General features: G+C 37.1%; 2 protein-coding genes across 2 annotated transcripts; one reads left to right on the forward strand and one right to left on the reverse strand.

Annotated features, from left to right (window-relative positions):
- The first annotated feature begins 6,222 nt into the window (after positions 1 to 6,222).
- On the forward strand, positions 6,223 to 83,196 carry LOC121379097 (leucine-rich repeat serine/threonine-protein kinase 1-like). Its single transcript, XM_041507565.1, has 34 exons — positions 6,223 to 6,284; positions 8,819 to 9,047; positions 11,986 to 12,029; positions 12,470 to 12,635; positions 16,160 to 16,195; positions 19,241 to 19,367; positions 23,433 to 23,583; positions 29,131 to 30,857; positions 33,561 to 33,837; positions 34,678 to 34,848; positions 35,340 to 35,485; positions 37,642 to 37,753; positions 39,181 to 39,330; positions 45,239 to 45,361; positions 48,307 to 48,562; positions 51,419 to 51,551; positions 53,157 to 53,248; positions 53,814 to 53,936; positions 56,185 to 56,384; positions 56,818 to 57,463; positions 60,241 to 60,466; positions 60,988 to 61,192; positions 61,744 to 61,860; positions 62,559 to 62,627; positions 64,147 to 64,383; positions 64,701 to 64,955; positions 65,895 to 66,017; positions 66,926 to 67,145; positions 72,007 to 72,158; positions 72,768 to 72,862; positions 74,475 to 74,705; positions 79,834 to 80,024; positions 80,576 to 80,692; positions 81,898 to 83,196. Exons 2-34 carry the CDS (start codon positions 8,843 to 8,845, stop codon positions 82,305 to 82,307), a joined length of 7,533 nt encoding a protein of 2,510 aa, XP_041363499.1. The 5' UTR covers positions 6,223 to 6,284; positions 8,819 to 8,842; the 3' UTR covers positions 82,308 to 83,196.
- A 6,324-nt stretch (positions 83,197 to 89,520) lies between these two features.
- Positions 89,521 to 111,478, reverse strand: LOC121378924 (ubiquitin-conjugating enzyme E2-17 kDa-like). Its single transcript, XM_041507310.1, has 6 exons — positions 111,371 to 111,478; positions 105,927 to 105,996; positions 105,314 to 105,345; positions 103,778 to 103,855; positions 99,949 to 100,054; positions 89,521 to 95,704 (listed from the first exon to the last, which is right to left on the reverse strand). Exons 1-6 carry the CDS (start codon positions 111,392 to 111,394, stop codon positions 95,562 to 95,564), a joined length of 453 nt encoding a protein of 150 aa, XP_041363244.1. The 5' UTR covers positions 111,395 to 111,478; the 3' UTR covers positions 89,521 to 95,561.
- Between the last annotated feature and the right edge of the window lie 32,701 nt (positions 111,479 to 144,179).

Genomic DNA, 144,179 nt, shown 5'->3' on the forward strand with positions numbered 1-144,179 from the left:
TATGGGACTAGTATATTTGTGTAGCTGACACCTTCCTGTAGTATGATCTGCTTGTTGATCGCACCAACTCTGGGGCACAATACTAGTTTGACCCATTTCTTTGATGTTACCCGGCCTATTTTACGACTTTTGTTTTCGCTATCGATGTGAAGGTTTATAGACATTTAGTCCATCTCCAAATAAGTTATGTTAATAACCTTGGTACCATTCGATAGCTGGATACAATAGCTTTCCAACGAATATAAACATTTAATCAACAATGCATGATGTATATACTAATACACTCGAAAAGAAACCCTACCCCTCAATTGTTTGGCATTTGTGGGAGAAAAAATCACACTTCGAATGATATAATTATAAAAGTTTGGGGTCTTTGTCATTAATTTTATGTTTATTACCAAGGCCAATATTTCAGCAATAAAATGCATATATAGTGTGGAAATATCTTTGAATTTAGAACGCTACTAACATCAAAAACTAAAGTATACCCCTCATCTCAGAATTGGGTTATTTGGACACTCTGAAGTATGTAGCCATATATTTTCATTAAAACCAAAGAAAAGATTTGCTAAAGTGATATATAGCTATCAAAACCAGGGGAGGTTACATAATTTCAGATTGGAGGGGTGGGTGGCGGGGGGGGGGGGCGGGGTGGAGGTTAGATATAATTATTTGGGGGAAGGGGCTAAACTACAAAAAAAACCTCATTAACATTTAGGTGTCACAAAGGGACTAACACAGAGAGATCCTAACACTGTTCTGTTTCAGTGACATGAAAAATATGTGTAATTTTGGCTGCAAATGTTTCAGTGGCAAAACTTGGCATTTGTAACTCAATTCAGTTTTCGTTAAATCACGCATGGCTCAGTATGTTGATTTAGATGTATTCATCATCATCCGAGTAGTTAATTATATCATCTTGTGATTCTTCTGTATCTAGTGCAGCACAATCAGAGTCCTCACCTTCACAACAGAGAAGTGACATAATGTCATCCGGGAATGCAGTTTTTGTCCACCGAATAGACATGTCGTCTGTCCAACCATACAACGTTGGGTTTGGAGCATCAAAATCTGCAACAGACGATAATCTCCATATATGACACACATAGTTGGCTCTCTGGATGTGTAAGGCCAAGCTCTCCTTGCAGGGTGGTAGCAGAGACAGGTCAACTATTCGTCCGTCTTTGTTGTATTTTCCCCAGAATATTTGCTGTCGTGATGTGTTGACATGCTCGGTGCGCTTTCTATCATATAACTTGCAAACATAGTCTTCCAATATGCCCAGTATTCTGTCATCAAAATTCCAGTCACTCCCAAGCTCAGCAAAAAATTCAATGTACTTGGTATCCTTTTGTAGGAGTATGAAGCACATCTTCTTTCCTTTTCGAAAAAAGGCAGACACATAATCATTTCCTGTGAATGAGTGTAGTCCAATCAAAGCCTTCTTGGCAGGACCAGACAGTTCACAGCTGGATATAGTGTATATCATTCTGCTGTTGCCATGGTCATTATCCAGGTATATGCCATATTTAGCATCATGAGACAGTGCCAGTAGAATAATTGGTATGTTAGTGTCTCCAGATGGTGATCGGATAATGATGGGACCAGGAATGGTTGTGAGTGCATGTTGAACATGAAGGGATATTTTGGTATCGGCTTCTTCATGATCAGAAGAAAGGATTTCAACAACTGTTGTAGCTTCGTTTGTGACCAGGTAACAGTTGTCAGTCTTAGAGAAGTAAATAGTTTGATCATCCACTAATCGAGAACAATTATCTCCCCAAACCTGCATGATCAGATCAATCAGTTGTTCCTTGTTCGAGCCGATGGAAAGGAAATGACTGAAGTTTCTTGGTACTTTCGTCTTTGGGCCTTTAATGATGTAATGGTCACTATATCCCCTGTGACTTCTTTCTGTCTCCTTGACTGACTTGCCTCTGTATGTATCAGCAACGATGTCAATTCTTTTGTATCCAACAGGAAGAAGGTTGAATATCTTCATGGACAATTATTAAAAATTCTCGGGAATTTGCGTAATAGCCCTCACTGTTGCCATCAGGTTAATGATACATTTGTATAAGCAGAGACAGATTCCTTTGCTGGCAGTTAGGCTGGGTTCAAAACTTGGCAGGTCTCACTGAAGATAGCTAGTAGCTTACTTTTCATTGTTGTTCTTCTTGTTCCATCTGGATGTGCCAAACACCAAGTTAGGGGACCGAGACAGTAGGACAAAACCTTGTCGGTGTCCACCGGAACGTTGTGCTTATTTGAAAGCGCCACAAGTCTACCCAGAATGTCTCTTTCAATTGTTAGTTCTTTAACTTTGCCTTTAACACATAGCTTCATCCTTTTGTTTGCACCCTTGAATGTTCAAATAGGTGTTTTTGCAATTGGCATGAAGAACTTGGTTTTGGTTTCTTCTAACCTATCTTTGGCAAAGGTTTCATCTAGTCGTTTTCCTCAGTCCATCAAACTAGTGAGACTTTCTTCAATTTCGGTTGCAACAGGTGCTCCTAATAACAAATTGAATTGACATCGTTGCTGATACATACAGAGGCAAGTCAATCAAGGAGACAGAAAGAAGTCACAGGGAATGTAGTGACCATTACATCATTAAAGGCCCAAAGACGAAAGTACCAGCCCAAAGACGAAAGTACTAGAAACTTCAGTCATTTCCTTTCAAACGGATCGAACAAGGAACGACTGATTGATCTGATCATGCAGGTTTGGGGAGATAACTGTTCTCGATTAGTGGATGGTCACAACTATTTACTTCTCAAAGACTGACAACTGTTACCTGGTCACAAACGAAGCTACAACAGTTGTTGAGATCCTTTCTTCTAATCAGGAAGAAGCCGATACAAAATATCCCTTCATATTCAACATGCACTCACAACCATTCCTGGTCCCATCATTATCCGACCACCATTTGGAGACACTGACATACCAATTATTCTACTGACACTGTCTCATGATGCTAAATATGGCATATATCTAGATAATGGCCATGGCAACAGCAGAAAGATATATAATATATCCAGCTGTGAACTGTCTGTTCCTGTCAAGAAGGCTTTGATTGGACTACACTCATTCACAAGAAATGATTATGTGTCTGCTTTTTTTCGAAAAGTAAAGAAGATGTGCTTCACACTCCTACAAAAGATTACCAAGTACATTGAAGCTTTTGCTGAGCTTGGAAGTGACTGGAATGTGGACGACAGAATACTGGGCATATTGGAAGACTATGTTTGCAAGTTATATGATAGAAAGCGCACCGAGCGTATCAACACATCACGACAGCAAATATTCTGGGGAAAATACAACAAAGACGGACGAATAGTTGACCTGTCTCTGCTACCACCATGCAAGGAGAGCTTGGCCTTACACATCCAGAGAGCCAACTATGTGTGCCGCATATGGAGATTACCGTCTGTTGCAGATTTTGATGCTCCAAACCCAACGTTGTATGGTTGGACAGACGACATGTCTATTCAGTGGACAAAAACTCCATTCCCGAATGACATTAACTGAGTTACAAATGCCACGTTTTGCCACTGAAACATTTGCAGCTAAAATTATACATATTTTTCATGTCGCTGAAACAGAACAATGTTAGGACCTCTCTGTGTTAGTCCCTTTGTGACACCTTTTTGGGGTGGTATATGGGGACTCACCAATAAAACCTAAATGTTAATAAGGGTGGGGTTTTTGTAGTTTAGCCCCCCCCCCTCCCAAAATAATTATCTCTAACCATCACCCCGCCACCCGCCACCCACCCCTCCAATCTGAAATTATGTAACCTCCACTGATTTTGATAGCTATACATCTGCAGTGTATCTGAGACCACTTTAGCAAATAACCCAATTCTGAGATGAGGGGTATACTTTAGTTTTTGATGTTAGTAGCGTTCTAAATTCAAAGATATTTCCACACTATATATGCATTTTATTGCTGAAATATTGGCCTTGGTAATAAACATAAAAGTATTGACAAAGACCCCAAACTTTTATAATTATATCATTCGAAATGTGATTTTTCCCCAAAAAAATGCCAAAAAATTGAGGGGTAGGGTTTCTTTTCGAGTGTATTCATATATACATCATGCAATGTTGATTAAATGTTTATATTCATTGAAAATCTATTGGATCCCGCTATCCAATGGTACCACGGTTATTAATATAACTTATTTGGAGATGGACTAAATGCCTATAAATCTTCACATTGCTAGCGAAAACAAAAGTCGTAAAATAGGCCGGGTAACATCAGAGAAAGGGGTCAAACTAGTATTTTGCCCCAGAGTTGGTACGATCAACAGGCAGATCATACTACAGGAAGGTGTCAGCTACACAAAAATACTAGTCCCATAAATTCCCCTTTCAGGTGACATCCCCCTCCATCTACACCTGGACTACCATACATATTTGACACATTCATTTATTTTAAAGAAGGACCCTGCTCCTCAGTGTGAACATTGTCAGTGTACGCTGACTGTTGCGCCACATTTTGGTGGAGTGCGATCATCTCAAGCCGACGAGAAATGATATATTTGGCAACAGAATTGTTTTGGAATCGTTTAAATTCCATCCAGAATTAATTGTAAAGTTTTTGAAACATTTTAACTTATATACAAAGTTTTAAGGTTTACTTACCTCGATTTTATATATTGTATTATACTTTTCCCCACAGCTCCTTACACTGTGGTTTTACATGAATATATACAAATAATATTTCCATATACTTACCATTTGTGACACCCAATAGCCGATATGTATTTTTGTGTTGGGGTGTCGTTAAACATTTGACCGGCCTCGGTGGCGTCGTGGTTGGTACTGGGTTCGGATCCCAGTCGAGGCATGGGATTTTTAATCCAGATATTGACTCCAAACCCTGAGTGAGTGCTCCGCAAGGCTCAATGGATAGGTGTAAACCACTTGCACTGACCAGTGATCCATAACTGGTTCAACAAAGGCCATGGTTTGTGCTATCCTGCCTGTGAGAAGCGCAAATAAAAGATCCCTTGCTGCTAATCGGAAAGAGTAGCCCATGTAGTGGCGACAGCGGGTTTCCTGTCAAAATCTGTGTGGTCCTTAACCATATGTCTGACGCCATATAACCGTAAATAAAATGTGTTGAGTGCGTCGTTAAATAAAACATTTCTTTCTTTCTTTCTTTCATTAAACATTCATTCATTCATTATTACCTAAATTAATACATGTTCTACAAAGTGAACTAATTAAAAAGTGAGAAGATTTACATTCGGACTCGATTCGATAGAAATTTAATTGAATTAGATATCTTCCTCAAATACACACACACACACACACACACACACATACACACACACACAAAAACATAAACACACAATATATCATAGTTATTAATTGTTGTAAAATAATTTAGAATATATAATCAACGGTCGTAGCATGGAGTGAACTGGCGGATTAAAAAAAAATCTTTCAAATCCTTCTTTACTTCGCCTTTCAAAGCGGGGTGGGGGTGGGGGGGTCAAAGCCTACCCTGCCTCTCAACGCCTGTAGTTGTGGAGTAGGCTATTGGACACATTTGCAGGGCCGTACCCTGATCAAAATCCTAGTTTTTATAAACAAATGAAATACTATACAAATTAAATCCTGAGATGTGTATGCTATTTTCTGGAGTAAAAACAGAAGGTACGACCCTGATTTGTAGGTGATTAGACAGAAATTCTACAGTGTGACTGGGTCTTTAACAGAAAAAATCATTTAGTAGTAGTAGTAGTGGTGGTGGTGGTTGTGGTAGCAGTAGTAGTAGTGGTGGTGGTGCTGGTGGTGCTGGTAGTAGTAGTAGTGGTGGTGGTGGTGGTAGTAGTAGTAGTAGGAGTAGGAGTGGTAGTAGTAGTAGTAGTAGTAAGCTTATTGATGTTGCTGAGCATGTTAATTATGGTTGTTGTTGTTGTTGTGTTTTCTATAAAGTTAATTTTGAACTACTGCAAATACCAGAAACATGTCGGTTTTGCAAGAATTGACAGAAATTCCATCCAATGTATCTAGAGGACCATGCACCTTTAAATAAAATGTTGGGTACGTAACTTTAGATTTATAATTACTAACTTCGGAAAAAGCATTTTCGGATAACTTCGGACGTCTTCGGTTCATACGAAAATGTCAGGATATTTGCAAATATTTCCGGGGATTACTCGGGGAAATCCCCAAACAATTTTATCTTCACTTCCGGTGTTTCTTCCGTTTCGTACCTCATAATATAATAAGCATTGTCAACAGTTTGTTAGATTGTGAAACGGGAATGTAAGTAAATATTGACGTTGGTAACGTAAGTACAACACACGCATAAGGATAGTAATTTATTATATTTAGGCTAGAGGGATTCAGATTCGTCAGTCGTCATCGTGATTTACTGATTATAATTATTCTTTAACTTTAATATTGCTTCCTTGTTTTGGCTTCGTACAGGTGATGCGCCAGTTCCGGATCACTTCAAACAACATGCGCGCGTATGACTTTAAAAGAAATTCTTGGTAATAAAGATAATCAACCATATAAATAAACAGTGATATAAAATGTAAATTTAGGTAAACATTTGGCACCAAAAACAGTGTTGTTCGAGCTGGCGTACTTACGCCAGTTGCGGATCACTTTCGAAAAATAGATGCTTACGCCTTCAAAAACACAATTTCCAACATGTTAGCACTTTCAACACGTTCGTGGATCCTGCCGGACATATTTTATGATCATTTGCAACTCCATAGGGTTCCCATCCCCCTTAGTTCATCAAGATTAACTTTGGCTACAAGTGCAAGCACTACCAATGTGCATTTACATTCGAGTTTATTTTTATGAACTACCATCCCCCTGATTACGCCCCTAATTAGCAATTTCTAAAATCGATTGAAAATCAACGATGGCGTCCAATGACGTCAGCTACACGGGGAGTGTGTCAAAAGTAAAGGTGCGCGATCCTTATTTTCGTTGTGTACTTTCAACAAGTTGAATTATATTTGATTTCTGGCATTCTAGTATATAATAATAATAATTAATATTATTACTAATAATAAATAATTGTTTTCATTTATTATCGTATATATCAATAAGGAACAAAGGCTGGAAAATAGAAAGAAATGACAGCAAAATATCAACTTTGGGACTGTTTAGTATTTATCATAATACAGGGGTGGATTATGCTTTAGGTGGGGTGGGGTGGGGGGTGGGGTGGGTCAGAAATTATAAATTTTACAGGTTATCTACGTGGTGGGGGTGGGTTTTTTTTTTTAGCCGGATATAATCCGCCCGTTTAAATATTAAAATTAAGCAAATAATTTTGAAGCAGGACGGTTAGACCCCTTGTTAATAATGATATATATTAATATAGTGACACACACTAAACAGTCACAAAAGTGGATTATTAATTATTATTTCTGACGTGTTGTTCCATTTGCCCTTTTCTGGTTAATCTCCCACCCCCCGCAAAATAATTCCTGGATCTACTCCTGAATACAGAATTATTTTCAAGGACGGTCTAAAGGCTAGGGCTAGCTCAGATTGACCGTGTGAATACACAGATCAGTGGCCGACTGACTCTCCTGCATCGGAATGCGATTGTGTAAAACAAAAATTCCACTGAAAAAAATAATCCACCCTATAGTAGTACAGACTGTTTAAATGCGAATTATAATTAAGCCGAATAAGAGATTTTCACTTCGTTGACAAAACCAAATAGAGGACCCCTTCCCCCTCTCAAACTTCTCTTTTTTTTACAAATTTTGAAGCGTTTTTGTTCACTTGACAACGATGTCAGTAAGACAAGTAAAACAAATTGACCGAATACTACACGGGACATGTCGAACCATGCATGCATGTGCAAATTGAATTTCACGTTGTTGACGATTGACAGTGCAAAAATAATCGATAAAATTCATGAATCCTCATAATACAGCTCAAGGCTACTACTACCTATATAATTTCATTACACAATGAATTCTTTAACACAAACCGGCCTCGGTGGCGTCGTGGCAGGCCATCGGTCTACAGGCTGGTAGGTACTGGGTTCGGATCCCAGTCGAGGCATGGGATTTTTAATCCAGATACCGACTCCAAACCCTGAGTGAGTGCTCCGCAAGGCTCAATGGGTAGGTGTAAACCACTTGCACCGACCAGTGATCCATAACTGGTTCAACAAAGGCCATGGTTTGTGCTATCCTGCCTGTGGGAAGTGCAAATAAAAGATCCCTTGCTGCTAATCGGAAGAGCAGGGGACAATAGTTCAAAATTTCAGGTAACCGGAAATCAGTTCACGTGAGTTTTACTTAGGTAACCACTTGTTCGGTTACGTGAATATAGTTCTCGTAACCGATTAGTTATGCCTACCTAATCCTAAAACACTTGAACTATGGTTCTGTTTTACATTAGTGATTTTAAAGTTGCGTAACCGACACGCGAACAGAACAACGGTTCTCGTGAAATATTGTGTCCTGGAAGAGTAGCTCATGTAGTGGCGACAGCGGGTTTCCTCTTAGAATCTGTGTGGTCCTTAACCATATGTCTGACGCCATATAACCGTAAATAAAATGTGTTGAGTGCGTCTTTAAATAAAACATTTCTTTCTTTCTTTAACACAACAAATACTATATGTACAAATCGGAAGTTTCTTTTTTTGTTCAGTATATATATAATTATGTTCTTTGGTGGGCTGGTAGGAATACTGATAGCCATGGGATCATAAAGCAGTCTGCTTTCTAGGGGGTGGGGTCTTGGAAAGTCATATTGACTATTTGAGAATATCAGGTGGTTTACACATGTATACATGTATGCTATTATTATTCCAGAATGACCTAACTATACAGAGTAAGATGGCAGATTTAGGTCAGCGGGATGATACTGAATTAAGATTGCTGATTCAAGCTTGTCTCTTTGACAACACAGACTTGCTGAATGATTTGATCCAAGGTGGAGAGTATGATATAAATGAAGTCGACTGCTGGGGGCGGACGCCGGTGTACACGGCAGTCAGTAACAACAGCATGCACTGTCTTGAAATTCTCATTGAAAATGGAGGTGAGAATTAACATCTTTCTTTACAAACACCTAGGAATTGCTGGGCAGAGGTAAAAGCTAACACTCACCGCCCCAAGCGTCTAGAAATATCTGGTGACACGTACAATTTAAATGATGTTAATTCACCAGAGGTAAAAGCTAACACTCACTCACCCCAAGCATCTAGAAATATCTGGTGACACGTACAATTTAAATGATGTTAATTCACCAGAGGTAAAAGCTAACACTCACTCACCCCAAGCATCTAGAAATATCTGGTGACACGTACAATTTAAATGATGCTAATTCACCAGGCAAGTAGATGTTTTAAAAACTTCTCCATTTCATGATATTTAGGGTGAGCAGTTCTGTAAATCAAATATATATATTTTTAAAATGTCATTAGGGTTTGTGTTCATTTATAAATATCACATGATTCTGACCAGTAATTTATAAGGGGGATCGAGACTAGTGATTTTCATAGGAAGAAGTAACATACTTTCTAGGCTAGTACACCATCAATTTGTTTTATAAAAATCAACAACAAAAAACTTCTTTTGTTTTTTTGGACCCTGCAGTTCCTGTTGAAAACAAATGTCTGTTATGTTATGGTGTACAAAACAGAATGAAAGTAATATATCTAGATTTTACTCTGTTGGAATAAAGACTCCACATTTTGATTACACTAACAAATTAAATCAATAAACCAGTAACTGGTAAAATTCTGTTGTTTTATTTTTGTCAGATTTTAGCATTGACAATATGCAACCAGTTGTGTCTTTACTAATCTTCTAAAGTAATCAAATTTGCTATGTTAAATACCCTGGCATGTCCCACAGTGAAATCTTGTATTGTTTACCCTAGCTGACGCCAAGCTACTAAATGCCAACACAGGGGCGGGATTTATAGCTCCGGTTGAGTGCTCGCTTGAGGTGCTGGTGTCGCAGGATCGAACCACCTCGGTGGATACATTCAGCTGATTTTTTTTCTCTCGCTCCAACCAGTGCACCACAAACTGGACAACGGCTGTGGTATGTGCTTTCCTGTCTGTAGGAAAGTGCATATAAAAGATCCCTTGCTGCGTTAGAAACAATGTACGTAGCAGGTTTCCTTTGATGACTACGATCGAGTCAGAACTACCAAATGTTTGACATCCAATAGCCGATGATTAATTAATCAATGTGCTCCAGTGGTGTCCTTAATCAAAACAAACAAACAAAAATGCCAACACATGAGCTCATAATTATATGTTTTAAGTTTACAGGTTTGTATTTTCTCAATACAAAATGACAAACTCAATCAGAACTTACCAGTGCTTGCAAGGCTGAATAATCCAATCAGGTGTTTTACCTTTGAATTTGATTGGCATAATAATCACATGACATGACACTTTTTTCCTTTGATGTCAAGTTTGCAGACTTGTACAGATTGATCTTTTTGTAGTACAAAAAAGGTGCATTTTGAAACAGCAGGCAGCTAGGTTTCTGCCAGATGGTAAAAAAGCAGGTATGGCATATCATACCAATTTTTAAAATGTTTTGCAGATATATATATTGTTTTAAGTTAACCTTTTGACAAAATCAATGACTTTTATCATTACTGTATGGTTTTCTTAAACCTAACCCATTTTCTTTCTGGGTGACAGAAAGGTGCATGCAACACACACATTCTAGCAGCAACCCTGACAGGGTGGGTACAAAATGAAGGTGGGTGTGTTCAAATATAACAGGGTGTGGAAAAATAAAGAGGGGCACAAAAAGTAAAAGGGACTGCAAATTAAGTGTCCAGGGGTGACAGTGAGACCACTAGTAGGGAGTTTTACTTCTCACAGTGGTAATATTCTACATCATTTTGCTCAGCACTGTTCATTCAGAATCATACCGGTTAGAATCTACACCTCTTCCAGATTCTGGTCCTGCTTTTAGGTTTAGTATCTTGATCCATAAAAGTCACCCTCATTTACATCAACTTTTTGTTTCTTTTTCCATCTAAACATATATAATAAAATTTGTTTTCAGTATATTACACATGTATTACAGAAAAAGAATAATAAAATTTAAAGTAGACTTATTAACAAAATTAAATGGAATTAAGTACTGAATACAAATGTATAGAAAAAGCTACTAATGAATCATTAAACAAATGGAATATTATAAATATAATTCATGATAAGTTACAAGTGAAAATTGGGCATCTTGGAAATAAACCGGCCTCGGTGGCGTCATGGTTAGGCCATCGGTCTACAGGCTGGTAGGTACTGGGTTCGGATCCCAGTCGAGGCATGGGATTTTTAATCCAGATACAGACTCCAAACCCTGAGTGAGTGCTCCGCAAGGCTCAGTGGGTAGGTGTAAACCACTTGCACCTACCAGTGATCCATAACTGGTTCAACAAAGGCCATGGTTTGTGCTATCCTGCCTGTGGGAAGCGCAAATAAAAGATCCCCAGCCGCCTGTCGTAAAAGAGTAGCCTATATGGCAACAGCGGGTTTTCTCTAAAAAAACAGTGTCAGAATGACCATATGTTTGACGTCCAATAGCCGATGATAAGATAAAAAATCAATGTGCTCTAGTGGCGTCGTTAAATAAAACAAACTTTACTTTTAACTTTAAAATAAAGCTTATATAACTATAAATAATGTTCTGCATTTATATTAATTCTTCTTTTCTGATGGTGACAGCATCAGCTTTTACGTTAAAGTTTAATTTTAAAATTTCATGTTTAGGTTCGTTTCTCACAAACTGTAAATCCTAAGTCAATGAAACTTGGTTTATATGCATAGTTTATATGAATGTGCAATACAGTGCACCAAAAATGTTTTTTGTAAGCAAGCCATTTAATTCCACAGAATTTGTTTCTATTCTAATTATTTTTCTGTCTGCCTGTTTCTCAATCTGTTCATCAGTCATCCATCCATTCATGGGTTGTTTTTGTATAATCTGTGTCTTTTCCATTTCAGCTGATATAAACCGTACACCTTTTGAGACTTCGTGTGATAAGAGGGTAAATATATACTTAATATTCATTTGAGAGTGTAACATTTGAGAGTGTAACATTTGAGAGTGTAACATTTGGATTACATTTTTACGCTGGATAAAAATTATAGGAAGGTGACACAAGTTAAAATCTTCTCCCAAAAAGACAAAATTCCTGACTACCATTTTCATGATTTTAAAATAATCCCTATCCCCCTCCAAAAAAACAACAACAGAAAAAAGCAAACATATAAACATTGTTTTGTTCTATTTTTTCCTGTGAGTGGAGAGGGGGGTGAAACAACCCACTGATGCCATTCTCCAGTAATACAGTTTTGTTTTCATATAGTCAGTTTAAATTTAATTTATCACCCAAGGTGTCATGAAGGTCATGAACAACACGGTCATGGTTGTTTTTATAGGCGGTGATATTCCAAACAAATTGAAAGAATTAATATTGTTTTGTAGACCCCGCTGCACACTGCAGTGTTTGATGGGAAGATTGAAGCGGTCCGACTGTTGTTGAATCACGACGCTAATGTGCATGCACGAGACCAGTCCGGCAGAACTCCTCTCGATATAGCAAAGCAAACAGGAAACCGAGAAATTGTCACATGCCTCAATTCTGCAATAGGTATTTTTATTGTTTTCAGTTAGTCATTCATTAGTTATTTTAATTTGTTGACTGTTTTGCTCAAATACAAAATATGTGTATTTCAGGTTTCATCCTTGAAAAAAATAGGATAGGTACATGTACACACATGTATAGGTAGGGACTTTTCTTGCTTCAAAAATTTCAGGGTCACTACATAAAATTAGGGTAGGTCGGGAAACCAGAAACACAGATATTTTTGTTTTAGGCTTTACACAAAAACAGTGGAGTACAATTACATGTATATAGGTTATAGTATGTTACAGGGCTGTACCTCCTTGTGTTGTACACTAGTATATACTGGGAAGTCAGGGTGCTACATGCATACTGTAATTAGCTTTGTGTGACCTATTATCCCATAACTGGTATATACTAACGGTCATGGTGCTTGGTGTATATAAAAGATCCCTTGCTGCTTATGGAAAAATGTAATGGCTTTTTTCTGAAGACTATATAGCTGTGTTCACACTTCACAACATAAACTGCCTTCACACTTACACATAAACTAATTTAACTAAACTGGTATACCAGTTTAAAATGTAATGGCTTTTTTCTGAAGACTATATAGCTGTGTTCACACTTCACAACATAAACTGCCTTCACACTTACACATAAACTGATTTAACTAAACTGGTATACCAGTTTAAAATGTAATGGCTTTTTCTGAAGACTATATAGCTGTGTTCACACTTCACAACATAAACTGCCTTCACACTTACACATAAACTAATTTAACTAAACTGGTATACCAGTTTAAAATGTAAGGGTTAACGCAATCTTTTCACTATATATACCGGGATAGCTAAAACATTTTGGTGTAACTAAAACATTTTAAAATGCAAATGTGAATGCAAATTGTTTTAGTTAAACTAGTATTAAGACGGAAGTGACAGTTAGATTAAGCACTAAGTACATCTAGCAACAGCCAGACTCCTTTCTTACAATACCTGACCGGTAAATACTGGTATACATGTACATATAGCTACTGCATGTGTGAATACTCAACATTTCCAATCAAAAGTGTTTTAGTGTAGTTAAACTAGTTTAACTTGTATAATCCTGTGTGAACACAGCTTATATGTGTGAGAATTATCAAAGGTTTGATGTACAATAGCCAATGATTTAGTGGAGTTATTACATACGTGGTCAGAGCCATGCCTGTAGCCTGAAATAATAGCACAAGCAGAATGAGGGCACAATTAATATAGGCTGGAGATCTCCAGCTAAGCTAAAAAGGCACCTTTAAACTAAAAGGTAATTTTCTTTACATCCCTTGACTGATCTACAAGGTATGGACATGAAAAGAAAACCTTGTGGGCCAACGTCTGCTACAGGTACATGTATACTGTCTCATGCAGATTTATCACATTTATCAAACTAATTAGTATGCCATAATTACATTACATTGCATGCCCCATCTATACATGCATAGTACTGTAATTTAGTCACATGTAATTGAGTATGGTATTAGCATTGTATACATAGAACACACATACAAACATACATAGCTACCATTTTTAGATGCTTGTTCACGTTCTTGTACAAGTTACTAAATAAATATAAGTATTGTATCCATTAATTAAGGTGAGAATCATGTGCTCCATGTTTCCTGTTTGTGGTGATCTGTCTGTGGGAATATGGATATAAATGATCCATTGCCGCCATTTTGTAGCATGTTGTGTCCAGAACTCACTAGTGAAGTCAGAGGTTGTGCCTATGACAGGCATGCTTGAAGTTTTCTGATGGAAGCACTCCAGAAATGTCTCGTACCCTATTGAGTAGAAGTAATCTGTGCAGAAGTGGCAGGTTTCTTCTCTTACACTCTCGACTGAGTTTCACAATAAGTATATAGTACAGCGAGTGTAGGTACAAATGTACATCATCAACCAAACATTCTTATCCTTTCCTCATCATGCTGGTCACCTCACTTGGTCACAATAAACATATAGTACAGCGAGTGTAGGAACAAATGTACATCATCAACCAAACATTCTTATCCTTTCCTCATCATGCTGGTCACCTCACTTGGTCACAATAAGCATATAGTACAGAGTGAGTGAACGTATGATCAACCAAACATTCTTATCCTTTCCTCATCATGCTGGTCATCTCACTTGGTCACAATAAGTATATAGTACAGCGAGTGTAGGTACAAATGTACATCATCAACCAAACATTCTTATCCTTTCCTCATCACGCTGGCCACCTCACTTGGTCACAATAAGCATATAGTACAGCGAGTGTAGGAACAAATGTACATCATCAACCAAACATTCTTATCCTTTCCTCATCATGCTGGTCACCTCACTTGGTCACAATAAGCATATAGTACAGAGTGAGTGAACATATGATCAACCAAACATTCTTATCCTTTCCTCATCACGCTGGTCACCTCACTTGGTCACAATAAGCATATAGTACAGAGTGAGTGAACATATGATCAACCAAACATTCTTATCCTTTCCTCATCATGCTGGTCACCTCACTTGGTCACAATAAGCATATAGTACAGCGAGTGTAGGTACAAATGTACATCATCAACCAAACATTCTTATCCTTTCCTCATCACGCTGGTCATCTCACTTGGTCACAATAAGCATATAGTACAGCGAGTGTAGGTACAAATGTACATCATCAACCAAACATTCTTATCCTTTCCTCATCACGCTGGTCACCTCACTTGGTCACAATAAGCATATAGTACAGAGAGTGAACGTATGATCAACCAAACATTCTTATCCTTTCCTCATCACGCTGGTCACCTCACTTGGTCACAATAAGCATATAGTACAGAGTGAGTGAACATATGATCAACCAAACATTCCTTTCCTTTCCTCATCACGCTGGTCACCTCACTTGGTCACAATAAGCATATAGTACAGAGTGAGTGAACGTATGATCAACCAAACATTCCTTTCCTTTCCTCATCATGCTGGCTAACACACTTGGTCACAATAAGCATATAGTACAGAGTGAGTGAACATATGGTCAACCAAACATTCCTTTCCTTTCCTCATCACGCTGGTCACCTCACTTGGTCACAATACGCATATAGTACAGAGTGAGTGAACATATGATCAACCAAACATTCCTTTCCTCATCACGCTGACTAATACACTTGATCACAATAAGCATATAGTACAGAGTGAGTGAACATATGATAAACCAAACATTCCTTTCCTTTCCTCATCACGCTGGTCACCTCACTTGGTCACAATACGCATATAGTACAGAGTGAGTGAACGTATGATCAACCAAACATTCCTTTCCTTTCCTCATCATGCTGGCTAACACACTTGGTCACAATAAGCATATAGTACAGAGTGAGTGAACATATGGTCAACCAAACATTCCTTTCCTCATCACGCTGACTAATACACTTGATCACAATAAGCATATAGTACAGAGTGAGTGAACATATGGTCAACCAAACATTCCTTTCCTTTCCTCATCACGCTGGCTAACACACTAAGTCTTGTTTAACATGTCAGTCGTTTCTTTTTCAGAGATGAACAATAGAGCACTGAATAATCTTTCTCAGAGTAAGTTTTTTCTCCTTTTGTATCTATATTTTGTACTGTATAAACTATATTTATTTAAAGCTTGTGTTTCTCAATGGAGGTTTTAAAATTAGTTGGTCTGAGAGAATTTTTATACCACCATAAACATCAATATTTTTCAATCTCACTGACTGATAATATTTTGAAAACGAAATAAACATTCTGTTCTGTCATCACAAGGATGACTAATGTTCTGTCAGTGCTAAAAATAGCATAAAGTAAGTAAACACTAAGCAAGTCTAGACCAGTCAAACTGACAGACTGCTCCAGTCTTGTATTGTTGTCATCTAAAGTAGGGTAGAGATATTTTGATCCCAAAGGTAAACCTGACGCCATCATATTTTTATATGCCTGTCTATGATGGATCGTATATGGTATTGTCCGTCTGTTAACGTTTTCTTGCCCGGACCATATCTTGCATACAGATGCATACAGGACCATCAAACCTTACATGTAGGAACAACTTGGGATGGTGGTGTGTCACGTACTATTACTAGGTCACTGTGACCTACTTTTCATGATCTACTGCACATAACAGTAAATCCTTGTCCGGACCATATCTTGCATACAGGACCATCAAACCTCACATGTAGGAACAACTTGGGATGGCGGTGTGTCGCATACTATTACTAGGTCACTGTGACCTACTTTGCACAGTCTACTGCACATAACAGTAAATCCTTGTCTGGATCATATCTTGCATACAGATGCATATACATGTAGGACCATCAAACCTTACATGTAGTAATTGGTCCAAAACAAACTGTTCATCCATCCATTTCAAACATTTCACATAATTAGAATTGAATGATACCTGTAACATATTCATTAATATCTATGGTTTTCCATCAAACTCCTGACGGGTGTTCATGTACCTCACCGGTACTCTTGTTGTCATTAAAATTATTATAATTATAGTCATCAAGTCAGAGATTTTTTTAATACAATGGTGTAATTGTGTTATAAACACCCAGACCTTGTCTTTTAAGGTTCGCAGGTGCGATCGTGCTTGTACAGCGCACGCAATTTCAATCTGGCGAGTGTGAAAAATAACGCATGTTACACTTTATAAACAGCGCACATAAAATAATTTTGTATATTGATTGTCATTATTTATCTTATGTAGCTGATAGAAAGATCCATTGAATAATGCCAGAAAAAAATATTACAAGAACTGTAGCGTTCATGCAAGATTTTAATATATGACTGGTACTTATCTTTGCTATACAAATCGGAAAACACAGGTTTAATAGACATCTTCAAAGATGTACCAATCCGATCAAAACTTCTTTGTCTATTTAATTTATTATGATTAGAAACCGTCCACTTTTGTAAGGTAATAGATGACAACATCTGATAAGGATAACTCATTTATACTGTTAATATAGTTATGACAAAGAGAGAAAAGGGATTGGAATTAAATAATAGCTTCTGTAGCCTACACAAATGAACTTGTTACGGAAATCAGCGAAGTCTGTAAAATTGTCTTGATTAGTTCATAACTGTTAGCCTACAAAACTTACATGAGGTCCCTAAAATCGTGTAATTTTATACTTTCTTTAAAAAAAAAAAGAAGGCATTTAGACTAAGACAATTGAAGAGTAGACGGAATAATAAAAAGAAGGAAAAGAAATGATAATAGGTATGTAGGAATAAGCCAAGATTTTTTTTTTTACATCTATTATTTTTCTATTTTATCTTTTTAAAAAAATCAAATAAAAATTCATTTAAATATTTGTATTTCAGCCAGAGGTTAATGAATATACATATGTTATTTATATATGTATATATGTACACACTATAGAAACAGTAATCAATGATCATTGCCGACTATTTAATTTTTGTTTCATTTGTTAGAAAGTCACAGACCATGTGACTGGAACATGATTTGATGCGCAGTACTCTGTGGCATATTGTCCAATCAGAGCTATCGGGGTCAGATTAGTTTTACTCTTGGAACTCTGCAAGCACATGCTGGTCTAGTTGACAACTTATTACACATTGATGATGGTGTCGACAATTATAGGGGCGTATTACTTTTATTATGGCATCCCACGTTTTGGAATAAAATCCTTTGTAATGACAGATTTTGTCAGAGTTTGTATATTTTTATATCAACAACATTGGAGCCGTTCTAGATCAATGATGTAACGCTGACTTGACAGATGTCAGAGCCATTCGTAACTTGTAGCAGTAGGTCAAATGACGTGTTACAAAATGTTGAGGGAGGGAGACTGGTTGCATAATTGTTGAATTAAAAATGCCACATGAATGTCAATGTCCCAACCAACACTATCAATTGAACTAATTGTATGCCTACGAGTTATTTAAAAAAATGTTTTAATGATATGAGTCAGTAGTGCACACCTGAGATGCTTGGGTCATAGTTCATGAACCACCTCCTCAGAACCAGTGGGTTTTTTCCCATCCCAACTACCCTAATCATGTTCGTTGTACATAATAATGAAATTCGAGACAAGTTGATTCCTACACATTTAGCTGCACGTTCATCAAACCATCTGACACTGAAAAGGTATCTATGATTGTGTGCATCAAATTATCTGAATAGTACATATTGTAATTAAAAAATCAAATTGTCGGCATCAGTGTATGTCATAATTATATTTCTGTGGTACTACTCCTGAAACTGTTTAATGAATTATAACTCCATTCCTGAAAGGGAAAAGAAGTCAGACTGCACTAATGAACCAAACAACATAAAATTAGAAGAAAAAATATTATTTGTTTATTGGTTCATTTTTGCAACATATGTCTTTGCATTTACATGTACCAATTAATTCATAAATTAATAATGCTTGGTTTTCACTCGCCTTATTATTTTAATTACTCGCCTAATTATTTTGAGGTCTGTGATTTTTCACTTGCCTTTGTTTTTCAAAAGTCAAGGACTGAACACCCATGCAAATGTTTCTACAAATACTGTTTTGTATAATTTTAAATTACATGTAGTATAATAATTTTTTCTTCTTTTTCTTTTCAACTTGTAATCCCAAAACTTTTTTCTAGAGCTGTACATTGCTTTGACAAGACGGGATGTTGATGTCATTCTGCAAGCTTTGAATGAGAATAAAGCTGAAGATATTAAATATGTTGTCACCCAACCACCTGGTGATAGCTTCCCAGCTCTCTGCAGGTAGGGGAAATGTTTTGATTGGTCGCAGAAAATACTCAGGCCATCCATGAAATATGTTTGTTTGCTGTAAGTTAACCAACTCATGAGCTAAAACCCAGACAGCCCAGGGAGCTGAAGTGTGTGACAGAAAATCGTCTGTTGGAAATAAGCAGAAATATAAATTAAAGCAAACATGTTTTATGAATGACCTAACTTGCACATTTGAAAGAGGGAGAGAGAGAGACAGACAGACAGACATGGACATGTCTGCTTGGTTTTTGGTTTTGTTAATTTCCATCTGATCATCAGACTACTGATATATTGCCTGACAGTGTACAAGTGATCCAGTCTATTATTATACATTTGTTAGATATCTAAACTGTAGTAACTTATTGTTGTTGTTTTTATTTTGCTGGACGTACTATATATATAATTACATATTTATTCTAGATCTCAAGGCAGTAGAGCCTTATCTTCAGGTAGGTTGGTACAATTACATATTTATTCTGGATCTCAAGGTAGCAGAGCCTTCTCCTCAGGTTGGCGTGTATGATTACATATTTATTCTGGATCTCATGGTAGTAGAGCCATCTCCTCAGGTTGGCGTGTATGATTACATATTTATTCTGGATCTCAAGGTAGTAGAGCCTTCTCCTCATTGGCGTGTATGATTACATATTTATTCTGGATCTCAAGGCAGTAGAGCTTTATCTTCAGGTTGGCGTGTATGATTACATATTTATTCTGGATCTCAAGGTAGTAGAGCCTTCTCCTCAGGTTGGCGTGTATGATTACATATTTATTCTGGATCTCAAGGTAGTAGAGCCATCTCCTCAGGTTGGCGTGTATGATTACATATTTATTCTGGATCTCAAGGTAGTAGAGCCTTCTCCTCATTGGCGTGTATGATTACATATTTATTCTGGATCTCAAGGCAGTAGAGCTTTATCTTCAGGTTGGCGTGTATGATTACATATTTATTCTGGATCTCAAGGTAGTAGAGCCTTCTCCTCAGGTTGGCGTGTATGATTACATATTTATTCTGGATCTCAAGGTAGTAGAGCCATCTCCTCAGGTTGGCGTGTATGATTACATATTTATTCTGGATCTCAAGGTAGTAGAGCCTTCTCCTCATTGGCGTGTATGATTACATATTTATTCTGGATCTCAAGGCAGTAGAGCTTTATCTTCAGGTTGGCGTGTATGATTACATATTTATTCTGGATCTCAAGGTAGTAGAGCCTTCTCCTCAGGTTGGCGTGTATGATTACATATTTATTCTGGATCTCAAGGTAGTAGAGCCATCTCCTCAGGTTGGCGTGTATGATTACATATTTATTCTGGATCTCAAGGTAGTAGAGCCTTCTCCTCAGGTTGGCGTGTATGATTACATATTTATTCTGGATCTCACGGTAGTAGAGCCATCTCCTCAGGTTGGCGTGTATGATTACATATTTATTCTGGATCTCAAGGTAGTAGAGCCATCTCCTCATGTTGGCGTGTATGATTACATATTTATTCTGGATCTCAAGGCAGTAGAGCCTTCTCCTCAGGTTGGCATGTATGATTACATATTTATTCTGGATCTCAAGGCAGTAGAGCTTTATCTTCAGGTTGGCGTGTATGATTACATATTTATTCTGGATCCCAAGGTAGTAGAGCCTTCTCCTCAGGTTGGCGTGTATGATTACATATTTATTCTGGATCTCAAGGTAGTAGAGCCATCTCCTCAGGTTTAACTGGGGTGTACAGGACCTTGGCAAATATATGTAATTATAATGGCCTTCATAACTGTCGTCTGCAGGGCCTTCATAAATAATTATCTTTCATAACTGGGGTCTGCAGAGCTTTGGTAAATAATGTCCCTCATAACGGGGGTCTACAGAGCCTTGGTAAATATGTCCTTCATAACGGGAGTCTACATAGCCTTGGTATATATGTCCCTCATAACGGGGGTCTACATAGTCTTGGTAAATATGTCCTTCATAACAGGGGTCTACAGAGCCTTGATATATATGTCCCTCATAACAGGGGTCTACAGAGCCTTGATATATATGTCCCTCATAACAGGGGTCTACAGAGCCTTGATATATATGTCCTTCATAACGGGGGTCTACAGAGCCTTGATATATATGTCCTTCATAACGGGGGTCTACAGAGCCTTGATATATATGTCCCTCATAACAGGGGTCTACATAGCCTTGGTATATATGTCCTTCATAACAGGGGTCTACAGAGCCTTGATATATATGTCCTTCATAACGGGGGTCTACAGAGCCTTGATATATATGTCCCTCATAACAGGGGTCTACATAGCCTTGGTATATATGTCCTTCATAACGGGGGTCTACAGAGCCTTGATATATATGTCCCTCATAACAGGGGTCTACAGAGCCTTGATATATATGTCCCTCATAACAGGGGTCTACAGAGCCTTGATATATATGTCCTTCATAACGGGGGTCTACAGAGCCTTGATATATATGTCCTTCATAACGGGGGTCTACAGAGCCTTGATATATATGTCCTTCATAACAGGGGTCTACATAGCCTTGATATATATGTCCTTCATAACAGGGGTCTACAGAGCCTTGATATATATGTCCTTCATAACAGGGGTCTACATAGCCTTGATATATATGTCCTTCATAACAGGGGTCTACATAGCCTTGATATATATGTCCTTCATAACGGGGGTCTACAGAGCCTTGATATATATGTCCTTCATAACAGGGGTCTACATAGCCTTGATATATATGTCCTTCATAACAGGGGTCTACAGAGCCTTGATATATATGTCCTTCATAACGGGGGTCTACAGAGCCTTGATATATATGTCCCTCATAACAGGGGTCTACATAGCCTTGGTATATATGTCCTTCATAACAGGGGTCTACAGAGCCTTGGTATATATGTCCCTCATAAGAGGGGTCTAAATAGTCTTGGTAAATATATATCCTTCATAACAGGGGTCTGCAGAGTCTTGGTAAATATATGTCCTTCATAACTGGTGTCTGCAGAGTCTTGGTAAATACATGTAATGAGCTTCAGAACAGTACTAGGGTCCAAGCAATGGTCAGAATACTGCTGTTCCAACCGGCTAACATCACCACAAACCAGGAGGGTTCTTTTGCTGTCATCTTGTCAGACAGGCAACCTTTTTAAATTTATAAGCACATGCACATTAGTTTAGTCAAATATATATCTAATATTTTGTAAAATTGATTCCACCAATTGTTTTAAAATAAAATATAATTACATGTATCTAGGGGTCTACAGGTCCATGGTAAATAATGTCCTTCACAACAGGGTGTACATATCCATAGTAATTAATGTTCTTCACAACTGGGGGTGGGGAGTCTACAGGTCCATGGTAAATAATGTCCTTCACAACAGGGTGTACATATCCATAGTAATTAATGTTCTTCACAACTGGGGGTGGGGAGTCTACAGGTCCATGGTAAATAATGTCCTTCACAACAGGGTGTACATATCCATAGTAATTAATGTTCTTCACAACTGGGGGTGGGGAGTCTACAGGTCCATGGTAAATAATGTCCTTCACAACAGGGTGTACATATCCATAGTAATTAATGTTCTTCACAACTGGGGGTGGGGAGTCTACAGGTAATTGGTAAATAATGTCCTTCACAACAGGGTGTACATATCCATAGAAATTCATTTTCTTCACAACTGGGGGTGGGGAGTCTACAGGTCCATGGTAAATAATGTCCTTCATAATTGGGGTTTTAATAAAGAGCATAATAAAATCTCTCTAATGTTAGGCCTAATGAAAAAGATCACCAGTCTTGGTGGCACAGTTGATAAGCCATCGGTTTAAAGGCTGGTAGATTCTAGGTGCATGTTCTGCATGGCACCTGATTGGAGATGTAGATGACTTCTCTCTCACCAGCTGTTAACCCTTATCCTGGACTGTGGTGTGTGCCCAAGTGTACTTGGACTTAAATTGGATATTAGAGTAGACTTCCACTATGTCACAATTCCCTTGTGGTACATGTATTTGGCATCTTGTAGCCAACTGATTGAAGACAATTTTTCTTGTAAGTTCCTTTTTGTATTTTTCAGTGCTTGTAAGCTTGGGAACTTGGAGATAGTGAAGAAACTGCTTAGTTTCCATGAACAGGCCACACAGCTTGCCCATGAAGAGACTGGATATACACCGCTGCATATTGCCTGTGAACACGGCAACGTGCCTCTTATTGAGCTTCTCCTCAAGGTACATTGTGAGGCTAACCACAGTAGGTACTTGATGACACAATAATCAGATAATACTTTCCTGGACAAGCCCAAGTGAAGATTCTTGAAATTGGTTTAAATACGAAACTACATAAAAACATGGAAAAATTAGTACAAAAGTTAATTTGCCCTCTAAGTTGCATTATTTGCTTCTTAAAGGCATATTGTCACAGATCACTGACCTATTTAATGGTCTAACAAAGTATTACCTGAACAAAAATAATTTTATTTGTCTCTAAATGTACTTTATTCAATCATCTTCATAACCACCACACTCCATTTATTAATGATATTTTGTAAACAATAATTGAATTATGGCAATGGTCCATAATTCAAAAACTAAAATTGCCAAGAGGGTTGACATGGATTTTACTCCATCATGGTTCAGTTACGGTGATGCGATAGCTAGATTTGGTTTCCAACAATTAATCTAATTTTCATTTATTATCCATTTTTAGAGAAATAAGGTCCTTAAATCTGTGACAGTATGCCTTTAAACAAATACCATATGTAGTTAATAGTCTCATACTGATAAAACCAACACAACTACTTCTGTCCTAGATGACCGGAGAAGTGGTCGGAGAAGTGCTGGTCTCGTGTATTATTACCAGTCTGAGTCTGGATAAGTCTGTATTTTTATTACTCCATATGATACATATATTTTAGGTTTTATTGCAGCTTTATAAAGCAACTTTGAGATTAAAATACTAGTAAGTTTCATACTAATTTTTATACATTACAAGTGTTGTTTTACGTTTACAACTTTGCATTGTGAGTGGGGTAGAAATGCCATCTTGCCATTGTTGGACCTTCACAAATAAAACACAGAGCCTAAGCAACTGGAAAAGGATAAGCATTTTGCTTCATATGTAACCATTTATTGACAGTTTATTACTTGTAGGCTGTGATATGTTAACAAAATATTGTGAACGTTTAAACAATACCTATTAAATGAAATGATACATTTAAATAAAAAAAAAAAAAAATTTAGATTTGTTTAATGACACCACTAGAGCACATTGATGTATTAATCGTCGGTTGTTGCATGTCAAACATATGGTCATTTTGACACAGTCATAGAGAGGAAACCCGATACATTTGTTCCATTAGTAGCAAGGGATTTTTTATATGCACCATCCCACAGACAGGATAGTACATACCACAGCCTTTGATATACCAGTCGTGGTGCACTGGCTGGATTGAAAAATAGCCCAATGGGCCCATTGACAGGGATCAATCCCGAACCGACCGCATATCAAACTAGTGCTTTACCACCTGGATATGTCCCACCCCCATACATTTAAATGACCTAACATTTAACTACTAGTTAATCAATATAGATATAAAATTTGACAAATAGTTCATACTATCTAGGAATAATGTTTATTAAATAATATTATATATACCATACCTTAACTTTACAAAATTCATGAAACCAAAGTTGAAAAGTGAAGTATATTGGGTTTCCACTTGCAATCTTTATTCATCTTTTTTTCTCTTTTTTGTCACCAGCCTGATTTTATCGCTGGTTAAATCAAATAAATTATATTTTTGCATAAAACAGTCGAATAAATGTACTAAAACATTGGATTATTTCCTGGATAACAATGCAACTGGGGTCATCTTGAAGTTATATTTCACGATATGACGTTGATACTTTGAGAATAGTTAATGATGTAGGGTATCAACTTTATCCTGTGGAGGACAATTCCCATTCAACTAGCGCAGGATAAAGCTGATATTTTATGACTTAATCCTATAATGCATTATAAAGTGAGGAAAAATATTATTTTATTCCTGTTTAACTCAACTATATTGTACAATTGAGTCACATAAAGTAATTGTTTTATGACATCTCCACATCATGTGACTTTAATCTGTCATCATCTTCATCTGCTAATACAGTGACAGGATAAACTATAACAAAACTAAAATACAGTATAGACTGGTCTAACGGCCACCTGTATATAACGTACGGTCACCATAAATCCCACCCAATGCTGTTTTCTTCTTTATTTTACCTGTATATAATGGTCACCTGTCCAATGCAGCCATCGGCCACTAATTTTGGACCAAAATGAATTGTTAGACCTGCTATAACGGCCACAAAATACATTGACCACTAATGGGTTTTTTTTACCAAAATGGACAATTAAACTTGCCATAATGGCCACAAGGTATATGCATATATTTTCCTGTCCTTAACACTGAGAATAGAGTCTTTGTTTTACTTATGTTTGAGCTACACGCTCCAGTGCATTATCCATCGTATTTGCATCCGAGTTCTGTGTAATGTTGTCAGCCATCGGAAAGGCGACTTGTCATTGGTTACAGTAATGCTGAGACAGAGCTTACATCCAACTCACCCACACTGATAGGTAGTGTATTGCAAGGTGTGTGATTGCCGCCGCCATTGTTATACACAAAGAGTAAAGAGCTTTCACGATGCTTGTTCAGCCATTACACATGGGCAAAGCTAATACTGATAAGATAGATTAGCGGTTACATAAAATAAAAAAATAGGAAAGTATCATAATCTCTCAAGTAATGACAGAATTCCACACATGCACATATCCATATGCTAGTTCGATACAGTTTATTACTGAGAGCGTTTGTATCCAAAATGCCTCCCAAATATCATATGGCGTTAACGTTAGAACAGAGACTTAAAGTTATAAAAAAAAATAGGACGAAGATAGCTGACCAGTATATAAATTACCTGAAAGAATTTTGACTGTTTCACGACAAGTACAGCATACCTTCAGCGGCAGTGAATATGGAAGAATGTGTTAAATCAGTGTGTGCAGAATGCAGTGGAAAGCAATCAATGATAATTTTTTTTTTTTAAACATGAATAATAGAGTGACGTTAAATAAAAGATGTTCAAGTTATGCCTTTATGGAGTAAAAATTATTTATATTATTTTCTCCCTCTTGTTTTTAATTTTTTAAATGACTATTGTTACTTTTATGCATTCCAGTTTAGTAGTAGCCTACATGTACATAGTAAACTATTTCATATGTGTTTTTATTTACCTGTATATAATGATCACCTGTCCATAATGGCCACTTTTGCTGGGTCCCTTGAGTGGTCGTTATATACAGGTTTGACTGTATACTCAATCTGTTGTTGACACTATTCATGAATCATAACAATCATCTAGTACATTATGATTCCATATCTAAAAAAAATTATGATTAAAAACCCAGCAATATTAGATTATTATTTTTAGCATTTTGGTGTTATCTTAAAGGGACATACCCTTGTTTTTAAACACTAAGGCATAGTTTTGACTATTAGAGCCGTTTGGTACTGAAATCATAATTTACTTAAATTTTATTGTTTAGATTATGCATTTCCATACATTCGAAGTGTTTTTGGTCATCCTGGTGTTTTTAATATCACCAAAAAACATTTCTCATATTTTTAAAAACACACATGCTTCTGAGAAGTAACGGTTATGGAGTCAAGTTTTAGTCTATTTTTAGAGGGTATTTCACTATTTCAAAGTCACAGACTAATGTTTAACTGAATTGTAACTTTATCCAAATGTGTTACAGGTTTGTAGATTAACTAAACTTAGTGTTAATTTTCACAGGCTGAAACTAGCTAGGGTCTGTCCCTTTAACACTTGATATTTATTGTTAAGCTTTTACCAATTTTGTAAATACTTAGATGTCCTAAATAAAACAATACCGTGTACACATGTAAACATGGCAGCCCTACACTTTTAGTTCCACTTCATTCCATGTTTTTATTTCTTCAAAAAAACTTGTTATATATAAGCTAAGTCTTAGTAGTTAAGTGGAAATGTTTGTGAATAAAACATGCTTTCAATTAATTATGACAGATATTCATTAAATTTATATTTTCTTTTATATTCATCATAATGTAGCATACATTTAATTTCACTGATGATATTACTGGGTTGTTGTTTTTTCTGACCATAACAGTGGGGTATTTTAAAATTATTATTTGGAGGTATATGATGAAGATAACCACACAATGTTTTATGCACTGGGTGAAACTGCCAGTAGTTTTGTTGTTTTTATGACTATATAGTAACAGGGATTTATGCAGGCATTCTGTGGGTCTGAACATAGTCTCTTTCCCAACAGAAAGTGGTACTGAAAATTTACAATTCCTGTGCTAAAAATCCCCAATATATATATTTGATTATTTTTGTGTGATTCAGTGGCCTGAAAAATTATCCCAGGTATGATTTACTTGCACTAATTTTCCCAATGCCATCAGACATGGAACCATGGCAAAAAATTCTGGATAATTCCCAGAGTAGCCATACATGTATATTGGATAAAATAAAATGATCTTGTTATCAGGTGCATATATGTTCACAACCAGAACTGATTATATGTCCAAAGTTATGGCTTTTAGACAAACTATTTAAATGCTTTTAAAAATGCAAAAAAAACCTGAGAAGATGGTAGTTTTATTTATTTAAGTTTTAAAGCTTTGCATCACTCTTAGTAAATGTCATCCTCCACCATCACCCTCCACTTTCCCCCCAAAAACCAGGACTCTCATTTTCTCAAAGAGTAGACAACATTTTTTTGTAAAGATTGGATATGTATGTTCTGACTAAATCCCCAATTCAGTGTATTTTATTCTAAGACACATATACAGTTATAGACGGCCATGGAGAGAGTTTAGTGAGATCACTAGAAGACATTGATTAATTGATCATCAGGTCCTGGATGCCAAACCTTTGGTAACGCTCATTTAGTTTTAATAGGAAACCCTCTATATATTTCTATTAGCACCATGGGACCTTTTATATGTACTTTTCCATAGACCGTACAGCACATACATTGTATTAGCACAGCCTTCGATATACTAGTCACATTGTATACACAAAGAAGGTTCAATCCTATGACCCATGCAGCTCAGGCAAGCTCTCTACAGACTGGTCTAAATTGGTTTATTCCATGTCTACAAGGAAATGTGTGTGCTTTACGTTATTTAAGAAGTTTTTCAAACCTAATATTGAAAGGCTTAGTGTTTAAGACGTTTTTCAAACCTAATATTGAAAGGCTTAGTGTTTAAGACGTTTTTCAAACCTAATATTGAAAGGCTTAGTGTTTAAGATGTTTTTCAAACCTAATATTGAAAGGCTTAGTGTTTTAGTGTGCTGACCTAGCTAGGTGTTTTTATACTGAACATAACAATGTTATTCATCTCAAACTCAACTGCCAGCTAAATAATGAAGGTAAAATTAACAAATACTTTGCAGGGCATGAACCTAAGAATTTGTTACCTATATGGGAATTTTAAAATGTTTTTACATGAGCAAAGTGCAAATTTTTAGTCATAGGTAAAGACCTTAACATAGGCAGTTCATATCAGAGTTACGGCAATTACCATATTGGTGCTGTCATTAAATTCGAACCCTGTTTTGCTGTTATTGACACATTCTTTATGTTGTATAAGTATCTACCTGTAAATCATTTAATATTTCCATTGCATGTTTAGTTTCATGGCTAACAATTGCTTCTTCTTCTTTTCGCAGAAGTTTCCAGAACAGATTCTGATGCGCACAGTTGATCATCAGCTCCCACTGCACAAGTCTGCTGCATGTGGAATGGCTGATGCCGTGAGATGTCTGCTCCAATTCCCATATGGAAACGATTTCTGCTGGCAGCATCGGGACCGGGTCTCAGGACTGTGCTACTGGTCAAGTATAGATATCAATGAAGGAGATTTCAATGGACGAACAGCTCTGCATCTTGCTAGTGAGAAGGGCTATTTGAATGTTGTGCAGATTCTTCTTGATTTTTCAGTTAATACTGATCCCGATGCAGGACGAACAGGTTCTTGCAGGAATGATGAGGCAGGTCTGAAGGACCAAGACTCTCACAGGACTGATGGACCCCCCTCTCCTCAGAGTTCCATGCAAGGTGGTTCTTCCAGGAGTAAGCTGGAGACGGTTCATCCAGTTAATGTGAACCATGTCACCAATGCTGGCCACACAGCTCTGCATCTGGCTATTGAGGGTCAGCATTGCAACATTGCAGAGGCACTGCTGAAAGCTGGGGCAGACATCAAGATGGCCGTTCAGTTTAAGGACAGCTCTGTTTCATTACTCAGCTTCACCCTCAGCAAAGGTGATACAGATCTGTTCCGACTAATGATGGAACATGGTGCTGAAGATGTGGACAATGCTGTGATGTTTGAGGCAACACAAAGAGGCAACCACACCATCCAGCAGCTGCTGTTACAGCACAAATCATCCCGAGATCTTACCCGTATCATAAACAAATCAGAGTTGAAACTGAGGTGGTATTCTCAGCTCAACATGGGCTCAGGTGTAACCAGTTTCTCTGATCGCTCAAGCTCTCTTGATGCTGAACACAGAGCACTGTTCCCTTTGCACTCTGTTGCCATCAACTGGCAGAACATTGGAGGAATCAGCGACATTCCAGAAAGCACTCTCAAAGAAGCATGCTACTTGCATAACCCAGCAATGCAGAGGGTTAACAGTCTTCCACTTTATGCAATAACCAAGATCGATATATCGAAAAATAACTTTGAAAAGCTACCACTGATCATATTTGAATTGTTCTCACTCTGTGTTCTCAATGCGTCAGACAACAGGATCAAGGCTTTTCCTAGTGAAGAGGACATAGAAAGTAGTTCCATGGTTCTAGAGGAGCTATACCTCAACGACAACTGTCTTCAACTTGTCCCTTCATATCTGTTCAAACTTCCAAAACTCAAACACCTCAACCTGTCGAAGAATGAACTGAAGGACATCCCCATAGATATGTGGACTGCTCCAATGCTTGTCACACTAAACCTGTCTCGAAACAAACTGTCATGTCTTCCTTTCGTCTCAACCGGTGATTTCGTGCCTGGATACAGATCAGAAACAGAGACAAGTGACACTGATTCAGTTCACAGTATTGTGAAAACAAATGCAGTGCCACACTTTAATCGCTGGCATGCTGGAGTCGTGATAGATCATCGCGAGTTGCGTAATGCCGAGGGACAGAAGTACACTGGAATCCAACAGCTGGATCTGTCGAGGAACAGATTTACGGAGATCCCACTGTGTCTGGCTTGTTGTGCTCCTCAGCTGGAGGTTCTTTCCCTGCAGGAGAATTGTCTCAACTCTGTAGGAATGCTGAGTAACCTGCCAGATAGTCTGGTTGACCTCAATCTCAGCTACTGCAATCTGGAAACACTCACTTCATGGAGTCGCCCATTTGGCTATGACCAGCCCTGTTTAGGCTTCAGGTTGTATGTTGTATAAATATTTCATCGGTGTCCCAAATTATGTTAGGGTTAATAATAAAACATGAGTATACTATGCATGCAAAAGGAATTCCTTACAGTTTGCTATTAGCTACATCAAACAAATTCATTTTAGTAAACAAAAGTGTTGCCCCATCCAATAAGCAGGAAAATGTCTGAGGTTTCAAATTACACTTTTTTGCACCTGTGTTTACTAGGCTTCAGGGCATTGTGAATTTAAAGGTACATTTCCGAGTTTGCTGCCTTGTAAGATGTTTCTGACTAATAAAATATTTCTACGATTGAACTTCTTTAGAATATCAGTTTCTGTATATTCAGTGTGTTTTTGGTCGTCTTAATATTTGTAAGAAGCCCAAACTGGATTTTGTCTTCAAATAATTTTGTATGTATGAAAAAATTGTTTTTAGGAAATAAAATTAAATTGAACCTAGTACAGATATTAGAACGATCAAAAGCACATTTAATATACAGCCACTAATATTTCATGCAGAAAAAATATATTTGATATGTAATTACAATCGTTAAAAAGTCTCTGTTAGTCTATAACATCTTAAAAATTGCAGCAAACTAAGGCATGTCCCTTTAACAATGTAATTAATTTTAAAAAATGACCGGTTCACAGCAAAATAAATGCTATGAAGAAATGAAGACACCACAGCATTGCTGATTGCCATGGTTAATTGCCACAGTTGCACACGTAGTAATTTAACAATATGATTATGGTTCAAGGCATAAGTTATATTTTAACAATATGTTTAAGATTTAAATCATAACAGTAAGGTGCAGGGTACAATATTTTAAACGAATTGTCATGTCTCGGTTAAGCAACTTTAAGTTCATGCAAACTGCTAATGCATACGTGGTAAACTGTTAAATTAAAAAATTATAAGTTGCAAACTTATAAGGATCGTCTGACTTTTATTTAGTGTACATAATCCAAAAATTCAAATTATAAAAGCAATGCCAGTGTAAAATCAGTTTGATTAACATACATTTTGACTGCCATTGTAGTACAGAACCACAGTGTAAGTGTGTTAGGATTAGGGAACTCGCCACTTATGCAAAATTAATTCATGTGACCTAACAATCAGTTACATAGTAAGTTACATAGTAGGTAAAAATCATGTGAACCAATTTCCAGTTACCTAAGATTTTAAAATAGTGTCCCCGTATGGTGAACATTTAACTTAAACAGTTACGGTATATTTTAATAGTATACAGGATTGTCATTAAACAAAAGATTTCTTTGAACAGTACATTTAACTTAAACAGTTACGGTATATTTTAATAGTATACAGGATTGTCATCAAACAAAAGATTTCTTTGAACAGTACATTTAACTTAAACAGTTACGGTATATTTTAATAGTATACAGGATTGTCATCAAACAAAAGATTTCTTTGAACAGTACATTTAACTTAAACAGTTACGGTATATTTTAATAGTATACAGGATTGTCATCAAACAAAAGATTTCTTTGAACAGTACATTTAACTTAAACAGTTACGGTATATTTTAATAGTATACAGGATTGTCATCAAACAAAAGATTTCTTTGAACAGTACATTTAACTTAAACAGTTACGGTATATTTTAATAGTATACAGGATTGTCATCAAACAAAAGATTTCTTTGAACAGTACATTTAACTTAAACAGTTACGGTATATTTTAATAGTATACAGGATTGTCATCAAACAAAAGATTTCTTTGAACAGTACATTTAACTTAAACAGTTACGGTATATTTTAATAGTATACAGGATTGTCATCAAACAAAAGATTTCTTTGAACAGTACATTTAACTTAAACAGTTACGGTATATTTTAATAGTATACAGGATTGTCATCAAACAAAAGATTTCTTTGAACAGTACATTTAACTTAAACAGTTACGGTATATTTTAATAGTATACAGGATTGTCATCAAACAAAAGATTTCTTTGAACAGTACATTTAACTTAAACAGTTACGGTATATTTTAATAGTATACAGGATTGTCATCAAACAAAAGATTTCTTTGAACAGTACATTTAACTTAAACAGTTACGGTATATTTTAATAGTATACAGGATTGTCATCAAACAAAAGATTTCTTTGAACAGTACATTTAACTTAAACAGTTACGGTATATTTTAATAGTATACAGGATTGTCATCAAACAAAAGATTTCTTTGAACAGTACATTTAACTTAAACAGTTACGGTATATTTTAATAGTATACAGGATTGTCATCAAACAAAAGATTTCTTTGAACAGTACATTTAACTTAAACAGTTACGGTATATTTTAATAGTATACAGGATTGTCATCAAACAAAAGATTTCTTTGAACAGTACATGCTTTGTACCTGCATGTATAAACATTGATTTACAAGAATTACTTTCTTCCAGAAGCTCAGTGGTACAGCACTCTCCTTATCTAGGGTCAATTCCCATCAGTGAGATCATTGGGCTATTTCTTGTTTCAGCCAGTGCTCCACAACTGGTGTACTATCCTGTATGTGGTATGGTGCATATAAAAAAATCCCTTGCTGCTTATCGAAAAGAGTAGCCCATGAAGTGGCGACAACGGGTTTCGTCTCTCAATATCTGTGTGATCCTTAACCATATGTCCGATACCATATAATATAAATAAAATGTGTTGAGTGCATCGTTAAATAAAACATTTCTTTCCTCCCTTCTTCCAGAAGTTCATTTGCTATGTCGTCGTTGCCAAGCTCTGTGAGAGGCAGCCCTGACTCCCAGCCCTCCCCCTCATCACACAGCAGCCAGGCCGGCTTTCTTCAGCAGAGTTGTTGTCAACATCGCAACCACTCCGCTCTCAAGAAGCTCGACAAGCTAAATGTGTCTCACAACAGACTTCGCTTTCTTACCCTGATGAAGGCGAAACGGCGACATGGGTCAACGGCCACATCCAGCTCTGATGATATGTTTCCCAACCGGACGCCTACTGAAACTTCAGATGTAATGGAACAAAAATACATGTTTTAATTATAATTATTACTTTTATTATTTGAATAATTTAAACATTATTATTAGTGCAGTTGGTTCCACCTAATATTTTGTTTAATTGCAATATATAATTTTGTTGAAACACTGAAACCATTTCCTATAAATTGTATCCAAATCCACGTATTTGCAAAACAAAATAGCAGAAAAGCAATTTAAAAATGTATTTAAATTGAACAAAATAAATTAAGCATGCCTTTATTTCATGTCAAAAGAAGTTGTAGTTTAAAATAAATTACGTAAGTGCTGTAATCACCAACTGCTAATCTACTAAAAACATGAAGTCATCCATCTTTGTTGTGTCACGTGACACGGATATTGTAAGCTTGGACCCATATTCGGTAAACCTCGGCCCTCACAAAAAACATTTTGTCCCTCTGGTTGGAATAGCCTTATATCTATACCTCACAACGGTGATAGATTCTATTATAACTACATTAAAGTTGAGTTATCTTATTTATAATACCAACTTTTCTATACCGGATACTGAGGGGAAAATTAAGAGTATTATTGGTCTATCCACGGAGTCGATAATACACAGCAATATACAATATTACTAATTACTTTTTATTAGTTTACTTTGTTTTTGGAGCAGGAAGTATTCATGTGTCGAGTGATGTTTTTCATTTAACTGAGTGCATGAATTCGTTTATACTGGCATACATTTTTTGAGAAGAAGGTCACTGGCCACATTAATTAATTATTATTATATGTATATTACATTGCTGTTTTTTCCCCATCTACATGTATGTTACTATAGTACTTTTGTGGGCAAATTTTAATTTTATTTTACAGTTGACTTGCTCATTGGGTTTGGAGATAGAAGAAATCCGGAGTCGTCTGCTCTTTCCAGAACTCAGCGAATTGGATGTCAGCTCAAATTCACTGACTTCTTTACCTTCAGAAATTGGAGAGCATTCAAATCTCAAAGTCTTGTATCTGAATTGTAACCGTGCATTAAAAGAAGTAAGTTTGAAAAATAACATGGACTGAGCGAGATAGAGGTGTTTGGGGGAGCGAGTATAGAGAGGGACATGAATTGTTCATTTATAGGTGGTGGATTGTTCTGGTTAGTGTTGAAAGCATATAATTCATTCCCCATTATCATTTTGAGAATGGACCTACTTTTACTTTAAGGTTGGAGTAATAAAAGTTTCATTACTGCTTAGAAAGTAAAGCAGTATTTTTATATTGACACCTAGCTCAACACATATTAAAGTGTGAATATTTGATATCTAACATGAAGTTACAGGCATGCTTATTTCGACACTAAAAAGTAGTGAACGATCTTTTGTATGCACTTTCCTATAGATAGGACAGTATATGCAGCGTCTTGTGTTTATTTATAATCATATTTCAATTTCCATCAAGCCTTTGTGTTGTCAATTAAGAAGTAAATTAGTGTAATGACACAAAATTCTGCATTATGTTTTGTTACTTGGTATTTCAATTTTCAGCTTCCACCAAGACTTGGAATGCTGAAACAGTTATGGAAGTTGGAGGTTCAATGCTGCTCTCTGGAGGGTGCAATTCAGGATTTTATACGCAATTCACCATGTTCTGTTAAAGACATTCTAGGTTTCCTGTTGTCAGTATTTGAAGAGTAAGTAGGCTGTGGGTCATTCTCACATGTTGTATTAAATAGTATGTAGCTTATAACTTAATTTGTGAGATGAAAGTTGTATTTTTTTCATTTAGAAGTATTTTTTCAAAGCAATTGTGTGGGTAATTTACAAAATACCGTATCACTCTTAATTTATAGCATGGTAACATGGTAGTCTTTTTGCTTTCATTTAATCACATAAAGTGCCTCCTATTATTCAGAATCTTAATTTATGTGCTTATTAATCTTTTGAATCTGGACTCAAACGTAGTTCACAATTACAATTATGATAGCAGTTTGCATGGCATTAGGGTTTAGACAGTTTTGAAAATAATTTTAAAAGTTTTTACAGAATCGATATGTTTGTATGATGACTGTTTGGTTGATCCATACTTGAAGTGAGCACTATATGTAACATGTTTGTATGATGTCTGTTTGTAACATGTTTGTATAATGACTGTTTGTAACATGTTTGTATGATGACTGTTTGTATCATGTTTGTATGAGGACTGTTTGTAACATGTTTGTATGATGACTGTTTGTAACATGTTTGTATGAGGACTGTGTAACATGTTTGTATGATGACTGTTTGTAACATGTTTGTATGAGGACTGTGTAACATGTTTGTATGATGACTGTTTGTAACATGTTTGTATGAGGACTGTGTAACATGTTTGTATGAGGACTGTTTGTATGAGGACTGTTTGTATGAGGACTGTTTGTAACATGTTTGTATGAGGACTGTTTGTAACATGTTTGTATACCAAATAACTTCCGACTGGGTCAAAGTTTGAGGTGCACCAAACTTTTGATAAAGAAGTTAACACCACAAGTCCTGTGATTGGTTATAAATGTGAGTGTGTTGGTTGTAAAAAAAAGTTAATCTGGGCTAAAAATTTATATAATTTTAATTCATCTAGTACCACTGTGTCAAGTAGTCTTGTGCTTGGAACATGTATGGGGTACATGTAAAAAAAAAGTACTCAAATTTTGTGGGAAACTAGGGGTGTTGTAAAAACATCTGGTTATACCGAAAATGAGCCATGGAAGGTACCATTTTCTGCAGTTAATACTTTGAGGTAGGGTTTGTAGTACTTATGAGTCATATTTATGGGTCATAGTTTGGTTGATATATAGCATATAGTGCTTTTAAACACAAACGTTAGCATGGTCGTCGATTGGATTTTATTTGGTATACTCCAACCTGTATGAGGATTGCTTGCAACATGTTTGTATGATGGCTGTTTGTAACACGTTTGTATGAGGACTGTTTGTAACATGTTTGTATAATGGCTGCTTGTAACATGTTTGTATGATGGCTGCTTGTAACATGTTTGTATGATGGCTGTTTGTAACATGTTTGTATGATGGCTGTTTGTAACATTTGTGTATGAGGACTGTTTGTAACATGTTTGTATGAGGACTTTTTGTAACATGTTTGTGTCATGGCTGTTTGTGTGATGGCTGTTTGTAACATGTTTGTGTGACAGCGGTTTATAACATGTTTGTGTGATGGCTATTTGTAACATGTGTGTATGAGGACTGTTTGTAACATGTTTGTGTGATGGTTGTTTGTAACGTGCTTGTGTGATGGCTGTTTGTAACATGCTTGTGTGATGGCTATTTGTAACATGTTTGTATGAGGACTGTTTGTAACATGTTTGTGTGATGGCTGTTTGTAACATGCTTGTATGATGGCTATTTGTAACATGTTTGTATTATGACTAATATGTTTGTGTGATGGCTGTTTGTAACATGTTTGTGTGATAGCTGTTTGTAACATGTTTGTGTGATGGCTGTTTGTAACATGTTTGTGTGATAGCTGTTTGTAACATGTTTGTGTGATGGCTGTTTGTAACATGCTTGTATGATGGCTGTTTGTAACATGTTTGTATTATGACTAATATGTTTGTGTGATGGCTGTTTGTAACATGTTTGTGTGATAGCTGTTTGTAACATGTTTGTGTGATAGCTGTTTGTAACATGTTTGTGTGATGGCTGTTTGTTTGAAATGGTAAAACTGACCTTTATTGGGCACATCTTCTAAATTTCTAACAAATTGTATGCATAATAAGAAGTACAAATAAAGAAGTACAGCATTCATATTTGCTATTTTATTAGGACTGATTTTTAAAGTTAAAACTGTATTGTTTCAGGTCGACCGAATACAACTGTATGAATCTAATGTTGGTGGGATCGCATAAAATTGGCAAGACTTCACTTCTTCATAAGCTTAGAAATGAGGGGAAAACTCCATTTAAAGTATCTGTGAGTTACTCTTGTGTTTAACCTACATTGTTTTAACAAGCATTTTATTTTTTTCTTCTTCCTGCATGATATATATTGTATGATTTCAGATATTTTAATGCTTTTCAGACCTGTCAATGAACAGCACATCCAAGTCCTTCTTTTTACAGTGACATCAGTTAAAGTTTGTTTTGTTTAACAACACCACTATAGATCACATTGATTCATTAATCATCGGCTGTTGGATGTCAATCATTTGGTAATTCTGACAGTCTTCAGAGGAAACCTGCTACATTTTTTTCATTAGCAGCAAGGGATCTTTTATATGCACTTTCCCACAGACAGGATAGCACATATCACGGCCTTTGATGTACCATTCATGGTGCACTGGCTGGAACGAGAAATAGCGCCATGGACAGGGATCAATCCAAAACCAACTGTGTATCAGACGGGCGCTTTACCACAGGGGTATGTACCACCTCCCTCAGTTCTGACCATCATCTCGTGATCTGTTCCATACCTTCCATTGTGTGTGCTACATGTTGACTGATGGGAGCTGGTGTCAGTTCTGACCATCATCTCGTGATCTGTACCATACCTTCCATTGTGTGTGCTACATGTTGACTGATGGGAGCTGGTGTCAATTCTGACCATCATCTCGTGATCTGTAACAAACCTTCCACTGTGTGTGCTGCATGTTGACTGATGGGAGCTGGTGTCAGTTCTGACCATCATCTTGTGATCTGTACCATACCTTCCACTGTGTGTGCTACATGTTGACTGATGGGAGCTGGTGTCAATTCTGACCATCATCTCGTGATCTGTACCATACCTTCCACTGTGTGTGCTACATATTGACTGATGGGAGCTGGTGTCAATTCTGACCATCATCTCGTGATCTGTACCATACCTTCCACTGTGTGTACTACCGGTACATGTTGACTGATGGGAGCTGGTGTCAATTCTGACCATCATCTCGTGATCTGTACCATACCTTCCACTGTGTGTGCTACATGTTGACTGATGGGAGCTGGTGTCAATTCTGACCATCTCGTGATCTGTACCATACCTTCCATTGTGTGTGCTACATGTTGACTGATGGGAGCTGGTGTCAATTCTGACCATCATCTCGTGATCTGTACCATACCTTCCATTGTGTGTGCTACATTTTGACTGATGGGAGCTGGTGTCAATTCTGACCATCATCTCGTGATCTGTACCATACCTTCCATTGTGTGTGCTACTTATTACCTGCTTTGGGCTGCAGGAATGAATAAAGTACAAAGATATGGGACAGAGCATATCATTAAATGTTGTTTAAGTTAAATTTATTTTGTTCAATAATTTTTGTTCAATTCAGTTTAGTTCAGTTCCATTTGTTTTTGTTTCTGTGAGACACAAATTGAGGCATTGTTTGGTATAATTGTTCTCTTTTATGTTTGTTTCAGCACTGGCGTGAACGAGTAAGCAATATGAAGCCAGTAAAAACTGAGAAGGATGAGTTGTTGTCTACGGTTGGGATTGACATCAACGAGCTGATCATCAAACGCAGTAATGACTGTGTTGTCAACTTCAGAACCTGGGACTTTGGTGGACAGGTGACAAGCGATAGTCATAATAACTAGTTGGTCCCACTTCAATATAATGTGGTTTAGGTGCATTTTTTAGAGATGCAGGTGCCATACCAAATTTGAGTGTTTTTACATTTTTGGGGGATAAATTATTACAAATTAATCTATCTCATGCATACATTTTGCCTAACTGACTTGAAAATATTGATATTGTAATGTGCTATCACATACATGTAGCTTAAACAGTAGCTTCTGCAAAATTGGTGGATAAAAATTGAAAGTATGCATGAATTAAACAAAAACATCTGCATTGCATATTTATCAAACCAGAGGTCATTGCTTCAACATTGAAGAATAATGAGTGATATATTCATATTCAACCATAGCTTTTAGTATGTACAGTTCATATTGACGGTACCTTTTCAGTGGAATAGCATTTTTTTGACATTTTGATAAGATAATACACTTTCAGTGTTCTGTGTTAAATACCTTTTCCTGTATTCAACTTCAAAAAGGGGAATCTCCTGATATATAGAGAATACTAAACAAGTTCCCATTTACAGGAACAAGACTAAGAATTCTATTTAATACAACATATAATGATATATAGAAAATACTAAACAAGTTCCCATTTACAGGAACAAGACTAAGAATGCTATTTATTACAACACATATTGATATACAGGGCACAATATTTCACACGAACCGTCGTTCTGTTTGCGTGTCGGTTACGCAAAATTAAATGTTTGCGAACCGCAAATTGGTTACGTCATGACCTGTAAACCTTCAGAAATTAAGACTTGCAAACTTCACAATTACAGGAAGTTTATTCACGCAGACATACTACTAGTATTCCGACAAATGTTTTAGGCTGAATTTTAGATACTTGATTCGCAGCAAACCAGTAAACCACGTTATATTGCAACAGTTGTAACTTGCTACCAGTCTAAACTAAATGTTCAGGGCCCCGTTCCATGAAGCGATCTTAGCCCTAAGATTACATTAAGCACATAGCTACCCTATGCACTTAAGTTGATCTTAGGTCTAAGATCGCTTCGTGAAACAGGGCCCAGAAGTTTTAAAGAAATGTGCACGGAACGCTGGGGATGGCTAAATTATCTGCTGCTATTTTCTCTCTAAAGGAATATATGTAGACATAATATTGGATTGGCTATAATTTTGCATATGTTAAAAACAGTTTTAACGTAAACAGCAATCCAAAAGTGTGACAAAAATTGAAAAATACTAACATCGCATAATGAGCTTTAAAAAACAAATATTTAGAACATCACTGTAGTCTAGAAGTACCATCGATAAAGTGAAAGTAACATAGCCACTGCAAAACGAAAAAAATAATCCCTCCAAATGATTATGTATCTATTTCAAAGGCGTATCACCCATTATGCACAGTACGCATGTGCGTAATGCAAAAAAAAAAAATCCGGGAATAGGTCGAGGCTGACTGTAATTGTTCTATAAAATATCCTTTTAAAATTGACTTGAAAAAAAAGAAGAAAAAAATGGCTCAGAAAATCCTCAGAATGCATCTACAGGTGTCCTGAGTTGCAAAATTTTCTGAGGGGGGAAGGGGGGAGGGCGTTGTGCAAATATATTTCTGGCTACGCCCCTGTTTTTTGTTTCAGTACTGGGGCTAATATTCAGTTCTTTTATAATATTAACTTCAGCAAGCATTAAAGACATATTTTTTTTTTTTGTAAAATGTTTTCTTTTGTATTTGTTTTAACTTTATGTCTGAGCTAAAAACTATGTATTTAAAATATAATTTCAATGTAATTTTGAGGTAATTAATCCGGTAACCCACGGGTTATGCAAATATAATTCACGTAACCGAACAATTGGTTACCTAGGTAAAAACCACATGCACCTACTTCCAGTTACCTCAGATTTTGAAATATTGTCCCCAATATATAGAGAATACTAAACAAGTTCCCACTTTAAGGGCACTTACAGGAACAAGACTAAGAATTCTATTATTACAACATATATTGATATATAGAGAATACTATACAAGTTCCCACTTACAGGAACAAGACTAAGAATTCTATTATTACAACATATATTGATATATAGAGAATACTATACAAGTTCCCACTTACAGGAACAAGACTAAGAATTCTGTTATTACAACACATATTGATATATAGAGAATACTATACAAGTTCCCACTTACAGGAACAAGACTAAGAATTCTATTATTACAACATATATTGATATATAGAGAATACTATACAAGTTCCCACTTACAGGAACAAGACTAAGAATTCTATTATTACAACATATATTGATATATAGAGAATACTATACAAGTTCTCACTTACAGGAACAAGACTAAGAATTCTATTATTACAACATATATTGATATATAGAGAATACTAAACAAGTTCCCACTTACAGGAACAAGACTAAGAATTCTATTATTACAACACATATTGATATATAGAGAATACTATACAAGTTCCTACTAGCAGGAACAAGACTGAGAATTCTATTATTACAACATATATTGATATATAGAGAATACTAAACAAGTTCCCACTTACAGGAACAAGACTAAGAATTATATTATTACAACATATTGATATATAGAGAATACTATACAAGTTCCCACATACAGGAACAAGACTAAGAATTCTATTATTACAACACATATTGATATATAGAGAATACTAAACAAGTTCCTACTAAACAAGTTCCTACTTACAGGAACAAGACTAAGAATTCTATTTATTACAACATATATTGATATATAGAGAATACTAAACAAGTTCCCACTTACAGGAACAAGACTAAGAACAGGAACAAGACTAAGAATCTATTATTACAACATATATTGATATATAGCAACAAGTTCCCACATACAGGAACAAGACTAAGAATTCTATTTATTACAACATATATTGATATATAGAGAATACTAAACAAGTTCCCACTTACAGGAACAAGACTAAGAATTCTATTATTACAACATATATTGATATATAGAGAATACTATACAAGTTCCTACTTACAGGAACAAGACTAAGAATTCTATTTATTACAACATATATTGATATATAGAGAATACTATACAAGTTCCCATTCACAGGAACAAGACTAAGAATTCTATTATTACAACACATATTGATATATAGAGAATACTATACAAGTTCCCACTTACAGGAACAAGACTAAGAATTCTATTATTACAACACATATTGATATATAGAGAATACTATACAAGTTCCCATTCACAGGAACAAGACTAAGAATTCTATTTATTACAACACATATTGATATATAGAGAATACTAAACAAGTTCCCACTTACAGGAACAAGACTAAGAATTCTATTATTACAACATATTGATATATATAGAATACTATACAAGTTCCTACTAGCAGGAACAAGACTGAGAATTCTATTATTACAACATATATTGATATATGGAGAATACTATACAAGTTCCCACATACAGGAACAAGACTAAGAATTCTATTATTACAACATATATATATATTGATATATAGAGAATACTAAACAAGTTCCTACTTACAGGAACAAGACTAAGAATTCTATTTATTACAACATATATTGATATATAGAGAATACTATACAAGTTCCCACATACAGGAACAAGACTAAGAATTCTATTATTACAACACATATTGATATATAGAGAATACTAAACAAGTTCCTACTTACAGGAACAAGACTAAGAATTATATTTATTACAACACATATTGATATATAGAGAATACTATACAAGTTCCCACTTACAGGAACAAGACTAAGAATTCTATTATTACAACATATGTTGATATATAGAGAATACTAAACAAGTTCCTACTTACAGGAACAAGACTAAGAATTCTATTTATTACAACATATATTGATATATAGAGAATACTAAACAAGTTCCCACATACAGGAACAAGACTAAGAATTCTATTATTACAACATATATTGATATATAGAGAATACTAAACAAGTTCCTACTTACAGGAACAAGACTAAGAATTCTATTATTACAACACATATTGATATATAGAGAATACTATACAAGTTCCCACTTACAGGAACAAGACTAAGAATTCTATTATTACAACATATATTGATATATAGAGAATACTGAACAAGTTCCCACTTTCAGGAACAAGACTAAGAATTCTATTATTACAACATATTGATATATAGAGAATATTAAACAAGTTCCCACTTACAGGAACACGACTAAGAATTCTATTATTACAACATATATTGATATATAGAGAATACTAAACAAGTTCCCACTTACAGGAACAAGACTGAGAATTCTATTATTACAACATATATTGATATATAGAGAATACTATACAAGTTCCCACATACAGGAACAAGACTAAGAATTCTATTATTACAACATATATTGATATATAGAGAATACTAAACAAGTTCCTACTTACAGGAACAAGACTAAGAATTCTATTTATTACAACATATATTGATATATAGAGAATACTATACAAGTTCCCACATACAGTAACAAGACTAAGAATTCTATTATTACAACATATATTGATACATAGAGAATACTAAACAAGTTCCCACTTTCAGGAACAAGACTAAGAATTCTATTATTACAACATATTGATATATAGAGAATACTAAACAAGTTCCCACTTACAGGAACAAGACTAAGAATTCTATTATTACAACATATATTGATATATAGAGAATACTATACAAGTTCCCACTTACAGGAACAAGACTAAGAATTCTATTATTACAACATATATTGATATATAGAGAATACTATACAAGTTCCTACTTACAGGAACAAGACTAAGAATTCTATTATTACAACATATATTGATATATAGAGAATACTATACAAGTTCCCACTTACAGGAACAAGACTAAGAATTCTATTATTACAACATATATTGATATATAGAGAATACTAAACAAGTTCCTACTTACAGGAACAAGACTAAGAATTCTATTATTACAACATATATTGATATATAGAGAATACTATACAAGTTCCCACTTACAGGAACAAGACTAAGAATTCTATTATTAAAACATATATTGATATATAGAGAATACTATACAAGTTCCCACTTACAGGAACAAGACTAAGAATTCTATTTATTACAACATATATTGATATATAGAGAATACTATACAAGTTCCCACTTACAGGAACAAGACTAAGAATTCTATTATTAAAACATATATTGATATATAGAGAATACTATACAAGTTCCCACTTACAGGAACAAGACTAAGAATTCTATTTATTACAACACATATTGATATATAGAGAATACTATACAAGTTCCCACTTACAGGAACAAGACTGAGAATTCTATTTATTACAACACATATACAACTCAAGACATGGGAATGCACAGAGCTAAGGCCATTGAAAATGACTTTGCTTACCAAAGTGATGTCATTTAGCAAAGCTATAAACAAAAGTATTCAAACATGTATTTTATTGCATTATGTGACTAATTTTAATTGTAAGAATTGACAGCAAGTATTTGTCATCAGAGTGACACCATCAGTTAGCTGATCCAAAGTTATAACATCTCTAAATTTAAGGTGTAACTCAAATTGTGGTTTATGGAAAATAAACCATTAGTATCTCTTCCACCATAGTGTCAGGCATGGCGGAAGCAAGTGGACATTGGGGGGGGGGGGGGGGGGGGGGGGGCTGAATGAGATCAAGGGCGCAAAGCAGTTTCTAGGGGAGTTCAGGGGTATACTCCCCCCATAACATTTTAAAAATTAGATGTCCTAAAATGCAATTTCCTGTATTCTACAAGTAAAATTCATCTCTGCCTTAAGATTTACTACCAATAATATTTTTTATTCATAATAATTGGGGGGGCTATAACAGCACCTTAAAGCTGTATGTAGTTGACATTGTGTGTGTTGTTTGTTTAAGCGGGAATACTATGCCACCCACCAGTACTTCCTGTCTCCGCGGTCTCTGTACCTCGTCATGTGGGACGTCACGGAGAACCAGCCGGGAATCAACAATCTTCTGCAGTGGCTTGTTAACATCCAGGTACTGTGACACATGGCTAACTAAACAGACATACAAATGTCATGTATATAAAACAGATACATATCAAGTCTTCTATAGTGGCTTGTCAACATCCAGGTACTGTGACACATGGCTAACTAAACAGACATACAAATGTCATGTATATAAAACAGATTAGTATCAAGTCTTCTGCAGTGGCTTGTCAACATTCAGGTACTGTGACACATGGCTAACTAAACAGACATACAAATGTCATGTATATAAAACAGATTAGTATCAAGTCTTCTGCAGTGGCTTGTCAACATCCAGGTACTGTGACACATGGCTAACTAAACAGACATACAAATGTCATGTATATAAAACAGATTAGTATCAAGTCTTCTGCAGTGGCTTGTCAACATCCAGGTACTGTGACACATGGCTAACTAAACAGACATACAAATGTCATGTATATAAAACAGATTAGTATCAAGTCTTCTGCAGTGGCTTGTCAACATCCAGGTACTGTGACACACGGCCAACTAAACAGACATACAAATGTCATGTATATAAAACAGATACGTATCAAGTCTTCTGCAGTGGCTTGTCAACATTCAGGTACTGTTACATATGGCTAACTAAACAGACATACAAATGTCATGTATATAAAACAGATTAGTATCAAGTCTTCTGCAGTGGCTTGTCAACATCCAGGTACTGTGACACACGGCCAACTAAACAGACATACAAATGTCATGTATATAAAACAGATACGTATCAAGTCTTCTGCAGTGGCTTGTCAACATCCAGGTACTGTGACACATGGCTAACTAAACAGACATACAAATGTCATGTATATAAAACAGATTAGTATCAAGTCTTCTATAGTGGCTTGTCAGCATCCAGGTACTGTTACACACGGCTAACTAAACAGACATACAAATGTCATGTATATAAAACAGATTAGTATCAAGTCTTCTGCAGTGGCTTGTCAACATCCAGGTACTGTGACACATGGCCAACTAAACAGACATACAAATGTCATGTATATAAAACAGATTAGTATCAAGTCTTCTGCAGTGGCTTGTCAACATCCAGGTACTGTGACACACGGCCAACTAAACAGACATACAAATGTCATGTATATAAAACAGATACATATCAAGTCTTCTATAGTGGCTTGTCAACATCCAGGTACTGTGACACACGGCTAACTAAACAGACATACAAATGTCATGTATATAAAACAGATTAGTATCAAGTCTTCTGCAGTGGCTTGCCAACATCCAGGTACTGTGACACATGGCTAACTAAACAGACATACAAATGTCATGTATATAAAACAGATACATATCAAGTCTTCTGCAGTGGCTTGTCAACATCCAGGTACTGTGACACATGGCCAACTAAACAGACATACAAATGTCATGTATATAAAACAGATACATATCAAGTCTTCTGCAGTGGCTTGTCAACATCCAGGTACTGTGACACACGACCAACTAAACAGACATACAAATGTCATGTATATAAAACAGATTAGTATTAGTGGCAGTACACACAGCCATTTGGCATCCTTGATCCTGTCGCGAGCCGACAATGTCACATGATGTCTGAGTTGCCGATGTCGGCTAAATCTGTAGATGTGTTGCTTTTAAAAATAAGCCTTTAGTCATTCAATTAAAGGATTGACTTTGAGCAATCAAGTCTACTAGTTTTATGACATTTTGTAAACGAAGTAGGTACCATTTGTTAGATTGACTGTGAATTCGCTTTGATTATAATATAATAATAATATACTTAGTATTTAATGTTGGTCTGTGATCCATCCCCGTCGGTGGGACCAGTGGGCTATTTCTCATTCCAGCCAGTGCACCATGACTGGTATATTAAATGCCTTGGTATGTGATATCCTGTCTGTGGGATGGTGCATGTAAATGATCCCTTGCTACTATTGATACCCAGTAGCCAATGATTAATAAATCAATCTGTTCTAGTGGTGTCATTAAACAAAACAAATTTTTATAACAGCAATTTCGATATAACGACAAAGTGACCCAGGGACGAACTTGGTCGTTGTAACAAAGTCTGACTGTATATAAAACAGATTAGTATCAGTTGTCTTTTGTAGTGAGTTGTCAACAGCCAGGTAAATTTGTACTATTATTATAATTAAATAACTTTGGAGAATGGTAAGTTGGCCCCTTAAGATGGGTAACTGCTTAATAAAGATCACTGTTACCCATTGTTCAAAATACCATGGTTCATATCAAAATGTTATGTCCCACTAGAATATAAAATGGAACCTAACTTCTTGTCATCATGCAATTGGCTAATGCTGTGACCTCACCGGAACTATTTTTGCTTCACCTTTTATTCATCAGTTAATTGTTTTGATTGGCTCTTGAGTCACCATGCCTATAGTAAGTAGTCAGCATGGTTTTTTTTCAAAAACAAGAAAATGTTGGGGGGGGGGGGCATGATATGAAATGGAAGCTCGATCGTTGATTATCCCATAATTATTTTTTGTATACTATGTTTGTTAACTTAACTCACCTTAACTTTTATTTCCATTCAAAACACCTAGTTGATCCAATAATTGATGAAGGGCACTCTGTAAAGTGAAATATCTTTTTGATTTCTTTTTTCATTTTATTTATTTCATTTTATTTATTTCATTTCAACTTATTTTCATGCTTATATTCAATTAAGGTTCAAGCATTCGGTCCTGGGCACACACACCTCAGTTATCTGGGCTGTGTGTCTAGGACAGTGGGCTAGTGGTTAGTGAGAGAGAAGAGTGTGTACGTAGTGGTACGTCTTACACCTACCCATTGAGTCGTTAAAAACTCGTTCTGAGTGGGAGCCGGTACCTGTCTGCGAGCCCTGTACCTACCTTATGTCCAATGTCTTATTCATGACACGACCAAGGCCGGTGATTTTTTTCAAAGTAATTTTCATATGTTCTACCCTTTGTTTAACCCTAGGCACGTGCGCCTGGTGCACCAGTGATTATTGTGGGGACTCACTTGGATCTGTTGAAAGACACAAGCAAATACCCACTGGACTATGAAGAAGCCATGACTGGCATCATAAAGAAAATGTTTCTTATGAACAGAGAGCCAGACAAATGCGGACTTCCAAATATCCTCGACACAATATTTGTTAGCTGCAAGACAGGGAAAAATATCTCCAAGCTAGTTGAAATGATTGCCAACCATGCCTTTGAAATAAAACATCCACGTAAGTTTAATACCAAGTTCATTGATCAGGTGACATAGACATACTTAATATGTGCACCTACATGTAGTTGTATAGTAAGATATTTTGTATTTGTATTAATAGGTGGCAGTAATTTACATGTATACCTCTATTTAATATATATTTGTATACTAGCTGGTGCCAATGATATTTGTAATATTAGTACTATGTACATGTAGCAGTGATAAATTTAATATTTGTATAGAAAATGCAATATGATGTATTTCCTATTTGACCGAGTTGGTAGTGATCTATTTAATATTTCAATCTACTGTAAAGGGAAATATATTCTCAGGAAAAACTCATGCACAAATTGCAAAATTATTATTTGATTGTGAACTTAATTCCCCACAATAATAATTTCCTTCTGTAGAGAAAGGATCAGAGAAGGTCACTGACATCAGTTAATCCAAACTCTATGTCATGGATCATGTACAGGACATAAAAGTTACCACAAACGTGGCCAAAAATTAGTTTTTCCAGCTAACTGAAAGATCGAGTCCATTAATAATAATAATAATAATAATAATAATAATAATACATTTTATTTCAGATCAGTGATCGATAGAAATTACATAATTATACATCGCATACAAAACTGATTACATAGTATACAGTAGCTTGTGTCAGCGATTTACACATGTATACGGATTTGACATACACACTTGTACACCACAGGTGGGCAAGTAGGTAGTTTGAGCTTTTTGGAGGTATCTGCATTTCCTCTATGATGTCATAGCTTACAAATTTCGAGTTCTGCCATTTGGATTGGCCACGAGCTCTCACGCCTTTACTCGTGTGGTCACAGTGGTGGTTGGATGCGTGAATCTGTTGGGGATACAGATACACAATTACCTGGACGACTGATTAATTCTGGCTTGATCGGGCATGATGTTTGTGATATACATGATTCTCTGATTGGGTTTTGTTCTTATAATTGGGTAAAGTTGGAGTTGGGGCCAATGCAGGCTTTCACATATCTCGGGGTGGTTTACAACTATGTGGAGGCGTCCGTTCATCCGATGAATTCGTGTCTTCACAATTTCAAGACAGTGAGCACACTTCATGTGTTGTTAGGCCACCTCGAATCGCTGCCGCGCTGAATGTTCTGTTCAGACAGTTCAAAAGACCGCTCCAATGGCATTTATCCTGAGTGTGGGATGGTCTTGATTGGGATTTTATGATACCTTTGGGAGCTTGGTTCGTACGACTGACCCAAGAGTGCCTCGTCCCCGTATACCCACATTCTCCGGAGTTGGTTCTGTTCACCAATGCTTCCCTCGAGGGATTCGGTGCACACTTTTTGGACCAGCAGTATGGACTGCCTCTGAGAGCAGCCTTCACATCAAACTAGCTGTTAGAGATGGAAACAGTTCGTCATGCTTGTCTCCATTTCTGGAACATACTTCAACATCATCAAATATTTTTGAGGTCAGACAACACGTCAGTTGTGTCGTATTCGTCAGTTGTGTCGTATTTGTGTCGCTGGTTCCTGACACACTGGTGCTGGCATACAATGTGTTGAGCATGGACTGGATGGTTTGGGATTTTTACACCTTCCTACCTTCAATTCTGCTTGGTACGGTTCTTGCCATGGTCAGAGGGCAGCTTTGTGTAATGCTTGTAGTCTCTAGTTGGGCAGCTCAAGCTTGATTTCTTCAGCTCCTGTCACTTTTAGTACAGGAACCGGTCTGCCTACCTTTGATCCTGGATCTGCTAAGCCAGAGACTGAAGCACACAGTGTGGCATTCAGAGTCGGAGGTCTTCCAACTTCAAGCATGGAGGTTGTCGCAATTTCCCTGTTAGATAGAGGCTTTTCTCAGTGATTGCTGAGCTCATCTCCTCCTCGAAGTGCCAGTCTACTGAGAGGGTCTATCAGTGTCACTGGAGTGCTTGTGTTCATTGAGCCACTAAGAGGGACATGGATCTCTTGTCGCCAACTGTTAATGACCTAGCACATTACTTTCTGACTCTTGTCCAGGAAAGGAAGCTGAAGGTCATTCGTTCATTTTCACTACTCTCAGGCAGTGTGGATTTCAGCAATTCTCTACAAATATCATCCTGCCTAAATGGAATGTTTTCCTGGTTCATCGTGCACTCAAAGGCAAGCCATACCAGCCTTTGAAATTTGCCAGTCTCAGTCATGTGACGTGGAAGACTTTGTTTCTTGTCTCACAGGTGGCATATCATCATATTAGTGAGATTCATGGGTTTTTGCTTGACTTGGTGGATTACAACATAGATGGGTCAGTTGCATTGCAGACTAGGAACCTCTGTCATGGGACGAAAATACTTTTTATCTCTTTTACAAGCCAGGCAAAGACATTACAAAGAATGCTTTGTCTCGGCGGTTTGCTGCAACCGTCAAACTGGCATATGAAAAGGTGGCTGATTATGTTCTTCAGAATTTCTCTATCGGGTCTCATGAGATTCAGGCAATATCTGCTTACCTTAATTTTTATGATTCGTTGGACGTCAAGGTCATGAATGCAGGGCTTTGGAAGGGTCAATACACGTTTGAATGCTATTTCTGAGATATGGAGGTTGGTCCAGACAGTACCAGTTGGATCCAGACAGCAATTTCGGAGCAGCAAATCGTTTCAGTGTACAGGGCCATGAGAGGGGTGGGCACTTCTATCCCGGCCAGTCACTGACGCAAGCATAACGGGAGATAGTTATTCACCACATCTGAATTCTGTTTGAGATGCCAGTCACAAAATATTAGCACAAAAATATATTTCCTTTTACGATAATTGAAATAAGATTTTATTGACCATCCCACTAATATTGTTTGCATATTCAAAAGATATTTCATTTCACCGTGTGTTACTATTACAGGATCACGTACACAAAAGTTGTTGAAACAGAAGATTCCAAAAAAATACCTTCAGCTGAAACACATTGTTGAAGAACTAGCTCGAGAAAGAATGGAGCAGAAGAAAGATCCAGTCTTATCAAAATCCAATTACATGTGAGAAACTCCAGGGCACAATATTTCATGCAAACTGCCGTTCTTTTCATGTGTCGGTTATGCAAAATTTAATTTATGCAAACAGCAAATCGGTTATGTCATGACCTGTAGATGTTCAAAAATAAAAAATCGCAAACTTCCCGATTGCAGGAAGTTTATTATATAGTTGAGAATTTTAATTCCGAGACCCCAAAGTTTGACTAGTAATCCAACAAATATTTTAGATTGATTTTTAGATACTTGATGCACAGCAAACCAGTAGACAACGTTATATTGCAACAGTTGTAACTTGCGACCAGTCTAAACTAAATGATCAGTATAGAGTCGAGCCAAAAAAAATTAAGAAATGTGCACGGACTGCTGGGGGTTGCTAAATTATCTACTGCTATTTTATCTCTAAAGGAATATATATTAGACATAATATTTTACAAATGTTGAAAACGGTTTTAACGTAAACAGGAATCCAAAAGTTGAAAAATACTAACATCGCATAATGCGCTTTAAAAAATAAACATTTGGAACGTCATTGTAGTATAGAGGTACCATTATCATTAAAGAATCTGTTTTATATAATGTTTTCTTTTGTATTTTGTTTTAACTAAATATAATTTCAACGTAACTTTGAGGTAACCAATTAGTTAACCCACAGGTTATGCAAATATAATTCACATAACCAAACAATTGGTTACCTACATGTAGGTAAAAACCATGTGAACCAACTTCCAGTTACCTCATATGTTGAAATATGGTCCCCTGAATTCCGGTAAGGAGCATAATACAATGTAGTTAGTGGTGGGCTGGCACAGCAGTTTACATACTCTGTGACCCAAGATGGGCTTCAATCTGTGGCCCTTCAGGTTGCTTTGTTTATAGGATATAACTTCTTTTTTTAAATTCAGCATAATATATTTAATAAACAAAATACCAATCTATTCTTTACTGCTTTAAACCTGATGGGTTACAACAAACCAGGGGTTTTTTTAAGGGGATATGGCCTCATCAATTATAGATCAGTCTATTAAGTACTGTGGTTCTGAAAGATGACAATTCCTCATATAATTAAAATTACTTTTGATAAACTTTGAACTGTCTTGATGCAGAATAACACCTCTGATCACGATTGTACCACTAAACAGTTCAGAAGCAACCCACCTTTTGAGTGCTAATATAGTGAAGTGTGCATTTTTATATAATCTAGAATTAGAGATGGCAGGTACATTTGTGTAGCTGAAATTGGATAATGGTGTATCATGGGGGGGAAAAAACAACTAGATACAGGTCATCTGTATGGTAAAGTATTTGTACGTGCACATTCCAGTTGGGTGTGCCTAAGATGCTGGAGGGGTATCATGGAGAAAAGTAGGCAAGAGGGAAGGTACATACCATGTGGGTATGAAGGGAGGGTATACACCTCCATGGGAATTTGTTTTTAAAAAGTACCATTATTATAGATTAATTTTTGCCATAATTGAAAGTGGACATAAAAGTAACCCCATCTCATACGAACACATGGTAACGATTGGCTCTTTAGAGACACTGAACTGTTCCCATATGATCAATGTGTTGCTAAGCTACTGCACTGTAATATTGTTTGTGTATTCTCAGGCTGTGTGTATCCAAGAAGATGCTGGACAAACAGCAAACATTCCGAGATCCTCATGAGCTGGATCAGGCCACACGGTTTCTGCATGAAAATGGTGAGTGAGATCCATCCACTGGATGGTTCATACTAATCTGGAACTCACAGTTATTACATACTCTGTCATCAAATAATCAGAGTATGGTATATAGATTTTTATAATTCTATTTTTTAGAATATTATCATGAATTAAGTAATTTTATGTTATAAATTTTAACAGTAATAGGTAATTGACAGCATCTTCATTATAGCAGGTTTTAGCTAACCATTTATTAATGACTAAGAAAAGTGAATAATGTGTATCAGTTGTGCTGCTTGATTGCTCCTACACACATACTACAGTGTGCTAGAGTCCTGTGGAATGGAAATAAAGCTGCACCCATGAATATGTGTTGGGTTTTTAAATGGTGTTCTTTTCGTGCTGAATGGTAGTAACACAAACCTAATTTAATCTAAATGTTTAACATGAATATTGTATAGGTGTGATGTTCCACTATGATGACCTTCAGCTCCGTGACCTCTTCTTCCTTGACCCACAATGGCTGTGTGATCAACTGGCCAAGGTGGTCACTATTAAGGAAATCAACAATTTAATCTAAATGTTTAACATGAATATTGTATAGGTGTGATGTTCCACTATGATGACCTTCAGCTCCGTGACCTCTTCTTCCTTGACCCACAATGGCTGTGTGATCAACTGGCCAAGGTGGTCACTATTAAGGAAATCAACAATTTTGCTTCAAAAGGTTTGTAACAGATTACTGCAAAATAATCTACAACATTGCTGTACTCAAATTTGAACAAATCTTCATTTGTTTATCAGACTAATGTATTTAATACTGAGTATGGATGTTTAAAAGCCCCACCAGATCATTGTTATTTGGCTGGTAGGTACTGTGTTCATATCCTAGCAGAGGCTTTAGAGGGTTTTCCATGCCAGTATTAGCTCCCACCCAGAGTAAGCATATGACAATGGTTCTGTTCAGTGGACAGATGTAAGTCACATATAATGAGTTTGATGAGTTTCAATGATGCTATATTATTAGTTCACACCCAGAATAGGCATATGACAATGGTTCTGTTCAGTGGACAGATGTAAGTCACATATAATGAGTTTGATGAGTTTCAATGATGCTATATTATTAGTTCACACCCAGAATAGGCATATGACAATGGTTCTGTTCAATGGGCAGATGTAAGTCACATATAATGAGTTTGATGAGTTTCAATGATGCTATATTATTAGTTCACACCCAGAATAGGCATATGACAATGGTTCTGTTCAATGGGCAGATGTAAGTCACATATAATGAGTTTGATGAGTTTCAATGATGCTATATTATTAGTTCACACCCAGAATAGGCATATGACAATGGTTCTGTTCAGTGGGCAGATGTAAGTCACATATAATGAGTTTGATGAGTTTCAATGATGCTATATTATTAGTTCACACCCAGAATAGGCATATGACAATGGTTCTGTTCAGTGGACAGATGTAAGTCACATATAATGAGTTTGATGAGTTTCAATGATGCTATATTATTAGTTCACACCCAGAATAGGCATATGACAATGGTTCTGTTCAGTGGACAGATGTAAGTCACATATAATGAGTTTGATGAGTTTCAATGATGCTATATTATTAGTTCACACCCAGAATAGGCATATGACAATGGTTCTGTTCAGTGGACAGATGTAAGTCACATATAATGAGTTTGATGAGTTTCAATGATGCTATATTATTAGTTCACACCCAGAATAGGCATATGACAATGGTTCTGTTCAGTGGACAGATGTAAGTCACATATAATGAGTTTGATGAGTTTCAATGATGCTATATTATTAGTTCACACCCAGAATAGGCATATGACAATGGTTCTGTTCAGTGGACAGATGTAAGTCACATATAATGAGTTTGATGAGTTTCAATGATGCTATATTATTAGTTCACACCCAGAATAGGCATATGACAATGGTTCTGTTCAGTGGACAGATGTAAGTCACATATAATGAGTTTGATGAGTTTCAATGATGCTATATTATTAGTTCACACCCAGAATAGGCATATGACAATGGTTCTGTTCAGTGGACAGATGTAAGTCACATATAATGAGTTTGATGAGTTTCAATGATGCTATATTATTAGTTCACACCCAGAATAGGCATATGACAATGGTTCTGTTCAGTGGACAGATGTAAGTCACATATAATGAGTTTGATGAGTTTCAATGATGCTATATTATTAGTTCACACCCAGAATAGGCATATGACAATGGTTCTGTTCAGTGGACAGATGTAAGTCACATATAATGAGTTTGATGAGTTTCAATGATGCTATATTATTAGTTCACACCCAGAATAGGCATATGACAATGGTTCTGTTCAGTGGACAGATGTAAGTCACATATAATGAGTTTGATGAGTTTCAATGATGCTATATTATTAGTTCACACCCAGAATAGGCATATGACAATGGTTCTGTTCAGTGGACAGATGTAAGTCACATATAATGAGTTTGATGAGTTTCAATGATGCAATATTATTAGTTCACACCCAGAATAGGCATATGACAATGGTTCTGTTCAGTGGACAGATGTAAGTCACATACATGTATAATGAGTTTGATCAGTTTCACTGATGCTATATTATTCATGTATTTCCAAATGGGGACAGTTACCCTGCTAGTTCTGCATAACGTAAGTCAAGCAATTTACCATTTTTGTCCTAAACAAAACTAACATTAAAAACAGCTGGGAAATGTCCAAAACATTGCTAATAAATTGTGTTTGAAGCCATAAAAAGATTAATTAACGTCTGACTTGTGCCCCAGACCCACCAGCACCACCACTTCAGGTATGATTCCCACAGACCTGATGGACAGTAACATTAATAGGGAGTAACAAGTCAAACAGTTATAACCGATTCTAGAAAATAATACAAGACTTTAGCATCATTGTGTTGATTTTAAACAAACATTCCTTTCCTTTCCTTCAGGTGTGATGAAGACAAAGAATTTGGACATATTATTCCGAAGTCCGAACTTCGAAACTGGTGATATTCAGAGCTACATCACCAACTTGCTGAACAAATTTGAAGTGGCTCTCAAGTTTGATGAGGAACACCTTCTGTTACCATCTCTTCTGCCCACAGAAAAAGACTATTCCATGACTAAACATCAAAACACTGACATTAAAGTTTGTGCACATTTTCATCAATTTAAAAGAATATAAATATAGTGTTTGAAAGAAAACGAAATTGTAATAATATCTGACAGGGTGATTTTTGTGTGGGTTTGGTTTTTTGGTATTAATATAATTTGTTTATTTGGAATCCGGTATGAAGAAGTGTTTTGTTTATTTGGAATCCGGTATGGAGGAGTGTGACATGGGTATATTCAAATGTAGTCTTACATTGCTCAAATTGATTTCCTGTGATATATGTTTTAAACTGTCAGTGTTTTAATGCAATTAACCAATAAGATAGGGGGACAGTAGAGGGTACGTTTTAGCTGAATTTTGCATATTGTTATAAATTCATGAAATTTGGAATATGAGTATCAGTTCAGAATATATTTGTGTCATTTAAACAAAATGTACTTGAGCTTTTCTCCATTTGTGTCCATTTCAGATACCACTGAGACGAGAAAGTGGCTTACGCAGACATCTGAGTCAAGGCTTAGACCATATGGATGCCATCTTGTGTCTTCTTGATGTGAAATCCACCACCAATCCCATCTTTTCTTACTGCCGGCTCTATTTCATGACCTACTTCCCGAGCGGTTTCTGGCCTCGCCTCATCACGCGTGTCCTCGCAGACACCAGTCTTTATGACATTGTGCTCAGACTGTTCCAGATCCCAGCCGATCTGGTGGCCAGCAGTCCTGGGGTGAAGGCCATGACCAATGACCCACCAGAGTGGCGGTGCTGGCAGACAGGTCTGTCCCTGTATTACCTGGGGGTTGAGATTCTCCGGGTGCGAGAGGTGCAGCTTGACTCCAACATGTCCATGTGTGACTACACCGTGTGTCGAATCAAGTGCAACATCGACAGTGAGTGGTCCTTCCTCGACGTCATCAACAGCAAGCTGCTCGAGATTTCATTCCAGACGGATTCACTGGCGTTTCAGGTGACCAACAAAGAGGGACCCCAGGTGCAGACCCGCGCTTCTGGCAGGCTGGTCACGGTGTACAGAGATGACAAGGTCATGGCCAATCTGATGGTCAAGATCGTGTCACATGTCGACAACTTGTTACAGGACTGGTACCCGGAACTAGGCAAGCTTAACATTTATCATATGCATGATGCACGTGGTTCAGTTGTGTTTTTAGTGATTGTTGTTATTTTAACTAAGTGGACTGCTATCTTGGCGTGTGAAATCGCACATCTTTCCCATGACATATACTGAAGGCCAAAAGAAACTTTACCATTTTCAATTTGGAATTTAAGAAAAAATTAATTGTTTTTAAAAAGTAACTCAATTCAAAACACATAGCCCAAACACAACAATAATGTATGTAGAAAAACTTGTGCACTATGAACAACAGCAATTGCATGTGCAATAAGGGTATAAAAACGGTTTAGACGGCTTGTCAGACATCCACACAGATAAAAAACCACCATAGGAATGCCACGACTGACACCAGAACCACGCGAGAGAGCCCTGGGTATGATACAGATGGGAGCCACTCATGCCCACATCGCCAGAACCTTCGGTTGTTCCCGTGTTACTGTTACAAACTTGATGCAATGCTACAGGCAAACAGGGCAGACATCAGACAGGCCAAGAACAGGCAGACCCAGGGTGACTTCGCCCCGTGATGACCGGTACTTGCGTACCTTGCATCTACGAAATCGCTTCCTGACAGTGACGTCATCAGCAATGAATGCCTTAGGTCACAGGGTTAGTAGACAGACAGTGGCCAGGCGACTCAGGACTCATGGAATAAGGGCTTACAGACCATATAGAGGACACTTACTGACACCACAACATCGTCGTTTGAGATTGACATGGGCTAGGACTGTACGACGTTGGCAGCGACGTGATTGGCTGCAGGTTCTTTTCACTGATGAAAGCCGGTTCTGTTTGTTCAGAGTTGATGGAAGACAGCGTGTGTACCGCCGTAGGGGAGAACGAGTGGTGGCTTCTTGCGTTTCAGGAGGTCGTGCCATATGGTGGAGGGAGTGTCATGGTGTGGGGAGGTATGTGTGCACAGGAAAGGACACCATTGGTCATCGTTCACGGAAACTTGACAGCTCAACGTTACAGGGATGACATTCTTCGTCCAACTGCAATACCATTTCTCCAACGGCAGCCACGTGGTGTCATTTTTCAGCAAGACAACGCCAGACCTCATACAGCCAGAATCGTACAGAACTTCCTTAGAGCCAACAACATAAACGTATTGCCGTGGCCTGCACGCTCCCCAGACATGTCCCCCATAGAACACCTCTGGGATGTTTTGGATCGCCGTGTTCGACAACGACCACACCCTCCAGCCAACCAACAGGAACTGATCCAGGCCCTTCAAGAAGAATGGCAACGCGTCCCACGTGACCTCATCAGACGACTGATTTTTTCTATGCGTCGGAGAATTATTGCTTGTATTGGGGCAAGGGGTGGTCACACACGCTATTAATGTGACTTGTTATTGGACTTGAGTGATTGTCTGTATGCTTTGCATGTCGTCCATGAAGTTGAAAGCTCGATTTGTGTACACCACCTCACTTTGGGAAAATGTGACGTCATTATCAGATGATGAATGACACTCATTTTTAGTTATGTTAATGTTGACATATTGATCTAGTCAATATATTTTACCTCATGCGACTATCTTTTGTTGTTTTTACACCAGAGTGACTTAAAACTATGGTAAAGTTTCTTTTGGCCTTCAGTATATTTTATAACCGGTCGCTTGATGGGATCGATACCCATCAGTGGGCCCATTGGGCTATTTCTCGCTCCAGCCAGTGCACCACGACTGGTATATCAAATGCCATGGTATGTGTTATCCTGTCTGTGGGATGATGCATAAAGAGTAGCCCATTAAGTGGCGACAACGTGTTTCTCTCTCTCAATATCTGTGTGGTCCTTAACCGTATGTCTGATGCCATATAACCATAAATAAAATGTGTTGAGTGTGTCGTTAAATAAAGCATTCCCTCCCAGTTATGAATTTTAAAAATTGTTTTGGATTTTTTTTTAAATAAAAAATTACTTACCAGTGACTATACAATATGTGGTATGTTTAATCAGCTAGAATTGACAGGATTAAGCCCAGTCTTAAAATATTGGCTTAAGAATAATCATGAACTTAGGGATTATTTCCTGATCAGACCGGCCTTGGTGGCGTAGTGGTTAGGCCATCGGTCTACAGGCTGGTAGGTACTGGGTTCGGATCCCAGTTGAGGCATGGGTAGGTGTAAACCACTTGCTCTGACCAGTGATCCATAACTGGTTCAACAAAGGCCATGGTTTGTGCTATCCTGCCTGTGGGAAGCACAAATAAAAATCCCTTGCTGCTAATCGGAAAGAGTAGCCCATGTAGTGGCGACAGCAGGTTTCCTCTCAAAATCTGTGTGGTCCTTAACCATATGTCTGACGCCATATAAACATAAATAAAATGTGTTGAGTGCGTCGTTAAATAAAACATTTTTTTTATTTTTTTTATTTCCTGATCATGGCTTTGGCAGCATCATTTTTTGCATGTTTTGCCAATGTTTAGTTTAGCACCATTTCTCACACATTATATAGTATTATAATATGTCCTAGATCAGTGACATGTGCTTTATAGTGGCACCTATGTATGTTCATTTCAATGAATGTTAAACACAAATTAAAATGCAAAAAACAACAACATTAATTTAAAAATCAATTAAAATATGTTTTTAAAGAATTAGATTAATCATGAATTTTACATTTATTTACCGTACTAAAAAAAAAAATTCATTTCAACATTCATTGAGATGAACTATTGAAGCAACTATGAAGAACATCAAATCAGTTTATGGTAGCCGAGATATTTACTTCCACAGAATTGTTGTTTTGTATCAGGTGAACAGCGATTTTGTCAGAACTGTGAAGGTCGATATCTGATCACGCGGGTGATTCCCTGTCCGCAGTGCCTAAATGAAGAAGTCTTGAGACAGAGATCCCAGCATTCCAAGGAAAGCTGGATGATGGTGAATCGGGACGTCACCACAGAGCCCAGTGCTGTTACAGTAGCAGTTGGCCAAGTCGATGTTCCTGCTGATGATGTGTTTGAACCACAGAGACCAGAGTGAGTATATGATCAAACTTTCTGTAAGTTCCACTTTCTGGTGATGTCAGGGTGACCAATGTTCTGGGATTTTCATAAAATTTATGCCAGGTATCCAGATTTGTTTTTCAAATTCACTATAATTGTTTTTTAAAGCAACTAATTCTTATTACATTCTACATTCTTGGAATTAAATATCTTTTTCTCTCATTTCAACCTGAACGCTGTATTGTTTACAATTTTGTGCCATTAATAAGGCGTGCATCTATTGGCTGTATTTGTCAAGAAAACCAATGAAAATGTTTCTGACAATTAAGTAAACAAGCCATATATGACAAAAATATTTACTTTTTATACTCAGATAGTTTAAGTATTCATTGTAAAGAGATTTCAAATATCATGTACTTATGTTCCTACTGAGCAAGCATCGACAACATGTTCGGGAAATCTAAAGGTAATTAAAGGTAGGAGAGTAATTTATCATAGTTGTTAAAAATGTGGTTCAGACTTTAAGATGTCTAAATGGATTTGCTCATTTTTAGCCGTCTGCTGGCTGGTCAGACTCTTCAACACCACCGTAACCATGGTGACCAGGAGAGTGTCATGTACAGCTACTTGGTGGAGCGGTGTATTCTGGACGTGCTCAATGGGGTGGACACGTGTTGTCCTGTACATGAATCTGTGTCACCGGTCCACCTCCTCGGGCTAGACGGCTGCAGTCAGACATTCTACATAGCTCCTGATGTGGTCAGTGCAGGCCTTGGTTTCAGTACAATCTACCACAATCCACTCCTTTCCTTCAACTTTACATCATGCTGTTCATAAGAATCCATTGATGGATTTTTTACCATATGTGCTAATTTAAGTGACTGATTAATTCTGAATTTGCATAATATAATTATTATTTGGACATGGAAATTGTATTTTTAATAGACATTTCCTGAACATTGTATGTTGGACTAGATCTTTTCTAAAAAAAGATTATGTTTTGGGAATATTATGAAAATTCCTAATCTAAATTGTAACATTGCTAGATATGAAATGATATTCCGTAATTGATTATAACTGATGTTTGATGATTGGTTAGAGCCCCCACCCCACCTCACCCCAATGATAACTGATGATCGATAATATTTCAGCTGATTCTCATTATTAATACCGGTATTTTCTTGTTGAACAATGTGTCTCTGTACATACATGTATATATATATATAAGCTAATACAAACTACGACTGTTTTTCTATCTTACGGATAATGAATGGCATTACTTATGTCTAATGGTATGGTTAAAACTGTAGGTTTTCTCAGACTTGAGTAATGACCTAGTGGTCACACATACTGATAGACTGGACATGGGAGAACATCTTGGTCGTGGAACATTTGGAGACGTGTTCGCGGGATATCTCTTCAGAAAGGTGAGTACAAGTCCATGGTACGTGAGTCGTGCCAATGATGAATAAATGTTTTGTCAATGTACATGTAGGTGCTAAAGTTAATTTCTTGTAGGTGCAAATCATTAAAACAAATATTTAATTGTTGGTGCTAATAATGAATAAATATTATTTTTGTGTAGTTGTTAATGCTAAATAAAAGATAAATAGAAGCTGATTAATTTTAGGCATAAGTGAGTCATGTATTTTGAAATATTTCTTTGTTCACTAGTTGGATTGGTGAGTAGTTTAATGTTGGAGCTTTTATGTCAATAGTCCCATTGTTATTTCCCATTCCAACCAGTATTCCATGATTGATGAATCTAAAGCCATGATGTGTGCTATTTTATCTAGGAAAAGTGCATTGAAAATACTCCTAGCTTCTAGGTGGGGTATTGCATTGTGGTGGCAGTGCTCCTTTTCTCTAGATTGGTGAAGTATTGTAAAATATCCATTGCTGTGGGTGTGAATAATTTTTGGCAGAAAACTGTTAAGTATGCCTGTTATGAACATAACTTCTGACATATCATTTGTTGTTGAAGTGTTGGGTTAGGTTGTCTACATTGTGACAGGCTTCCTTCCTCTTGCTTAATAATGTAGTGACTTAGGGAGCTGGTCACATGTCCAGGGTAGTGCACTTGAACCATGGCTGGATATCAGTATGCAAATTAATTGTATTGCAGGGACAAGAGCCAGCAGTTCCTGTTGCTATCAAGATTCTCTACAACAAAGAAAAACATTCATCAAAAGAGGTGATCCACTTAAACATTAATATTTGAAATAAAGTTCACATTTGATTTTTCGGCCATGTAGGTCAAAGAGAGAGAGAGTGCTCACTTCATTTGATATTTTTCCATGTGGATATGATTTACACTTAAACATTGTTTATACTGCTTCTTCACACTGTGATCAACTTATAATCAGTGCTCTACACTCGTGTTTATACTGCTTCTTCACACTGTGATCAACTTATAATCAGTGCTCTACACTCGTGTTTATACCTTATTCTTCTTAGGCTAGTTTGTTATTTCTTTTACGTTCATCAGCGTATGAACAAAAAACATGATCTGCAAACTGTGTGAATCGGAGAGACCGTTCACGCATAAGTTTGTGAATTTCTTTTTTTATAAAATAATCACCTGTAAACATGTATATGCATATGCAATTGGAAGACCTCAGATTGGCTTGTTACATACATGATCCAAGAAATTGAAATCATTTAAGATATTCCAAACAGCTGTATGCATAAACTAAAGCACTAATTAAAGTACCTTGTTTGAGTTTTGAATCGTACTGATTATGATGTAAATTAACATGGACTCCATAATGAACAGTCGAGAAACCGTGTATACATGTACATATATGTGTCTGTTCCAAATAATGAAGTGCTCCAACCGCACAATGCTGTCAAAAGCATTACACAGTTCAATGGTTTATGCTGTACAGAAGAGACATAACCCGGTTGATCTTAATATGTTGAATGTTCTTGCAGGTGTTACTTGCCAACATTTTGGTCACATTGGCAACCATTTTGGTCATAACATAGAGCATTGATTTTAACCTGTGTTATCCAGGTTGGAGATGCATTAAGTCAGATGTATATATGTGGTAGTCAGTGTGACTTGCATAATTCAAAACTGGGAGTCAACAGCAGTAAATAAGGAGTCACTTTTCATTACATAACTGAAATTCAAAACTTGATCAATGTAGATGATAATTAGAGCATTATTTGTATGATGCAATTTTTGTTTTAATCCCCAAAAACTAAAATTAAAAAAAAAAGGTTAGGAAGTAAAACTAAATAAGTATAACATGTACTATGAAATTAATTTTACAATAATTATTTGACTTGTATATATTACACAATATGCATTAAATTTTTGAGAATAAAATTTTAGCAAAATAGTTTAATATGCTATTATAAACACAATTATTATAATTAATTTGTAAAAGGAAAATGAAGGTGATAATCAGTATTTTTTGGCACTAGTAAAATGCAACCAATTGAAAACTGAAACAAGACCTGGTGCTTTGGTTTTTGTAATCCTCATTCTCATTCAATGGAAAACAGGGTGAAATCGATAGAACTTTGTCAAAATTTATTAAAATAACTGCATGTCAGTTGTGACTTGTAACAAAAGTAATGAATAATGTGTCAGTATGCTTTGTATATTTTTAACTATTGTTAGTACCAGTAGTGCATTCTATTGGCCTGTTTTTGCATACATCAAATATTGGACTGACGTGTTGTTTTAATGTATTTATTTGCAGGGCATGGAGCAGCGAATGGAAGTAGCATGTCAGTCATATTTAACAGCACGCCAGGAGATCTCGATTCTGGAGAAAATTCAACATACAAACATTGTCCCTTTGTTAGGCCTGGCACTCCAACCATTGTCACTTTTACTTAGTCTAGCCCCTCAGGGGGGTCTCCATAGGATCCTCAAAACTATTGGTCAAAATGGCCAGACATTGCCGCTGTTTGTTATCCGACAAGTGATTCTTCAGGTAGGTATAAATATTATTAAATGTGAAACATTGATTGTTGTGATTATTATGATTATTATTTATAGAACATGGATCTTAAAATAAAGTTCTAAAACTGACTCATCCTTTTGTAGATATATTTTACTTTTAATAAAATTACTAATTAAGAGTAATTTTGTTGTACATTTCTGGTAATTATAATACGTCATAACAAAGAATTGTCTGTTTTGTGATGTCATCATGACAATGGTTTCACTAGCCTACATGTTGCTTGTTATAATAATTTTATGAAGTTGGTGAACTCCAGGTTGATGTTGGACATGGTTTCCTTTGTGCAGATTGCTGATGCCTTGATGTATCTTCACAATCACAACATCATATACCGTGACCTCAAGTCTGAGAACATCCTCGTGTGGACCATCCCCACCTCCAGCGAGGCGCGACCATCATCCACGGTTCTGGTCAAGCTGGCAGATTATGGAATCAGTCAGTCAGTCGACATCCTAACTGGATCCAAAGGCTTTGGTGGAACCCCACCCTTCATTGCACCTGAAATCTTACAGCATGCTGGCAAGGATACTTACACAGAAAAAGTGAGATTTAAAAGTCAAAAACTACTATTTTAGAGATTTTTGCAGGAGTGTTTTTTTTTTTATATTAAGTTTTGTTATGAGTTTTTTTATATTCAATTTATTATTATTAATTTTGGTGCCAGTAATTTTTTTTAAATATGGTGTTTTTGCCATGTAGGGGAAAATCATAGTTAAAACATTGCGTGAACCTATATTAGTTCCATTCAACCATTCAGATTGAAAACAACTACTGTACACAATAGTAAAATTATACTGTGTTTGAAATGGAAGAAACAGCTATAACAATCTAGCTTTTGATAAGTATGCATTTGGAATGCAAATAAAAAGATCTGACAAAGTCCAAAATTTTTATGTTGCCCCTATAGCTGTACAGGCTCCCATTTGTGTAGTGGGGCATGCTGATTTTTGGCTGAATGAACGAAAATGCCCGAATCTAGATAACAATATTTATTAATATTAGCATTACTGCCACACAGTTATATATAGGGCTGCAAACGAATAACTACACATTTTTTCACCGTTTACAACTAATATAATTGTGAGTAGAATGGTGGAAAGGTTTCAGGCCAGCTAATTTTGTACAAATATCTGTATCGTTTTTGCCTGAATTTGAGGATTTGCTCCAGCACTGAAGGGGTGGTGGCAGTTAAGCCCCATGTCCCCCGCCTTGTATGCTTATGGTTACCCCATACCTACACTCACCCTCTTCAGTGTCATTCTAAATATGCTGTGTCGTATAAATTCTATATGGACATGGGAGTAAGGATAAATGGAAACTATCTTTTTATCTATTAATTATTTGCTCAGGAAGTGACTTGATGGGTGTTGTACTACTTGCTGATCCACTGATTTTCTGTTGCATCGGTTAGGAAATAGGAGTCATGTCATTGTTTGAACACCGTATGTTAAGTGCAATTTTCTTGTTGTATTCTTTTTCAGGTCGACATCTTTTCTTTTGGTATGTTTATCTATGAGCTGATCACATGCCGTCTGCCATTTTTGGACGTTCACAACCCCAGCACTCTGGTGTGTCAGGGCAAGCGACCAGCAATCACAAGAGAGGTGACCACTCACACATTCCCATCTCGTAAACCAAGAGTGTTATTCCGGCACGTTACTCCATAAGTATCCTTGACACACATAGCCGGGTCTCCCAATGTCGGGAGTGCTTTGTACGGTTTCATTGGATGTTGTAAGGCTCGGCTGAGCAAACTGAGTACAATTTGGTTTTTACAGCAAATAATGGCCACGACCAAGTACGTTTTGACCACAACAGTATTGCAAAGCTGACTTAACTGGTTTTTAATTTGAATGGTGTTTACTAATTGAATGACGTCACTTTGCATATCCTTATAATTCTGTCAAAATTACTATTGGAAGTTTTTTGTTTGACAGTAATGAATGCATTTGGTTGTTTGAACAAAATTTAAAGAAGTAACATATATATTCCTTTCTTGTTAAATGCTGACTATACATTAATTGGTCAGCAGTGCCATTATGCAAGAGACAAAATCAGTTTTTCAAATTGATAGCCAATAGGGGACTTTTCTGAAAGCGGGAAATGAGGCAGTGGGTGCCAAGAGTAGGTACATGTATATGGTCAGTAGTAAGACACAGAAATAGGACACTTGGATTATGAAGGTGACAACTCTGGTTGCATAGTTTCCCAACCTTTCTCAGCCTATCACTACCAACAGATGTTTATGGTCTATTCTAAATGCCTAAATATTAAAAATAGACTAGATTATATATTTATTCTTTCAGTAGAGCTATTCTAATCTGCTGTATTTTTTTAAATTAAAAAATAATTTTATATTTTTAAAAACCTATTAATAACTAAATGAATGAAGAAATGAATAAATACTGTCAATAGAAATGTTAAATAAATAAATAATATTGAAATAAATAAATAAAGATATTAATAGTCAAGCAATTAAGAAATGTTTTAAGTCCGTGTAACATGTTTTCAGGAAGCTAGTGTGTACCCGTGTTACATTCTGGATCTGATGGCTATTTGCTGGTCGCAGGAGCCAGACCTTCGCCCCACCGCCGCCACCATCATCGATATCGCTCGGTCGCCACAGTTCTGTCACCTCCGCGATGTTGTGGTGCTGGGCAAAGATTTGAAAATCTTCTGTGCATCCTCCATACCCACACAAGAAGCACTCAACATGAATGATTCTGGATCAGGTACTTCATTTTATAGTCCATCTGTTTGCTTCAAAAACATTTTATTATGGATATAGTTAATGTAGCTTTGTGTATATATATAATTTCCCCACCAGAGCTGAAAAATAACAGCGTTCTAACCATTCTAATTAAAATTAGCTCTACTGGTTAATTACTATTACCTGTGGATCTAACAGCACCCTGTTGGAGCTCATGTCCAGTTGACCTTTCATTCGACCAATCAAAACCTTACTTGCAAAATCATGCCAGTGATTTGAAAAGAATTTGAAAACATTCGGGATTATGCCGAGGGTATACAAAATGATTCGGGTGCATTACTAAGTATGCCGGAAACTAATTTCAATATAAAATTTCAAGACAAAAAAAACACAACGTGATGGTATAGTCATAAAATCTGTTTATACTAGTATACAATCTAGAGTTTATTACTGCACTTTTCCCCCTTTTTTTCAATGTTGAAATAGACCAACAAGTTCACCTATTGCATAAATAGTCTCACTCGATATTTTTAGAATATGTATGCTCCCAAATAATGCTATAAAAGATGAAGTGTAATTGGTCGATAGTTAAATTGTTATTTACAGATGAAATGTCACCTGGACATGAGAGTCCACACATTGCTGTTAGATCTACTGGTAGATCAGTAGAGCTAATTTTAATCAGATTGCATTCTAACTGACTATTGATTGTGGAAATAAATTGCATTTGAGATCTCAATTCCATTTTAGACAGACATAATTGGAAGTTTGTAATTCTGATTATATAATACAGAGTACTGTAAGTTCATGTGTGTTGCTCATGAGCTGTTTTAATTAAAACACCTAAACTACTCTCTGTGAAGTATCTGTTTTAATTAAAACACCTAAACTACTCTCTGTGAAGTATCTGTTTTAATTAAAACACCTAAACTACCCTCTGTGAAGTATCTGTTTTAATTAAAACACCTAAACTACTCTCTGAAGTATCTGTTTTAATTAAAACACCTAAACTACCCTCTGTGAAGTATCTGTTTTAATTAAAACACCTAAACTACCCTCTGTGAAGTATCTGTTTTAATTAAAACGCCTAAACTACCCTCTGTGAAGTATCTGTTTTAATTAAAACGCCTAAACTACCCTCTGTGAAGTATCTGTTTTAATTAAAACGCCTAAACTACCCTCTGTGAAGTATCTGTTTTAATTAAAACGCCTAAACTACCCTCTGTGAAGTATCTGTTTTAATTAAAACGCCTAAACTACCCTCTGTGAAGTATCTGTTTTAATTAAAATGCCTAAACTACCCTCTGTGAAGTATCTGTTTTAATTAAAACGCCTAAACTACCCTCTGTGAAGTATCTGTTTTAATTAAAACACCTACAAATACCCCCTGGGAACTATCTGTTTTAATTAAAACACCTACAAATACCCCCTGGGAACTATCTGTTGTAATTAAAACACCTACAAATACCCCCTGGGAACTATTTGTTGTAATTAAAACACCTAAACTACCCTCTGTGAAGTATCTGTTTTAATTAAAACACCTAAACTACTCTCTGTGAAGTATCTGTTTTAATTAAAACACCTAAACTACTCTCTGTGAAGTATCTGTTTTAATTAAAACACCTAAACTACTCTCTGTGAAGTATCTGTTTTAATTAAAACACCTAAACTACCCTCTGTGAAGTATCTGTTTTAATTAAAACACCTAAACTACTCTCTGTGAAGTATCTGTTTTAATTAAAACACCTAAACTACCCTCTAAACTACCCTCTGTGAAGTATCTGTTTTAATTAAAACACCTAAACTACCCTCTGTGAAGTATCTGTTTTAATTAAAACGCCTAAACTACCCTCTGTGAAGTATCTGTTTTAATTAAAACGCCTAAACTACCCTCTGTGAAGTATCTGTTTTAATTAAAACACCTACAAATACCCCCTGGGAACTATCTGTTTTAATTAAAACACCTACAAATACCCCCTGGGAACTATCTGTTGTAATTAAAACACCTACAAATACCCCCTGGGAACTATTTGTTGTAATTAAAACACCTAAACTACCCTCTGTGAAGTATCTGTTTTAATTAAAACACCTAAACTACTCTCTGTGAAGTATCTGTTTTAATTAAAACACCTAAACTACTCTCTGTGAAGTATCTGTTTTAATTAAAACACCTAAACTACTCTCTGTGAAGTATCTGTTTTAATTAAAACACCTAAACTACTCTCTGTGAAGTATCTGTTTTAATTAAAACACCTAAACTACCCTCTGTGAAGTATCTGTTTTAATTAAAACACCTAAACTACTCTCTGTGAAGTATCTGTTTTAATTAAAACACCTAAACTACCCTCTGTGAAGTATCTGTTTTAATTAAAACACCTAAACTACCCTCTAAACTACCCTCTGTGAAGTATCTGTTTTAATTAAAACACCTAAACTACCCTCTGTGAAGTATCTGTTTTAATTAAAACACCTAAACTACCCTCTGTGAAGTATCTGTTTTAATTAAAACACCTAAACTACTCTCTGTGAAGTATCTGTTTTAATTAAAACACCTACAAATACCCCCTGGGAACTATTTGTTGTAATTAAAACACCTAAACTACCCTCTGTGAAGTATCTGTTTTAATTAAAACACCTAAACTACTCTCTGTGAAGTATCTGTTTTAATTAAAACACCTAAACTACCCTCTGTGAAATATCTGTTTTAATTAAAACACCTAAACTACCCTCTGTGAAGTATCTGTTTTAATTAAAACACCCAAAATACCCTCTGTGAAGTATCTGTTTTAATTAAAACACCTAAACTACTCTCTGTGAAGTATCTGTTTTAATTAAAACACCTAAACTACCCTCTGTGAAGTATCTGTTTTAATTAAAACACCTACACTACTCTCTGTGAAGTATCTGTTTTAATTAAAACACCTAAGCTACTCTCTGTGAAGTATCTGTTTTAATTAAAACACCTACAAATACCCCCTAGGAACTATTTGTTGTAATTAAAATGCCTAAAAATACCTCCTGGGAACTATTTATTTTAATTTAAATGCCTAAACTACACCTGCATGTGAACTACTTGATGACCAGTGTGGACTATGTGGAAATTTCAGTTTCTTAGGACTAAAAAACATGCAGTCAATATGAAATACTTGTTTCAGACAGACTATTATAATAAAACAAAATCAAGTAAAACATTTATTTTTAAAATACTCGTTTTGCTAACAATATTTTAGGGGCAAATTACAATAAAAACAACTGGTACAGTTCTGGAAACAGCATTCATAGTGGTTATACTGACCAACCACAGACTATATCCATCTTAGCGGGCTATCTGTCATGTGATCGATTGTCTTTCATGCCGACCAACCACAGACTATATCCATCTTAGCGGGCTATCTGTCATGTGATCGATTGTCTTTCATGCCGACCAACCACAGACTATATCCATCTTAGCGGGCTATCTGTCATGTGATCGATTGTCTTTCATGCCGACCAACCACAGACTATATCCATCTTAGCGGGCTATCTGTCATGTGATCGATTGTCTTTCATGCCGACCAACCACAGACTATATCCATCTAAACAGGCTATCTGTCATGTGATCGATTGTCTTTCATGCCGACCAACCACAGACTATCCATCTGAACAGGCTATCTGTCTGTCTTTTTAAACCCTTACTGGTTTAACCAGGCAGTACACACGTCTAGTACGATATATGTCACCTGTAAGTTAAGTCTCTCAAATCACCTTAAAAAACATAATTTTTCTATTGTTCCATTTATGTCGACCCCTGAAAAACAGCTTTAAAATAGTAAGTTTAAAAGTAGTTTTTATTTACAGCAATTGAGGATCATGATTGGCTAATACATGTATGTGCAATATTTGAATAAAAGAGAGAATAATTTTAGGAATTTCAGTTTTGCCCATCAGAATCCTATTTCCAATTAAATCTCTTAGAAGTAAAAGAGAATATGCCCTTAGGCTAGTGGATAGCAAATATAGTTTCACTGTTAACATTGGGCTTTCTGCAAAATAATAATTCGAGGTTACAGAATAATAACAACACAGACCATAAGTGCCCCATAAGGTGGTTATAGGCTTGAAATGTTTGAAAACTGGACACTGTATTTCAGGAACTTTGACAGATTTTAAACAGCATTTCTCTTATTCTCATCTATTTAAAACTTTAAAATATATATCTCATTAATTTCCAAGATTTTATGGTAGGTAATTTTACCCTCCATACCCTTTTCGCAGAAACCCATATAGCACTGTGTGGCATTGTGCACAGACAAGAGTTTTATTTATTAGCAGATCGCTACGATATCAAGGGTGAAACTGAAAGTTGAATTCACCTGCCATTTATATAATGTAAAAGAGGATAATTGTTGTAGAAACTAACTTGGCGTTGGCACCAAAATTGATTCCTCCTTGTTACCACACTAGAGATCAGTCTAAACGATTTTTGGTGCAGTGTAATTTTCATGCCTATAAATGTAGCAATTCTGCAAGATTACTTTTACTTGTTTATGTTTATTTAGAATCACCAGGGGCGGGACGTAGCCCAGTGGTAAAGTGCTCACTCGATGTGCGGTCCGTCTGGAATCGATCTCTGTCAGTGGGCCCATTGGGCTATTTCTCTTTCCAGCCAGTGCAACACGACTGGCATATCAAAGGCTGTGGTATGTACTACCCTGTCTGTGGGATGGTGCATATAAAAGATCCCTTGCTGCTAATCGAAAAGAATAGCCCATGAAGTGGCGATAGCAGGTTTCCTCTCTCAATATCTGTGTGGTCCTTAACCATATGTCTGACGCAATATAACTGTAAATATAATGTGTTGAATGTGTCGTTAAATAAAACATTTCCTTCCTTCCTTCATTTAGAATCACCAGGGATGGGCTTTGAAAGCCTGTCAGTGAATGACCAGCTTGATACGAAGTCGCATACCCAAGTTTGGATGAGCACAGGTTTTGGTCCTTTATATTACCTCAATGTGTATATGTTTGACAGATGGAAATCCTGTGTCAGTAATCAGGTAAGTTTAGATATGTAGTACAGTAAGATGATATTAGGGAATAATTAAATTTCTGTTACATTCATTACAGTTTAAAGGTTTCCCATTGGTCCAGCAATTGCAGCGTGACTTTGTTCATTTTGTAATGAATGTAAAAATTGTGTCATTCAAGGAACATCTCATAACATGGCATCACTTCATATTAGTACTTTGTATTATTGAAAGTTAATGTTCTAGAGCTAAAAAAAAGAGTTCAAAATAAAATAAGATTTTTTATTATTATTAATAAGTATGTTTCAAATATTTAATTATAAGGATTATCTCTTATTTCTGTTAGGTTCAACTTTTGTGTGATTGGCTTCTCTGATTCAAACAATATTTACATACTTTTTTTTTTCATACCCAGATGAATCTAAAACAAATAAATGGATTTGTGTTTTATCTAGAATACACAAGATACCTCAATGGGAGCTGCAATATGTTCTCTCTCTGTCTCTCTCTCTCTCTGTCTCTCTCTCTCTCTCTCTCTACCCCCCCCTCATTTCTACCAAATGTTTAAATAACCATGTTAGGCACCAATTAGTCAATTATTGAGGCATCATTAAATAAACATTCCTTTCCTTTTTTTAGTCATGGCAGCTGGATGGTCCAGAGATTCGTGCCATGTCAGTGTTCGATGGATTTGTGTGGTGCATTGATGATGGTGGATGTCTGCTTGTTTACTGGTAACTTTTACATTTAGAATGAACTGCAGCATATTTAATTGGTAGCATACAACAGTGCAAATGCCACATACGGTTATGCTAATTTTATTGCTAAAGGCAGTAGGATAATGGAGACTCAAACAGAAGGTCCATTTATTAAATATTGTTTGAAAAGAAGAAACATTTTGTTTAGGTTTTGCATTTTTCCGTTGAGAAATGTTTTATTGTGACTAGGCATTAATCAAACAAAGTCATCGAGTGGATATCACTGCTCTAGGGACTTATTTCTCATCCGATTTTCATAAAACTTCATATATAGGGAATAGGGTTATGATATCTTGAATGAGTTTGGCCTCTCTACTTCACAGGTCAAGGTCACTGTTAATAAAACTATAAATATGGCGTCACCACTCTAGCAATTTCAGTTGTCATCAGAAATTTCAGTTATAGGAACATGTTTGTGTTTTGACTCTTTGCAACAAAGGTCACGGTCACAGTTACTAAAAATAGAAATTAGAATTCCCCACTTTAGCAACTTCATTTCTCATCCAATTTACATGAAACGTAACATATAGGAATAGAATCAGGACATCTTAGGCCATGAGAATGAAAGTTATAGATCTGCGTCCACCGCCCGCATGCCGTGAAAGGTACTGCTGAAAATTTTCATTATTTGCACAAAGAAGGCACTTAATAATCATCACACAAATTCAAGTTCCAAATCGTCAATAGTGGTAATGTCTACACGGTCCTTCGTGCCAAAACTGCCATCTCCGTCATAAATTCTGAAGTGTAGCCCAGTAGAGCATTGAATCCTCAAGCAGGAAGCAGTATATTCCAAACATTGACGAAAATTGTCGAACTCTTGATGTGTCGACCTCATTTGGACTTGAATCTACCATGGAAATAATACACATGTAGATCAATAAAAATAATGAATAATGAAAAATGAAAAAAAGCCTCATGTGTTTTTAAAATTGTTCGGACGCAAATCTATAACTTTCATTCTTAAATGAGTTCACATTCGGCCTCTTTGCATCAATATATAAATGTAAATTACAACATCACTGCTCTACCAATTTCATTTCTCATCTGATATTCATGAAAATTGATGTACAGGAATAAGATACGATGCAATTGTGAGGGGATTTGCAGCATTAGCGAGGTCTTGACAATGTTTTAAATGTACACTTTAAACTTTTATGAGCTTGATGCCTAGGCTCGTTTTTCAATTGGAACCCAGGAATCCAATTTCAGTAATATATCAGTGTTGAAAAACCAACAGCCAGTGTCGAGGCAAAGTCTGTTAGAAATCATAATTTGCATATCCAGATAATTATTATTAACATAAAATTCTGAATTAATTAGTCAGCACATTGCAAAACATATGGGAAAAAAAATTAAAATCTGAATGTAAACTGGTAGAATTCGATGGAAAATCAGGCCTGGTGACTTAATTAAGGCAGCTAATCTGGGTTATTAAGCTGGGTAAAATAATTTGGGCTATTACAGGTTTTTTAACCTTCTGTTACACATTACTTGCAATGGTCTTCTCTTGACTCATGTTAGCATAATACGGCCATTTAACTTTTATTCGAACATAAGGTGATAATTATGACTTTTTTTAATGAAGTTCCAAGACAAGGGAGTTAATAGTGAAGCAGCGGCTGCCGGTGCATTGCCATATACAAGTGCACGGAATGTTTCACATGGCTGAGAAGAATCTCGTGCTCATTGTACTGAAGAATGGAGTGATTCTGCTCTGTAGGCATGATCTCTGTGGTGAGGTCCCAAACAGAGTCACCATTACAGAGGTCAGAGTCGTCCCAAACATCTGCTCAGCACTAGTCAAAACCAAAGAAGGGTAAGATAATGGAACTTTTAGACCTGTCATTGTTATTGCTGCAGACCAGCCTCGGTGGTGTCGTGGTTAAGTCATCGGACATAATGCTGGTAGGTACAGGGTTCGCAGCCCTGTACCGGCTTCCACCCAGAGTGAGTTTTAACTACTCAGTGGGTAGGTGTAAGACCACTACACCCTCTTCTCTCTCACTAACCACTAACATAAAGCTGGTAGGTACAGGGTTCGCAGCCCTGTACCGGCTTCCACCCAGAGTGAGTTTTAACTACTCAGTGGGTAGGTGTAAGACCACTACACCCTCTTCTCTCTCACTAACCACTAACATAAAGCTGGTAGGTACAGGGTTCGCAGCCCTGTACCGGCTTCCACCCAGAGTGAGTTTTAACTACTCAGTGGGTAGGTGTAAGACCACTACACCCTCTTCTCTCTCACTAACCACTAACATAAAGCTGGTAGGTACAGGGTTCGCAGCCCTGTACCGGCTTCCACCCAGAGTGAGTTTTAACTACTCAGTGGGTAGGTGTAAGACCACTACACCCTCTTCTCTCTCACTAACCACTAACATAAGGCTGGTAGGTACAGGGTTCACAGCCCTGTACCGGCTTCCACCCAGAGTGAGTTTTAACTACTCAGTGGGTAGGTGTAAGACCACTACACCCTCTTCTCTCTCACTAACCACTAACATAAAGCTGGTAGGTACAGGGTTCACAGCCCTGTACCGGCTTCCACCCAGAGTGAGTTTTAACTACTCAGTGGGTAGGTGTAAGACCACTACACCCTCTTCTCTCTCACTAACCACTAATCCTCTGTGTTGGACAGATAGCTGAAGTGTATGCCCATAAGTACGAAAATAAGTTAAAATGAAATATATTGCTGCAATATAAATGAATATTATTGTGGCTCAATGTCTGTGTAGAAAGAGGCTTTGTCTCCAGTAGTTTATTCTCCACTGCATCAGTAGCAGACTCGTACTCATTTTATCTTGGATCAAGCAATAATCGGTGGAAGCAGCCGATTTTGAAATTTTATTTCTCACCATAATCTTACATTTATTTGTAACCGACTGAAGGATTGCCTGGACTCTGTTGACAGCCACCCATCCCCAGTGCCTCTTTAGAGGAATCACTGTACTTATGTGAGAATTGCTTTTCAATTTATTCATGTGTAATAATTATTGTACAAATGCATATAGCAAAACAAAGTAATTTGATACTGTTTTTGTGACTGTTATACATCAATAAATTTTTTAAAAGTTTAAAACATTTCTTATTATTACTTTCAGAATAATATAGTTCATAATAGGCATAAATGATTTTCTTTTACCTATATCGGGATCCATAATGAGTTCCCATGAGAGACCACTATATTAACAGTGTGTTTTCAATCGTACATGATGAGCAAAAGTGACTGATGTACGATTGAAAACTTACGAGTTGTAATATAAATGGTCTCTTTCATGAATGAGAATAGTATTCTGTTCATCACGTGACACGTCAAACAGAATTAATTGCTACATAACTAAACAAGACATGAAAGTGCACAGATCTAAGACTGGGGAAGTTGACATCGCTTACTGAAATGACATCATTTTGCAAAATTACGTCATATGGTGGCCACTTGATTTATCAGTGAAACATTGCATTGCTACACCCCACAGCTCTCAATGAAGATTATAAAAACAATACTATAAACATATATTCTATTAAGGCCAAACAGAAGTATTAAAATATGTATTTTGTTGAATTATGGGGATGACTTTAATTATAAGAATTGACAAAAAGTGTATTTCCGATTATAAAATATGAAAAGAACCATGTGTACATTTTGTTGTATAACGATCTATGTGGAGTCATACTGTGTGATACTGTCATTTAGCTTATGGAAGTTATGACCTCGCAAAAGATGTAAGTCGTGACCTCTCAAAAGACGTATCTCTCATTGTGGTAGATGGAAAATACCACCACCGCTGTGTAATAAAACCACACCAAGCACCTGGTCTCCTGAGCTGCTCATATCAGATATTTGTCGTCTACAATAGAATAGTATTAATTGTAATAGTCCAAGCTCCAGATTCTGTAGGTGTTCTATCTCTAGTTGGATCTGACACAGCAAGCTGCAGCAGCTTTGTCATTATTTTATTATCTGTACATATCCCTTGAGAGAGAGAGAGAGAGAGAGTACCCTTTTAACAGAGAGAGAGTACCCTTTTAACAGAGCGAGTACCCTTTTAACATGCCCCTATACCACTAAGGTTTCAGGCATGTCCATCCCGGGCCCGGACTCTGGATAGCTTTGAATTTGTGTTACATGGTTGGTTTTATTATTTAATTATTTATATTATTTGTGGTTAAGAGTTTAATCAGTTCAGATTACAGAATACTCTGATGCATGTGATTAAAATAGCTATACATTTACCCACAACACTAACAATGATAGTGGGAAAAAAAGTAACATGCCACGGTAAACATTTAGTACCCCACCCTGAATAGTTTCAGGTGACGACATTGTATTGAAAAATGCATAGCAACGTTCTGCAGCTTACCATGTCGGGTATTCCTCAAAAACCGGTTTTGGAGCTTGTGATCCCCTACTTGATAGAGATATTTCTTGGACTATAATGACACACTGTGCATTGGAGCTTGGTCTATAATGACACACTGTGCATGTAGCTGTGATCCCCTACTTGATAGAGATATTTCTTGGACTATAATGACACACTGTGCATGTAGCTGTGATCCCCTACTTGATAGAGATATTTCTTGGACTTTACTGACACACTGTACATGTAGTTGTGATCCCCTACTGGATAGAGATATTTCTTGGACTATAACGACACACTGTACATGTAGTTGTGATCCCCTACTTGATAGAGATATTTCTTGGACTATAATGACACATTGTGCATGTAGCTGTGATCCCCTACTTGATAGAGATATTTCTTGGACTATAATGACACACTGTGCATGTAGCTGTGATCCCCTACTGGATAGAAATATTTCTTGGACTATAATGACACACTGTGCATGTAGCTGTGATCCCCTACTGGATAGAGATATTTCTTGGACTATAATGACACACTGTGCATGTAGCTGTGATCCCCTACTGGATAGAGATATTTCTTGGACTATAATGACACACTGTGCATGTAGCTGTGATCCCCTACTGGATAGAGATATTTCTTGGACTATAATGACACACTGTGCATGTAGCTGTGATCCCCTACTGGATAGAGATATTTCTTGGACTATAATGACACACTGTGCATGTAGTTGTGATCCCCTACTGGATAGAGATATTTCTTGGTCTATAATGACACACAGTGCATGTAGCTGTGAACCCCTACTGGATAGAGATATTTCTTGGTCTATAATGACACACTGTGCATGTAGCTGTGATCCCCTACTGGATAGAGATATTTCTTGGACTATAATGACACACTGTGCATGTAGCTGTGATCCCCTACTTGATAGAGATATTTCTTGGACTATAATGACACACTGTGCATGTAGCTGTGATCCCCTACTGGATAGAAATATTTCTTGGACTATAATGACACACTGTGCATGTAGCTGTGATCCCCTACTGGATAGAGATATTTCTTGGACTATAATGACACACTGTGCATGTAGCTGTGACACACTGTGCATGTAGCTGTGATCCCTACTTGATAGAGATATTTCTTGGACTATAATGACACACTGTGCATGTAGTTGTGATCCCCTACTTGATAGAGATATTTCTTGGACTATAATGACACACTGTGCATGTAGCTGTGATCCCCTACTTGATAGAGATATTTCTTGGACTATAATGACACACTGTGCATGTAGTTGTGATCCCCTACTTGATAGAGATATTTCTTGGACTATAATGACACACTGTGCATGTAGCTGTGATCCCTACTTGATAGAGATATTTCTTGGACTATAATGACACACTGTGCATGTAGCTGTGATCCCCTACTTGATAGAGATATTTCTTGGACTATAATGACACACTGTGCATGTAGCTGTGATCCCCTACTTGATAGAGATATTTCTAGGACTATAATGACACACTGTGCATGTAGCTGTGATCCCCTACTGGATAGAGATATTTCTTGGACTATAATGACACACAGTGCATGTAGTTGTGATCCCCTACTGGATAGAGGTATTTCTTGGTCTATAATGACACACTGTGCATGTAGCTGTGATCCCCTACTGGATAGAGATATTTCTTGGTCTATAATGACACACTGTGCATGTAGCTGTGATCCCGTACTTGATAGAGATATTTCTTGGACTATAATGACACACTGTGCATGTAGCTGTGATCCCGTACTTGATAGAGATATTTCGTGGACTATAATGACACACTGTGCATGTAGCTGTGATCCCCTACTGGATAGAGGTATTTCTTGGTCTATAATGACACACTGTGCATGTAGTTGTGATCCCCTACTGGATAGAGATATTTCTTGGACTATAATGACACACTGTGCATGTAGCTGTGATCCCCTACTGGATAGAGATATTTCTTGGACTATAATGACACACTGTGCATGTAGTTGTGATCCCCTACTGGATAGAGGTATTTCTTGGTCTATAATGACACACTGTGCATGTAGTTGTGATCCCCTACTGGATAGAGATATTTCTTGGACTATAATGACACACTGTGCATGTAGTTGTGATCCCCCCTACTTGATAGAGATGTTTCTTGGACTATAATGACACACTGTACATGTAGTTGTGATCCCCTACTTGATAGAGATATTTCTTGGACTTTACTGACACACTGTACATGTAGTTGTGATCCCCTACTGGATAGAGATATTTCTTGGACTATAACGACACACTGTACATGTAGTTGTGATCCCCTACTGGATACAGATATTTCTTGGACTATAATGACACACTGTACATGTAGTTGTGATCCCCTATTTGATAGAGATATTTCTTGGACTATAATGACACACTGTACATGTAGTTGTGATCCCCTACTGGATAGAGATATTTCTTGGACTATAATGACACATTGTGCATGTAGTTGTGATCCCCTATTTGATAGAGATATTTCTTGGACTATAATGACACATTGTGCATGTAGTTGCGATCCCCTACTTGATAGAGATATTCTATTTTTGCAGATACCAGATGTGGATTGGAGGCACTGGTGGTATAATAACTGTGTGGGATTTCGAGAGACAGTGTCTTGACAATACTAAACTCGTTCATTCAGAAAGCAGTGACTTGACAAAGAGGTGTGACTGCAAGTTCTTGCTGGCAGCAAATCTTCCAGGATCAGAAGATATGCTGCTGTGGTCCTACGTCTATCCAGGTGGTGTATTCTTCGTATTCTTCAAATTGTCTCACCAGCCTTCAACCCTGTGATCTGGTGCAAGTTGGGTATTTGACTTATTGTCAACACACAAATCTACATAAAAGAGAACATAGTGATTTTTCAACAATTGAAGAGTGTTTATATGTGTGTTAAATCCAAAATTGGGTGAAATGGCATTTAAACAAACGTACTACGTACGGTAACACTCCATAATTGACGTGTGCATTCATAGTCATCAAACACATTTTAATAGCAACTTTACACTGAAAGCTGTTGAGTTCAGAAAACAAAAAACGTTAAAGAGTAGTTAATTTTTATATCATATATTAGGAATAAAAATAATGTATTATGCTCGCCAGAGGCTTGCATAATACAATTTTTATTTGTAATATATGATATAAACAATTCCGAAACACTCTCTGGTAATAACCTCTGTGTATATATATATATATATATATATATATATATCTACCGTATAATATATATTTGAAATATACCTGACAATCTAGTTAATTACATACTAAATATTTATTTTCCCAATTGTGCAGGTAAAATTGTGTATCGCTGGGACGTTAATGCTCGGTGTGTAATGGAGAGACTGGATTGTTCAGACATTGTCACCACCACTAACAGTCCAGTTGTTGTGTCTTCAAAGCGTGGAGATGGTGAGATCATTTATGTTTATAATCCTTATTATCCTCCAAATATTTGTTATATTTATTTTAATGTCTTCATTCCATATTATCTGTTATTAATGATGTTTTGTGACATCATATAACTACTGAGATGTTTTAAGGGGATGGGGAGAAGTCATTGTGTAGATACCTATAATAATGGTCATACAAAGAAACAGCATTGTGTTTAATTAAAGGGACACACCCTAGTTATGGCTAGTTGTTAACCATTACGGCGTTGTTTTTCACTATTAAACCCATTTTTTCACAAATAAAATTGCACTTTACTTACCGTTTATTATTTAGAATATACATTTCCATTCACCTGAAGTATTTTTTGGTAATCCTGGTAATCCTGGTGTTTGTAATACCACAAAATGCATTTTTCGTATTTCTGAAAAACGGGCGCACATTTGAGAAAAAAACATTGAGCAGACAAGGTCTAATCTATTTTTAGACGGGATATTTCCATTTCAATGTCACAGACGTTGGTATACCACATGACCGTTATCATTTTGGTTCGGTTTGTTTTCTCGTGATCAACATCATTTGTTGTTGTTCATTTGTGAGATTTTTCTTCACAGTTCGTGAACATTTTCAGTAACAATAAAGTTCAGACAAGTAAGTATCTTAATACAAAACATTACAAACCCTTAAAACCAATAATTTTGCTAAGTCCTACGATATCTGGAGAGGGGATACAACCAGGACAGAACAGTTGGAATATGTCCAGGAGAGGTGAAAAGAACGCACCCCAAGTCTGTGAAATTTGTTGTGACGTAGGCATTGTTGTGCTTCGAGCGACATCTACCGGTGACATCAGAATACAAACTTTCAAAATTATTTCAAGCAATTGGGACATGGGGATTCCCATGGTATTTTATCGATATAAAACCTGCTTTTTCGCTCCATTTGATAAAAACGTGATCTAAGTGTGTTACAGGTTTGTAGATTAACCAAATTATAATTTATTTTCACTGGATGGAACTAGGGTGTGCGGCTTTAAGGCACAAGGACTGAAAAATAAATTTGATTTAATAAAAGGTTATCATAAATGTTTAATTTACAGTAGTTTCAAAAAATATTTAAGTAGATACAACTATAATAAATAATCAGTAAATTCAGTCTCCAATTCCAGAAATGTTATAGTGATCTATTAGAACTAGAAACAAAAATGTATTTTTTTTTTTTTTTAGTGGGCTACCAAGTGACATGCTTGAATGTTCTTGGCATCTATCTGTACATCGGTACCACCTGGGGCAATGTCATCATCGCAGATGCCGTAACGATGAAACCACTCAATGTTTTCAAGTCTCACTGTGCTAAAGAGTTCTATGTCAAGTACATCCTTCCGCTTCACAGCGAACAACCCCTGGAGTGTTTTGACGTTGATGAGAATATTACCACTTCACCAGGGATCGTCACCATCGGCAGGGGATTTGTCGATATGATTGGTGGAGCTCAGACAACTGACAGGGAATCTGATTCCGTGTCGGACATCTCCGATTTAGAAAGCAAGCCTAAGGCCCTGTCAGCAACACGTGAACAGGCACTCAATAATAACTTCCTCATTTCATGGTCTGCAAGTGACTGGCAGTACTATTAGAGGCTCTTTGTTGCAATATACTCAGATAAAAGTTTCCTTAATTATTATTTGTATATACATGTATGTGATTGGTAATCAGGACCCTTGTTAGAGAATGAAGTATACATAGCTATCTTGGGTACTTCTGCAAGTCACTGGCAGTGGGGACCAGTGGTAGAAAAATAAGTAGTCACCTTGAGGACTGTCTGCAAGTCACTGGCAGTGGGGACCAGAGGTAGAAAAAAAAGTACTCATGTAGAATACTCTGTACATGCCATGGGCAGTTAAATTGGGACAGTTGATGGAGAATATGTAGTCACCTTGAGGACTGACTGCAAATAACTGGCAGTTGGGACCAGTGATAGAGCATAAGTAGTCACCTTGAGTGCTGTCTGCAAGTCACTGTCAGTCGGGACCGGTGATAGAGAATAAGTAGTCACCTTGAGGACTATCTGCAAGTCACTGGCAGTGGGGACCAATGATAGAGAATAAGTAGTCACCTTGTGGGAGTGATAATAGAGAATATGTAGTCGCCTTGAGTGCTGTCTGCAAGTTACTGGCAGTTGGGACTGGTGATAGAGAATAAGTAGTCACCTTGAGGACTGTCTGCAAGTCACTGGTCTCAACTGCCAGTGACTTGTAGACAGTCATTGGCAGTTGGAACCGGTGATAGAGAATTAAACAGTCACCTAGAGTACCAAACTTTGATAGCAATTACCATTAATGAATTTTCAGTATTAATATGAGCATACGAAGTGTTACCAATATCACTCAATTGAGGTTCAAAGGGCTGTGTACTTGTACGGATTGGCCATATTTTGTACGGTGGAAATGCCGACTTGTACGGCGTATAGATTGTACGGCCAATTGTATGGGCACTATCACTGCAAAAATATGGGGGGGGGGGGGGGGGGGGGGGTGTTAATATAGAAAAAATGTATTTTAATGTGCAAATTATGGTTAAATAAAGCTTTCCTATAGTGTACCAGATGCCTCGAAAAGAAAAGAAAATGGCTGACCCCAGTTAGCAGGAATAATCAAGTTTTTTTATTAACTCTAAATCATGTGTTTTTCATTTGTTAAAGTATCAGTGTGTGTTGGTGGTCTGGGTATGCATCTTTTCAACACATAAGGCTCATGGTTGAGTTTACTCTCCCTTTAACTAAAAAAAAATATAGTGGAAGGTCATATAAAAATTATTTAGCTATTGTTATGGAATGAGAGGAAATGGCATTGTAAAATACATTATTAATTATTATTGTAATTTGTTAATCTACAAGTGGTTATATCATCTTAATTACCAGTAGGTATATCGACTACTACCTGACAGTTGTACATTGTATTATAATAATGTAATTTCTTTATCTACAAGTCGATAATTAGCCTAATTACACATGTACTGGTATGTACAATTTACTTCACAGTTGTACAGATTGGTTTTTGTAAGTTCAGGATCTATAAGTGATTTTATCATCTTAATTATATTTGTATTTCAACTTATTTTCGTGCTTATATCCAATTAAGGTTCAAGCACGCTGTCCTGGGCACACACCTCAGCTATCCGGGCTGTCTGTCCAGGACAGTAGGTTAATTGTTAGTTGGTTAGTAGTTAGTGAGAGAGAAGAGGGTGTAGTGGCCTTACACCTACCCATTGAGCCCTTAAGAACTCGCTCTGGGTTGGAGCCGGTACCGGGCTGCGAACCTGTACCTACCAGCCTGTAGTCCGATGGCTTAACCACTACGCCACCGAGGCCGGTTCTTAATTATATAGTATTTTCATGACAAGAGTCATCATATATAGTCATTGTTTTATTGATTGTACTATTTACTTCACAGTTGTATAAATTGATTACCGTATCATAATGTCTTGATATACAAGTACCAGTGATTGTCATCATAATATGTACTATTTACTTCACAGTTGTATAAATTGATTACCGTATCATGTTTTGATATACATGTACCAGTGATTGTCATCATAATATGTACTATTTACTTCACAGTTGTATAAATTGATTACCGTATCATAATGTCTTGATATATATGTACCAGTGATTGTCATCATAATATGTACTATTTACTTCACAGTTGTATAAATTGATTACCGTATCATAATTTCTTGGTACCAGTGACTGTATAATTGTCTGGTAAATAGTACATATTATGATGACAGATTCATTAATTATAATTTGTAAATTTTTCATGTTTACATTATTTGATAGTTGTGCAGATTCATTATAGTAATAATGGGTTCCATATACATCACTCTTTTTTTTCAATATCTTGCTAATTATTTCATGTTTTATATGCATCCATGTAGAATTGCGAAAGTACTTTGTTATTTTAAGTGCACCAAATGCATGCATGTTTCTGAGAACATAATGACCAACTTTTTTTCCAAAAACGATAGGTTTTCAAAAACCAGTTTGTTTAGGTATTCTAAAAAAAAAAATATACTAGCATTAAAAAACAACCAAAACATTGCCTGTGTTCTTTATTGCATTAAAGTTGCTGAAATATATTCATCGAGATGTTTATACTGAGGATCTAGCATGTGATTGTGACAGGCTGGCCAACGTGTACAAGCAGCATAATGACAACTAGTGGCTATAGTCCTCTTAAATACGTACGGTAGCTGTTTTCTTGTAATAAAGTATCAGCCCTTCAACTTCAGATCATCTTGCCACCACAGTACAAATAATAAAGTCAATATGTAATAATGATAAAAATGCCATTGCAGATCAAATTCACAAGAGCTTTTTGTGGTGGCACTGCTGCTTGCAGTCACAAAGTTTGTGGGTTGAAGTGTTGTTGCTTTTATTTTTAATCCATTTGTTTTTTGTTAACGACAATTAAAAAGTTTAACCGATATAATTTGTTGTATATACTGTTTTTCCAAGAGGTTCATATAATTTCATTCTATATATACTTATTCAAATAACTGTACATACATGTAGTTTCGCATAGCAGTAATTTAAAGTTATGAAGGTGAAGATACATTTATTAATTTAAATATTTATTCATATACATAATTTAATATATACGATGCCTAGTTTTTCTGTACGTTGTAATCAGTATTGAAATGAACCATAATTAATGGGTGAACCGTAGTTCAGTGGTAGACTGCTGGCCATTAGGATGTCTTTTGGATGGTGGATATAAAAGATCCCTTGCTACTAATGGAAAAATGTAGCAGGTTTCCTCTTAGGAAATGTCCTCTATGTTGGAATTACAAAATGTTTGACATCCAATAACCGATGTGCTCCAGTGGTGTTGTTAAACAGACTTCTGAATACTGTTGTCAACCACAAAGAAATTGACAAAAAATTAACACTACTACTTTCATGCACATCAAAATCAAGTGAAGCATTTATGATCAGAACACTTTGCATCTATTCATGAACTGCAAGACTCAATGGGTAGGTGTAAAACCACTTGCACCGACCAGTGATCCATAACTGGTTCAACAAAGGCCATGGTTTGTGCTATCCTGCCTGTGGGAAGTGCAAATAAAAGATCCCTTGCTGCCTGTCGTAAAAGAGTAGCCTATGTGGCAACAGCAGGTTTCCTCTAAAAAACAGTGTCAGCATGACCATATTTTTGACGTCTAATAGCCGATGATAAGATAAAAAATCAATGTGCTCTAGTGGCGTCGTTAAATAAAACAAACTTTACTATTCATGAAGTCGAATTTACAATCGTAATTCTTCAGTCGATCATTCGGAGCACAGTGGCTGTGTGGTTCCGTCAATATGCCTAAATATTTCAAGTTGATTTGTTTATTAAAAAAATTTCATGATTTATAATCATTTATATATTTTGGAATAAACTTTTCAAATATTGTGATGTAAATAAATATTTTACTCAAACTTATATGTCAATATAAATGCACAAACAAAACCTCTCCCGGCCCATAGTGATGTTGACCGGGGAAAACAGTTGGGATAGCAGTAATTTGAGGACTGTCGTCCTGTTATTTGGTAGGTGGCAGTAGATTTCCTCACACTGTTTAGATTAATTTTCTATATATTAGACAGAAACTTCAAAGAACATTAAAAATTACTGTGCAATAAATATTTAATGATAAACTCGGGAAATTTGAATTTTTAACTAAATAGTAACTTGGAACTCATTTATTACTGTATCTACTGTTTAGTGGTTGTACAGGGTGGGGTCTAAACTGGCAAGTGAAGTTTCTAGGGGTTCAAGTCATGATCCATCAGAAAATATATTTTAAAAAAGAAAGTTTGCTTAAGAGCAAGGGGTGGGGTTTTGACCCACAAAACCTTCCACCTGCACCTGCTATTATCAAGTCATTCATGGATATTAATGAAAAAGGCAATACCGGCAATTCTTATAGATTCCGGGAAGAACATCCAAATCTTTCATCAAAGGACGACCTAGAACTAGGGCTCAGCTTGTACAATCGATCCAGGACCGGTAGGTCAAAGGCCACAATATTATTTGCTGTCCCTTGTGTTATTTTATGTATAATAAAACTATTCCTTATTGATCTGTGGGAAAGTGCATATAAAAGATCCTCCGTTGCATTAGGAAAAATGTAGCAGGTTTCCTCTATGTCAGAATTACAAAATGTTTGACATCCAAAAAAGTCGTGTCATTAAAACAAACGTTACTATACCAGGCTTATCATATTCTTTCATTGTTTAAAGTATGACCGTATACACAAACTATTCTTCCTTTTAGATATGGGTTTAAAACCTTTTTCTTTCATTACCTTTTTAAAATTCTATAGATTTTTTTTAATTTTAAGTTACACATGTATATAGATCTCAAAAACAATTTATGTTCTCGGTTTCAGTATTTACTGTTTTCCTCTTGTTATCTATATATTCATTATTAGCATACACATTGTTGTTCTTCTTGTGATATTTGTATTGCTTTATACTGCTGCTGTTTTTACTGCTTGTATGAATAAAATATAGCTTTAAAGCATTAAAGTGCTGTTATTTCTATATATTATTATTCTAAATATTGTGGTTTACTATTTTTTGTCCAATATTGATGCAGAATTATTATATATATCGGTATGGTTGTAAATTATAAATGTATGTTTGTTTTATTCTATTACTAAAATGAAATAAATATTAAAGTCGGATACTGTTTAATGTTTTTAATAATCTTCCATTTACAAATCATGTAATGTAGCACATAGCGAAATAAAATTTGATTTATTTTTAAATAACAAATCCAACTTGCTTTCCCCATGTATTAGATTACTAGTACATGTAAATTTGTTTTCATGGAAGGCGACATCTTAAGACAAAGGTGTCCAGATTTATCTATGCTAGTTAAAAGCAATAATTACATTATATTGCATGCACATAATATACTACTCAAAAGAATTTAAGGGTCAGACGATATTTTCGACATTATTTTCTGAATGTCAATTATATTAGCTAGACCATAATGTCATGCATGGTATTGTTCCATTTTGACGAAAGTGGGTCTAAGCAACCCATAAATGAATTAAAATCCACTGTCATTGACACTGTCGACTAGTTCTAATGGCGAAAACATGCTTACATTTGCACGTAAATTAGGGCGAAAGCGAAAGGTCTGCTAAGTGCCCATAACTTGCTTTTTCACAAAGCGCTTCATTTGCACGCTTTGCACGTGTATTCCATGTTCCCAATGCTGAATTTCCGTATAATTGGAGCTTGCGTTCGTGTACGGTGCACACTCCAAATTCGACCGACTATCGAAGATCGAGGAAGGGCTAATGCTTGGCTTCAGGATGGCAATACGCAAAGAAATGTTGCTCTGAGACTTGGTGTCAGTCAGAGTGTCGTTGGCGGACTGTGGCAACGGTACCAAGCAACGAATTCTGTTCGAAATCGTCCACGTTCGGGAAGACCCCGAAGCACTACAAATAGAGAGGACTGCTACATCACCAATATGGCTCTACGTCAACGCACAACCACTGCACGCCGGTTACGTGACAATCTGCAGACTGCGACTGGAACTCGAGTATCTGATCAAACCATACGCAATCGTCTGAGAGCCAATAATCTACGCTGCCGTCGCCAGGCTGTTCGACCACCACTCCTACCACGTCACAGAACGGCCAGACGTCACTGGTGCATGCTTCATCTGCGGTGGCAATGTGTTCAGTGGGGTCGAGTGATGTTCACTGATGAGTCCAGGTTTAGTCTCCAGTTCAACGACGGTCAGGTTCGTGTCTACAGACGTCCTGGGGAGCGCTTCGTTGACGTTAACGTTAGACAACGTCACCGGTTTGGTGGTGGCAGCGTCATGGTGTGGGGCGGCATCTCTATCCACCACAGGACCCCCCTTTATGTGGTGGATGGCAATCTGAATGGAATCCGCTATCTGAATGAGATTATCCGGCCGTTGGTTCTCCCAGGCCTTCAGCAGATTGGCGGCGGGGCAGTTCTGCAGGATGAGAATGCCAGACCCCACCGCGCCAGGGTGGTAACGGACTTTCTCAGACAACAAGGTATCGCCAGGATGGATTGGCCAGCATATTCGCCTGACTTGGCCCCAATAGAGCACGCCTGGGACGAATTAGGCAGGAGAGTTCGGGATAACCATGCCCCTCCGGCCAACCTTCATGATCTGGGTCAACTTCTTATGGCAGATTGGCAGGCCATTCCCCAAGAGTTCTTCAGACGTCTGATCAACAGCATGAGGCAACGATGTGTCGAGTGTATTCGCGCCAGGGGTGGATTCACACACTATTAAACGAATGTTCTAATGTGTAAAATCCATGTTTGACAACCTTCAACTTTGACAGCATGTCATGTGACTTTCTTGTATACAGTGACGTTTATTTGTGGGGTTTTGTAAATATGGAACAATAAATTAAAAATTTGGTGTAGTTTACATCATCAATCTAATACACTCTGAAACTTATTTGGTTATAAATTTTTGACACTTAAATTCTTTTGAGTAGTATACATGTACTCTTTTCACCCAAGTCTAGTCACTAGTTCCGAAAGATTGTTTATACTTTCTGTTTGTATTACGTGTAAGTACCATAAGGCAATCGGATTACTTATAACTAAAGTTAAGAAGTATGTACACAAAACTGCACCCTGTAAAGGAAGAACTAACAAGTTTGTTATCCTGTTAACAAGTTGGGAGAGAACATGAATCAGTGAAACATACTGATGTAAAAGGTTAAAGTTCAAAAACTAGTGTTAATCCAGGTTAGTGGATTACATGAAGAAAAAAAACCCATACTTTACAATGACTTGGACAGCTTTTAATGCCTGTTGTAATTTAAATAGATAACAATATACATCTTTCACAGAACAATATAAAAGGAAAATGCACTAAAGCAAAGCAGGACCATTTGTTATAAACATTTTTACGTTGGGACTCTAGGCTAATACAAAAAAAAAAACCATGCATAAGTTTATCTCTTGAATGCCCCAAGATTATACAAACACTGAAACACTGGCCCATGAAAAGTAAACTCAAAAGTGCATGCAATTTGTTTTAATTTTTTAGCGCTTATACAAGATTTTGGGCACACACCTTGGCTATCTGTTCAGGACAGGAGTTAACGATTAGTGAAGTTTGAAGCGAGACTCCAGTAAGATATTTGCCAGTGTTGTAGAACAGCAGCTATGCAGGAATATGCAGCAGTTGCTTGATTTCACCTTAAGGATATTTTCATTATCACAGATCCTCAGTGAAAACAAAACTATTTTAAAGAAACATAATAGCTATTCAGTACCAAGTTACCCGAGGCTAGAAATGGATCCATGTCTTGGAAACTAACATCCATTGGGTTTTTTTTTCAGAAGATGAAATGAACATCTGTTTGTGTAACAACAAACTGTTATTTGTATATACCAACATTCAATTCAACACTTTGGTTTTAGTTTAGCCAATAGTGTGACCCAAGTAATTATGAAACAAATATATAAATATCTTACATAAATGTTCCATTACAGAAAAAAGGGCTGTTTAAGCTTTTTCTCAAGATGAATTTTACAAACCAAACATTTTATTTATAGATTTTTTACAGTAATATTTATGTCTTAATATATGGGCATAATAAACTTATTTTATATCGATCCCCGAAATGAACCTTTTGACACTGAATGCAAATACTTCACTTCCAAACTGAAGTTAAATGTCAGTATAATAACAATGATAAAAAGTAAAAATTGTTGGAAATTATCCTTAATTGTTTTGTATTACATACTTCTATATAGAGCTTCCATTTTGTAACATGTTTATGTCCCAAGTGAAATAAATTTCAATTGTCACAAGCTTTAGCTGCAAATGCACCTGATAACATTTGACCATAATTATCTTTTATTATTTGAAATCTATTTCAGTAATAAGGTTGTGAGTGTAGATTTGTCATCAAGGGTCACTTTTATTATGATTCGATTGGTGGAGAGGGTGTTCAAACTGCTGATTGTCCCTTACATGTTTTCCTTGCTGCATAATGATTGGTACTAAAGTACTAATCAAAATTATACCCAGGTGATTTTCCAGTCATATATTAGTTATGAAAATCTCTGGAATAAAAACCATAAAAATGTGTCAGCATTATTATGACCTGTTATGGTATTCAAACAACCGGTACAAAAAAATGACAATAAATGACTTGTTATAGACAGAAATAAGAGATGTATTTACAATTTTACTGCAAAACATATGTAATTTGAAACGGACTGTAACACCCATATACCGGTTGTTTGAATACCTTAACAGGTCATGATAATACTGACACATTTTTGTGGTTTTTATTCCAGGGATTTTCATAAATAATATATAAGACTGGAAAATCACCTGGGTATAATTTTGATTAGTACTTTAATGTCCAAGTAGGGGCTGGAACAAAAAGGCTTACTGCGGCCAGGATCCAGGGGCCGCTCAAGGGCCCCTGTTTGCAACCCCTGGAACTGCCAAAAATTGCTGGTTATAACTTATAATATAAGGCACACATCATAAACTTGAAATTGTGAAAACATGCAAATTAACCTAGTGGTCAACAGTATTGAACATCATGTTTTGGTTTTTTTTTAGACAAAATGGAAAAGCGTATTTATGCGTTTCCGTGTAGCACTCGCATCCCTCAATGTCAAAGGACCTAGACATATCTCTAAATTGTACTTGGAATAGCATGCATCCATTATAAGTACTTGGCTCACACCAATGTCTATAATAAAATCAAACTGTTACATCGACCATTGGTAGGCATATATACAAATGACAATTTGTTGTTGAAAACAAACCAATTGTTTGTTTCATCTTGTGAAAATCTACTCTGTAGCCACTAGCTGTAACATTGTTTTAATTTCATACAACATGTATGTGTGTTTCTTTCATCTACTGTACCATGCCAAAGTCAGAGCCAAGAACAATGACTATTTCTGAAACTCCAGTGAGGCACATTTGTTAATTCTAAGCAGCACCTATAGGTTATTCTCATTGATTTATAACAACTGCAATTAGTGGCAGTCTATATCAAATCAGTAACAAAAATTCAATTTTTAAATCTTTTTAAATAATGAAACACCAACAAATGAGAAAACATAAAATTTTCACTCTGACCTTTGACAAAACCTTGATGCCAAAATCAGGTAGATATAACCTCAGATTTTTAAAGATACACATGTATTTTCCATTATTATAAAGCCAAATTCAATGTATTTGATAATAATCCTGAAAAGTTTGAACATGCACATTCCAATACTTTAGGAGTTGTGCCATTTCAAATCCACTATCAATTGACATTGTTGTGTAATTAGTCTGGCAGAACTATAGCTGGTCCTTGAAATATTTGTATATAGTCTTGTTTTTGATTAGGCCAGGGTTTCCGTTTTGAGGATCAGGCCGATGAACTATGATCATCATTAAGAGTTTTAAGAAATTCAAGCTAACATACAAGATGACTGCCATTCCATGTCTTCGGCTGTAACGGCCACCATATTAATCCAAGGATTATAATTTCAGTAGCTAGTCACAGGATTTTGGGGGTCAACAAATTTACTGCAACCATTTGCAAGATTGGTCTTAAATTATACAGTATAATACTACAAAAAATATGACCACCAATATTCCCTAACTAGTATGTTTCCCAATAAATCTAGGCTGATATTTTTGTGTCTAGCCATATGTTTTATGGTTAATATTATTTTAACTATTTATCAGATTTGTGTGGAACTTCATCATATAAATTTCAACAGGCCCTAATTTGTATTTTGACTAAAACTTGTTTCGCAACAAATCTAACATAATACAATCTAATATAACAGCAAAAGTATTATTCTGAGTTTATTATAAAGCAAAGTACATTAAAAACACAAATTTGTGGTAATATTGGTGGCCATCTTCAGTTTTCTATGTAATCCCTAGTATTTAACTCTCTACTTTTTAATTACTGTGAATTACTAAGTACTCTATCAATCAGTTTGTTCACAAGTATTATTACATGTACCTATATGAGCAGAGAAGTGGGGAAAGAAAACTGATCTTTCCCTAGAGAAAGAAAACAAAAACAATCTTCCCGTAGATACATTCTGACGTCATAAAAAGTGCTTCTCTATAGGCGGTTAATTGTGTGTGTGTGCGTAAGAATAGTTTCTATGGTGTCAGTCATGTTGACAACAAACTGACGTCATGAACATACATCTTAGCCATATTGATAATGGGTATTAATATAATACCCAACTCACTACTCGGCAATACCGATTTATCTTGCACTCGTCTATCAATTCACCCATGCAAGATAAACAGTATTGCCTCATACCTCGTTGAGTAATGTCTAAAAACAATCAGGAATCTTCTAAAGTTAAATGGTTTTCTATTTTATGCTGATGACGAGTTTGCATGCCGCATTAAAAAAATTTTTTACCGAGATCTAAGCTATGCTCATAATGAGTTATTTTGGCCCTTGGCTTATTCAAATATAATGAATTTAAAAATTCAATGTTATTGATGGACATTTTTATGTCTAATAGACTTTTTAATTTTCTAGTTTAGAAATCTGACATTTCAATTTTGTTGGGTTCTGGCAGTGACATATTTTGTGAATATTTGTCAAGGAATTAATTTTATGTTTCAGAAATAATTTAATTGGCCCATGTTTCAAATTTATATTTCTTTGTATGTCTAATTTTCTAAATTCTATAAGTGTTTTAACACATGTAGTACCTGAATACAGTCTATAAATATCACCACTTTTCATAAGAGCCTTCAAATTCCACAAGAATGTAAAATTCTCTTAAATGATAACCACATTAAAGACTGTGAAATATAAATTTTTAAAAATTCCACTTTGGGTCAATCACACATAAAGTAAAGCATAAATTGTACAAATTTATTATATTAACCATGAACCTACATTGTAAATTCATCAGTTTACACTGCAAGTTAATTTTTTAAAATAAAGTATGGACATAAAATGTCATTTTTGGAAATATATAATTAGTATTTAAATACAGATTTTAAAATTGATTAATAATTTAATAGAAAAATTACTGTAATAAATAAAACTTGCGCACACCCAGTTAAACGAGATGTACACTCAACTGTCTCAAAATCCTCCGATAGGATATAAATGAGGCTACTAATTTTAAACTCATGCAGAGTAAAAACTTCAACTGTCAACACTATTGCAATGTGTAAGTACCATTAAGAGCTAGTAACATTGTAAAAATGTAATAATGTATAAAAATACATGAAATATCCAAAACAAATGTAATTGGTTATGTAAGCCAGTCTGAAATAGTAACTTCCCACCCTGTTGTTCATCTGAGATTACAAGTGTAAAACAAGTCGACACTATATCAAAAGCTACACTCTGACACTTCATTCAGAAAAGAACTATAATGATGTGCTACTAACAAAAAAGGACAACACACCCAGCTTCTAATTTAAAATGGTTAATTTCAGAAGAGTTGAAAAAGAAATTTTAAAAACCTGTCTGCAATGTAACAGATGATAGCCTAGAACAATCTGCATAAATAACTACTGTACACATTTAAAACAAAACATTGTCGCCACAGAACAAAAGTTAATTTTTCAGTTTTATAAGAAATCTTTAAAATTGGGTTATGTTGCTTCTCAATTTCATGTCAAAACTTTTGAATGGCTGTAAATACTTTATTAACAAGAAACAGTTTTTGCCACGAAAGGCAAGTGATCACCGCTCCTCTCCACACTCGCCTGGAAAGTATTAGGAGAGTGGCAAATTGATAGACAAAATTGCAATAAAATGTTTAATACAATTCATTTGAAACTTCATGAATGTGATTGCTCACCTAGCACTATTTCAGGTGAATTATCTTCAGCTCGTCTTCCAGTTTGCTCATGGACTGAGAAAGATACTAAATATGAATTTTGACCATCTCAACCTATTTCACTCTATTCTTAGTATTAAAAAAATAATAATAATAGTGAATTCCTACCAGTATTGAATGTCAAAATACACAGTTAAGCAAATTAAACCTTGTTCAAACAGTGGACAGCTATATACTTAAGATTCAGATCCATATCAACTAGCATTCATTAAATAAATACTAAATTTATTAAACATGAATACCTGAACACATATAGTTTACTGTTACTCATAACTGTCAAATTGATTGGACACCACACACAAATATTGTATCATGTGCCATTTCAACTTGGCTAACACCTACTTTTAACAATTTCAACTGGGTACTTTAAGCTACAACTGTAATAGCAGTTACTGTTGGTGCACTTTTAACAGAGTGACAAGTTAATTATAGCAGTTACTGTTGGTGCACTTTTAACAGTGACAAGTTAATTGACTTGACTGCCTCACAAAACATCAAAAAAAAGAGAAGAAATCGTATCAGGAAATCTCATCTACTTGATTACACTTTACTTCTAACATAATGTATGTTTATTCCTACAAAATGCCCAAAGTCAAGTCTATAGTATAAATATATTACCACTGACAGCAAATCACAAATTGTATAGTAAAGAAAGGAAAGCACAGAAGAGTTTACTAAAGAAGTTGAATAACCACAATTAAAGTGCACATAAAAAGGTCTGTAATCTGGTATATAGGACTCCCCACGACACAGCACATACTGTACCGACAACAATATATGTGAATAAACACACTGTGCAAATAGAATCTGTACATGTGTAAGTCACCACCAACAATAAAGACATGTTTGTGAGATGTCGCCCTCAAAGTCTTGTTCACAGTATGAAGCAGGTAGACTATCTCAAGATTCCATTGGCAGTATGTATCCACAGTGTTTTAACATTAGCAGCTGTTGTGGGGCGTTTTCACAGCGGTGCATACTTTCTGGTCCACTCAGCCGCTAATTTGTTGTACTTCTCTCGATCTTGTTTATATATTTTGGCAATTTCTGGGACTAACGGATCATCTGGATTAGGGTCTGTTAGTAAAGATGCGATGGATAGAAGGACTGAAAGAAAAAAACAGAAAAACTGTCAAGATATAAATATGTAACAAAAAATATCCTGCAAGTAAATATTAACAGTAATTTGTTAATAAAGTGCTATAATACTGATTTTATTATGTCTGATAACTACAAATAAAATATATGTGATGTTACCCTCTGTGGGTTGTTTTTTTTTTAAATGACAAATAGGATATTTACCTATAAAATCACTAAAGGCATGATTTTCCATTTCAGATTTTGGCAAATTCTATTTCCCATTCTGGTAAATTCCATTTTTCTCAAGTTTCCAGTTAATGTCTAGCGATAATTTCAATTTTTACTACAAATATTGTGAAATTCTCCCATACAAATTAATTGATTAGTCTGAAGTGTTATGAATGTAAGTAAGTTAAGAAAATTATTAATTTATTTTTTAAAATTAACCTGTTTATGTGTTTTCACTCAAGTTTGTGTAATTGTCAGTGAACTGTTTTATATAATTTTCTTGTGTATCATGTGTTCTTGTCAATGTAAAACAAATTCCTTTTAAAGGTAATAAAGTATTTTATTACATAATGAGAATATATCTGCATTCTTATTGGTCGAAAACCAGTAACATGACCTTCAGTAAATAATAATATTGCCCTCAGTCGGTCTCACCGGTCCGATCAAAAGTGATATTGTCCTGGGAGATTTAACCAATGAAAACAAAGAAGAGAAAAAATTATATTCAATTAATGAGTAGGTAACGTAATGCAGCGTCAACTGCTAATCTTAATGACAAGTGACAAAACAATAAAAATTGTATGTTAAAAAGAAATAATGCAATTTTTTTTTTTAAATTGTGAATTTCATTTCAGTTAATGAATACCTGCATGATTCCATCAGTTTTTCCGTGATGGCAAAAAAATTGGAGAAAGCTTGGAGAGTTTTCTTTTATGGATATATTACCTGTCCTCAAACATGTGCAGCATTCAAAAGAAGGCGGTGGGTCCCAGAATCCGTAGATGCATCTGTCTTCTCCCCAAGGACCGGATAGAGTCTGACAAGTGGAAGAATAGGCCAACCATGGTAACCCAATAGAGACAACATATGACAACATGCAGACAAAAGTTCCGGCACCAGTGCGTGAACTGTGCAAAAGAACTAAAGTCTAAGCGGTCCTCAGCTGTCGATTCGGTGGACAGCTCAGTGTGAAGTCCAGAATCCAACAGTAACTTCAATGACGACAAGGATGGCTTGTATTCACCAGAGTCTGCGCTGCAACAACAGGACCCAGATGATGAAACCCTTTGGCATCTTCCGTGGAGACATCCCTCAGATAATAGTTGACTAAGATGGGAGTCCGTAGCCCCAAAACAACCAGTGATAATGTGGTGAATGGGTGTGTTGCAGTGCAGTGACATCGTGGCGCCAAGGCACGTAACCTATGCGGGTTAGTAGCTGAAGGAGCAGGCAAACCTGCCTTCCGATAGGCACCCAGGATAGTAGATCGAATACACGTGGACACCGTAATCTTCGTAATATCCTTCAAATAACTGGTTACAGGAGGAAAAGTCTCTTGCGATTCTGATGACAAGAGCTAGACCTCTCAATGTAATGGTGCAGGGCTCTCACAGGGCACAAAGCCAAGTCTTCAACATCAGCTGGACCCACAGCGGAGAAGAGGACTGGAACCAAATATGAACGATGTGCTTGATCCGGCAGCCGATTCTTCGCTACAAAGGTCATAAGCAACCCCAAGATAACCGCACTGCGATCTCTGTGAAACCGGACCAAAGCAACATCTAGCACATGGATCTCAGGAGACACGAGCAGCCGCGACGAACCCCAGCAAAAAGACCGTCTTCTGTGTCAAATCTTGCAAGGAGGACGACTCAATATGTTCATATGGTGCGGTAGACAAGGCTTGTAGCACAAGATTCAAGTCCCATTTTGGTGGACGAAAATGATGAACTTGATTTTCAAGCTTGAATCCCTTAATCATCTTATGGATTTCAAGAATACCCGACAAATTCGTTCCGGTAGCAACATCACTGAAATGTAGCCCGCAATAGTTGACCACATCAACTTCAAAGATATACGTAAATACATCAAAAAGTCAGCAAGACAAGTCCCCCTGAATAGTCTGCGGTCTGATTTTCTGCCGGACACACCATCAGTGAAAACAAAGCCATCGGACATTGTAAGCCACAGTAGTAGATGATCTGTGAGCTTTCAAGATGGCTTCCGTGATTTGTGAAGAAAACCCTTCCTTCCTTAAACCCTTGGTGATAATGTCCACACGTGCAGTTGGAAGAAGCGAGGTTGTGGATGGTGTAACCTTCACGTGGGATGCAGCAACAGATGATCCCAGTCTAGTAGAGGTAGTGGATGTGGATTTGGATCTGCAAGTCTGATGAGATCTGGAAACTACACCCAGCGATGAGCAGAAGCCGACAGTGGGACTGCTGGAATCTCTGCAGCACCCTGGAGAGCAGGAGTGGAAGTGGAAATGCATAAGCGTCCATCTAGTCCCAAGTAATGGCCAAGGCGTCTAGAACCAGTGTGTCCGGATCTGGTACTGAGACACATAAACCCTTAGCTGGTGGTGTCGCAAATAGGACGATGTTTGGTGTCTATAAGTGTTTGCACATCCATCGAAATGCCTCTGGATGCAACATCCATTCAGTAGATTGTGGAAATGACGGACGAGACAGTGTCGGCGAGCACATTGGATACCTCTGGAATGTGGCGAGCACAAAGATGCAGAGGAAATCCCGGCGACCAATTAATAAAGACAGTTGAAGAAGACTGGTAGTGTGTTCCGCCCTGGCGACTGATGTAAGCCGCCGCGAAAATGCTGTCTGTGGCCACCATGAGAGAGGCTCCAATGAAGGACTGCAATGTATTATGTAGACAGCTAACAGCTCCAACAGGTTGATGTGAAAACCGGCTTCTTCTGGAGACCACAGCCCCGATGTAGTTTGGGTGCTGAGATGGGCATCTGACAACTGTGATGCATCGAACCATGGAAGGTCCCATCGGTCACCGTGAAGTCCGATTGTCAAGACTGTGTGAGCGGTGTCTTTCTATATGCGGCCCATGAAAAGCAGTGAACAAGCATGCCGATCGTTTGCGCTGGAAGTACTGGCTGCCCGTGGTACCTAGATCGTGTATGGTCCTATCGGAACCCATCGGAAGCTCTGGAATCAGGTTCAGCAACAGCCACTGGACTGGAGCTGCGGTGACCATGGAGGCCACCCAAACAGCAAAGTCTCTCGCAACATTGTTGGTAACATCATTTTCAGGACTGCCGCAACTGAGTCAGCAATGGATGGTGGAATTTGCTGAAACCAGCGCCATCAATGTCTCCACTTTCTTCACGCGGGTAGCCACCACTCGCAGGTAAGCAGCAACACCGTTGACAAGACCCAAAAAATTCACATCTCGCGTCTTCTTCACAAGAGTCCCAGACAAAGTTCATGTGGGTCTCTCCCCGCCTTTAACTTCTTGCATCGAAGACACAACTTGACAAGTCTCAACGAGCTAGAATCTGACATGATAATTTCAAACTGTGAAATAGAAGAAAAAACCATAAGTCTGAAAAAGTCTGTTTAAACAAAAGTCGCCATATTGCAAATGGCGGCCACACTTTGTTAACCGGCACACACAAGTAAAACTTGTTAAGCAAGTGAATTACGCCAAAATAAATACACTATCAGGTTGTAACAATATGTAGGAAGAAATCTCCACATAATACAGCAATAAGATAAGAAAAAAACGATAAATGACTCTGAATAAATCAGACCCAAATAAAAGATGTCCGAACCACAGTTTAGGAAAAAAGAAGGAAGTTACAGTCACGTGACCGGAACTAGAGGGAGTATGCAGTAGAAGAATTTATGCCATCCCATTGGCTGTTGAGATATTCGGACCAGACTACTAGCGGTTGGAAGGGGGGGGGGAGAGACAGTGCACTTGTTTGAGGACAGGTAATATGAAAACAAATATCTCCTCTACAATCAAATAAAACCTACAAATAATATTATACAAATGAACTTTTAATGGAAACACTTTTTCAGTTCTGTGTGATGTGATCATCGGAACCCATCAGAAATTGATTTTTGGTAATCACGAGTTATGGATTTTAAGTTCCATGATTTTGCCAAATGTTTCTGTGAAATCTAGAGTCCTGCATACAATGTTAGTTAAAGCTTAGATTCAGTAAATATTGTGAATTTGTTTAAACAGTTTTTGCTACTACCTGGATAGTTATAGACCATTACCTTTTTGAACTGTGAGGGCTGGTGACCACTGCGATCGCAGTATGTCTAAACATATACTGCCATTACTGTTGATATTGGGATGGTAAATTTTCGTTGCAAATGACACCTGTTAACACAAAAAAATACACATAAGTAATGTACAGGTACATGTATCACCATAAGCAAAATGAGAGTAAATTTTTACAGCTGTCCAGTTATTAGTGATGACCAACATGTAATATTCAGCTGCACAACTTAATAAATTAAAACTAACCCCTGCCACATACATTTTATTAGCAAAACTGGCCTCGGTGGCGTCGTGGTTAGGCCATCGGTCTACAAGCTGGTAGGTACTGGGTTCGGATCCCAGTCAAGGCATGGGATTTTTAATCCAGATACAGACTCCAAACCCTGAGTGAGTGCTCCGCAAGGCTCAATGGGTAGGTGTAAACCACTTGCACTGACCAGTGATCCATAACTGGTTCAACAAAGGCCATGGTTTGTGCTATCCTGCCTGTGGGAAGCGCAAATAAGATCCCTTGCTGCCTGTCGTAAAAGAGTAGCCTATGTGGCGACAGCGGGTTTCCTCTAAAAAAACAGTGTCAGAATGACCATATGTTTGACATCTAATAGCTGATGATAAGATAAAAAATCAATGTGCTCTAGTGGCGTCGATAAATAAAATAAACTTTACTTTTTATTAGCAAAAGACATGTATTACAAAACAAATCCTGATTAAAAAAATTAAAGTTTTTACCTTCTACTGTAACTAATTCTCAGTTTGCTTTTGACAAATACATGTATTTTAGAGTATATCCATATCTATACATGTATATATCTATCCTATAACTTACCCATGATATCCATGTCATAAACCCATGTGATAATTTACTTTATTAACCCGGCTTGTAAGTCGAAGAAATCAGGCATTCAGGCAAAATTAATTATAGCAGTTTATTTGGAGGTTTTGGTTTTTTACTTATTTATTTATTTAATATTGTCTTTTTCTTTTTTTCATTGCATTATACAGATATTGAATAAATTATGGTCTACATTGAGCTAGTTTTGAATTTGGGTTTCCAGTATATACATGTAGATCGTTAAATAAAGAGGAAACAAAAAAATAAAGGGGGCAACAAAACGCAATAGTAGGATGCTAAATTTAAATGTAAGCTACAGTAGAAATGAAAACCATTGGAGACATCTCACCCAATAATGATTGCCAAATATGGCAGAAAGTGACAGTTTTTAAATTAATGGAATATCATGATCTGGTAAACACCCAACATCGATTAAGACTAACCAAAAAGCAGCTAAAGCAATACATGTCTCCTAGCTGGGCCCGTGCTTATAAAACTTAAAGTCTAGACTTTAATAAAGTTCAGACTTCAACGTCATGGCAACGCCATTCAAATAGCATTACGTTAAAGTCTGGACTTTATGTTTTATAAGCATGGGCCCAGGGCCACGTTAATTTCCTAAGTTCAAGGGCCATAACTCTGTTGAAAATTAGGTTGATTGAAGAAAAATGAAAAATATAATAAAAGAATGAACATAATTAATACAAGAATTTAAAGACTATTATTACAATTCAAAGACTTTCAAGGAATTTAAAGACCACTACAAACCCAGACATATAAAAGACAGAAAAAATCAGGGCAACACAATTTTGTTAGTGTCACCTCAACCTCTGCCCATACCAACAAAAAATCCTTAAAATTTACTATTGGAAATGAAATATAGATTACAAACAACTAGACCTAGATCCATGTACTAGTATTTAAAATTATACAGCACAACCCATAAAGTACTATTCTTCAATACAACAGGAATAACCCAATAATTTCTTGTCATGTATCAACCTTACTATACAGAGCATGATTACCAATTAATACTGAATGCTATGAAAATCCAGCTATGGGAAAACAGTGTCAAATATCAATTCCAGTAATGACTTAAGTAACAAAGTATATGTACAGTCAAACAACATTTAATCAAGCAGATATAAAACTATCCTGACGTTCAAAAGAAACTTTAGAAGGCTTGCAATTGTATTATATAGAAAATCAATAAACAGAATGGTGGAATATCAAAGTATCATGAAGTTCGACATCTAAACGTCACTATGCACTTTGTGATACATGCAAAATGTTTGTAAGGTCAGGGTATGCACTTGGGACTTTTTTTTGACTGGCCAATCGGGCCACTCACAGCAACACTTTGACTCGCTCGTACAACTTTTTAATGGCCCGCGACCGAATTTCGTTAAAGAAAAAGAACTTATTTAAATTGCACTTTAAAAATATGTTATTATATCATACAAACAATAATAACAACACAAAAGAAGGAAACAGAATTTGTTTTAGTTGTACAGTATTACAAAATTAAATTATAATTATTATGTTGTCACAGGACCCACACAAATCAAACATCTGGAATGTTTTACCAAAGCTTGGTGCTATTAATAATTATGGTCGTATGACAAGGAATTAAAAAAATACTAAGCTGACAGCAGTCTATGTTGGCATCGTTCACAGAGACAATTGGGTGTTTGAGAATAGTAGACTCAGTATATTTCGTAACAAAATGAAAACGTACCAACACAATGTAACTTCGGAAAACCTCAGGCTCGTAACAAAATCTTTCTGTGAAACGTAGCGTAGTGGAATGTGATGAGTTGTTCTGATTGTAACTAAATGGAAAGTAAAGACGGACATGGCCTAGGTGTTCCGATTGAACTTACAAATATATTTATGTGGTCAAGGTTTTCCGAATACATAATCAAAACCGGCCGAGGCATTCCGAATGGTTTTAGACTGTTCGATAGACTGGGGAAGTGGTCGCCATTATGTCCTATATGGATTTGGTTCCGCAGATACTAATAGAAAACCAGTTGAAGACAATACATAAAAAATAACTTTCCGATCTCTTACAAACATTAGTTATTTGCATTTTGATACATAGTACAATATGCAGAAACTTTCGGTTGCCAGACGGTCGCCACATGATAAGGTTTTGACTTGTCCAATGCTACCATAAAGTAAGGTGGTTTCTAAATTGGTTCTTTTCCTTTAGCAACAATATTTATCAAATTAATCCAATTTTATATATGTATATGTAAAAACTTCTTTTGGACGTCAGTATATAAACATTCTCAAAGATATATATTTTTAAAAACCCACAAAACCCATAAAAAAAAAAAAAGATAAATAAACTGATTAAATAATTAGCAAAATTCCATCCCCACTCCAGCAAGTGAAACAAGAAAACCAAAGCATGTTGGTTATTAAAAGGTATGTTAATGGGACAGTATTTATAAATTCATGCCCATGAACAAGTTACAACACACATTTTAAAAAAAACATATACTCAAGCAAAAACAAGTTAACAAATATGTGACATGTTCCGTGACCATATTAACTCTGGGCTTCTAGATTATCGTAGCCCCACTCCCATGGCTAGTTATATTCAATGTTGGGCTAGTAAATAACTTCTACTGCCATACCCGACAGCTTGTGAATCTTTTTCAGTCAAATGTTGCAGTCAAGTCTATTTTGTAAATATGAATATCCTGCCCCCACCCTACACCCCAACGTTAGTGTTTTTAAGCTCTACATGTATCTCCTTCTTTAGGTGACATATCTGATTATTACTATTATTTAGTAAAATTTTATAAACTTAAAGTAAAGGAGGGCTAGTGAATTTTTAATCGTGCCTAGTAAATTTTTAAAATCACTGATCCCATGGCTAATGGATTTTATAAAAATTCTAGAAGCCCTGTAGCTATAGATAATAAACTAAAATGCAAACTTTAGACTAAAAAAAGTGCATTGTATCATAACTCATTTACCTTTGGTGGTTTGAAGGGATAGTCTGTTGGAAAATGAACATTCAGGAAAAATGTTCCACCAGAATATGGACTGTCTTGCTGAAAAAAAAACGAAATTTTAAAGCAATTGATTTTAAGTCAATATAGTAATACTTTTCTGTTGCACATAACATTTGTTTTGATGCAACAGTTAATAAGTAACCTCAAAGAAGTTTAACAAATCACCTGAGTAAATTGTTGACCCAACCTACCACTCTCATGGGAGTGCACACCACCAAAGGTCTGTGGTGAAGTGGGGGGGGGGGGGGGGGGGGGGGGGGGGGGGGAGAGAGAATGACCAAATTCATGATTTCGTTTCTCAATGGGTCAAGAAGCTTCCCATTTCCCATAGACTAGTAGCTGTTTAGGAATTACAGTTTAAGTGCATGTTCTCTAAATTTGGTTAGAATTAGTCAAGTAATTTTGGAATTAGTCAAAGAAATAACAGTTTTAATGCATTTCACCATATAAGATAACTACACATGTATAGAAAAACTGCACCACATCTCCTGGGAAAAATAGCAGACCCAACACCAATGACATTAAAAAATTTGACAAACCACCTATACTGTCCTTTACATAATTATATGAAAACAATTTGGTTATAATAGTTCTGGAAGTAGAAAAATTTGGGGTTCTTTAATTATATTTATTTTCATCTTTTGGGTCATGCCTGCCCCACAGGTCCCTGAGAATCTGAATGATGAAATTCACAAATCACTCTCTATTAATTTTGTTTAAGTTTTCTTCTAACAATTGATTGATAGAGTTACTTCCCTTCAAATTGAAAGGTAAGTTTGGCAACTTTCATGAGATATCGGGCATGGAATTCCAATTGTCGGAAAATCGTCTTCACGAAAATATGTGATGTTTTCCAATTTACTCAAGCGACAAACTGGCCTTTTAGAAATTTAGGTACCTTCTGATAAGCAAGGGGAGGGGTGTTTACCAATACTGATGACGTTTACTGCTAAATCAAAGGATTAAATATGTCAGTAAAATCTTGATTCGTTTCATTATTTTTTGTAAGTGGTCACTGGTAACTTTGCTGGTTACCCTCCAAACTACACACTTCTTTTTCAGTTTTCATTTAAAAAGTTGTTAGTTATAACTTATTTAAGTGCTTCTATCCAATTAAGGTTAAAGCACATCTGTCCTGGACAGACAGTCCAACTGCCTCGACTGCCTGCCCAGGACACCACAGAGACGGGTATAATAAAAATAAATTAAAAATAATTTAAAAAATTGTTTTTCATCATGATTGTCCAGTCACTCAAAGGACAATAATGAATGGTATTGTTGGTTTGCATTATGTATTTCTATACATGCAGAGGTTATTTTGGATACTGGTAGTCTACACCTCTATTTAATATCCAAAAATAAAATTATTTTCCAAAATAAAAGTATTTCCTACCTACCTACTCTATATTTTTCCAGCATGTAATAGGAAACAAGTAACTTTTTTTTTTCAACCTTAAGAAAAAAACTAAGAAAAAACAAACAAATTAAATCACTTACTGGACCTTGTATACAAGCTTGCCAATGAAACACTGAAAGAAATGGTGAAAGGCTTTTAGTTGGAGAAGAAAACAAATATGATCAATACTGATTATTTTTGGTGATGTTTATACATGTACATGTATGTAAACATTCATTTAAGAATTGACTGAAAAACCTTGATGTATGACTCCGTGTAGGGGGTTATACAAAAGTGTGCACATATTTTTTTCAGTTCACAGATGTACTTGCATATATAAACCAAAATATAACTGAGGTCTTACAATCAAATTTATATGCATAATTTAACAATACATGTTTATTGACTCATATGTCATGCAGTAATGCAAACATTCATTAATTACATATATTATTTGAATCAGATGATTGCCAAATGAAGTCATTCGGTAAAGGACGTTATTTACTAGCTCACTGCATTTTTACGGGTTTAGTTATGTTGGAAAGAACTGTCAAATTTGTGGCGATTAGTAATGTTACCCTGCATACCATCTAGCAAAGTTATGATACTAGCAACAAAGGTGTTAATTATCAGGCAGTGATGTAACAACACTTTATTATAAAGGGGTTTTAGGTCACAGGAAGCATGGTTGCATGATATATGAAACTCCCTTACTGTCTTTTGCTGAATCAACGGGGCCTGCCGAACATCCTGCTGGTGGGTCTTTTTTCAAATCTAACAGTTCCTGAAATAAAACCATGAATGTATGAATGAATGAATGTTTAACGACACCCCAGCACCAAAAATACATCGGCTATTGGGTGACAAACTATGGTAATGCAAATAAATAAAGTGATGATCAACATCAATATAAAAATTCAAGGTTTAAACAAAAACAGTGTAAAGAATAGTGTAAAGAACGGTGCAAAAACACAAATATCACAGAATTTTACTCAAAACTTCAATTTTGTGCTGTATTGGCCATTCTCAAAGAAAATGTTAAACCCCTGCACCACGGTGAGGATACAGCACGCGCAGGGGTAAAACCATGATGGTTGTGACATACATAATAGTACATGCATTCACAAAGAATTAATTAAACTTTTTAATTTTTAATTTTCATGAAGTATTAATCAGTAACTATCATCTATCAGGGTTCATACACTTAAATATTTTAATTTTCCAGGACTTTTAAGCACTATTTTGGCTCATTTTCCTGGACTTTTTCACCCTTTTCCAGGTGTCTGTATAAATTACCTGAAAAAGAATTTTGTTTAAAAGCACATAGTCATGGATTTAGTGGGCCTTATTTCTCTAAATATGGATTATAAATGGAAATTACATTCATTTGGAATACTAAATCTTGTTATTGTATCATCCAAATTTTTTAATTGAACCACAATCAAGAGAATTCCATGACACGCTTCATTTTTAAAATTTGGAACTCTTCTTGTGAAAAGTCATAAAAGTATGGCAAAACAGACTCGTAGTGATGAGGCTATATACAGGGTTTAAAACTGACATGAAAACAATTGTCGCCAGCAGGGCCAGTTGAAGAAAAATCTTACTGGCCCGTCTCATATTCAACTATAGCCCTCCAATTTAACTGCACAGCGAAAATCAAAACTAGAATTTTCTTTGTTGAATAACAACTATGTATAATAATAACCATATATATATATATATATGTCTGTTTGCATCAAAAGGAAAACGATGAATTGGCATGTAATTTCGTAATGAATAAAGTTAAAATTCATATTAAAAAACACATCATTAAGTTTTAAACTCATACCTACCCAAATAACATTTTTGTTATTCTGCAATACATTTTTGAGCTATATTTGTTTACAGCCCCAGACCAAAATCGTAGAAGCTGACACCGAGTGTCAAAATATAGAACATGTTCTATAATATTGTCTTCTGCCAGATATGTTGTTCGCGCCAGCAGAGACGCAGTGTGTTTTGTCACATTGGTCATTTGATTCAGTTTCAGTGCGTTTCTTTTTTAAATGGTAATGCCATACTCTAAAATCGATGGTCGCTCAACAGACTACCGTTGTAAAATTCTTAGTCGCCCGTAGCCAATAAAAGTCGCCATGGGTAACTGCTAATTTTCAACCCTGTATATACATGTATACGACAGCCATATAATGGAGTCTTGAATTTCATATATATACAACCACCGTGTATAGAGACTTGGCAAATGAGGGCTGGCTATATACATGGCAAATAATTAAAAATATATTATTTCATGACAAAATAACGGCGAATACACTGAAATAAAATAATAAACAGTCAGAATATGAACTCACAATTTTTTTTATTATTATTAACTATTTTATGGAATACTTTCCAAGAGGAGTGAAAGGATATGACATAATCTAACAATGTCAGTGTTCGAGATTAACGGTATCCCAATATCCCAGAATTTAATTTTGGATACCAAACTTCAATAATCCAGTATCCCACCAGGATACCATATAATGTTGTTGGTTTTTTTAATCCTGCGTTTTTATTTTTCGCTGAAACAATGAAAGTCGTCATTTACTGGTGAAGTTAAAGGAAGGGACAATTACGGCATTTTGGTCTGGTATGCATATTCAACGATATATAATGCACATTATTGCTTAATATCAACAAGTATAATCGTATAGTTAATTAATAAAACGGTTAAATGTAACGGCTATTATATATAACGGGCGCAGCCATTTTGTACCATCTCAGTGAGTACGCCCTCTGGCGAGTTGGTGGTTACGTAATACTTAACGCGTAACGTCAGGAATGAGCCTTAGAAATAGAGAAACACAATCTCCCTGGTTTTTGCGGGATGATAAATAGTCATACATTGCAATGTTCTGTAATAATACACATCCCAGTAAGCCAGCAATAAGTATATCCAGCACTATATATATTATTTGTCAATACAAAATAAAATACCATTGTCAAAGTGGCTACACAACAAGTCGAAACAATTAACAATGTTTTGCCCATGCATTAACCTACGTACTGAAATCATACACAGTGTTTTCCTAGTTAATTGGTCTATGCTGTTAGTTGCTTCTACCTGTGATTCCTGATTGGCACGTGAGTATTTGATTGGTAACCAGACGAGCCAATTAACTGACGCTGTCTAGACACAAAAATACACACCGGTATTGTGGAATATTACCGGTCGCCCCTAAAATTGTAATGGACATGGTTTATTACTATAAATACAATATCAATTTTCTAAACCTATAAAAGTAAAACTATTGATCAAGTAGACTTTTCCATCTAAAACCACAGAACTGACCAATTACGTTGTCCCAAAGAAAAGAAAATTATCACTTGGGTATCATGGGTTGTTGTTTTTGCTCCAACGTAGCATATCAATAGGCCTAATAGTGTACATTTTTCCTTTAGATTATTAAACAGAGAAAAATACTATAACCCCATTTTGTTCCGTTAATGCAACTTGAAATATATTTAGTTAAATAGTTTATTATATTATTACGTCATTTATGCTGTTTTACAAGTCAGGTTGATCAAAGAGAAGCGCCTTGTCGAAAATTACTGCTTTTGTTTACACTGTACATACAGGAGATGGTCAGGAGCTGATGTCACTTCGCCCCAAGCTATCCCACCGGACGTCACAAAAACAAAACAAAATGGCTGCCCCCAGTTAGCAGGAATAATCATGTTTTTTTATTAACTCTAAAATTACGCGTTTTTCATTTGTTAAAGTATCAGTATGCGTATCAGTATTTTCAAGCTTGTACCCAGTCTAATGCTATGCCGTAACAAGATCTCCCCCAATTCGTACCCAGTCTAATACTACACTGGAGCAATAGCGGCGTAGCAATAGACTGAGAACTGCTAAGTCGCTATTGTTTTTGTTGGATGTTTCCTCCCTTTCAAATTTTACTTTCATATTGATTCCACATCTACAGAAAATTGATATAGGTAGGTTTATCATTAGTAATGTCAGAAACACTTATAGATTACTGCTAAATATTAATTTATGTCAGTATTACTCAAAAATAGATGCAGCAAATATTTTTGCCGATTACGTTTGATTGCGAATTTCACAAATTCCGCAATGCAATTGCGGCTTTGCAATAGACTGGGAACGAGAACAGTGTCGTCTAAGTTTGTTACGATGTTATTTATGAATTTCATTTAAGTGGGATACTAAATTCTCTGCTGGGATACCACATTTTGAAATGTAATTAGTATCCACCTGGGATACTGCCCAAATTTTCAAATCTCGAACACTGAATGTCACAACATTCATTATGGTACAAATGCAAACATGATGACGTCATATTAATTACGTCACACTGGCCTACTTCGTAGACTTCTATCCCTCTTGAAGATGCATATAAAATTAAAATGGAAGACTGCGAAAAATAGTATTCTTTTTGTACTATGAAATCTTAGCAGTGACATATTTATCATATACATTGAAACCCTTCTAAACTGGACACTCTTGGACCAAGACAAAAGGGGTGATTATTGCGGTCAGTTTTACTCTTGCAATAGTTAAAATTCTATTGTGTGTGTGTGTGTGTATGTATGTAGGTATGTTTATTTTTGTATGTATATGCCTGTGTTTATTTGTAATAATGTCAATAGGTAGTGAAATCATATTTAATAAATTTATAATATAAAGACCACACATTGTTGTTATGCTTTCACTGTACATACTATCGAAACTATCAATAGTTGAGCAAACAGTTGTGATAGTTATTGATAGTTGAATTAACTATCGATGCATTGCTATCGAGACACGGACTATCGCAACATATCGATAGTTTGATTATTGTTACACCACTAGTTTAGAGAGGTTAAGATCTGTCCTGATTTTTAGAAAGGGACTCTGTAAGACGTCCGGTTTTGAAGGAATTCTGGTTTACAGAGGGTCCAGTCTTGAGAGGTTTTACTGTAGTATGTGGAATATGTGTCATTGTAATGGGGTTTTTTCATGATTTGTATCTGGACAAAATCATGTAATGTGGGTAAAATCTATCAAAGGAAACAAGCCGCGTTGTGTACAAAAAAGCAACTGACAAAACATTTACTGTAACATAATTTAATAGTATTTTTAACAGCCTCTATTTTGTCCCATACCTGTATCCATTTGTATGTTTAATACAAACAATAAAAGTTATATTTTATTTGAGCAATGAAAACATTTTTAATTTTTATGGATTCGTCAATCTCACGACTGAAAAAAATCCACTTATTTGGCGCCAAATTTGTCAAGTGATCAGAACGGTCATTCTGTCTTTTGTTTCCACTAACTGTCGTCCGATATTTTGTCCTCAGTTACAGATATAATTGATTGTAACTGACGATTTTTACTTTGTCATTTCTGTCATTCTGTTTATTCAGCAGTTCTTATAACATATTGTAAACTTTTCATTTTGGGGGGATATCACCGCTTATAAAATCAACGAAAGTGGTAGTGTTTAGTAGCATTAAAATCATTCATCTTGGGTGCCAAATAATATATACACCGCCACTACAAAAACGAAACTACTTTTTATTTTATCACAGCGATCGATTCATTCGATGATGATGGGAATAACAAAAAATGTCTTTCCACAAAGTCTATCAACACACAACAACATGGTAACCACTAAGCTCTCCCCGCCCCCCCGTTTTTTTTTTCACCCAGCGAGAACACCGAGGAAAGTCCCTCCCAATGTGGTTTGGACTTTAGCATTAATTAATGCTATTTTTAATAAAAATAGTTTTTAAAAAATAATAATAATATATATTTTTTTATTTTAAAGGGGCTTGGGTGCCATAATTTTAATGGTTGGGGTGAGAATGGGTTGATATTGAAAGCGTTCTAAAATTAAATCTAAATTCAAAATGAAACGTCCGTCCTATCATGTATTATTAAAACAAATATATTATTATTATTAATTTTTTTAATGACATATGCGCTGTCACTAAGTGCGTGGGAAGGAAGAAAAATCATCGTCATCAAACCAAAAATCCCCACTGAAAAAACAACAAAACAAAAATAAGAACAAAACAGATTTAGGCCCAGTGATGAGACAGTATGTCAGTATATAAAAATATATTACATATTATAACGTGTTTGTGTTCTTCAAACGTTTATTTATTACCTTTGTGATTCTTTTCAATGCCATTTTCTTTAAAAGGATGCCTAAGCTATCACCTTCCCTGACTAACGATGTCTGCTAGCCTTTTCACCTGGCGGATTAATATGATGATACTACTTTCTAAATATTACTCGTGTACTGCCAGACTGAAATCATCAACAGAAATAGGCCTCCAGCCAACTTTGGTTCCGATATATATTATAAGTAACTATAGACGTATTGTAGCCTAAAGCTGTAGACGCTATGCATCAGAAGGTTCCAGAGGCACTGTAGCTTTACTATTTTATATAGGCCAGTTAAGGTCAAGGTCAATGATGTTAGTTGTAACATGTGTTTAGCGAAACGGCTGTGTTGCACTGAGATTATTACATGTAATAATACCCATCCCAGTAAATCGCAATAAGACTAAAGTATATATTATTTTTCAATACAAAATAAACTACCATTGTCAAAGTGGCTACACAACAAGTCGAAATAACTGTATCATGTTTTGTCCATGCATATAGCCTACGTACTGAAATGATAAACGGAATATTTTCTTAGTTAACTGTCTAGTCTTTTTAGTTGCCTTCACTCGTGATTCTTAATTGGCAGGTGTATATTTGGTAAGCAACCAGACAAGACAATTAATTACCGCCATCTAAACACAAAAGTACGTACCGGTATTATTAACATCACAGAATGAATGAATGAATGAATGAATGTTTAACGACACCCCAGCACGAAAAATACATCGGCTATTGGGTGTCAAACTATGGTAATGAAAACAAATAAAGTGATGATCAACATCAATATAAAAATTCAAGATTTAAATAAAAAACACAGTGTAAAGAACTGTGAAAAAACACAAATATCACAGATAGATACTGAATTTTACTCAAAATTTAAATTTTGTGCTGTATTGGTCATTCTCAAAGAGATTGTTACACCCCTGCACCACGGTGAGGTTACAGCACGTGCAAGGGATAACATCACACAATCTAATTAAAATTAGCTCCACTATTACATGTGGATCTAACACCAGTCAGTTGGAGCTCATGTCCACCAATCAAAACCTTACTTGCAGAATCCTGCTAGTGATTTAAAAATAATTTGAAAACATTCCGAATTATCCTGAGGGTATACGACATGTTTCGTGTGAATTACGAATGCCTTAAAACATGTTTTATTTTATAAAATAAATAATTTGTAATGTAAAACTGAAGACTGATTTAGTTAGGGTTTTTTTTTATAAATAAATAAATAATTTTTAATGTAACATTGAAGACTAATAACCCACCCCGTACGTATTGGTATGGTTCGCTGTAACGCGGCCACTGAAATAGACTCGCCTGATATTTTTAGAATTTGTATGCTCCCAAATAACGTTATAAAAGGCGAAGTGTGATTGGTCAATATTTAAATTATTATTTACAGACGAAATGTTACCTGGACATTGGGGACTATTCAGTGTTGTTAGTTTTAAATCACTGGCAGGATTCTGCAAGTAAGGTTTTGACTGGTGGACATGAGCTCCAACTGGCTGGTGTTAGATCCACATGTAATAGTGGAGCTAATTTTAATTAGATTGAACATCACAGAGTATTGTGAAATAACCTGCCACCCCTAAAATTGTAATGGAGATTATCAGCCGTCATACTTTATTACTGTAAATAATTCTGTAAAACTCTTGATTAAGTCAGTGGCTAGCGAGTCTCTCCTGGGTTGTCATGCCACGAACTGAACAGTTCAGGCCCTTTTAAGGGCCCTATGGACAACCTAGGAAGACATTTCAATGCCATCTAGGTCTCCTTAACGAGCTACTCTCGGCTTACTAAATTCCAAAATTATATACGTAGTTCCCTTCTTTGCTATTTCGACGGACCGTTAAAAAATGCGTCTAATTTCCTTCTCATAAATGCGCACCATTTCTCTTTGGACTCATCCTTCGGGACTCAAAATTCCATAGCACCAAACCAACCCTCCGCCTGTTACCGATCACGGTCGGACGGCAGGTGCTCCCTTGCACCCGACAGTGCAGGCGCCCCCCCCACCCCCCCTTGACCCTCCCTACCCCTTTCCTGTCCTACCCCTTTAATGTACACGTTAAACTCTCCGACTTGACCTGACCTTGATTAAGTAGACTTTCCCATCTAAAATCACAGAAATGACCAATTACATAGTCCCAAAGAAAAGAATATTATCACTTGGGTATGGTGGTTGGTCGTTTTTGCTCTTACGTAGCGTACCAGTAGGCCTAATAGTATGCTTTTTTTCCTTTGGATGTTTTAAGAGAGAAAAATACTATAACCCCATTTCGTTCTATTAACGCAAATTGAAACATATTTAGTTTATTATATTATCAAGTCAAATTATTGTCAGGTTCAGGTAGGTAATATCTAAAGTGATATCTAAAATAATGCCATTAATTTCAATAATGTCTTGATTTACAATTTCATATCATTTCGTCAGGCCTATGCTGTACTTATTCAATAAAGCAATCCAAATTATAATCAAACCACACCTAGGTCCAGACAATCTACCAGAATATTCCTGTAAGTGCCATGTTGGCAATCACCGTATGCAGTAGAACATCCAAGTGTATTTTGTTTGTTTGTTTTTTTGTTTTTTGCAGCTGTATTGTTTAGTCATAAACTCCTGCACTACACTGGCATCTGATAAACCATTTCGGTTCATAAATTCATGCTCAGTTTTCTGGCTTTACAACACCCTCTTTTCCCATTAAATCATTTCAACTTATTTTCGTACTTAAATTATCCAATTAAGGTTCAAGCACGCATACACCTCGGCTATCTGGGCTGTCTGTTAGTTGTTAGTGGTTAGTGAGAGAGAAGAGGGTGTAGTGGTCTTACACATACCCACTGAATCGTTAAAACTCGCTCTGGGTGGGAGCTGGTACCGAGCTGCGAACCCAGTATCTACCAGCCTTATGCTCGATGGCTTAACCACGATACCACCGAGGCCGGTCCTCTTTTCCGAAACAGATTTGAACCTGATAGTATACACAACAAGTGTTCTACTTGGCTGCATCTGATGTTGGCGGAAGGTCTTGTACTTTCACAAATCATCTATCCGTCTGTACTTTTCCCAATTATAAATACTTTTGATGTGGTACTACAACCACAAATGTATGTAAAAAAAAGTGACTGTTCCAAACCAGATACCTAGTTGACTATTAACATACACTAAAGATCCTGTCTGGCCTAGCCCAAAAGTTGGTATGGTAGTAAGGGTTACTTTTTACGACAAAATCCTCCTTTGACCATTGATGAACCTGTGTATTTTCTAATTATTGGACAACAGATATTAAAAAATGACGTTAAACTCCAGACTAAACTTTTTGTCAAAAGGAATTCTTGAATTTGGCAGCCAATTAAAGGCTAATTCCAGATATGACCGACTAAAATTATGTCTGACGCTTTACACTATTGTGATGTTATATATACTTTTTCATCTTTTTGGTGAAAATATTGTACATATTTGTCATCGTTCAGATGAAAAGAATGGACGTGGCAGCTGTAGGCTGTGCTAATGTCGAGTGTCACAGTTAGGGCAGGATATGCTCACTTTTAGCGAATACCTGACATCAGCCTTGCTTTAACACTGATTCATCACATTACATATTGTCACAGCTTTCTGTAACTGTGTTCACTGTCAATGTTTTTGTTGGGGGTTGGGGTTTTCTTGTGCAGGTTTAAATGTGTCAATCTAGTCTTGTGAGTGACAGTCCTTCTACAGACAGGAAAGATAAACAGTCCTGGGGAAAGATAGTCCACCTATAGATAAAACGCATGGCATTGCTTCGTGGTAGCAGTCACGACCTGGCCAAAACGGTACTATGACTGCATAAATATGAATTTTGATTTTGATAACGGTTTTGTTATTCGGATTAGGTGGAAAGTTACAGGCAAATGGAGTACGAATGTTAATGTAGACGAAGACATTGAATTTCTGTTTGTAAAGACTGAAGTTATTGATATTAAGACTGACATTATAAGTCATTGGTGACGACATTGACCTACACTGCCACCGTGTAAAGACAGCAACAATGGGTCTTTATTTTATATTGAGAAAAAAAGGATAGCTAATTATTTGGTTTGAAACAATCTTTAATGGATAATTTTGTGAGAAACGTTCACATGTATAGTTCAGAAACAACGGGTAATTTGTAGCTGTGGTACCACTTCTAGATTATTTGTAGCATGACAAAGTTGAACACTTTAAAAGGTACATTTAACTTATTTTTGAAGCTACCTGGTATCACATGTATCGGCTATACTACCAAGTACAAGTTCAGATGGGAAAAGAGGAAGGAAATGTTTTATTTAACGACGCACTCAACGCATTTTATTTACGGTTATATGGCGTCGGACATATGGTTAAGGACCACACAGGTATTGAGAGGAAACCCATGGGCTGCTCTTTTCGATTAACAGCAAGGCACCATCCCACAGACAGGATAGTACATACCACGGCCTTTGTTACACCAGTTGTGGAGCACTGGCCGGAACGAGAAATAGCCCAATGGGTCTACCGACGGGGATCGATCCTAAACCGACCGCGCATCAAGCGAACGCTTTACCACTGGGCTACGTCCCGCCCCAGGATAACATGAAGCCGTAAAAAACGTTTAACATGAACAATGGAACTCCACACAAGCTTTATATATGTGAAATTGTGATTGTACATAGTCAGATGCAGAGGCATGCAATGGATGTTTTTGTGTATATGGTGATTGCTAAAATGGCAATGGCTGAAATATTTTGGTTGATGTCAGTAAATAGATGACTTTGATCTAGTTGTGGTATTATAATGATTCATATTACTTTTTTGTGATTCGGATCACTTATTGAATTCATACAGCACAAATTGTCTGATGATAGTACATTAGATGACATTTGAAGGCGTATGAAAACTGGTGTCATTATTTTATAGTTTCGCTTTCCTCTAAGACAGTACTGAACTTGACAATATTTTCTATTGTCCTGTCTACCGTTTAATAGTGTTACATCTTTAAGGATTATGCATTATTGGAAAGTAACGACCTAGATCTATGAGTGCACTATTGTTTTGGCTTAAAACTACGGTCATATGTACATCATAATGTATTTTTAATAAGATATTTTGATTCTTTGATATCATTTTCCCCACATGCTTATTTATGGGATCAAAAATCAACCGTTTAGGAGATATAGGGCCTCAAAGTTGGTTTTGGCGGTCATATTGGATTTATGCTAATTAGTACCTTTCCCGGTATCTGATTTTGGCGGATTTTGGATATAATGTTCAGCGGGGTGACCTTGACAACATAAAATCAAAAAAACCTGTTGGAATTTGTTTTAAGTTCAATCTTATTTTGACGACTAATTTTGGAAACGGAGACTGGAAGAGTAGGCCGAGTTCAGCCAGACCAACCAGGAAAACGTCCGCTAGACTGGTTTACGCTAAACCAAATGGCCACGTTGGGAACCAATCAAATAGTTCGCGAACTGTATATATACGTTATAACGTTAGCGAAATGTTCACTGGTTGAACTTGGGCTGAAATCGATTTTCTGATTTCCGCCAACGTGATTTCTTCCCATTTCTTTCTTATTTGGACTCCTTTTGTTCATTCTCCGTGAATATTGCCGAGGTGTAAACAAGATAAAATTGCACTTTTTGAATTTTGAATCTGTTGCTATTTTAACAATATTTGACCTATTGGTCTACAATGTCACTGAATGTGGAAAATGTGAATATAGTAATGAGTGTGAAATAGTTTGAGGGAACCTTCAAAAGTAAATAAACTTTCACAATATTTGATTTATGGGCCTACAATTTTCATTGAATGTGCAAAATTATTTGTATAACTGTATAGACAATTCCATATTTAACAGGGTTAAAGTTTTTTGGGGCGACCACTGTTTAAAAACTAACATATTTGACTATGGGCCTAAAATTATCACTGAAGGTGGAAAGGTGGGTTTGTTGTGGGGATGGTGGTGGTCGGGGTTTTTTTGTGGAGGTTGTGTGTTTGGGGAGGCACCCGATATATACTAGTATTTGGCGTGCAGGAGATGGCCCAAAAGTACTATAAAAATTATCGAAGTGGCAACTATCGTACTACCAGCTAATTTTGGATTTTTATGAAAATATCGGTCCTGACTAGTTCTCAGGTAAAAATTAGGTCCTGCACCTGAGTTAAAAGTGTGGTAGTCACACGGTGGCATTGACTGAACATTTGCTCGAATAATAACTATGGCACCAAACGTAATGGTTATTTCCTTGTCTTCATGGCAATCTTCGTGGTGTGGAATACAAAAAGTTCCTCTTTGTTGGTTGGATCACGTAAAATGTCAGTCCACTTTCATAAAATCTTGTTTTTACCAATAACCTGACATTTCAGGAGTATGCTGGTCACGTCTTTTTCTTTTTGTTTTGAAATAAACAGTTATATGGATGATGATAAGATGAATGGTGAAACCACAGTACATTGCACCTCCATTTTGGTATGGAACTATTCGTGTGAGTCTGTTGGTAATAATAGTAAAATAGATGAAGTGTTCAATTATATTAAGTTTATTATTAACAAATATGTTAATTGAGATGTCTCTAATTTGTTTTGGTTTTGATTAAAATGTATTGAGACTGATTAATAATGATGCTACGCAAGGTATATTACGGTACTATATTAACTCATATTGTGATTAAACTCGGATATATTACCATTGTTCGTGTGTTTTTCAGCTGAATTTAAAAAAAAAATTTGGATAGACCTAGGCCATTTCATTATTAGATCACTAAATTGTAGTGATTATTAATATTTCTAATTTTTCGTGGATTTCATTTTGAGTATAATGTTTCATAAAATTGCTTCGTTTCTTCTAAAATTTTATTTTGTTCGGTTACTACACTGCCATCATCTAATTCTAGTCTAGAGATAAATTTATTATAATAATTTCGGTTTTCCAAATTGCAGAAATATTTACTGGGCTTTTCACCTTCTTCTATCCATTTTGCTCTAGATCGAATGAGTTTGCCCTTTAACGTTTTTCTTCTTATTTCTATTAATTGATTTCTCTTACTTTCTAACAAGTCTGAATTAATATTATCTTCATTTTCTTCTAATATTTTTTATGCTGCGAGGTTAGTCAGTCAAACTGCTAGCTACATATAGTACAATAGTCAAATAAAAACCAGTAAAACAGGATAGAATTGAAAATGGCCGTTTTATTAAACGACATAAAATATGTAATATACATGTAATAGCCACCTAACATTATAGGTGTTACTATTTCAAAAGATCACATAACACATCTCTCCTCATAACAATTGACTATTGTAGGTGGGGGAGAATCCGCCACATTGCTAGTTTTGACAATGGCAGCATGTTTTAAACAGTTTGATGACAGAGGCTGAACGAAGCAAACACCCCCCCCCCCCCCCCCCCCCCCCGTAGCAGTTTGACTGAACTGTAATTATATATATGTAACCTATTCATAATATTAAAGAGAACACACAAACACCAACATATAATGCATATTATTCACATTACTAAAGAGAATAAACGTTCATATCAAATAAGGCTAAGTTAATTATTTTTACCAAAACCGCTCATTTTAATGTCCGGCGGTTAAACCAAAGTCTATCACACATTTGTAAATGTTATGCAACTACCATCTGGCATAATAGATACCTCTCTACCCCAGCACTGGGTCAACTATGTGTACATACCAATCAAGCTGCTAACTAGTTACTACCTTATATTATTGATGTTATTGAATTTACTTTATGTAACTTAGCTTCAGTCATTATATATACCATCACAGGAATGCCATGCATTCAATGTAAACGGTACCTGTATATCCTTGTAATCATGAAATTCTGTGTCTAACAATAGTAGTATATTTATATAATAACCAAGAATGCCATGCATTCGACGTTAAAAACAATGTAATCATGTATCTACCAACAACTGTAATCTAGATTTATATTGGAAATGGGAATGCCATGCATTCAACATCTCGTGTATTATAAGTGAATGTCTCTGAATCGAATACCATAAGGTTATATTTCATACGGTAAACTACAAGAATGCCTTGCATTCGGTGTAGTCTACCTATATAAAACACCCCTGCTGGTTATTTTAAATTTACCCCTGCTGGTTATTTTAAATTTACCGTACTTCAAAGGAGGGGATACGGATATAGCTTTTAAAGGCATTTGAATGCCATCTGCCCATGGCTTGAATATCAGTTTCAGATACCCCCTGTTCCGCTGCCGTGCTTGCCGCGCCTATTCTAAAGCTGTGACTTCTGAACTCATTGGATTTGTACCCAGCTGCTAGTAGTGCTTGCTTTAATGTACTGCAGAAGTATCGGTATGAAATGGTTATACCTCCCGGAAACCTAAAAATGCTACCTGGCGCTGGTCCACGCTCTTTGATGTATTGAAACAACGTGACTACAGGACAAAGATTCTCCGATAATTGTGAATTAAGAACAAGTGTGATTGGTGCCTTGTTATAATGCCCCTTAAATGTGTGGAAGCTAATTTCCAATCTGGACGGGTATTTCATGCCTCTCCGGAAGAACTGCAAATTTGACATTTGAAGGATATTTTTGCTATTGCCGTTACATGTGATTTCACCGACCCTTAGGAATGCATGGAATGCAAGTAAAAACATTGCTTTAATCATGATCCTGTTGTATCCTGAAAGATGTAAAAGATCCAGAGAATTAATGAGCTGATGCAATATACATTTCGTTATTGGCCGTCTGAAATCTGGCTTCATATTACTTTTTCGTAGTCCAGCAAGCATTTTTCGAATGACAAAAAACCGGGTGGGATCACTAAAACACCCTATCTTGTTGATATACCCTATTGCAGAAAGATATGTTGTAATGGTGGAAGTTGCAAAACCCTTATCGACCATATGTGCAATAAACAGTGCTAATGATTGTACACTAATAGGCAAGCAAAACTCAATCTTCAAGACCTGTTTTACAAATTGGTTAAGTAGGAGGAAAGCTCTACGATATAATTGTTTTGAACTATCAGTCAATGCCGAATCAATGAGATGTAGCACAGTCCGGTTTAAATGTGCAACAGTTGTTCCGGAATTAATGCTGGTAGACTGTCCATGTAAGGCGCTTCCTGGTGAAATTGTGTGACCTGCAAACGAGAGAGGTAATCAGCAAATGTGTTGAGTTTACCTGGAATATGTTTGGCTCTGAATTGCACATTAAATTTTAAAGCCGCCAATACCAATCTTCTAATTAAAATCATAATCACGGCATTGGGAGATGACTGCTTATTTATTATAGCTACCACCGCTGAATTGTCGGAGAAAAAGAGAACAGATTTATTAGCTAGTTGCTGACCCCAGTGTTCCAAAGCCACCACAATAGGAAATAGTTCTTTAATGTTGATATGGTACCCTATCATATCTTCACCCCATTCACCAAAGAACCACTGATGGTCCAATATTGCACCAAAACCCAAGTTACTCGCATCTGTATACATTTTTAATTTCTGTGATGATTCCGAAACATTCGGTAAAAACATTCTAGTTCCATTGAAATGGTCTATAAATAATGCCCATACCCGTAAGTCCAATTTTGCATCCTTGGTTAACCTGATATGATGATGTGGTTTCAAAACCTTACAGGTTAGATTAATTAACCTACGCAAAAATGGTCTGCCTGGAACTATCACTACACAGGCAAAATTCAACAAACCTATCATTGACTGTATTTCCTTAAGTGTAGCTTTTTCCTTTCCTAGGAAAAATTGCAAAGAACTTTTGATTTTTTCATTTTTTTCCAACGGCAATCTGGCTACCATCAAGTTGGTATCCAATTCAATGCCCAAGAAAATGATAGATGCTGGAGCGACAGTTTTTTCCCGTTTAATTGGGATTCCTGTACACTGACACAGGTGTAAGACATTTTCTAAAGCGGATTGACATTTGATTGTATTGGGTGGACCTATAAACAGAAAATCATCCAACACATGAACCATAGCACTTACCTTAAAATAATTTTTCATTATCCAGTGTAAGGCAGAGCTGACTTTTTCAAACAACTGGCATGATATTGCACACCCCATAGGCAAGCATCTGTCATAATAGTACATACCTGATATTTGCATGCCCAACAGTTCATAATCCTCGTGTTTTATAGGAATTATTCTGAAGGCAGACTCGATGTCTGTTTTAGCTAACAAAGCCCCAGATCCAATATTGTTAATTAAATAGATAGCTGTATCTTTTTTCTTTTTTTTTCTCTTTCACAATTTAGACCAATAGTCCAGTCTGTAAGATAAAATGAGCTGTTTTTTCCAGTTCGCCTCTCTTTCCATAGAGTTTGGTGTGTATGGCAGTTTCGATTGGCCACTCAGCTTGTCTCAGGTCTTGATGAATTGGACACGCCTGTAAGATGTGTTCTGCTGTTTGGTCTTCCAGGCCACAACTGCAGGTTGGTGTTGCTGCAAGTTTAAACTTTCTGAACATGTGAGCATTCAGTCGGTTGTGGCCTGTCCGGAGTCTCAACAGAGTTACTTGTTCCAAGCGACTGAGAAGGTGGTAATCATCTTATTCTGTCCTGGGTCTGTTGGCTGCCTTTATCAAGGTTTTCTTCTCTGAGAAGCTAATGTTGTTGCTGGGCTGTACATGATTAGCTCCTAGCTTGGCTAGCCTGTCTGCTTCCTCATTTCCTGGAATCCCACAATGTGCTGGGATCCACTGTAGAGCTACTAGTCTTTCCTTTGCTACCTCTTGCATGGCTTCATTCAGGTGAGGAAGTTTTTCCCCTTGCAAGGCTTGTAGGACTGAGAGAGCATCTGTGAGGAAGACAACTTGTTGACAGTCTTCTTTTGCATCCTTGATCATTGTAGCAGCCTGAATAAGTGCATGGGTTTCTGCATTGTAGTTGGAACTGTGGGTGCCGGTTGGTACTTTTGCAGTTAGGGTATTTCTTGAAGGGAGCTTGATAAATATGCCTGCCCCTCCATTGGCCACAGCATTTGTTGACGAACCATCAGTGTATGCATGGATCCAAGATTCTTCTGGGTACCGGTCACTGATCATAGCCATTGCCAGTGACCGTTTGACCAGGTCGTTTTGGGAGTCTGCTGAAGCCAACTGTGGGACAGACATGCTGATCTGTAGATTGGCTTGTTCATCATTCCATGGTTGTGGAAGATCTGTTGGGCAAAATGGAAGTGTATTTGGTAACGGGTTAGCTTGGTGTTCTCTAGTAAGTCTTCTACTTTGGTGGATGAAACTGCTACGTTTGAGACGATTCTTTGTCAGACCATCCATTCTTTGTTTCATTGGATGATTGGGCAGGTACCTGAATTTCTCTGCCTGGATCATGATCTTGGCATCTCTCCTCTCACCAAGGGGTTGTATTGCTGCAGTTTTTTCCATGTCTTTAATGGGTGTAGACTTCATGGATCCCGTTATGATTCGCAGAGCTTGGTTTTGAACCTTGTCTAAAGCTTGCTGGTTGGTCTTTGCAGTGGTTGACCAGGCTGATGAGCCGTATTCAAGATGCGGCCGTACAGTTCCTTGATATACTCTCTTGAGGATTGTCTCATTTGCTCCCCAGCTAGTTTCCTGCTAGTTTCCGCATGATGGCTAATTTGCATCTGGCTTTTGTCTCTGCCTTTTGAATATGTGGTTTCCAAGTTTGTTTCTTGTCGAAGGTGACCCCAAGGTATGTTACTTCATCTGCATGTTTCAGTGGAGTGTTCCCAATTTTGATTGTTCCTGCTTTTTTCTTTGGTGATAGAGTGAAGAGTGTGGTAGAAGACTTGTCTTTATTGATAGCCACACACCATTTTTCTGACCAGGCTGTCAGGTTGTCTGCTGCTATCCGCATTCTGTAGGTGGCAGTAGTGGCATGCTCTTCCTTGCACCGCATCACCAAATCATCGGCATAAAGGGCAGCTTGTATTCCATTGGGAAGTTCCTGCACAAGGTCATTGATGAAGATTAAGAAAAGTGTAGGTGATAGGACTCCTCCCTGTGGGACCCCATGTCGCAAAAGTATTTTCTTGCTTTCTTTTCTGTCAACTGTGACCCTTGCTCTACGGTTGTGAAGATATGATCGGATCCACGCAAGCATGTTTCCAGATATGCCGCTTCTCTGTAGCTTGACGATGAGGCCATCCGTCCATACTTTGTCAAATGCCTTTTGCAGATCTATCCAGGTGGCTAACACATGTTTTTTTTCTTGGAATGCATCTTCAACTTCTTGAGCAAGATATGCTGTTTGGTCTTCAGTGCTGTGAAACTGTCTGAAGCCTGACTGTTCAGGGGACAGGATGTTCTCAGTTTCCAGATACCATTGTAGGCGTTGGTTGATTATCCTCTCCACTGTCTTAACAACACAACTGGTTAGGCTGATTGGACGGTAGCTTTCAGCTTTTTTTCGGTCTTTTCCTTTCTTGTAAATAGGGATCATAGTAGCCTCTCTCCAGATTTGTGGAAGGACCCCATTTTCCCCAACTGTGATTGAAGATCTCCAGTAGTTTGTTGACTGCTGCACTGCCAATGTGAGTTAGCATCTCATTGGTGATCAAGTCTGGGCCTGGTGATTTCCTATTCTTCAATTTCTTTAGAGCTACATGTAACTCATGCAGTGTGATAGGTTGTTGCATGGGTCCTGTTGGAGTGGCGTTTATTGATCTCTCCCTTTGTTCTTTTCTTGCTTCTCTTTGCTGTTCGACAGTTATGTGTATGCTGCTCTGTTCTTCATAATTGTCAGCTAAGCGATTTGCTGCTTGTTTGCCTATAATCATTTCTCCATTATCTTCCAGTGTTATCCTCTGTCCTCTGTTGTCCTCATCATTAAGTTGTCTTGTGAGTCTCCATAGTTTGCTTCCATCTCTCTCCATATTTAGAGCTGCTGTCTTTTCTCTCCAACTTTTTTTCTTCCTTGCCTGTATTTTTGCTTTGAGATATTTTGCTTTCGCCTGCTGAAGCTTCAGGTTGTTGTCATGTGAGGGTTGTTCTTCAGCCTTTTTCCTAGATTCAGACATGTCATCCTGTAGTTTTTGAAGGTGGTTAGTCCAGTAGGGTTTGTAGTCTTTTCTAGCACCTCTTGGGATTGTCTCATGGGCTGCCTGAAGGATACATGCATTAAATTCCTTGACAACATGGTTGATATCCCTTCCTTTCACTTGCAAATTCTTTATCAGAGTGCTTGTTCGATGTCTCTAGATACCCCATTTTGCCTTCTTATAGTTCCAGCGTGGAAGTGGAGACTGAATGCTGATTTTTCTGTTGACAGTGAGGATTATTGGTCTGTGGTCACTGCCTCCTAACTGCTCTCCAACTTCTCTTTTCATATCTCTCTGGATGTCTTCGGTGCAGAAAGCAAGATCTGGAGTGGAGGTGGTGTGCCAACATCTGGAGTAAAACGTTGGAGTGTCATTTGGGTTGTTGACTAGAATCAGTTGATTTTCATCTTGCCAAGTTTCCACTTCTTCTCCACGTCGATCTATGTGATTGTATCCCCAGCTCTGTGAATGGCTGTTGAAGTCACCAACTGCTATGAAGTTTGCTTGAGATACCTCTATGGTGTCTAAGGACAGTGGTCGATCATTGGGACAGTAAAAATTTAGGATTTGTAATTCTTCTGCATTTGTTTTGACCTTGATCATTTGATATTCAGAATCCTGCATGTGCACTGATGTCTCATAAGCATGGATGTTGTTCCTGATGAGTGTCAGAATTCCTCCTTTATGGCGGTTTGTTCTGTCAGATCTGAAACATTGGTAGCCTCTGATTTTGAAAGCTTTGCTGTTTTGTAGATGAGTTTCTTGTACACAGCAAATGTTGATGGCTTTCTCATGTAGGAACTGTTCTAGTTCTGTCTTTTTTGTTGAAAATTCCCTCAGCATTCCAGTGCATTACCTTGAGGGGTTGTTGTTTCTTTGCTGTTGTTGTTCGGCCAGTAACTTTCCTCCCTCGCCCCCTGGCACGGAAAAGCGAATGGGAAGGACCTCCAGTAGCATGGGGTGGACTCCATCGAGGCACGGAGCCCGACACTGCCTCATCCTGGGGGGACTTCAATGGGCAAGCATCATTTCTATTACATCTGTCTATTGGTATATTCATTTTGTGATTTTGCGTGGTACTGTGGTTTTTTTGAAGAGCGCCAGTGGCCCAATACCTCCGTCTTCAGCTCTTTAGGTTTTCTGTCTGGGTTACCTCAACCATAGCTTCTGGATCAAGATCCTACCTGGGAAGCACCGGGTTGGTTTTGATTTTGGAGATTTCCTTCTCCTAGATAGACTGTCTTTCATGACTTACGCCCTCTATCTGGTCGTCTATTTACCCATAGTTGGGGCTGGATTGGTGAGTGCCAGAGCGTGTCCATACGCCGATGGGTCATGCACACTGCACCTCTGGGGCTCCAGCTGCTCCGAGATCCCCTCCAGTTTAGCCTGGGTCCGTGAGGGCCCAGTTACCATGGTGTGCCAAGCTGTGAGAGCAGGGGGCACTGAAGGAGTCTTGTTTGTGTAGAGGCTATGTACCGGAAGGGTGGGACTTACGTGCTTCTGCCCCCTTTTCACCTTGTCAGGCTATCCGGCGGCAGCAGCTGAAAGCGAGAAGGTTATAAGCCCACTACGCTACACTACAGCACTAGACACATCACACAAACCTGTGGTCAGGAAGCCACCACACCACATAGCTGTATCTAATACCTCATACTGTACAGTTTTATCACAATATGCAATTCCATCATTGATAGAGGATCCTAGCGGATATGAAAGATGATGAATGATTCTATACTCACCTTGTTCCTTCTTAGGAACCAACCCTAATGGGGATATCTGTAAGTTACGAAAAGGTGGTTTTCCAAAAGGACCTGCAATCCTACCAAGTTCTATTTCTTTATTAATTTTGCTTGCTAATACAGTTGGATTTTCAATCGCAGACTTTAAATTTGGTCCGAGTCTAAATGTGCGTGGACCATTATAATTTAAAGAAAAACCTTCCTTAAAACCATCTTTCAAAAATGCTATTGATTCGTATTCGTAACCATGTAAGAATTTACAGAGAATATCAATTTTGATCGGTGTTGTGTGTATTTGCTCGCATTCTTTTGGTTAGGAGCACTGTTGTGGGACTGGCCTGAGCTACTTGGGGATATGGTACACTGTGGATTATCGGATGTTTTGCATCTACGAAAGGAATGTTGTCCCCCACAGAGCTTACATGCATGCTTGAACCCACAGCCCGATCTCTGGCAGACCCCTTTATTTTGGAAAGCATAGCAAAGCTTCTGTTGCTTTGAGATGCTTTGCCCTGTAACACCCTGTGGGTACTTGTGTGTTGGAGTACTGCCAGATGTCATAGCCTCAAGATACAACTCATTATTTGGTTGATCAAATGGTAGTAGCTCAGGAGAAGCCTGTCGCCACTTACGGAAGTTAATGTCGTATGTAATAGCAGCATAATCTCCCGCCCTCTTTGCAATTCTTTGCACTATGTTGGCATACTTCATTAGTGAAGCAGCCAACTCAGGCCTGGCCTTGACCAGAATTGTTACGTAAATTTGGAATGCTGAATTCCAAAGCTCCATTGTCCGGATGGGAATGGGCTTCGCTTTTGGAACGAGGGAAAAGGTATTCAGCTGAAATGCTACATCAAACTGGTCACAGGGCCTGTTTTGAAGCAGTGACCCAAATTCTATGAATTGGTCGGCCCAAATGTTTTGCTTGATCCTAATGTCAACATTAATATCTAATGGACGGGAGATGCTGCTGCTACTATCATATATTGGTAGTAAATTATCAGTCGATTGACCCAGTGCTGAGGTACCTGTCAAGTTGCCTATTGCCTCATGCAAAAATTAGCTACTTTGCTCATTAGCACTCGAAGTTGCCGCAATTGGCAAATGCTCGTCATCATCTGGCGGAGCTGAACATGTTGCAGTGGCAGCTGGATGTGTTGCTGTAGCATTAGCAGTGTGATGAGTGACAGTGGCAGTGGGACCTGGATTACTTGCATCTGGTCTCAACACCAACCCTTCGGCTTTCATCAGCCTCACTACTTCTGCCGCAATTGCTGAAACTTGGCTGGTTGGCTCCACAAGAGGTACATGCTGAATCTGTGACACCGACTCTGTAGCCTCATGGGTTGGTGGTGTAACTGATGATGTAGTTTCCCTGGTCGCTTGCCTTCGCCCCCTCAGCCGGACTGTAGTGTGTCGGTCTTTTGCGGCTCTGCGTGGTCTTTGTGGTGCCATTACACTCAAAGAAAAAGTAAATGAAAACTATATATATATATATATATATAAATTATTATTGTTCAAAATTATGAAATATATTTTGTAATATTAACCTATCAAGGCTAATAACAGCTGTTATACCCAAGGAGACTTGAGTATAACCAATCTTGGTTACGAGCTACATGTTAGCAAGCTTCCCAAATCCAACTATTAAACTTGTGACTTAATAAAATTATTTTTGAATAACCTCCATGAAGCCCCCAAAGGCCCACGTGATCTAAGATATCTTAAATTAATTTTAAACCACAACTATGATATGAAAGCAACAAAGGCCCACGTGATCTAAAATACCTTAATTAATTTTAAACCACAACTATGAAAGCCACGAAGGCCCACGTGATCTAAAATATCTTAAATTAAGTTTAATCTAATGTAAACCACAACTATGAAAGCCACAAAGGCCCACGTGACCTAAATTACCATACATTAATTTTAAACCGCAACTATGAAAGCCACAAAGCACAACTGTAATTTTTTTTTTTTTTTTTTAAATTACATATACTTACTGTGTTCCGGGATAACTGTGCGATACGATTTAATGACCGCTCCCCGAACACTCCGCACATACTTTGGCAAACCGTGCGAATCGTTTAGGTGAACCCCGTCCCGGCAGTAAACATTCGAAGGGCTGTCTTTGAGACCTCTGTGCTTATGATAAGACAGATACATTTCAGTCTTTGATAAAGGTAACATTTAACCAAATAAACCCAACTCTTTACCAATACCTATACTGGCAACAGACGCTGGAGAACCATCATGTCCAAACCAAAGGGGGAATCCCCGATTTAATCTACCATGCCCAACTAGCGAACGGGGACACTTTCGTAAAAGGTTCTGAAGAGGCCTTAGAATCCTTAGGGACAACCCTCCACCTAAAAACTAACCCTGACTCGGACGAGTCAACTCTAATCCATATCCTTCCTGTCATGCCAAACTCCGACCCGGCCAGCCCAACCCGATCGCCCAAATTACTGTCAACCCGCGAAAAATTAACAGTCAGCAAAAAAATCCACAGCGCCATTAAAACCAAACTAATGGCAAACAACCTACCAAAATCTTTCCACAAAAAACTTAACTTTGACCTGCAGTTAAACCAAGATAGCCAAAACTTAGAAAGCGACAACCGATCAGCCACAACCGCCGCGTTTCCAATGGACAGCCAGCAGACAATAGCGGACTCGGACAAAACAATCACGCCCGCCGTCATGACAGCTGACAGACAACTAAACCAGCTGTTTGTGAAGGGCCGATTGGCAAACAACACAAAATCGAAAGTCCCAATAGCCGAAAAAAAGTAAGCAAACCAAACCAAGCGGCATAGTCCAAAAAAACTCTAGCCGCAAGAACCAAACAGGAATCCCAACAGCCAAACTGCCCCCTAGAGCTACGGCAATAAAAAGATTAGCGTACCATAAAAATAGAAGCCCAATTAAAAACAATCTTCAGGCAACCAACTTCTTAAAAACTAGAGGACAAAAAGTCGGTTAATATACCAGGAAAACAGTAGCGCCAGTCAACAGGAAACTCAGCAAACCCACTCCGCCAACTAACCAAACCACCCCGCTCACCATCTCCTTCTCCAATACCATCCCTCCACCCTCCCTTACCCCCACCACTACCTCAGCCCCAAACCCCACCTCCACCCCCTCCCACCCACCCTCTACAACCCCCACCCCAACCCCAGCAGGTCCCACCACCTCTCCAACCCACCCACCCTCTACTACCCCCACCCCAACCCCAGCAGGTCCCACCAGCGCCTCAACCCACCCACCCTCTACTACCCCCCCCCCCAACCCTAACAGGTCCCACCAGCACCTCAACCCCCCCTGCCCCCCCCCCCCCCCCGTACCTCATACCAACAAAGAAAACCCCAACCGCCCAACCACCCCATCAACAACCCCCCGGGATACCCATAACCACCAAAATCCCAACCCCGCTACTAAATGGCTAATCAAATTATACCCCCTTCCAGCCCACGAAACCTCTCTAAACCGCCTAAAATTCAACAACCCGCAACTCAACATCATCGATGCCACAACATGGACAAATGGATATGTGCTTATCACAGCGGAAACAAACAAAACCAAATATATTTTCATCCAAAGCCGGCAATACCAACTTCTACCATACGAAATAAAACCATCTAAATGTCACCACTGCCAGCAGTGGGGCCATGGCGCCAATAAGTGCAAACACCACAAGGAGCAGCCCACCTGCTACAGGTGCGGCCAAAAGCACCCCAGGAGCTCCCGCAATTCGCCATGTACCCGACCCATCCAATGCCCGAACTGTCTAAGCAAGCACATGGCCCATGATGACACATGCCACCACTATCAACGTGCCCTTAGACAGCTAAATAATAGGAGAGAACAACCAAAACAACAAATAACAAGCTACCCAACGCCAAAGCCAGTTACAACCAATATAACCTATGCGGCAAAAGTAAAAACAAATGAACAAACCCAGATAACCGAGCTAAAAACATTAATTGAAACACTGGTAGTTGAAATGAACAACATTAAAAATAAACTTAACAACTAAATTCGTTAAAAGATAAAGAAGTAAATAAATAAACCAAAATAAATTAAAAATAATATATTAAATAAACTTATCAATTACGGGACTACAGTATGGGAGATAAGTCTCCACACACCCATAATAATAAAAATAAATTTATAAGTAAAGGCCTTAGCGTTCTCCAATGGAACGCTAAAGGCCTCCACTCAATGGGACATGGTGCCGAACTCATTCAACTTATTAGCACCAATAACAACAAGCCAGATCTTATATGCATACAAGAAACTTGGCTAGGAAATGGCTCCAAAAAAATAAAAATAAAAAATAACAACTAAAAAATTCAAAATCCCAGGCTATACAACATACTACAAAAATAGAGAAAATAGCACTAGAGGTGGAATAGCCACGCTCATTAAAAGTACCATACCGCATAGCGAAATTAAATACGAAGCCTTAAATGCCAACCTGGAAGTCCTAGGACTTACTGTATTAAATAAAAAGATGCCTATAGACGTCATCAACGTATATAGCCCACCGGGAGCAGCCCATAAACAGCTAACTATAAACGATTACAATAAACTTATAAAACCAAGTAATAACCTAATCCTAGTAGGAGATTTCAACAGCCATAGCTCACTGTGGGGAGGTCAGCACTCCAACACACAAGGAGACATACTAGAAGATTTTATTAACATAAACAACCTAGTATGTCTCAACGATGGCAGCTCCACCTACTACCACGACCAACTAGCAACCTCATCTGCCATCGATCTTACCATAACCTCTAATAATATAGGGGCAAACGCCCAATGGGAGGTACTAGATACTCTAAATAGCGACCACCTACCCATCCTAACCAACTATAAAAGTAATATAGAATATACCGAACAAGAAAAATTCCTACCAAAATTCAAATTTAGTAAAGCCAACTGGGCAGGCTTTACAAGCGAGTGCAGCCAAATTAAACTAGAAACTAATATAGATATTGATAAAGCGACCACTAAAATCACCAACGAAATAATTAAAATAGCGGAAAATAATATACCCAAAACAAAACAACCAACAAAAAATACACCTGTCAGTTGGTGGACGGACGAAATTAAAACAAAATGCGGCTTCAGAAACAGGATGCGAAAACTCTTTTAAAAAACAGGTAAACCAGAATACCACACTAAATATAAAATAGCAAAAAACGAAATAGGCAAACTAATCATTGAAGCTAAACAGACCAGCTGGCAGACATTCTGCGGGGAAATTAATAACAGAACATCTATTAGAGAAATGTGGAAAAACGTTCAAGCTATACAAGGACAACGCACGATCGCTACAGTCCTCCAAAAAAAAAAAAAAAAGCTACCACAAATAAACAAAAAGCAGATCTCCTAAGTCAAACATTTAGTAAAAACAGCAGCAACGAAAACTTCCCTAAAGAATTCTTTGATAAACTTAAGAAAGATAACAACTTACCAACAAATGATACTATGATGGATAAACAACCTAACACGGATAATCTAGAATTTAATAAACCACTAACATTAATAAAACTAAAAGTGGCCATTAAAGCAAAAAAAAAGCACCGCCACAGGGACAGATCAAATCAGCTATACTCTACTAAAACATATGCCAGATGTAACCCTAGAGGTAGTGTTATCGCTCTATAACAGAATCTGGGAGGAGGGCCAAATGCCCACAGCATGGAAGCATGCAGAGTGTTTCAGCCTCCCAAAGGCGGGAAAAGACCACTCCCTCCCGGGGAGTTATAGACCGATAACACTCACATCGCACATGTGCAAAACGCTAGAAACTATTATCAATAAAAGACTAAATAACTACTTACTAGAGAATAAACTAATTACAAACGTACAAAGCGGATTTAGAACTAAGCACTCAACAATAGACCAGATAGTTAGACTCCAAAATAGCATAAATGACGCCTTCCGCAAATGCAACAAAGTATTAGCAATCTTTATACATATTGAAAAAGCATTCGATATGGTATGGCGCCAGGGACTACTCAATAAACTAAAAACTAACGGTATTAAAGGCAATATGTTCAACTTTATTAATAACTTTATTCACAACAGATCAGTCAGAGTAAATGGACATTACTCACATAAAACCGAAATAATCAATGGTATCCCACAAGGCTCGGTCCTATCACCAACCTTATTCAATATATTTATCAACGACATAAATAAAGCACTCAATGCTAAAAGTAAAATTAAATCAACCACTCCACTAAATACAGCACTATTCGCTGATGACTGCGCCATATGGCGCACAGGCAGAGTAATCAAAAATCTATTTAGCCTAATGCAAAACGAAATGAATAAACTAAATAAGTGGGCCCAGGACTGGGGCATTAAACTATCGGAAACCAAAACAGTCTGTATGCTATTCAATGAAGTCAACTCAGCCGATAATCTCCAAATAACTTCAAATAATAAACCAATCCCAAGAGTCAACAAAATTTAATTCCTAGGAGTCACGTTCGACTCAAAACTAACTTTTAGTGACCATATAAACAATATAATCCAACAATCTAAAAATACTCTAAATCTAATAAGAGCAATCTCAGGCACCAGTTGGGGGGCGCCAAGCTTACAGCTGCGCCGACCCAAAACTGCTGCAAAAACTAGACGTTATCCAAAACCAAGCACTTAAAACAATTGCTAAAGTTCCACCCAATACTAGCGGCCAAAGCCTAGAAGTAGAATTTAACGTCATGCCACTTAAATACCGCCGCAATCTTCAACATTTCAACTACCACCTTAAAATCCATTCGCTCAAGTTAGATCACGCTGTTCAGGAACTTACTCCTATAATAACTAAACCAGGACTAGAATTTAAAAAAACTAAAAAAAACTCAATGATTCATTTGCCACTAGGGACAGTAAACTAGAAATAGAGGTAGGAATTGATAATATACCAGTGGCTCTATATAATATCAACCAGCCTATGGAATGCCACACTCCATATCTAATCAAAAAAGCCACAGACGAAACACCCTTTCTACCATTTAAAAAAGTCCTGTTTGAAGCTGCAGCTAACGAAAACTACCCGGAGCACATCCATATCTACACGGGTGGCTAAAAAACCCCAGATAATGGTAGGGTTGGCTTCGCTATAGTAGAAGAAAAAATATCTAAACACTCCAAACTTGTTAAATACGCCAGACTGTCAGATAATCTATCAGTCGACACAGCAGAACTGACAGCCATTTACGAGGCACTAATCTGGATTAAAAATAAACAATACCCTAAAAGTGTTATCTTCTCAGATAGTCTTAGCTCCATCCAATCTCTCCAAACTAACAAATCTACCAGGCCAGACATCTTATCAGCTATCCACAATAAACTCCACGAACTAAACCAACTTAATCTAACAGTAGTATTCGAATGGGTCCCAGCTCATGTAGGGATAATTGGCAACGAAGTAGCTGACTATGGAGCCAAAACTGCACTCTCAATCACCAGTACAATTACTGCACTACCACTAGGAATAACAGAGTTAATGTCAAAAGCAAAAAAACACTACATAAATCAATGGCAAGCAAACTGGGACCTTACCAATAATACATGGCACTATAACATCAAGCCACTAGTCAACTCAATAAGACCTAAACACAAAAACACTTATGTGGATAAGCTAATCACTAAATTACGCCTAGGTAAATCTTCAAAACTCAACAGCTGCTCCTTTACCAAACTAAACCCAGAATGTGATTGTGGCACCCGGGAAGATATGAAACACTATCTCCTGGATTGCACGCTACATACCACTCAGAGACAACTAATGATAGAATCAATAACCGAAGCCAACCATAATAAAAAAATAACGCCTAACTTCCTACTAAACCTGGATAAATATCTAAAACATAAAACCTTCAAAGCAGTATATCTATTCGTCCAGTCCACCAAACCAAAGCTATAAATAGACCAACAGGCACTCATAACCTTTCACTAGTACGCCCCCAAGAAGGAACTGCAACCAATTTCGAACTCTACTCGATGCTTTCCAACCTGGGGGCCAAAGGTGAACAGGTAAAATAAGACCTACTATAGTACTAACAAAGTAATTTATAGGAACTACTCAAAACCACCCACTTGTAAGCCCCTACATAAGAGCTGCTACCAATATTGAACTCGGACCCGATGCACTCTAATGCAGGTGGCCAAAGGTGGGTCGGTAGCAAATAACCTAAGAATAACATTGATTAACCAAACAAGTCAACCAGGATAGGAACTCTAATTATCACTTTCTCTTTTTACAGCACGCTTATTCATCCAAACCAGTCAACCATGATCCTGGAAAAACCACATGTATATATCGCACAAATTATGTACTCGCACCATGCACTTATTATTAATGAACAAATAGCAGACCACGGTAAGTCACCCACCCAGAGCCCAGAAGAACAACCGAACTCCAGAGAACAGAAGACAAACCAAGTAAGACAAACAAACCAATAAGAAATCAAGCCCAGCTAACTACCCTTTACTAATAACGATTACCAACATATAGATGTTACATCATAATTCAGTTAAATAATAGTACAATAGTCATTTTTATAAAAAGTAATTCAGGGGACGGGGGTAGCTCAAAGTTATTTTACCTAACTAAACTGGGTGTGTCGTTTGAATGTGTGAATGCGGAAAGATTGTTCATTGATAATAAAATAACTATGCAAGCAATAGGCTTTTTAACCAATACATACACTATAAGGGCTTGCCTTTTAAATTAGATACCTAGATTAGTCTAATTCCCCCTCTGCCATTGTGTTAAATGCTACACAAAGATGGATGGGGAGGGGTGGTCGTGAAGACCGTTGGAATCACTAGAGTAGGGACGTAAGACAGCAAGTACAACCTTAACACCAAACTAGGACTACATACAGACTACACGCTCACAGCATCAGTACACAGGATGCATTGACTAATGATAACAATGCATCCGCCCCACATTAATGGCCCAGCACGTGGTCTAATAAGGAACCGGACAAAAGAATACCGGTTCCGAGTACACAATTGCAATGCACCCGGGGGAGGCCGAACAAAAGAATATCAGCCTCCCCCACCCAATCCCCAAATACTTGCTGCTGGAAACTTGTACTTGGTGTCACTAAGGAGGAAGCGGAGGACCATGCCAACATCAGCACGTCGACCACCCCGGAACAAAACGCCTTGCCTACACAATTGCACGAGTCTCCTCTGGGTTGTCATGCCACGACCAGAAGAGGTCAGGTCCTTATAAGGACCCTACGGACAACCTAGGGAGACAACCAGCATCACGAAGGTCTATAATTAACGAGCTACTCTCGACCCACTAACGAGCTATTCTCGATTCAAAACCTATACTAGCTCGCACATTTACCTTTCGACCGACCGTTCAAAACTGCGCCAAATTTCCTCAACAAAATGCCCACCGTTTCTCTTTGGCATTAACAACTCCATTCAAATTCCATAGCACCACCACCACCCCTCCCGCCTGCTACCGATTCAGTCGGGCTGCTGGTGCTCCCTTGCACCTGCCAGCGTAGGCGGTCCCTCCTTGCCCCCCCCCCCCCCCCCACCTTTCCTGTCATGGACAGAGGAGCCGGCCTTTGTGCCCACGACAGGCGTGCGCTACAACAGCTTGTTCTGAATGTGCACGTAAAACCCTATGACATGACATGACAAGTCATTGATTAATTGCTCTTATCCTGGTGGTGTAGACGGGAGGCAGAGGATGTTGGTGGGGTGGATGACGTCAAGGGAGTCCCGATAAAGTTGGCGCTGTCAAGATGCGGGAGGTACTTCCGGTACGGGTCAGACGCTAGTTGTCTGTAGAGTGGACGGTAGTCTGCCCCCGCGACTGTCTTCATGATGCGGTGAATAGTTGGGTTGTCCATCTGTTTCATGAGCAGTCCTTGTTGGTACCGACCCGCACGGCGAACGGTGATGACAATCGCGTCGTGTCCCTCCTGCAGCTTGACTTTATGGAACGCGAACTCCCCGTCTTGGTTCGTTGGAAGCTGTTGGTAAGCTTCGTGCTTTGGTGCACTGAGTAACTGTCTGACGTCATCCACGTTGGTCTTCACGAGCTGCTGGTAGCGTTGATGTAGTCTGCAGGCCTGCAGTGACCATTTTTCAGCTCGTTGGACATCGGGTTGCGGCGGTTGAGAAGACGGTCGGCTTAGCCTGGCTTGTTGGCCGCCCGGAGGGGGGGGTTGCCTTCCGCTTCGTCACGGCTACCTTCCGGGCCTGTGCCTCAACGGTTGTCGCCTGTTTAGTCGGCGACAAGTCCGGAGGCGTGGAAGAGGCTGATGGAGGAGCCGGTCGTTGATATGGCGAGTCGCAAATAGCGGTGTCCAAATCATCTACGTCGGCCATTGGTGAAGTTGAAACAGCCGGGGCTGGCGCCTCTTCAGTTCCAGTCTTCTTCTGTGAGTTGGCGACGTTGGGCGGCGAAGCAGAAGGAGCCGCCGCCGGTGGTTTGGCCGCCGGTTTTGACTCCCCCTGGACCGCCCCTGGCGCACGTCTCCTCTTCCTCCACCTTCCTTTCTTCTGAATCCTGTCTCCGTAACCAAGGTCACGGTCGCCCGTCACCCGATGTACGAGACTCGGTACTCTAACAGCCAGCCGTATGTAACAATTAATCCCCCCAGGTGGGGGGGGGGGGGGGGGTGTAATTGCACAGAGCAGTCAACAACGTCTTGTTGGATTGGCTTCATAACTGAGAGATGTTGTAGTAACAATTGGGTATTTCACAATTACTAGATATAGGTATATCATACTCGGTATTTAATTGGTCTAAATTAATGAGATTGTGCAAGGTTTGGTCCCCTACTCTCCTCATACGTAAACAGTTTGTAGTGTTGGTGTTTGATGTTGATTGATATAGTAGCGTATCGGTCAAGAGTAGGGTTGTACAATACCTCTTCACGTGACAAACAGATTGCCGATTTCATTAGTTTGTATTTTTATTTATGCTGTAGATTCCTGGGAAAACAAGGGGTAACATTAGTTCTCTTGCAAACCCAGGCCCTTCCCTTAGAGGGTCGTCTAGCCTATTTGTTGCTCATTTGAACGTTAGTGGTCTCTTAACAAAAGTTGATCTTATTGAAACGGAATTGTGCGATTATGATGTAATTACGATAACGGAAACTCGCCTGAATCCCAATATTTCTAAGCAAGATATTATTACTAAAGGCTACAAGGAACGATATCGTAAGGACAGGAGTTGTAATAATTGGCAGTTTATGTTAGAAACAATATTATATCTAAACACAGAGAAAATAAAGATGGTGTCGGTCTCGAAGCTCTGTGTGGAACTGAATCAAAATAAATGCAAAATCTTACTTGGTACTTTTTATCGCGCCCCATCCAGTACTGCAGAATCGTGGAATTTAATCGAAGAATCGTTTAGTTGCTGTATAGATGGTCAAATTAATAAAGTTGTTATAATTGGAGATTTTAATGCAAATGTTTTTGAATGTAACCATCCAAAAACTGACCACTTGTGTACCCGCTTCCAATTATCATAGCTAATTAAAGAACCCACACTTATTACACATAATAGTAGAAGTACTCTCGACCTGATATTTGTTTCCTGTCTATTTATACATTACAACTTCTGATGTTCTTATTCCTTTCTTTAGTGATCATTCACCATTTGTATTACATATTGGCCCCAGACTTAAAGACAACAAAAGACATGCATTTCAGAGAACTCTTTGGGATTATCCTTCTGCCGGTATTTGTGATTTAAAGGAATATTTTCCCGATTTTATTGGGGATAGCATGTGATTTAAACAATATTTACTCCCAATTATAATGCTGGTTGGGGTGGCCAACAGGCAAAACAGGGATAACATGTTTCAGTCAGAGTCGATTGATACAATAACACTCAACACAACTAACTTATTATTAAACTCCGCGAAAACATTTATTCCTAATAAAGTTATTACAGTTCGGTCAAAAGATAAACTCTTTATGAATGGGACTATTCGAAGATTAATCAGACAAAAGCAAAAGTTACATCATAAAGCTAAAACCAACAACACATCTATCGACTGGGCCAGTTTCACAAAAAAACGACATTAAATTTAGTAATATCGGAAGTACGAAAGGCCAAATCAGATTATTTTGGACAATATTGATAATAAAATTAGTAATTCAAAAGATGTTGGATCAAAATACTGGTGGCAACTTGTCAGTACTTATCTAAAAAAAATCGTGGTTCTGTTATTTCAATAACAACTCCATTGCTTATCGATGACATCGTCTTCGAAGACCCGAAGGAGATTTTTTCATAACACAATATACCTTAAGACTGTCCACCAAGATAGCGCCTGACAGTAGTCAATACAGTTAACTATTCACTTAAAGAATTCAACATGTTACAAACAGAAAAAAAGTTAGGGCGGTATTTTGTGATATAAGTAAAGCATTTGATCGGGTCTGGCACAAGGGTCTGATCCATAAATTGAAAACTGTTGGAATAAAAGGCAAAGTGTTAATGTGGTTTTAAGATTATTTATCTGATCGAAAACAACGTGTAGTACTACAAAACCAATCTTCTCACACAAAAACTGTTCCAGCTGGTGTCCCCCAAGGTTCTGTTTTAGGCCCCGTCTTGTTTTTATTATATATAAATGGTATTGTTAGTGGAATTACATCAAATGTACGATTGTTTGTCGATGATACGTCGTTATATATATAACTGTTGAAAATCTTGACGTATGTGGTAATATTTAAAATTCCGATTTAGAGCATATCAATACCAGGGCTAAAGAGTGGTTTGTTAAGTTTAGTCCCGATAAAACCGAAACCATGATGTTTAGCTATGCACTCGCCCACAATGAGTTTAATGACTCATCGGGTAGACGTAAGGTCACTACATCGAGTTCTCTTTCACTAACAACTAACGACCAGCCCACTGTCCTGGGCAGACGGCCTAGATAAAGTAGGTGTGTTCTCACGACTAACGACTAACCCACTGTCCTGGGCAGACGGCCCAGATAAAGTAGATGTGTTCTCACGACTAACGACTAGCCCACTGTCCTGGGCAGACGGCCCAAATAAAGTAGGTGTGTTGTCACGACTAACGACTAGCCCACTGTCCTGGGCAGACGGCCCAGATAAAGTAGGTGTGTTCTCACGATTAACGACTAGCCCACGTCCTGGGCAGACGGCCCAGATAAAGTAGGTGTGTTCTCACAACTAACGACTAACCCACTGTCCTGGGTAGACGGCCCAGATAAAGTAGGTGTAATTCTCACGACAGCGTGCTTGAACCTTCATTGGACAGAAGTACAAAAATAAGTTGAATTAAGTGATGATCATAAAATAATATTTAAAGCAAGGATCTGAAAGTATCATAAATATTGCTCAAATTATTAGAGGAAAACCTCTTTTAAGAATTACTATTAAGTGGGAACTGTGCATGTTTTTAAATCACAACATCCGTGACGTACCTTTGTGTGCAAGTCTGAATGACAAAACCTAACGTATTCAAGAAATGGTCCTGATGTTTTGACAAGATTGTGACTGCATCCACGAATCACTGATATCTGCTTCGCCTCTAGGAGGACTGTCATTCTCCGGGGCGCTATATCCGTTCTAATTTGTCTTTAAGAGGACTGCCGCTCTTCAGGGCGATATATCCATCCTAATTTGTCTTTAAGAGGACTGTCACACTTCAGGGTGATATATCCGTCCTAATTTGTCTTTAAGAAGACTCACTCTTTGGGCACTATATCCGTCCTAATTTGTTTTTAAGAGGACTGTCACTCTTCAGGGCGATATATCCGTCCTAATTTGTCTTTAAGAGGACTGTCCCTCTCCGGGCACTATATCCATTCTAATTTGTCTTTAAGAGGACTGTCACTCTCCGGGAGCCATATCCATCCTAATTTGTCTTTAAGAGGACTGTCACTCACCGGGCACTATATCCGTCATAATTTGTCTTTAAGAGGACTGTCACTCTTCAGGGCGATATATCCGTCATAATTTGTCTTTAAGAGGACTGTCACTCTTCAGGGCGATATATCCATTCTACTTTGTCTCTAAGAAGACTGCTACTCTTCAGGGCAATATATCCGCTCTAATTTGTCTTTAAGAGGACTGTCACTCTTCAGGGCGATATATCCATCCTACTTTGTCTCTAAGAGGACCGCCACTCTTCAGAGCGATATATCCGCCCTACTTTGTGTCTAAGAGGACCGCCACTTTTCTGGTGATGTATCCGTCCTACGTTGTCTCTATGAGGACTGTCACTCTCCAGGGCAATTATCCGTCCTACTTTGTCTCTAAGAGGACCGCCACTCATCAGGGCGATATATCCGTCCTACTTTGTCTTTAAGAGGACTGTCACTATACAGGGTAATATATCCGTTCTACTTTGTTCATGTTTATAAGGACATAAAATGCGGCTTGTATTTCAGACAAGAACATTCATTTAAAAGTGCATTCTTAAGGTTTACATGGTTTCCTCGAGAATAACTGGCAAAAAATATAAAGTACATAGAAAATATTCATCGCGTATCCATCAAAATAGCAGTTAGTTCTTTGACAATATGAAGATCCTATTCAAATTCTGTGACGTCACGTGTTAACCTGTTAGTCACCTGTATTGGATTTTTCAATATATATATTTATTTAAATAGTACGAAATTTGGATGTAACGGTTTGTGGGCATTTAATTCAATGTATAACCTTTACATTTCACGAGAAAATTAACAAATATTTTTTTATCATTAAGCAATTTTGATATTGCCCCTTTAATATATTATATTTAGTCATTAACAGTGTTTTATTGGTCAGAACCATCTTAACAATGGCAGCACACTGAGAAGAGTCTCTTTGGTGGGTTATCTAAGATACAAGTATAATTAAGTTGTCAGAATGAAACATAGATCCGTAAACATAATAATAATAATAATAATAATAATAATAATAATAATAATAATAATAATAATAATAATAATAATAATAATAATTATTATTATTATTATTATTATTTATTATAGCAACCAAAACATCCTCTTTGATATGTAGTTTCGGTTGTAGGGCGTTACTTGAAAACAGTGACTTTATGTAACTATTTATATGCACAAACGTGTATATAACACAAATATTTGCATTTAAACCATGATTTAAAAAACGAGAAGTTAAAGCATTTGATGATAAAAAAACTTATCACTGATGTTGTTTAATGCTCTTGTTGGTTCGATAAAACATACGTCGTTTTCATCGACTTCCGGAATGTCGTCACAAGTAAACGTGTTTTTGTTTTGTTAGATAATATTTCTTATTGTCTCATTAAACTTGTTGAGCCTGACAAACTGAATTTATTGTTGATGCTGGTGTATAGAATTTGAATAAGAATAGTAATACTCATATAAAGACCTAAAATACCACTTTGCTATTGTTGTTATGTATCAATCAGTCTTCTGTTAATTTTTTCTTGCTAGTTCAAAAATGTTAAAAGCAATATTTAAAGGTTTGTTCCATTTCTGTCATTATTGATATTCTCTTACAGCCCGTGACTGTTCCGCTGTGGAAATGGGAATCCGAGTGGCTACTGACAAAGCAGGTTCTGTTAAACGTCATAAGTATTGAGTCAAGGACTTCAATAAATACAGTATATGTTTGACAAACATTGGCAAGAAGGAACTAACACATTTCAGTTGAAATTATAGTTGCTAACAACAGCAGGGCCGTGCCTAGCTCACACCCTGTCAGGCTGAATCCAGGACAGTTAAAAGTTTGTTTTGTTTAACGACACCACTACAGCACATTCAGTAATTTATCACCAGCTATTGGATGTCAAACATTTATTGATTGTGACATTTAGTTTTAGAGAGGAAACCCGCAATATTTTTCCATTAGTAGCAAACGATATTTAACTTACACTTTCTCACAGACAGGATAGCACATACCACGACCTTTGATATACCAGTTATGGCTGGAAAGAAAAATAGCCCAATGGGCCCACCGACGGGGATAGATTCTAGACCGACTGAGTATCACGCGAGCGCTTTAAGACTGGGCTGCATCCCGCACCTGAATCCAGGACAGGAGAGAAAAGTTTGTTTGGCGATATCTCAGCACATTTAGTGATATCTATCATATGGTTATTTCGACACTTGGTCGGTAGACAGTAAAGGTTGCATGGGACGAGAGTGAAAAACCGAGTCGATTGACGGCGATTTTGAAATTGCGGGAACTGCGACTTGGTGGTGGTGGTCAATCTGATCAACAAGAAAATCTTTGTAATATTACAGGAACTGTCCTTAGTTTGCTGCCATTGTAAGATGTTTCCGACTAACACAGCCATTTTAACGACTAAATGACACTTTAATATAGTTTCTTGTTCAGAACATCAGTGTCGCTATATCCAATGTGTTTCTGGTAATCCCAATGTTTGTAGTAGATTAAACAACTTTTTATTTCCTAATATATATATATATATATATATATATATATATATATATATATATATATATATATATATATATATATATATATATATAAAATAAGAATTTACAATTGTCAAAATTGTACGGTATATTAGCTGTGGGGAATGGTTATATGATAATAGTGAATTAATTGGGCAAACATTACAGCCGGTAGTTCAGTATTACAGTAGGTTTTATGACCACCAAAGATCTTGAATGACGATTGGAGTCAGAAGTGAAATTTGAAAGTAGACACTTATTTATCACTAAATCGCAAATTCAGACAATAAGAATGACTAAAAACAAAACAATGACAACTGTATGATCAACAGAATGAAAAAGATCTAATGTTCGGTCTAATAGTTGATATTAAAATATTTCAGGTTCCCCTACGTTTTTTGAAGAGTATATATATATATATATATATATATATATATATATATATATATATATATATATATATATGAAATTATTCGGAGAAAAATGCCTACTTTGGGCTACTTACACATATTAGGACGGCCAGAAATATATATATTAATTGGAGAACGAAATCTTGTTTGGTTACTAACATACAGGTACATTAGGACGATCACAAACACACTGAATATATTGACGACGTTAATACTGAAGGTTCTACTAGTCAGGAACATGTTAAAATAACCTCACACTGAGAACAAGCCCTTCAAAGCACGTGGCTGATGATACACAGATCATGGATATTAGCTACAGACTAGGGGTGGGTTTAGAACATGACAAGATCGTGGATATTAGCTACAGACTATGGATGGATCTAGGACATGACCAGATCATGGATATTAAATATAGACTAGGGATGGATCTAGGACACGACCAGGTTATAGATATTAGCTATAGACTAGGGATGGATCTAGGACATGACCAGGTCATGGATATTAGCTATAAACTAAGGATGGATCTACGACTTACCGATTATAGATATTAGCTATAGACTAGGGATGGATCTAGGACATGACCATATCGTGGATATTAGTTATAGACTAGGGATGGGCCTAGGACATGACTAGATCGTGAATATTAGTTATAGACTAGGGATGGGCCTAGAACAGGACCAGATCGTGGATATTAGTTATAGACTAGGGATGGATCTAAGACATGACCAGGTTATGGATATTAGCTATAGACTAGGGATGGGTCTAGGACATGACCAGGTTATGGATATTAGCTATAGACTAGGGATGGGTCTAGGACATGACCAGATCGTGAATATTAGTTATAGACTAGGGATGGGCCTAGGACATGACTAGATCGTGGATATTAGCTACAGACTGGGGATGGATCTAGGACATGACCAGATCGTGGATATTAGCTACAGACTAGGGCTGTATCTAGGACATGACCAGATCGTGGATATTAGTTATAGACTAGGGATGGGCCTAGGACAGGACCAGATCGTGGATATTAGTTATAGACTAGGGATGGGCCTAGGACATGACCAGATCATGGATATTAGCTAAAGACTAGGGATGGGTCTAAGACATGACCAGGTTATGGATATTAGCTATAGACTAGGGATGGGTCTAGGACAT

Source organism: Gigantopelta aegis, chromosome 8 (genome assembly GCF_016097555.1).
Source record: "Gigantopelta aegis isolate Gae_Host chromosome 8, Gae_host_genome, whole genome shotgun sequence".
Taxonomy (NCBI): domain Eukaryota; kingdom Metazoa; phylum Mollusca; class Gastropoda; order Neomphalida; family Peltospiridae; genus Gigantopelta; species Gigantopelta aegis.

Coding starts and splice junctions, on each gene's coding strand:
- LOC121378924 (XM_041507310.1), bottom strand. CDS start 111,394: ATGGCATTGAAAAGAATCACAAAG. Junction 100,055..103,777: donor ATCCCTTCAAACCACCAAAG/GTAAATGAGTTA, acceptor TTGTGTTAACAG/GTGTCATTTGCAACGAAAAT. Junction 95,705..99,948: donor AGCCCTCACAGTTCAAAAAG/GTAATGGTCTAT, acceptor TTTTTCTTTCAG/TCCTTCTATCCATCGCATCT.
- LOC121379097 (XM_041507565.1), top strand. CDS start 8,843: ATGGCAGATTTAGGTCAGCGGGATGATACTGAATTAAGATTGCTGATT. Junction 19,368..23,432: donor AGCTTCCCAGCTCTCTGCAG/GTAGGGGAAATG, acceptor TGTATTTTTCAG/TGCTTGTAAGCTTGGGAACT. Junction 53,249..53,813: donor ACGGTTTCTGCATGAAAATG/GTGAGTGAGATC, acceptor AATATTGTATAG/GTGTGATGTTCCACTATGAT.